At 43.8% G+C, this 134,383-nt stretch overlaps 4 protein-coding genes across 13 annotated transcripts; 1 reads left to right on the top strand and 3 right to left on the bottom strand.

Moving 5' to 3' along the window:
• Positions 1–1,786: 1,786 nt before the first annotated feature.
• On the bottom strand, positions 1,787–5,042 carry LOC129863346 (leucine-rich repeat neuronal protein 4-like). The gene is made up of 2 exons (XM_055935261.1): positions 4,954–5,042; positions 1,787–4,190 (listed from the first exon to the last, which is right to left on the bottom strand). Exon 2 carries the CDS (start codon positions 4,183–4,185, stop codon positions 3,442–3,444), a length of 744 nt encoding a protein of 247 aa, XP_055791236.1. The 5' UTR covers positions 4,186–4,190; positions 4,954–5,042; the 3' UTR covers positions 1,787–3,441.
• A 26,009-nt stretch (positions 5,043–31,051) lies between these two features.
• LOC129863344 (kelch-like protein 13) lies at positions 31,052–97,000 on the bottom strand. 6 transcript variants are annotated; one of them, XM_055935253.1, is made up of 9 exons: positions 96,901–97,000; positions 91,543–91,628; positions 67,370–67,441; positions 59,582–59,723; positions 47,936–48,068; positions 45,553–45,749; positions 44,525–45,320; positions 42,032–42,145; positions 31,052–32,099 (listed from the first exon to the last, which is right to left on the bottom strand). In XM_055935253.1, exons 2-9 carry the CDS (start codon positions 91,605–91,607, stop codon positions 31,612–31,614), a joined length of 2,007 nt encoding a protein of 668 aa, XP_055791228.1. In that variant the 5' UTR covers positions 91,608–91,628; positions 96,901–97,000; the 3' UTR covers positions 31,052–31,611. The 6 variants fall into 6 exon arrangements, with proteins under 6 accessions (XP_055791228.1, XP_055791229.1, XP_055791232.1 ...); XM_055935254.1 differs by having other exon boundaries at positions 91,555–91,628; XM_055935257.1 differs by lacking the exon at positions 67,370–67,441.
• A 1,186-nt stretch (positions 97,001–98,186) lies between these two features.
• LOC129863341 (WD repeat-containing protein 44-like) lies at positions 98,187–119,444 on the top strand. 2 transcript variants are annotated; one of them, XM_055935247.1, is made up of 20 exons: positions 98,187–98,734; positions 99,177–99,210; positions 99,656–99,733; positions 111,012–111,621; positions 111,866–111,990; positions 113,814–113,906; positions 114,037–114,173; positions 114,357–114,440; positions 114,562–114,668; positions 114,795–114,946; positions 115,093–115,231; positions 115,339–115,403; positions 115,588–115,698; positions 115,794–115,916; positions 116,058–116,249; positions 116,407–116,508; positions 118,175–118,290; positions 118,376–118,503; positions 118,602–118,748; positions 118,886–119,444. In XM_055935247.1, exons 1-20 carry the CDS (start codon positions 98,661–98,663, stop codon positions 119,002–119,004), a joined length of 2,736 nt encoding a protein of 911 aa, XP_055791222.1. In that variant the 5' UTR covers positions 98,187–98,660; the 3' UTR covers positions 119,005–119,444. The 2 variants fall into 2 exon arrangements, with proteins under 2 accessions (XP_055791222.1, XP_055791221.1); XM_055935246.1 differs by having other exon boundaries at positions 115,339–115,412.
• Positions 119,445–119,585: 141 nt separating this feature from the next.
• On the bottom strand, positions 119,586–132,275 carry LOC129863342 (U2 snRNP-associated SURP motif-containing protein-like). 4 transcript variants are annotated; one of them, XM_055935248.1, is made up of 24 exons: positions 132,169–132,275; positions 131,427–131,520; positions 131,229–131,340; positions 131,002–131,111; positions 130,852–130,919; positions 130,664–130,758; positions 130,473–130,576; positions 130,157–130,322; positions 129,834–130,039; positions 128,940–128,983; positions 127,892–127,996; positions 127,722–127,788; positions 127,171–127,343; positions 126,854–127,016; positions 126,549–126,628; positions 126,362–126,449; positions 126,112–126,240; positions 125,768–125,933; positions 125,605–125,679; positions 125,459–125,522; positions 121,997–122,144; positions 120,396–120,506; positions 120,050–120,258; positions 119,586–119,959 (listed from the first exon to the last, which is right to left on the bottom strand). In XM_055935248.1, exons 2-24 carry the CDS (start codon positions 131,511–131,513, stop codon positions 119,830–119,832), a joined length of 2,700 nt encoding a protein of 899 aa, XP_055791223.1. In that variant the 5' UTR covers positions 131,514–131,520; positions 132,169–132,275; the 3' UTR covers positions 119,586–119,829. The 4 variants fall into 4 exon arrangements, with proteins under 4 accessions (XP_055791223.1, XP_055791226.1, XP_055791225.1 ...); XM_055935251.1 differs by having other exon boundaries at positions 130,473–130,537; XM_055935250.1 differs by having other exon boundaries at positions 131,002–131,108.
• Between the last annotated feature and the right edge of the window lie 2,108 nt (positions 132,276–134,383).

Raw genomic sequence — 134,383 nt, 5'->3', positions numbered from 1 at the left:
AACACTACAAAGTAATACACGCTACAAAGTAATAAACACTACAAAGTAATAAACGCTACAAAGTAATAAACGCCACAAAGTAAAAAACGCTACAAAGTAATAAACACTACAAAGTAATACACGCTACAAAGTAATAAACACTACAAAGTAATACACGCTACAAAGTAATAAACGCCACAAAGTAAAAAACGCTACAAAGTAATAAACGCCACAAAGTAAAAAACGCTACAAAGTAATAAACACTACAAAGTCCACCTTCTTAACATGCAACATGTCAGGATCCCTCTGTTAACAAGGAATCTGGTGTCTCTACTCCTACTACCATTACTTCCTCAACTTCACTCCTTTCTTCCACTCTTATCACCACCTCTGGATAGGAGACATTCTGGACAGCCCTTATTCTCACCGCCTCCGGATAGGAGACATGCTGGACAACCCTTATTCTTGCCACCTCCGTCTCAATCACCCTAACAGGACACTTCGTCGGACGGGGCCACAGTGTCTCCCGACCTCTCCTGTCTCAGCCTCCAGTATTTATGCTGCAGTAGTTTATGTCTCGGGGGGCTAGAGTCAGTCTGTTATATCTGGAGTATTTCTCCTGTCTTATCCGGTGTCCTGTGTGAATTTAAGTATGCTCTCTCTAATTCTTTCTCGGAGGACCTGAGCCCTAGGACCATGCCTCAGGACTACCTGGCCTGATGACTCCTTGCTGTCCCCAGTCCACCTGGTCGTGTTGCTGCTCCAGTTTCAACTGTTCTGCCTGCGGCTATAGAACCCTGACCTGTTCACCGGACGTGCTACCTGTCCCAGACCTGCTGTTTTCAACTGTCTAGAGACAGCAGGAGGGGTAGAGATACTCTGAATGATCGGCTATGAAAAGCCAACTGACATTTACTCCTGAGGTGCTGACCTGTTGCACCCTCGACAACCACTGTGATTATTATTATTTGACCCTGCTGGTCATCTATGAACATTTGAACATCTTGGCCATGTTCTGTTATAATCTCCACCCGGCACATCCAGAAGAGGATTGGCCACCCCTCTTAGCCTGGTTCCTCTCTAGGTTTCTTCAGTTTTTCCGAGCCACCGTGCTTCTACACCTGCATTGCTTGCTGTTTGGGGTTTTAGGCTGGGTTTCTGTACAGCACTTTGAGATATCAGCTGATGTAAGAAGGGCTTTATAAATACATTTGATTTTATTCAGAAATTCAGGTGCATGTTCACCACCACAATTGCAGCATTTAGGCTCAGCTGGCATATAATACTGCTCTCGTTTACGGACAGATAACCAAATCATTTACATTTATCACACTGCATGGGTTTGTGCATGAAGGCTCTGGCTTCCATTCAATGGAGTGACACTGGCCTTGTTCGAGAGGATCAAAAATATAATGTATCATGGGTAAATTGTAACTGATCTACAAATAATAATGAGTCTAGTTATTTATGATGCAAGGTTCTTTGTAGATCAGTCATTCGGTAGTCGCCTGAATAGTCGACTGCAATTTCGAACAAGCCCTCTGACTCCAAATCAATGGCCACTCGGAGATCAAACGAGCGGGATCAATAAATGCTGGCTACCCATCTGACAATAATGGCTATGGTATGATGACTACAGAGTTGTTAAACCAATAATAGTCAATACTCTTTGGTATGACCAAAAACCCCAGCCTTGCAGACTTTAAATAAACCTAGTAGGCAATAGGCACTTACTAACTGTATTTTCAGTAGGCTGCAAATTACAAAGGAATTAAAGTAGGCCTAATGATGAAACCAACACAAAGAGTGTAGTATTTATATTTATTTCCATAATTGTCATCTTGTATGTTCAGTGCCAACTCTGTTTGTAGGCTATATTTTTGTACCAATATTTGAGGTAGTCTAGGCCTACCAGTATCAGAAATCTGGATCTATGGAGTCTGCTGCCCCTTAGTGGTAGATCTGGTAGACATATTAACCCTCAGCCCTTGCCCCAAGTCTTTCATGTGCGAAATGACACTGAGTAAAAGGAGTGGAATGTTTGCTAAACAGACTGGTACTCAGGCTAGCCTATATGGCCATGATATATACTGAGTGTAAAAAAACATTAGGAACACCTTCCTAATATTGAGTTGCACCCCCTTTTGCCCTCAGAACAATTAGTCGGGGCACGTCCTCTACAAGGTGTCGAAAGCAATCCACAGGGATGCTGACCCATGTTGATGCTGGCCTATGTTGACTCCAATGCTTCCCACAGTTGTCAAGTTGTCTGAATATCCTTTGGTGGTGGACCATTCTCGATACACATGGGAAACGGTTGAGAGTGAAAAACCCAGCAATGTTGCAGTTCTTGACACACTCAAACCGGTGCGCCTTGAACCTACTACCAGGGGATCATAGCTTTCACCTGGTCAGTCAGTCTATGTCATGGAAAAGTGTTCCTCATATTTTGTACACTCAGTGTATATTGTACAGTAGATGCTTAGCGGGAACCTTGGGACATCCCTACCCTAAACCCTAACAATAACCCTTACCCTAACTTTTACATATCGACTTCTTTGGAGTAATGTCAGAGTTGGTCCTCCCAAGGATCCCACTTAAACTTTTCCTATATATTTCCACTTAGACTATTCCTAAAGGAGTATAACATCCTGTGCCACATTCCCCTTAGACTCGGCCGGCCAAATGCATTTCATTATAGCCTGGGGAAGAGGTTACATACCCCTCCCCATTTCCCATCCAGCAAAAGCTTTCACATGAATCTCATCTGTGGGCAAATAGAACATCGGTGCTACTTGTGTTCTGATGCCAATAATACAGGATTGGGCGACCAACATTTTCAGACAGTTAAAGATCCACGAGTCTATGACATTGTCTCACAAACCTATTTAAGAGGGATTTCGTAGACCGCTAGTTAAACAGCTGTTTGTAAATGAAAACTGCTGTATGGTTGCCTTTACAGAACATAAGACGAGAATTCACCTCCTTTTCTGAAACAGTTTAAATTGTTTCTCATCTCGACTATGTATATTATTTCAATGATGAGCAAGGAAAGGAACTGTTTTGTTTATATAAGGAATAACAAATGTTAAATCATTGTTTTAATATTTTTATTTATTATTTTATGTTATGTAACCTGCATCTTGTTTAATTTTGAATGTATTTGCTTTAGCATTTTATCTGGACTGTGCATGCAGGTGAAGTCAGCAAAGGGAGATGAGTCATTGTTTGAATTGAGATGTGTATAGAAGACAGGAAGCTGTTTCATATCACCTGACTGACTGAGTGCCTCCTGCCTTTCGGTGAGCACAGGCCTATTCAGCATCCTGTTCAGTACGTGCACACACACACACACACACACAGACAGACAGACTGCGTAATCAGTCTCTTATGGTAAAATATGCCTCAGTTCTGGACAGCCACTCTTGAGTTAGCCTCTTCCATAGCCTTCCCTCAGTCCTTTCAAAGTGTTTCCTCCGTGGCCTGGGTGATCCTGGCATCTGCTTTTCTCCGAGCCCTGTGCCTCCAAAGCAGGACAGCCAGTGAGAGGAGCAGCAGGAGCCCCAGGGCCCCTCCAATCAGCCCAGCTTTGAGGGCCAGACTGCTGTCTCCAGGGGGCTCGTACATCGTACAGGACCGTCTCTGACGCTCGCTGACTCCTGCGTCATTCACCGCCACCACACACACCTCCACCCCCTGCCCCACCCCCCGCACAACACCACTCCTCTGGTCCTCCCCAAACACCAGGGGATCCAGGGTACCCACCACCACCTCATAACGGGTCACAACAGACGATGGTGCACACCACTGAACAACCACCACTGGCCCTTCCATAGACAGTCTCTTAAGGTCTGGAGGCTCTGGGGCCACGTGGGGCCCACTCACCCCTGGACAAAGGCAGCCGCTGGAGGCTGCCAGCTGGGCACAGGGGGTCTGTAGCTCCCGGCAGGGGTTGTAGTCACAGGACTGACGATTGGTGCCCCGTGAGGGAGTAGGCGGGGGTGGAGTGGTGTCCCAATTCAGGTCGTAGTCATCATTTGAGTAGAGCTCCAACATTTCGTACATGCGTCCGTGTGGCCTTAGATGAAGGGTGGCTGTGTGGTTGGTCCCTGAGACGTCAGAGGGTGCAGCAAAGGAGGAGTAGCCATTGAGAAAGGCCAGTGTGAGGATTATGAGGGGAGGTGGAGGATCCCTGTGGGTGGACATGGCATCTGAAAATGATAGAAAATAGCATTCCATTACAGAGGGTTTGACATGATCTGCTTATGAAACAACCCACCCTAAATGTATTCGTTTGGAGACATACCGAGCACTAAGTCTGTTAGACTTTTACAAAAGATTCCAAATGTGTTGTTATTCTTACATTTGTGAAAAAGGCTTGATTTCACCTTCATGGGATATTGTACAGCTTAATCGTCAAGTTTATTTCATTTAAACCTTTTTAGAAATCACACCAGTGGAAGTGGTTACAGGCACCACCCTCATGTGGGATTTAAAGGAACAACAACATAGTAATCTGAAACCCAAAGACTGTTATTTTATATAATAATCTAACTAGCAGACTTTATTGCACAATAGGTCAGAGCCAGGCTTTACACACACAGCACCTCCCTGTCAGCTGGTTCAACTTACAGCAGAGCTCCCAGTGCAATCTCCACATGATTCTATACAAAAACAGTATATCTACCTGACAGATACCCTAGATAAACAAGTATGGATGAATAAACATACTAATACTAACAGAACACACTAAAAGAACGGAGGTAAGGTTTAGTAGAACTACACTAACATTGAGAGAGAGAGAGAGAGAGAGACGACCCGAATCAGCATAACTGTATGCCAGTAGTTAACGAGTTATATGTGTGTCAATAGACTTCAAAAAGTTGTAAACAAATGTTCTCTTTAGTAATTCATATAGAATAAGGAATAGAACATTTAAGATTGATGAAAATGTTTAAAAAAATATTTGTTCACCTGATAGTCGATAGTCATTTATCGCTTTTGAAATCTCCTACTTTCTGTTCATTTACTCTCTCCCCCTCTTTTTATACATGTTTCCTAACTCCCCAACAATCCCCTCCTTCTTTTCTCCCTCCCCCTTACCCCTTCTCTACCCCCCTCACTCTATTGCTATCCCTCTCTTCCTGCTCCACCTCCCTCTCTCTGTTCCATGGTGGTTTGGCAATGTGTGTGTGTGCATGTGCCTCTCGCTTGCTGCCCCTGTATGTGAGGTAACTCCCAGTGCAGTCAGCTGCAAATCACATGAACTCCTATTGCATTCCATTGACGTGTGTTTTTTTTCCAGAGAAACCCTGTTCATTAATGAGACTTTCTGCCTGTTAGGGCTGGAGCGCAGTGAATGGATGGGTTGATTCTGTCTGCTGCCCAGGCTGGTTCACACACATCTGTCACTGTCAGACACACACCAGTACCTCCCAACCCTTCCGCTCAATGGCTCACCTCTCCTTCTCCCCCTTTACTGGCTGTATGACTGTCCCAAACACTGTCTGGTTAAGAATGTTCTACATGGACATACTGTCATCAAACATGGAGGAGGCAAGTTGTCACGCCCTGACCTTAGAGAGCCTTTTTATATCTCTATTTGGTTTGGTCAGGGTGTGATTTGAGTGGGCATTCTATGTTCTTTATTTCTATGATTTGTGTTTCTATGTTTTGGCCTGTGTGGTTCTCAATCAGGGACAGCTGTCTATCGTTGTCTCTGATTGGGAATCATACTTAGGCAGCCTGTTTTGCCACCTTAGGTTGTGGGATGTTGTTTTGTTAGCTCTGGTGAGCCTTCAAGACGCTATGTGCGTTTGTTGTTTTGTTTGGTGTTCGTTTAAAAAAAATAAAGAAACATGAACACGTACCACGCTGTACCTTGGTCTTCTTCAGACGAGCGTTACACAAGTGTTCAGTGGTTGAATGAAGTCAGAGAAGAATTTGACTGGACTGGACTTGCCCACCTGCTGCTCTGAATCAAAGCTCAACAGAAAATAGTAGTTACTTATTTACACTGAAGAGAGGCTGAGCTTCACAGTCAAGAGAAAGCAACACATTGAAACAGTTGCACAAGCTGGACAAGAGAAGGATAAGATAGAATAGCAAATCAGGTTGAGTGTATTGATTTCTTCTTTACATTTTTGGAATTACTCTATACAAAACAAACAAAAACAAAGAGTGAACTAATGCCCATATAGGGCTGAGATTGCGCAGGCGCTAAAATGTTTTGTAAGAATTAGTCAGGGCAGGTGGGATGTGACAATATGTAGCTGGTGTAAATGGAATTCTCTTGCTGTGAGACTATGAAGCATTAGGGGCTTTACAATGGTTACATTGATCCCAGTTCTCTGTTGCCCACTTCCTACGTTCTTTGGTGGCTGCAATGTCTGTTGTAGTCAGTAATTGCTTAGCACTGTGCAATAAAATCTGTTAAATTACAGAAATGTGGATTCCAAAAGTCCACCTCAATAAGCCTTATTAGTGTGCCATTACACTCTGAGCTCAACACACCATTATTCTACACGAGTACACTTTCTGCAGGGTTGTGAGGTGGCGCTTTTTGTAGAGACTTACTTTGGCATGTTAGCAGTGATGTCAAGACTGTGCCAGCCCAGCTTCCACCCCCCCCCCCCCCCTGCCTTAGTTTTATAACCCCATGCTCTTTGCCCTGATCCCTTTTCTCTGTCCACTCTCATCCTTCCTTACTCTCTGTCCATCTGCTCCACAACCCCTTCATATCTGCACTCCTTCCTTCCTTTCTCCATCTCTATTGGTCCCTCCCTCTCCTTTCTCCATCAATGCACAAGCTATTCATCCCTCCCTCTTTTTTCTCCACATCTGTTTACAGTTACATGGTGTGGTATTATGGACAGGGACCAGCTGTCGTGAAAACCAGCCCGTATTTCATGTCCTGCATTTCTGAGCAGTTGGTAGGATCATAGCAGTGCACTAACCTAGACACTTTCTGTGTCAAAATCGTTGAAATAAATTTGATCACTAGTCTCCGTGTGTGTTCAGCAAGGGTATTTTCTTCAGAAAGAAAGGTTACTAGGTAATACTGAAGATTGATGTGAGTAGCCTGACATCTTGCTGGATGAGGAATTGCTCAATAGGGTGGAATACACAAGCTGTCATAGAAACTTCCTCCTTTCCAAGAACATAGGCCAAACACTGCTTCATCACGTACACAGTATTGCAATACAGTGCATTCGGAAAGTATTCAGACCCCTTGACTTTTTCCAGATGTTGTTACAATACAGCCTTATTCTAAAATTGATTCAATAGTTTTTTTACCTCATTAATCTACACACAATACCCCATAATGACAATACAAAACAGGTTTTTAGAAAAAAAGAAAAAAAATCACAGTTACATAAGTATTCAGACCGTTTACTCAGTACTTTGTTGAAGCACCTTTGGCAGCAATTACAGCTTTGAGTCTTCTTGGGCATGACGCAACAAGCTTGGCACACCTGTATTTGGGGAGTTTCTCCCATTCTTCTCTGCAGATCCTCCCAAGCTCTGTCAGGTTGGATGGGGAGCGTTGCTGCACAGCTCTTTCCAGGTCACTCCAAAGATGTTAAATTGGGGCTCTGACTGGGCCACTCAAGGACATTCAGAGACTTGTCCCGAAGCCACTTCTGTGTTGTCTTGCCTGTGTTCTTAGGGTTGTTGTCTTGTTGGAAGGTGAACCTTCGCCCCAGTCAAAGGTCCTGAGCGTTCTGGAGAAGGTTTTTATCAAGGATTTCTCTGTACTTTGCTCCGTTCATCTTTCCCTCGATCCTGACTAGTCTCCCAGTCTCTGCCGCTGAAAAACATCACCACAGCATGATGCTGCCACCATCATGCTTCACTGTAGGGATGCCAAACTGGCCTTTTGGAAAACTCCAACCCGGCTGTCATGTGCTTTTTACTGAGGAGTGGCTTCCGTCTGGCCACTGTACCATAAAGGCCTGATTGGTGGAGTGCTGCAGAGATGGTTCTTCTGGAAGGTTCTCCCATCTCCACAGCAAAACTCTAGAGCTCTGTCAGAGTGACCATCAGGTTCTTGGTCACCTCCCTGACCAAGTTCCTTCTCCAATGATTGCTCAGTTTGGCCGGGTGGCCAGCTCTAGGAAGAGACTTGGTGGTTCCAAACTTCTTCCATTTAAGAATGATGGAGGCCTTTCCTCAGATCTGTGCCTCAACACAATCCTATCTCGGAGGTCTACGGACAATTCCCTCGACCTCATGGCTTGGTTTTTGCTCTGACATGCTCAGTAAACTGTGGGACCTTATATAGACAGATGTGTGCCTTTCCAAATCATGTCCAACAATTGAATTTACCACAGGTGGACTCCAAGTTGTATAAACATCTCAAGGATGATCAATGGAAACAGGATGCAACTGAGCTCAATTTTCGAGTCTCATAGCAAAGAGTCTGAATGCTTATGTAAATAAGGTATTTCTGATTAAAACCTGGTTTCACTTTGTCATTATGTGGTATTGTGTGTAGATTGATGATTTTTAAAATTTGATCCATTTAAATATGTCTGTAATGTAACACAATGTGGAAAAAGGGAAGGGGTCTCAATACTTTCCGAATGCACTGTATATAGGGTTTGATTTACTCAGAATGAAAGACTCAATCTAAATGCTAACAGTAAGAAAAGCCAAGCCATTATACACTCACAGAAGTGAGTAATATGAAAAGTCAGCATTAGGTCTGAACGATTGCTAGTCAAGGCTTGGATAGAGCTTTGATCAGGTATTTCTCATGAAGCAGTCTGTCAGAGTAATTTGCAGAACGTTTGTGGGTCTAGTCAGTGTTAGTTCACAGTGAGACAGGAGAGATGGACTGTTATTGTAGCTAATGACCATTTTATTGAATGTTGACAGGCTCCGGCCTCCAGTCTCACCTAGTCCAGTCAAGTGGAATCACTCCAGAGCTCGTTCCACGTGTCTGCCTGTGCCGGCCACAAAAACCACAGCTACTATTTGGAATGGATTCACATCAGACTGAGCGATCAGTCACGGAAAGAAAGACGGGGCATTTGGTCGGCCGCTTCTTACTGAGTGTTGATGTGCATGTTTGAGTATCTGCGCTTGTCTCTGTGTAAGTTGAATGTACCATTCCTTTATGCAGTTCGGTATATGACCTACAGGTGTCTCTTTAGTCACCAGTTAGGGGTGATGAGGAAAGAACCAAAGAAAACCTATGGCTAATTAGATATTAGCTCAACTAATTATGACTACTCCACAAATGCACACATCAAAGCCACACAGAGGGAGCAAAAATAACTTGGGGGAAAAGAGAGCTTTTGAACACCAGGGCTCTGTGATGTATTGTTTTCAGAGGCATTCAATAATGCAAATATCCCACTGGACCAAATGAATCACCTTAACGTTTTTAATAATCACATACATGACGTCACAGCCATGAAGTGAAGGACTTACAGGGTTACATAAAGACCTACAAGGCTTGGTGATATTACCTTCAACTATCACCATGCAACACAATGTCATGACAACTACTGAGAATGCAACAACAACACAATGTCATGACAACTACTGAGAATGTAACAACAAGACAATGTCATGACAACTACTGAGAATGCAACAACAACACAATGTCATGACAACTACTGAGAATGTAACAACAAGACAATGTCATGACGACTACTGAGAAGGTAACAACAAGACAATGTCATGACAACTACTGAGAAGGTAACAACAAGACAATGTCATGACAACTACTGAGAATGTAACAACAAGACAATGTCATGACAACTACTGAGAATATAACAACAAGACAATGTCATGACAACTACTGAGAATGTAACAACAACACAATGCCATGAAAACTACTGAGAATGTAACAACAAGACAATGTCATGACAACTACTGAGAATGTAACAACAACACAATGCCATGAAAACTACTGAGAATGTAACAACAAGACAATGTCATGACAACTACTGAGAATGTAGCAACACCACAATGTCATGACAACTACTGAGAATGTAGCAACAACACAATGTCATGACAACTACTGAAAATGTAACAACAAGACAATGTCATGACAACTACTGAGAATGTAACAACAACATAATGTCATGACAACTACTGAGAATGTAACAACAACACAATGCCATGACAACTGCTGAGAAGGTAACAACAACACAATGCCATGACAACTACTGAGAATGTAACAACAAGACAATGTCATGACAACTACTGAGAATGTAGCAACAACACAATGTCATGACAACTACTGAGAATGCAACAACAACAAAATGCCATGACAACTACTGAGAATGTAGCAACAACACAATGTCATGACAACTACTGAGAATGCAACAACAACAAAATGCCATGACAACTACTGAGAATGTAACAACAAGACAATGTCATGACAACTACTGAGAATGTAACAACAACACAATGTCATGACAACTACTGAGAATGTAACAACAAGACAATGTCATGACGACTACTGAGAAGGTAACAACAAGACAATGTCATGACAACTATTGAGAAGGTAACAACAACAAAATGTCATGACAACTACTGAGAATGTAACAACAACACAATGTCATGACAACTACTGAGAATGTAACAACAAGACAATGTCATGACAACTACTGAGAAGGTAACAACAAGACTGTAACAGTCCTGACCTATTTATGTTAGTTTTTATGTGTTTATGGTCAGGGCATGTGCTTTGGGTGGGCAGTCTATGTTATCTGTTTCTATGTTGGTTTCGGTTTGCCTGGTATGGCTCTTGATTAGAGGCAGGTGGTTTGCATTTTCCTCTAATCAAGAGTCATATTTAGGTAGGGCATTTTCACTGTTTGTTTGTGGGTGATTGTCTCCTGTGATGTCTTCGTTGTGTTAGATGTATTCACTTACGGAGCTGTTTGGCTGTTCGTCTGTTTCGATGTACGTTCCTGTTCGTGAGTTTACGTTTGTCTATGTGAGTTTATGTTCAGGTTTCGTTCTACGTCGTTTTGTTATTTTGTAAGTTTTGAAAGTATTTTGTTTTGTTTCGTGTTGCCATCAGTTCATCATTTATAAATAAAGATGGCTTATTTCCCTGACTCCGCATATTGGTCTGAAGATCCTTCTCTCCTCACCTCATCTGAGGATGAGGAAAGCGACAGCTCTTACAAAGACAAATGAGAAGTCATGGAACATATACAAAGTGTGCTGCAAAATAACTGGAACAGGTCTGATAGAAATAGAGCACATTGGATTAATCATCCCTGGAAAACATCCCGCTCTGCACACGTCAGTGAGGGAGAGTTAGTGTTATATACGATACCTGTTTTTCTATCTATCCACCTGTTCAGCAGAGGCTGTATCCCCTATTTGAAGGTGCTGGCTCCACAGCTTCCTACTCATAGTCACCATGGAAACACCAGCTAGTAGGCTGAGACGGCTGCAGTGCTTTTGGCAGACGTTCAAATCAACTCATCTATGAGCAAATAGGAAACTTCATTGATAATATTATCTTTAACCCTCCCAGAACCCCTGTGCCTGACCCCTGCCATCTGGGTGTGGACAGCCAGCGACCCTTCATATGGTCATATAGTCTTTGGGAATGCTTCTCAGGGTACTCTAAGCTCACAGTTATGTGGCTATCTGTCCAGCAGAGCAGGTTTAGACTCAGGGGCACAGAACTGGCCCTCCCAGAGAGAGACACGTCACTCAGCAGACTGAGGCCCCCCACAGAGGAATCCCTGGGATGGATGGAGGAGGTGTTGTGGAAAACCGATCCTTGGTCATTCTATCCTGCTCTGACTTCCTGTGTGGTTTAGAGCTGTTTGTCTCTTTTGTCTCTGATGTAAACACAAACCACTTCCATAATGCTGGCTCATGGTGAGTAGCCTACACAAATGATCTCATTAATTGCAAGAGGAAACAGTCACATCAACAGCGACATTTGAAATGTTGAAAATAACATTGTCACATTTCCAAATGTCACACTTTATTTGGATAGTCCGGATAGATGTTCTACAGATGGTCATACTATCAACAAACTATCAGTTGATAAGCAACTGCTTGTTAAGGTTACGGTTAAGTTTAGAATAAAGGTTAGGGTAAGAGTTAAGGTTAGGATTAGGGCTAGGGTACTAAATATGAATGAAAAAGTATAATGAACACATTTTTGATAAAGAACATAATATAGACCCAAGGTTCCCAATCATAAAGAGTTTGTATTTTGTTCATACAAATTAATCAGAGATCTATAAATAGTATGTGATCTACCAGTAAATGAAAGAGTATAGTTTCCTTTATGAACGCTATTGATTAATTTGGAGGACATGGATATACCAGCGTTCTCATGGAGATTCCCTAAAAACACATCACTTCGATACAGCTACGACCCGGTAGGTACTTTTTCATTGCAAGGTAGGAGAACTTACGCAGCAGGTTAGGAGAATTAACGTAGCAGGTTAGGGGAACTAGGTTAAGGTTAGGAAAAGGTTTAGGATGATCAAAAATGATCTCCTAACCTGCTACGAAAGGTCACTTCCAGTTATACAGTAGCTGTATCGAACTGGCGTGTTTTTAGGGAGTCCCGTTTTCATGATTACCACTAGATGTCATCATTACAGAGAATAATGCAGAATTAAGACATTTTCTGCATAAAGAACAGATTTGTACATTCTTGGATTTACATTAATGTCCAGGAGATACATGGTTAAAAAATACAATGTTTGGGGATTCAAAATATAATATTTAGAATAAGCATATGTTGCTCTCTTACTATGTAGATAACTGATTATTACTGATCCATAAAATTATACATTTTTTCTTTTGTGAATTCAAGCCCCTTCCCTTGGCTTGCCTCTGATCTGCTATTTGCTACCCAATAGACTCTCCTTAGCTCCTATTGATTGGTGTGTTTAATAAAAGAGGACTTAAATGGGAGAAAAGCTAACCGAAAAGGCCTAAAATCTTTCCCTTTTTATTTATAATATGAAGAGCGTGGTAACCGTGGCAACTAGCAGCACTGCATGATTATGCAGGAGAGAGCTGAGGAAGCTGATACTGAGTTCAGCCAGGAAGAGAGCAGTTTAAATCACTGTTGCCAACACTGACAGTGTGTCAACCTGTATATTCTCTCTCTCTCTCTTTCTCTTTCTCTCTCTCTCTCACACACACACACACACACACACACACACACACACACACACACACACACACACACACACACACACACACACACACACACACACACACACACACACACACACACACACACACACACACACACACACACACACACACACAAATAAAATACTAAACCCCTTTCATTATAGTAAATGAGTCTACCAGTTAGATGCCAATATGCCTTTACTTATGGATCCATCACAGGCCTGGGAGCAGGCTGCATGTCAACATAGAGCTACAGTTGATAATGACATTGTCAATAGCAACCTGAACCCCTCTTCTCCATAGAGGAATAACCTAGTCAGCCTCTCCCAGCTGATCAATACGGTGACCTGGAGAGGGGTAAGGGGTGAAATTGGGATGGGGTTGGACTGGATCACAGACCTGGCAGCTTCTTCTGCGTGTTCTGGGCTCCAAAGCCCCTCTGAGCGAAGCCAGGGCTTATGTGATGCCCTCTCAGACATCTGAAGGTTGACTTGGCTGCAGCAGTTAGGTCATTACTCAGACTGACAGGAAGAGAATAGACAACAACAAAGCATTGAGAGAAAATAGCACCCATGCATTCTTTTTCCATATATACATGTAGAGTCATTGGGTGATTCTGAAGCTTCATTACATTCCTGTTCCCTCATCTGCTCTAGCTGATCAATAACAAAGTAAAGTTTTTACTGTAGTCTATAGTGTAATGTGGATCTGTGGAAGTGCTCGTGGCTTTACCGATTACATAGTTCTTCAACCTCATGCCCCGTTAGCCATTGAATAATGAACCGCCATTTTGTCACGCAAGAAGGGTTGCAGCCAAGAGCCGGGTGGCCCAGAGGAAGGTGTCATGGCAACAGCTCATTCTGAGGAGTGGTGGCGAACTGCACTGCCCCAGATCCACAGCTGAACACAGTGAGACAGGCCCAGAAGGCTGTGCTGCACTGCGCCCAGGTTGCTACAGTTTACTACTGCCTCTTGTTATTGTCAGAAACGTAACTTCTCAGAAGTCATATGCAGGAGGTATTCTCTGATTGGAACACAATGGAAGGGAGAGGTAGAACTGTGTGACACATTGGTCTTTGAAATATGATGGAATGAGACAAAAGCTGCCTGACTGAACAAAGATGTCAGTTGGAAAGGCAGAAAATCATGACATTGGGAGAAATGTGGGTGTCACTTGTCAGGATGATTAAAAACCATGAGAACCCAATTAGATTTTGTCATAACATTAGTGCGGCAAGGCATAGGGTTCCAATGGTCAATGATGATGTATTGAAAGTCAAGCAGAGTAATCATCCAGAAATCATGGATTGCAAACGGTCCTCCTATGCTTTTTGTTCCAGGTACATTAATGATTAAGCAATACAGACATAGCCGTGAACTGTCGCTTTAACGTTTAACAGACACTCTTATACAGAGCGACTTATCGGAGCAATTAACTTTAAGTGCCTTGCTCAAGGACAGACTTTTCACCTAGTCATCTTGCGGATTCCAACCAGGAACTCTTTCAGTTACTCGCCCAGCACACTTAACCGCTAGGCTACCTGCTGCCCCTGTGGATCAGAGCATTGGCCAAATGGCCACCACTTCGCATGACTGACTCAGTGTGACATCATTGTTAACAACAGCTTCTGTAAGTATATACAAACTCCTGGATGTTTATCTAGTAATTCAGACACTGTTTTGCAATCGTCAGCTAGCGATCATTGCAACGTTTGCACACACTACTGAAATTATATAGCCACACTGAAAGGATTGTGGAGTGTACAAACGTCCACAGGCAGTGTGTGTGGGGAAAACTTTTCTGTTGTCATTTTATTCCATTTTAAAGTACAGAACTGCAAAAATTGGGTTCACAAAATTACCATACTAATGAATGTGATTTCAGGTGTGTAGGGAGGAGGTAATAGTTCATTGGGTGGAAGATGAAGGGGAAGGATAGAGGGTGCAATGACAGCAGGGGCTGCAGGGGAAACTCACTGCTCTGGACTGTGCTGACCACTCTGTCTCCCAGCTACTACAACACTAGACTGAGGCTGCAGGGGAAACTCACTGCTCTGGACTGTGCTGACCACTCTGTCTCCCAGCTACTACAACACTAGACTGAGGCTGCAGGGGGAAACTCACTGCTCTGGACTGTGCTGACCACTCTGTCTCCCAGCTACTACAACACTAGACTGAGGCTGCAGGGGGAAACTCACTGCTCTGGACTGTGCTGACCACTCTGTCTCCCATTCCATGTCCCAGAATGCTGCCGTTGGCAAGGACACTCTCTCCTTTACTGTTAAGGCGAGGCTGCAAGTTCTACCGACAAAATATCATTTAGCACTCTGGTACCCTGCAAACCATGACCCATTTTGTATTCTACATGAGTAAAATGTAATGGAGTCCATTCCCCATGTTGTGAATCGCTGCTGTTCATACAAGGATTTGTACATTGCTAGACATGATAGCCAGCAAGACCTGATAGCCCTGATAGACCTGATAGCCAGCAAGGTGAGACAAGTATTCTCCCCAACAGTACACATGCATAAACATTTTTGTGTCAGGGGAAGCTGGTTTGATGTTGATGATGATGTGTTTTCCTGTGCGCCAAATACACCAGATATTTTTATTTTATTTATTTTTTATTTAACATTTTTTTAACAAGGCAAGTCAGTTAGGAACAAATTCTTATTTACAATGATGGCCTACCAAAAGGCAAAAGGCCTCCTGCGGGGAAAGGGGCTGGGATTAAAAATAAAATATAAACAAAATATAAATATAGGACAAAACAACAACATAGCAAGGTAGCGACACATGACAACACAGCATGGTAGCAACACAACATAACAACAACATGATAGCAACACAACATGATAACAACACAATATGGTAGCAACACAACATGATAGCAACACAACATGGTAGCAACACAACATGGTAGCAACACAACATGGTAGCAGCACAAAACATGGTACAAACATTATATTGTTGTTGTGGGGGGAGCCAGGTGGAGGGGCTCATTTTGGAAGTGGACTGCTCATTGAACGGCTACATGGTGCCTTTGCAGAGTAGCTGTTTAAATACCAGCCCCTCGTGGCACGCTGGGACAGCCTCGGGTGTAGGTGCAAGCTGGTGGGGCTGATATTTGGTAGTCTTGGCCATGTACACAGGCTTGTAGTGCATGGCCTCCAGATTGCGGGTCTGATAAAAACTAGGGCAAAGTAATTGACTAGGTACTGATCTGTTTCAGCTGTCGTGGGCAGTCTAGTTGTTTGGAGGTGCTTTCCGTACCCTGGACTGCCATTTATTGTTATTTATTTATTTATTTATTTTACCGTTATTTTACCAGGTAAGTTGACTGAGAACACGTTCTCATTTGCAGCAACAACCTGGGGAATAGTTACAGGGGAGAGGAGGGGGATGAATGAGCCAATTGTAAACTGGGGATTATTAGGTGACCATGATGGTTTGAGGGCCAGATTGGGAATTTAGCCAGGACACCGGGGTTAACACCCCTACTCTTACGATAAGTGCCATGGGATCTTTAATGACCTCAGAGAGTCAGGACACCCGTTTAACGTCCCATCCGAAAGACGGCACCCTACACAGGGCAGTGTCCCCAATCACTGCCCTGGGGCATTGGGATCTTTGTTTAGACCAGAGGAAAGAGTGCCTCCTACTGGCCCTCCAACACCACTTCCAGCAGCATCTGGTCTCCCATCCAGGGACTGACCAGGACCAACCCTGCTTAGCTTCAGAAGCAAGCCAGCAGTGGTATGCAGGGTGGTATGCTGCTGACAGCATACAGGGACCTTTGAAATGTTGGATCCTTTTTTTGTACATTTGATTGATGGATTCAAATAAAGTATTTATTGTGTGTGTGCGTGCGTGTGTGGAGGAGAGGGGGCATTTGGTCTCTGAGCCTTGTGATGTGAGTGCTGGGATTCAGACTACAGACAGTGGTGGGTACAGACTACAGTCAGTGGTGGGTACAGACTACAGTCAGTGGTGGTTACAGACTACAATTAGTGCCGAGAGGGGATGTAGCGTGAGTGTGTGCCGATGGATGCCGACGCGAGGGTGCGTATAGTACTCTGGGACAGACATGGAACCGTATCCCAGGCAGCCCTGTTCCAGACTTAATCACAACTCAACCGCAGTGCTCCCCCTCCCTCCCCGGGATGCTCTGCTTCTATAATCCACTAGAACACAGATAAACCAAACAGATATTAACATTTGACCATACTGGCCTTTTCCCTAACCATGTTTGGGTATCTTAAAGAGATAAGAGAACTTCCCTCACTCAGCAAGTCATTGCAGTTTAATGCTTTATACATGAGGGAACTATATTGTGAAAACAGAATTGAGGCATTGTGTTTTTTCTTTTTTGTTACAATATTAAAAGGGTACAAAAAGGTACAATAGTTATGATTTTTTTGGAACAAATTCAAGGTCATTGCATAGACTGCAGGCTTGCAATGAATCAGTGAAAAATAAGAAAAAGTTTAGTTTTGGAATTAATTAACATCAAATAATTACATGAATTAATTTCTTGCCAAGAGCAACATTCCAATAGGATAGGAGCAATGCGGTGCATATTTTGCTTTGAAGTTTCAGTGCAAGTTAAATTTTTATTGATTAAGTATATTATATTGGGAATTAATCAGATATGTTAATCAGGTATTTCCAAGACTTGATAGAATATTGACTTACAGTAGCTGAAATGTCATTTTGTGTGTTTATCTAAGAGCAGTATGTGAAAGCACTCATAGTCCATGACTACTTCTCAAGGTTAAAATCGAATGAGGAAAAGGTCCTGTACTTTGTCTCATGGGCCCAGAATAACATCCAAACTAGCCCACAGAAAAAGGTCTGCAAGTAGAACAGTATACCCAGATGCTTTCACTTTTACTATTATGTATATTAACAATTGTAGGTGACAACTTCTATGACATGTGAATTGTGTCATTTCAGCTGCCTTGTCCAGCCATTCTCTTTCTCATTAAGACCTTAGTGAAATAGAGCATCCAGCCAAGACTACAATATAACATTTTTGCCTCAATCCACTTATTTCACCTAAAGGGTACGTGAGATGAATCTGTGAGTCTATATCCTGGTCTCTGGTGTAAAATAAAGCCTGAACAGTATTTAACCTTGAAAAATAATAAGTGTTCACAGAGTTCTCCCAGTGGTTTGTCCCCTCTGTTGCCCAGGCAGGGTGGCCTTCTCTGCAGACCAGGAGTCAGGAGAAGTTAAATCAATCAGATGCTTCCTTTGCAGTGACAGAGAGGAGTCTCATTGGTTAAAAGAAAAAGAAGCAGACCACTGAGACACACAGAACAGCCCAGTGTGTGTGTCTGTTGGTCTGCTTAGCCAAATGCCACAGGGGTCCGCTCCACTCACAGCAGCATCCCCGTCTGGCCCAGTGTCACGCCATACACCCTCTGGGGGTTCTCTGTTACTTGAGCACGGCGACCTGCGGCCCCACCCCCCCCCTCTGACCATGGGGGGAAAACAGGAACAAAACCACCCTAATATGAGATATACCAGATATTCAACAGCACAGAGCAGAGTAGCAGGGATTGGTGTGCCGCAGTAGATTTGTACATGGGATAAACCCATTTCAATAATATTTTGGCTAAGACATTTAAATAAAAATGCCTCCACATGTATGGAACAGAATGATAAACTGAGGAAAATCATAAAAAAATAGACATTTTTTAATAATATAAAACAATTGGAGGATGTGGCAGGAATACAATATCCAATTAGATCTGATAGGAAACTCATTACTTGTTTTGTGTCTATTCAGTTGAGTTACATTGTAGTCATTTAGAAGACGCTCTTTTCTAGAGCAACTAGGGTTCAGTGCCTTGCTCCAGGGCACATTAACATATGTTTCACCTAATTGGCTCAGGCATTCGAACCAGCAACCCTTTGGTTGCCCAAATATCTTAACCGCTAGGCTACCTGCTGCCGCCCATGGTTGGGGTTAATCATTTTGCTGCTGGCATTCCTGTGCACTTTATCACAAATGACAGCTGCGTCAGGCAAAGAGAATGTCCTCCAACAAGAAACAGAATTCAAAGAAATAAGATATTCTTTGTTCAGATGAAAGGAAATTGGTCAGATAATGAAAAATGATCAATAATGGGGTGTGTTCTAAAGCATGTCTGTGTATTAAACGGCCCGTGCGTGTCAGGGAATCTGTGTATAGGTGCATGACCTTACTTTTAATGCCAGAAAAAAAAGCCTTCAGCTCAACACTGAAATGGCCTTGGAGTCAATCACCATCCGGAGTGTATTGATGTGTTAGGAGTATTAGTGAGACAGCAGAGTCGAGAGCCCTACACTGTTCACCATTACATTACCTTAGCTATCAACACAGACCCCCCAGATCGTTTGATACCCGTCTCCTCCACACTCATTTTACTTAATCCAACACAAGCAATATTTTGACTGACAATGTGTTGTGCACACAACCTATATCCTGGAGAATCTGGGTCATTTGCTGCTTGGTACCACAGTCCCACCGGGAACATGTAAAACCATGCATATGTAAAAACTCACACTGAATCCACATTTACTTCCATCTCCTCTCTCTCTCTCTCAAAAAAAAGGAAGTGGACATGCTGACAGTGGTGCTGAACACCTGGGAGAGGGGTGAGTAAAATGGGGGGGGGGGGGGCAGTGTAATTTCCAACTCCAAAGCACTCCACTTCTCCTTGCATTCTGTTGTTCCTTTAATGTCGGATTAGCATTTGGGGCACAGCAGCCCTCATTAACAAACCAAAGCTAGAGACTAAAGGATGTGTTTAGCCAGGCTCTAGATGCTGCTGCATTGAGACTGACCAATAGGAAACACAAGATAACAATGGGACTCTATTTAGACTGTGGTGACTAAATCTAATATCTTACATTATTGATACGATGATGAAAAAACATACACCCCCTTTACCGATCTATGTGTTATATAGAAGTATGTTGCAGCCTATCTGATCCAGTCTACTCTACCTGCAGACACAAAAGCAGCAGTCAGGGTTTGGGAACACATTTCCTTCAACAGACCCTCCCTGCTCCCCCTTCTACATGAGACTGTGGCAACAGCACATCACGGTAAAACTGCTGACCTTTTCACAATCAGTTGTGTGAGAACACTAAGCATACAGGATAATGAATAATGAAGTGAGAGCGATGATAGCTGTAATGGATCACAGTAGAGACCCTGGCAGACAGGGTTAATGAAGTGAGAGCGATGATAGCTGTAATGGATCACAGTAGAGACCCTGGCAGACAGGGTTAATGAAGTGAGAGCGATGATAGCTGTAATGGATCACAGTAGAGACCCTGGCAGACAGGGTTAATGAAGTGAGAGCGATGATAGCTGTAATGGATCACAGTAGAGACCCTGGCAGACAGGGTTAATGAAGTGAGAGCGAGGATAGCTGTAATGGATGACAGTAGAGACCCTGGCAGACAGGGTTAATGAAGTGAGAGCGATGATAGCTGTAATGGATCACAGTAGAGACCCTGGCAGACAGGGTTAATGAAGTGAGAGCGATGATAGCTGTAATGGATCACAGTAGAGACCTTGGCAGACAGGGTTAACGAAGTGAGAATGATGATAGTGTAACGGATGTGAAATGACTAGCTAGTTAGCGGGTATGCGCTAGTAGCATTTCAATCAGTTGCGTCTGTTGCTCTGAGACTTAAGTAGTGTTGCCCCTTGCTCTGCAAGGGCCGCAGCCTTTGTGGAGCGATGGGTAACGATGCTTCGTGGGCTACCGTTGTTGATGTGTGCAGAGGGTCCCTGGTTCGCGCCCGTGTCGGGGCGAGGGGACGACGTAAAGTTATACTGTTACATTGGTGCCGTGACCCGGATCACTGGTTGCTGCGGAAAAGGAGGAGGTTGAAAGGGGGGTGAGTGTAACGGACGTGAAATGACTAGCTAGTTAGCTGGTATGCGCTAGTAGCATTTTTATCAGTTACGTCACTTGCTCTGAGACTTAAGTAGTGTTGCCCCTTGCTCTGCAAGGGCCACGGCTTTTGTGGAGCGATGGGTAACGACGCTTCGTGGGTGTCAGTTGTTGATGTGTGCAGAGGGTCCCTGGTTCGCGCCCGTGTCGGGACGAGGGGACGACGTAAAGTTATACTGTTACAATAGCTGTAATGGATCACAGTAGAGACCCTGGCAGACAGGGTTAATGAAGTGAGAGCGATGATAGCTGTAATGGATCACAGTAGAGACCTTGGCAGACAGGGTTAATGAAGTGAGAGCGATGATAGCTGTAATGGATCACAGTAGAGACCCTGGCAGACAGGGTTAATGAAGTGAGAGCGATGATAGCTGTAATGGATCACAGTAGAGACCTTGGCAGACAGGGTTAATGAAGTGAGAGCGATGATAGCTGTAATGGATCACAGTAGAGACCCTGGCAGACAGGGTTAATGAAGTGAGAGCGATGATAGCTGTAATGGATCACAGTAGAGACCCTGGCAGACAGGGTTAATGAAGTGAGAGCGATGATAGCTGTAATGGATCACAGTAGAGACCTTGGCAGACAGGGTTAATGAAGTGAGAGCGATGATAGCTGTAATGGATCACAGTAGAGACCTTGGCAGACAGGGTTAATGAAGTGAGAGCGATGATAGCTGTAATGGATCACAGTAGAGACCTTGGCAGACAGGGTTAATGAAGTGAGAGCGATGATAGCTGTAATGGATCACAGTAGAGACCCTGGCAGACAGGGTTAATGAAGTGAGAACGATAATAGCTGTAATGGATCACAGTAGAGACCCTGGCAGACAGGGTTAATGAAGTGAGAGCGATGATAGCTGTAATGGATCACAGTAGAGACCTTGGCAGACAGGGTTAATGAAGTGAGAGCGATGATAGCTGTAATGGATCACAGTAGAGACCTTGGCAGACAGGGTTAATGAAGTGAGAGCGATGATAGCTGTAATGGATCACAGTAGAGACCTTGGCAGACAGGGTTAATGAAGTGAGAGCGATGATAGCTGTAATGGATCACAGTAGAGACCCTGGCAGACAGGGTTAATGAAGTGAGAGCGATGATAGCTGTAATGGATCACAGTAGAGACCCTGGCACAGGGTTAATGAAGTGAGAGCGATGATAGCTGTAATGGATCACAGTAGAGACCCTGGCAGACAGGGTTAATGAAGTGAGAGCGATGATAGCTGTAATGGATCACAGTAGAGACCCTGGCAGACAGGGTTAATGAAGTGAGAGCGATGATAGCTGTAATGGATCACAGTAGAGACCCTGGCAGACAGGGTTAATGAAGTGAGAGCGATGATAGCTGTAATGGATCACAGTAGAGACCCTGGCAGACAGGGTTAATGAAGTGAGAGCGATGATAGCTGTAATGGATCACAGTAGAGACCCTGGCAGACAGGGTTAACGAAGTGAGAATGATGATAGTGTAACGGATGTGAAATGACTAGCTAGTTAGCGGGTATGCGCTAGTAGCATTTCAATCAGTTACGTCTGTTGCTCTGAGACTTAAGTAGTGTTGCCCCTTGCTCTGCAAGGGCCGCAGCCTTTGTGGAGCGATGGGTAACGATGCTTCGTGGGCTACCGTTGTTGATGTGTGCAGAGGGTCCCTGGTTCGCGCCCGTGTCGGGGCGAGGGGACGACGTAAAGTTATACTGTTACATTGGTGCCGTGACCCGGATCACTGGTTGCTGCGGAAAAGGAGGAGGTTGAAAGGGGGGTGAGTGTAACGGATGTGAAATGACTAGCTAGTTAGCTGGTATGCACTAGTAGCATTTTTATCAGTTACGTCACTTGCTCTGAGACTTAAGTAGTGTTGCCCCTTGCTCTGCAAGGGCCGCGGCTTTTGTGGAGCGATGGGTAACGACGCTTCGTGGGTGTCAGTTGTTGATGTGTGCAGAGGGTCCCTGGTTCGCGCCCGTGTCGGGGCGAGGGGACGACGTAAAGTTATACTGTTACAATAGCTGTAATGGATCACAGTAGAGACCCTGGCAGACAGGGTTAATGAAGTGAGAGCGATGATAGCTGTAATTACATTTACATTTACATTTAAGTCATTTAGCAGACGCTCTTATCCAGAGCGACTTACAAATTGGTGCATTCACCTTATGTAATGGATCACAGTAGAGACCTTGGCAGACAGGGTTAATGAAGTGAGAGCGATGATAGCTGTAATGGATCACAGTAGAGACCCTGGCAGACAGGGTTAATGAAGTGAGAACGGTGATAGCTGTAATGGATCACAGTAGAGACCCTGGCAGACAGGGTTAATGAAGTGAGAGCGATGATAGCTGTAATGGATCACAGTAGAGACCTTGGCAGACAGGGTTAATGAAGTGAGAGCGATGATAGCTGTAATGGATCACAGTAGAGACCTTGGCAGACAGGGTTAATGAAGTGAGAGCGATGATAGCTGTAATGGATCACAGTAGAGACCCTGGCAGACAGGGTTAATGAAGTGAGAACGATAATAGCTGTAATGGATCACAGTAGAGACCCTGGCAGACAGGGTTAATGAAGTGAGAGCGATGATAGCTGTAATGGATCACAGTAGAGACCTTGGCAGACAGGGTTAATGAAGTGAGAGCGATGATAGCTGTAATGGATCACAGTAGAGACCTTGACAGACAGGGTTAATGAAGTGAGAGCGATGATAGCTGTAATGGATCACAGTAGAGACCTTGGCAGACAGGGTTAATGAAGTGAGAGCGATGATAGCTGTAATGGATCACAGTAGAGACCCTGGCAGACAGGGTTAATGAAGTGAGAGCGATGATAGCTGTAATGGATCACAGTAGAGACCCTGGCACAGGGTTAATGAAGTGAGAGCGATGATAGCTGTAATGGATCACAGTAGAGACCCTGGCAGACAGGGTTAATGAAGTGAGAGCGATGATAGCTGTAATGGATCACAGTAGAGACCCTGGCAGACAGGGTTAATGAAGTGAGAGCGATGATAGCTGTAATGGATCACAGTAGAGACCCTGGCAGACAGGGTTAATGAAGTGAGAGCGATGATAGCTGTAATGGATCACAGTAGAGACACTGGCAGACAGGGTTAATGAAGTGAGAGCGATGATAGCTGTAATGGATCACAGTAGAGACCCTGGCAGACAGGGTTAATGAAGTGAGAGCGATGATAGCTGTAATGGATCACAGTAGAGACCCTGGCAGACAGGGTTAACGAAGTGAGAATGATGATAGTGTAACGGATGTGAAATGACTAGCTAGTTAGCGGGTATGCGCTAGTAGCATTTCAATCAGTTACGTCTGTTGCTCTGAGACTTAAGTAGTGTTGCCCCTTGCTCTGCAAGGGCCGCAGCCTTTGTGGAGCGATGGGTAACGATGCTTCGTGGGCTACCGTTGTTGATGTGTGCAGAGGGTCCCTGGTTCGCGCCCGTGTCGGGGCGAGGGGACGACGTAAAGTTATACTGTTACATTGGTGCCGTGACCCGGATCACTGGTTGCTGCGGAAAAGGAGGAGGTTGAAAGGGGGGTGAGTGTAACGGACGTGAAATGACTAGCTAGTTAGCTGGTATGCGCTAGTAGCATTTTTATCAGTTACGTCACTTGCTCTGAGACCTAAGTAGTGTTGCCCCTTGCTCTGCAAGGGCCACGGCTTTTGTGGAGCGATGGGTAACGACGCTTCGTGGGTGTCAGTTGTTGATGTGTGCAGAGGGTCCCTGGTTCGCGCCCGTGTCGGGGCGAGGGGACGACGTAAAGTTATACTGTTACAATAGCTGTAATGGATCACAGTAGAGACCCTGGCAGACAGGGTTAATGAAGTGAGAGCGATGATAGCTGTAATGGATCACAGTAGAGACCTTGGCAGACAGGGTTAATGAAGTGAGAGCGATGATAGCTGTAATGGATCACAGTAGAGACCCTGGCAGACAGGGTTAATGAAGTGAGAGCGATGATAGCTGTAATGGATCACAGTAGAGACCCTGGCAGACAGGGTTAATGAAGTGAGAGCGATGATAGCTGTAATGGATCACAGTAGAGACCCTGGCAGACAGGGTTAATGAAGTGAGAGCGATGATAGCTGTAATGGATCACAGTAGAGACCCTGGCAGACAGGGTTAATGAAGTGAGAGCGATGATAGCTGTAATGGATCACAGTAGAGACCCTGGCAGACAGGGTTAATGAAGTGAGAGCGATGATAGCTGTAATGGATCACAGTAGAGACCCTGGCAGACAGGGTTAATGAAGTGAGAGCGATGATAGCTGTAATGGATCACAGTAGAGACCCTGGCAGACAGGGTTAACGAAGTGAGAATGATGATAGTGTAACGGATGTGAAATGACTAGCTAGTTAGCGGGTATGCGCTAGTAGCATTTTTATCAGTTACGTCTGTTGCTCTGAGACTTAAGTAGTGTTGCCCCTTGCTCTGCAAGGGCCGCAGCCTTTGTGGAGCGATGGGTAACGATGCTTCGTGGGCTACCGTTGTTGATGTGTGCAGAGGGTCCCTGGTTCGCGCCCGTGTCGGGGCGAGGGGACGACGTAAAGTTATACTGTTACATTGGTGCCGTGACCCGGATCACTGGTTGCTGCGGAAAAGGAGGAGGTTGAAAGGGGGGTGAGTGTAACGGATGTGAAATGACTAGCTAGTTAGCTGGTATGCACTAGTAGCATTTTTATCAGTTACGTCACTTGCTCTGAGACTTAAGTAGTGTTGCCCCTTGCTCTGCAAGGGCCGCGGCTTTTGTGGAGCGATGGGTAACAACGCTTCGTGGGTGTCAGTTGTTGATGTGTGCAGAGGGTCCCTGGTTCGCGCCCGTGTCGGGGCGAGGGGACGACGTAAAGTTATACTGTTACAATAGCTGTAATGGATCACAGTAGAGACCCTGGCAGACAGGGTTAATGAAGTGAGAGCGATGATAGCTGTAATTACATTTACATTTACATTTAAGTCATTTAGCAGACGCTCTTATCCAGAGCGACTTACAAATTGGTGCATTCACCTTATGTAATGGATCACAGTAGAGACCTTGGCAGACAGGGTTAACGAAGTGAGAATGATGATAGCTGTAATGGATCACAGTAGAGACCTTGGCAGACAGGGTTAATGAAGTGAGAGCGATGATAGCTGTAATGGATCACAGTAGAGACCTTGGCAGACAGGGTTAATGAAGTGAGAGCGATGATAGCTGTAATGGATCACAGTAGAGACCCTGGCAGACAGGGTTAATGAAGTGAGAACGGTGATAGCTGTAATGGATCACAGTAGAGACCCTGGCAGACAGGGTTAATGAAGTGAGAGCGATGATAGCTGTAATGGATCACAGTAGAGACCTTGGCAGACAGGGTTAATGAAGTGAGAGCGATGATAGCTGTAATGGATCACAGTAGAGACCTTGGCAGACAGGGTTAATGAAGTGAGAGCGATGATAGCTGTAATGGATCACAGTAGAGACCCTGGCAGACAGGGTTAATGAAGTGAGAGCGATGATAGCTGTAATGGATCACAGTATAGACCTTGGCAGACAGGGTTAATGAAGTGAAAGCGATGATAGCTGTAATGGATTACAGTAGAGACCCTGGCAGACAGGGTTAATGAAGTGAGAGCGATGCTAGCTGTAATGGATGACAGTAGAGACCCTGGCAGACAGGGTTAATGAAGTGAGAACGATGATAGCTGTAATGGATGACAGTAGAGACCCTGGCAGACAGGGTTAATGAAGTGAGAGCGATGATAGCTGTAATGGATCACAGTAGAGACCTTGGCAGACAGGGTTAATGAAGTGAGAGCGATGATAGCTGTAATGGATCACAGTAGAGACCCTGGCAGACAGGGTTAATGAAGTGAGAGCGATGATAGCTGTAATGGATCACAGTAGAGACCTTGGCAGACAGGGTTAATGAAGTGAGAGCGATGATAGCTGTAATGGATCACAGTAGAGACCTTGGCAGACAGGGTTAATGAAGTGAGAGCGATGATAGCTGTAATGGATGACAATAGAGACCCTGGCAGACAGGGTTAATGAAGTGAGAGCGATGATAGCTGTAATGGATCACAGTAGAGACCTTGGCAGACAGGGTTAATGAAGTGAGAGCGATGATAGCTGTAATGGACGACAGTAGAGACCCTGGCAGACAGGGGGGGAATTTTGACTGGGCTCTATACGGACAGACAGACAGGGAGCTACCAACACAGGCTGGAAGACTTTTGCTGAAGCACCCTGTCATTTAATTGTTTTTTAATTCATGGAGAATGTGTTTACATTAGCATATAATTAATATATACTGAACAAAAATATAAATACAACATGTAAAGTGTTGGTCCCATGTTTCATGAGCTGAAATAAAGGATCCCAGAAATGTTCCTTACACACAAACTTATTTCTCTCAAATTCTGTGCACAAATTTCTTTACATCCCTGTTAGTGAGCATTTCTCCTTTGCCAAGATAATCTATCCACCTTGACAGGTGTGGCATACCAAAAAGCTGATTAAACAGAATAATCATTAAACAGGTGCACCTTGTGCTGGGGACAATAAAAGGCCACGAAAATGTGCAATTTTGTCCCACAACCCAATGACATAAATGTCTCAAGTTTTGAGGGAGCATGAAATTGGCATACTGACTGCAGGAATGTCCACCAGAGCTGTTGCCAGAGAATTTAATGTTCATTTCTCTACCATAAAAGAACGATGATGTCATTTTAGAGAATTTGGCAGTACATCCAACCGGTCTCATAACCACAGACCATGTATATGGCATCGTGTGGGCAAGCGGTTTGCTGATGTCAACGTTGTGAACAGAGTGCCCCATGGTGGCGGTGGGGTTATGGTATGGGCAGGCATAAACTACAGACAAAGAACACAATTGCATTTTATTAATGGCAATTTGAATGCACAAAAATACCGTGACGAGATCCTGAGGCCCATTGTGAGACCCATTTTTGGGGAGGAATCTTTGACCAACAGATGCATATCTGTATTCCCAGTCATGTGAAATCCATAGATTAGGCTAATGAATGTATTACATTGACTGATTTCCTCATATGAACTGTAATTGTAACTCGGTAAAATCAATGAAATTGTTGCGTTTATTGCCTATTCTCCTTGGAGTAGGATAAATAGTCCAAAAAACGTTTTCATTAATCAGCTTCATTCTAATCAGCGCAAAAAATGCATGGTATATCTTCTCTTCTCTCCACTTAAAATCAATTAAGCTTTTACCATATCCTGGTCCACAGAAAATACCATTACCATATCCTGGTCCACAGAAAATACCCTTACCATATCCTGGTCCACAGAAAATACCATTACCATATCCTGGTCCACAGAAAATACCATTACCATATCCTGGTCCACAGAAAATACCATTACCATATCCTGGTCCTCAGAGAATTCCATTACCATATCCTGGTCCACAGAGAATTCCATTACCATATCCTGGTCCTCAGAGAATACCATTACCATATCCTGGTCCACAGAGAATTCCATTACCATATCCTGGTCCACAGAGAATTCCATTACCATATCCTGGTCCACACAGACCATTACCATATCCTGGTCCACACAGATTATTACCATATCCTGGTCCACACAGACCATTACCATATCCTGGTCCACAGAGAATACCATTACCATATCCTGGTCCACAGAGAATTCCATTACCATATCCTGGTCCACACAGACCATTACTATATCCTGGTCCAGAAGACCAGGGCGAGCAAACAATGTAAAAAACATAACCGACTGATGACGCACCCTGCTGATGTAAATGTGAAGTAGGCCAACTGAAGCAGCCATGAAGTATACCTTCTGAACAGAACAAATTTGTGACTAACTAGCTTTACCATCAGCCCTAACATCCAAATAAAGGGCTTGCTCTGTCCTCTTGGTTGGCATTATGAATACATTTACCATCCATGAAGGTCACGTTGATCTCTTATCACAATGTGTAAGTCCAGAGCATTTTACTATACACCTACTATGAGATGGGTTAGGATTTGTATTGCACGTCTCAATTATGAGTCGGGACTAAACTAATTTCCCATTCAAGTGAGAGCGTAGTCTCCTCTCCCAGGGACCTCTGTGCCCCTCAAATATCAGTGACTGTGATGAACTGATGGAAAGACTTTTCAGTTAAGTGCAAGTAATTCAAGCGTAGTGTAAAATAGCACATGGTTCCTGAGCAAAGAGCACCAAGCTATGGCACTCTCCACTCTCAGTAAACAACTGCCGGCACTTGAGCTCAGAGTCCCTTATGAGTAGTATTCAGAGTGCAGCTGTCGATGAGCAGAACAACATCCATCAGGAAAACCAAGGCCAATCACTCCAGTCCCATTCCCCGCCATATCTTTCCTTCCTGGTTCCCTCCCTCCCCCAGCAGTACCTTCCCCTGATCCCCCGGGGTTCCCAGTCGCCTGCCCTCGAACTGGCGCTGGAATCTGGACGTGTTAAAATAGCCCAGCACACTACTGGCCCTGAGGGTCTGGAGCTGAAGGAGACATGAGTGAACAGGACAAGGGCAGGCGGTGGCGATGGAGCACATTCACTGGAGGCTGCTGCCCAGATGCACCGCCCGAGGCACCACTGGATCATCTTATAGCATTCACATGTTTTCAGTCATATATTTCTATATGAAACATTTTTCTTTAAAAAAATAAATAATCTGTGCCCAATAGTGTATCCTTTCATGCACCATCAAACAAAAACAACCAATGACATATCACAGTCTTCCTTTCCTTGCTCCAGCGTGTAGCAGATTTGTTTGTGTCGGACACCATATGCTGCCACTGAGGTTTTAATGGGCCAGAGGAAGGTGGCCAGGTTGTGGGTGACCTTACCGTCTGTCTGCCAGGTGAAAGGAGACAGTGGAGGACGGTGGTATCCTGAATCACTGGGCACAGTGGACAGGAATCAACTCAGTGAAGAATAGTGGTTATGGTTGTGATTAGGATTAAGACAGCAGACACTGCATCTTCACTTTGTGTGTACATCTACAGTTACTGTCTTGAAAATCTCCTGTATCTTGAGAACAATAAAGGCTTTTCTATTTAATCAGATGACAACTGGTTCATTCTGAGGACAACACGAGCTGGGGAGGGGAGAGAAGGAGGGGACTGGAGGAGAGGAGGGGGGAGGGGAGTAGGAGGAGGGGGGAGAGAAAGAGGGGAGTGGAGGAGAGAAGGAGGGGGGTAAGGAGTAGGAGGAGGGGGGAGAGAAGGAGGGGACTGGAGGAGAGAATGAGGGGGGAGGGGAGGAGGAGGAGAGAAGGAGGGGACTGGAGGAGAGAATGAGGGGGGAGGGGAGTAGGGGGGGAGAGAAGGAGGGGACTGGAGGAGAGTAGGAGGAGGGGGAGGAGGGGACTGGAGGAGAGAAGGGGACTGGAGGAGAGAAGGAGGGGACTGGAGAAGAGAAGGAGGGGGGAGGGGAGTAGGGGGGAGAGAAGGAGGGGACTGGAGGAAGAAGGAGGGGACTGGAGGAGAGAAGGAGGGGACTGGAGGAGAGAAGGGAGTAGGAGGGGGGAGGGGAGGAGGAGGAGAGAAGGAGGGGACTGGAGGAGAGGAGGAGGGGAGTAGGAGGGGGGAGGGGAGAAGGGGGGAGAGAAGGGGGGGACTGGAGGAGAGTAGGAGGAGGGGGAGGAGAGTAGGAGGAGGGGACTGGAGAAGAGAAGGAGGGGACTGGAGGAGAGTAGGAGGAGGGGGAGGAGAGTAGGAGGAGGGGACTGGAGAAGAGAAGGCGGGGGGAGGGGAGGAGGTCTGAGGCTGTAGCTGCTACTGAAGGGACATAATGCTTAACGAGATTATTTTCAACAAGTAAATAGAGAAATAGAACGTGTCAGTGTTTTTAATGGGGAAAATACACTTTCCAGGAGGTTCTAAAACAGATAGTTGATGTTAAGCTCAATAAAAAAAGAGAACGCGCCAACCATGTGCCTAAGTAAATGGCAAGATACTTTGGGGAGACACCATTCTTTTTTCAAAATCTTGTTTATTAAATTTAGAAAACACAATTTTGTTGACGGTTTCATAGCAATAGCAGGAAAGTACTGAAACTGAAGAGGGAGAGAGGGGGGGTGGGCCGACCCCTGAGTTTAAAACCATCTCTGTGTGGAGCTCAGCTGCCCCTATCCTGCTGCGCTGGGGGTCAACTGGCCCTAACCTGGCAGACTAAAACAGAGTCAGTATGGTAACCAACAGCATGGTTTTTACCTGCTAAAACGTCTAAAGAAAAAGGATATAATAAAACTTCAAAGACATCAGGTAGAAAAGTTGAATTGCAAAGTCACTCTTCAAGTCAAGGTATTTCCTGCCAAAATATACCGAATATGTAACATTAACATGTAATTAGGTTGCCAAACCATATCGGTATGTGGATTTCATCACTAGGGAGGGGGGTTCTGCACAGCTTTGGGGGAGGAAGGGTTGTATCGGGAAGCAGTACAGATGTAGTCCAAAGAAGAAGTGCAAACAATGTCTATAGGGTGTTGTGGGGGTGTGAGAGGAGCGGGGTGGGCTCCCCCCCTGTTCTTCAAGGTGCTGAGAGGGGTGACTCTCTGGAGGGGGAGCCCATCAAGTCCTCTGGAGGAAACACGGTCAGTGTGCAGGCTCGGATCCCGCCCAGCGACTCAGGCAGGTCAAACACTTTGTGCCACTCGTCCTTCTCCGGGTCATACTTCTGCACTATCTCCACCATACAGCGGTTGTTCCACGAGTAACCTCCCACCACGTAAATCTTGTTTTCGAACACGGCCACACCCACGTCGCTCTGGCCCCGCAGCATGGCGGCGATGGGCGTCCACAGGTCCAGGGCCGGGGAGTAGTACTCACAGCTTAACACGTCATCGTAGTCGCTGGTGCCCCGGAAGTGATTCCCTCCGATGACATAGAGGCGGTCGCCCACCGTGCACATACAGTGCAGGCCACGCACCGTGGTCATGGGTGCTTTCTGAGTCCATTTGTCTGCATCTGGGTCAAAGCACATCAGCTCTTTCTGAAACGTGTCATGAGTGATTCCCCCTGCAACACAGAACAAAACCATATTAAATAAGACCCATGATATTGATTTCCTGGGGTTACCGCCCTGGGGTCTAATCAAAAGCATTTAACGGCCTGAGCCAATTGAACTGGACCTAATAGTAACTCTATCCTGGCCTCAACCTAGATCTACATTCAGCTCTGCCACGTTGTGTTGCCACGTTGGGCCTTGACCAGCTCCTGTCCTGTCAGTCACATGGCCAGACCACAGCACTGTGACTGGCCTTGCAGAACACGTAATCCTGAACCCCCAGTTCACTTTACTCCACCCAACCCCCTCAGAAACACACGGCTGCTCTCCCCAGCAACACACACACAATTAGCCCATGCTTAGCACCACTAACACACACTACACACATTTTCTCAGCCACATACCTGCAATAAAATATATTGACAAATAAAATAAATCAGAAATTCATAACACTATAATACAGTACATGTGTACCAAGGTTATTATAGTTTTGTGTTTTTATATTCGTTTTTATTTCTATTCGTTTTTTATTTAAAATTCTGTTATTTAGTTTCAGTTACTTTTCAGATTTGATTTACTAGTTTTTATTTAGTTTGATAGAAAGACGACATGATTATCTGATTTAGTTTCAGTTGTATTGTTAGTGACAGAGAGTAGTCTATGCGTGAGAGGCTAGGAGCCATTTATGTGTGGTAGGTCTATAGTTAGGTTTTTTAGGATGTCACTTCATGCCACTAGTCGTCAGTAATAAGGAACGTCATAGGTTAAGTTAGGTTTAAATTATGAATCAATCTTAATTCCAGAGCATAGACATTGCTGACGCCTGACAGATCTTTCAACACCTGGATAGGTACTTTAAGTATCAGCTGACCACATCATATGTTATAGCAATCAGTCAGTTGATGACACAGTCGTATTGTCCCCTCCGCGGAGACAATACGCAGACCAGAGTTGACGTCTCGCTCTCTCTGTCTTTGCCCTGGATTTCTTGAGTTTCCTGTTGTTAGCTAGTGATAGCAAAGATGGTCTATTATTTTGAAAAGATGTTCAAGTAACCGCTCAAACAATTAAAATACATGTCCTCATAGATGGAAGGCCATTGGGAGGAGACGAGATCAATTGGGACCATTCTAGCCAATGAGAGGGCAGATACGTGTGTGAACAACAGGCACAACTAAGTAGTTTTTCTCAAAGTTACAGAATGTCATATGAATCCACTTCTATCATTACATTTATAACAACCTAAACATTACTCGATTTGATCAAATAAGCCAAATGTAATTTGACACTCTCATAGACCTCCATGCTAAAAGGTCTGTGCTTAGCTCGCGGGGCCTGATTTTGGGCGGAGGTAATCGTCTCGTGTCACCTCTCCTCTCTGGTGATAGCTAGCGATAGTGATGCACAAGCTAATCTTATTTGAAACATTTACTCACCAGAATCAGAAGCTCGAACACCCCATTAGAAAAGAAAAGCTTGAAAACCCATTTGATAAAAAAAAAACTGAACATAATTTATGTTTATTTTAGCAGCCAAAGATAATAGTTCCAGTATAGTTTCAATTGTTTTTCAAAACTATTGTATCTTACAGAAACTTTATTTTAGTTAACTAATAGCCTTGGCGTGTACACATAGGCACCGTAAGGGTGGAAACAAAGGAATAGAAGGGACACACAAAGCTGCGGAAAAGGAAAAAAACAAAAAACAGGACATGTCTATAGGGAAGGCTGAAAATAAAGAGGAACACAATCCCAGCATGCAACTGGGTGGGAGCCAGGCAGGCACCCCTTCCTCCTTGTGCTGTGCAGAGTGGCTGCGAGCATACCCAGCGAGGTGAGGATCTGCAGTGCATGCTGAATGGAGCCCCAATTCATCCACTGCTGCCCAATGATCTCTCTCGATTTCTTTACCTCTTTCTTTCTCTCCCGCTCTCCCTCCCATACTCAATCTATACAGACCTATTTTTAGTCAGTGGCCCTGACTGATCAGAAGTCTAACACCAGCCTCCTCCTCGATCATTAGAGCAAACACTTAGATGCCAGAGTTCGATCCATTCTCGTTATTCAAGTGTGTGTGTGTGTGTGTGTGAGAGAGAGAGTGAGTGAGTGAGAGAGCATCATTAAAATAATCTCTGAGACAAGAAAGACATATCAAACCCACTAATAGAACAGCAGCTTGATACGGGCTGTGGTTCTTTTGTATGTTGAGCTGCAGCTCACCGCCCAAGGTAAGTAGCATCTTACACTAACTGATGTAACTAGCCAACAACCTTCAGGGCCTCTAATGGCTGAAGGATAGCTCTATTGCAGATATATTTTTACAGCAAATGTGGAGAGAGGATAGATTTTGTTTCCAAAAATTTGACAAAAGAATCTCAGAGACTCAACGTTCAGTTTTTTGTTAAAACTAATCATCATAGCGGCTCACTACAGATCCAGGTTCAATATCGGGCTGTGTCGCAGCCGGCTGCGACCGGGAGACCCATGAGGCGGCACACAACTGGCCCAGCATTGTCCGGGTTAGGGGAGCGTGTGGCCGGCCGGCCGGGATGTCCTTGTCCCATCGCACTCTATTGACTCCTGTGGTGGGCCGGGTGCATGCACGCTGACACGGTCGCCAGTTGTACAGTGTTTCCTCCGACACATTGGTGCGGATGGCTTCCGGGTTAAGCGAGCAGTGTCTCAAGAAGCCTTTAGCTCAGTGCGGATGCTGCCTGTAATCCATGGTTTCTGGTTGGGGTATGTATGTACGATCACTGTGGGGACAACGTCATCAATGTACTTATTGATGAAGCCAATGACAGATGTGGTGTACTCCTCAATGCCATTGGAGGAATCACAGGACATATTCCAGTCTACGCTAGCAAAACAGTCCCGTAGCTTAGCATTTGCTTCATCTGACCATCTGATCTAGTCACTGGTGCTTCCTGTTTTAATTTTTGCTTGTAAGCAGGAATCAGGTCACAGCTGGTTGAGTCATCCCTACTCTGTGGTATAAAGTACTTAAGTAAAAATACTTTAAAGTACTATTTAAGTAGTTTTTTGGGGTATCTGTACTTTACTATTTATATATTTTTTACAACGTTTTACTTTAACTCCACTACAATAATGTACTTTCTACTCCATACATTTTCCTTGACACCCAAAAGTACGAGTTACATTTTGACAGCTTAGCAGGACAGGAATATTGTCTAATTCACACACTTAAAGAGAGAATCCCTGGTCATAGCTGGTTGAGTCACTAAACACAAATGCTTTGTTTGTAAATTATGTCTGAGTGTTGGAGTGTGCCCCTGGCTCTCCGTAAATAAAAAAAGTGCTTAATTTAAGGAATTTGAAATAATTTATACTTTTACTTTTAATACTTATATTTTAGCAATTACATTAACTTTTGGTACTTAAGTATACTTACAACCAAATACTTTAAAACTTTTACTCAAGCAGGATTTTACTGGGTGACTTTTACTTCAGTCATTTTCTATTAAAGGTATATTTACTTTTCCTCAAGTATAACAACCGGGTACTTTTTCCACCACTATCCCTACTGCCTCTGATCTGGCGGACTCACTAAACACAAATGCTTTGCTTGTAAAGCAAAGTTTACATACACTTAGGTTGGAGTCATTAAAACTTGTATTTCCAACCACTCCACAAATTACTTGTTAACAAACTACAGTTTTGGCAAGTCGGTTAGGACATCTACTTTGTGCATGACAAGTAATTTTTCCAACAATTGTTAACAGACAGATTATTTCACTTATAATTCACTGTATCACAATTCCAGTGGGTCAGAAGTTTACATACACTAAGTTGACTGTGCCTTTAAACAGCTTGGAAAATTCCAGAAAATTATGTCATGGCTTTAGAAGTTTCTGATAGGCTAATTGACATAATTTGAGTCAATTGGAGGTGTACCTGTGGATGTATTTCAAGGCCTACCTTCAAACTCAGTCCCTCTTCGCTTGACATCATGGGAAAAACAAAATAAATAAAACGAGTCCTATATCGACACAACCTGAAAGGCCGCTCAGCAAGGAAGAAGCCACTCCTCCAAAACCGCCATAAAAAAGCCACACTACGGTTTGCAACTGCACATGGGGACAAAGATCATACTTTTTAGAGAAATGTCCTCCCGTCTGATGAAACAAAATTAGAACTGTTTGGCCATAATGACCATCATTATGTTTGGAGGAAAAAGATAGATGCTTACAAGCTGAAGAACACCATCCCAACCGTGAAGCACGGGGGTGGCAGCATCGTGTTGTGGCAGTGCTTTGCTAAAGGAGGGACTGGTGCACTTCACAAAATAGATGGCATCACGAAGAAGGTAAATTATGTGGATATATTGAAGCAACATCTCAAGACATCAGTCAGGAAGTTAAAGCTTGGTCGCAAATGGGTCTACCAAATGGACAATGACCCCAAGCATACTCCCAAAGTTGTGGCAAAATGGCTTAAGCACAACAAAGTCAAGGTATTGGAGTGGCCATCACAAAGCCCTGACCTCAATCCTATAGAAAATGTGGGCAGAACTGAAAAAGCGTGTGCGAGCAAGGAGGCCTACAAACCTGACTCAGTTACACCAGCTCTGTCAGGAGGAATAGGCCAAAATTCACTCAACTTATTGTGGGAAGCTTGTGGAAGGCTACCCGAAAGATTTGACCAAAGTTAAACAATTTAAAGGCAATGCTACCAAATAATAATTGAGTGTATGTAAACTTCTGACCCACTGGGAATGTGATGAAAGAAATAAAAGCTGAAATAAATAAATCTCTACTATTATTCTGACATTTCACATTCTTAAAATAAAGTTGTGATCCTAACTGACCTAAGACAGGGAATTTTTACTAGGATTAAATGTCAGGAATTGTGAAAAACTGAGTTTAAATGTATTTGGCTAAGGTGTATGTAAACTTCCGACTTCAACTGTATGTCTAAGTAACAACCAATTAGATATCACAAAATTGGGGAGAAAAGTACCAAAAAATTAACCATGATCATTTATTATTACTATTAATTACCGCCTTTAATTAAGGAATGTGTATCATCAGTTTAAAGACGATTGGAGCTTTCATTTAAAACAAAGGCAAAAGTTTTTACATAGAAAACAACTGCAAGCATTCGGAGATGCTTAAAAATATTAGTATCTTTAAGACAGTATAAATTGTCAAAGAATTTTCAGACTCCTGAGCTCATTGATCGCGGTGCCCTCTTGATAGCTCACAATGATTGCCATTTTCCTGACACTTTTATCAAATTATTTGTGGAGATAAAATTGTGTCGGTGCTTTGACCCGTCGTAAAAATGTATGACCTGCTTGGAGGAAGCACAGTGCTGGCACAAATGAGACCCAAAGAATCGAGGCGGGGAACACAGAGGAGAGACACAAAATCATGGGGTCAGCAAGTTCCAAAAATACCCAACGATGATAAATAGACAGGATGGCCGGCAGCTTCAGGAGGCAGTTGGTTTAAGCCAGAGAGATATACTGTAGAGCAGATACAATGGAAATAGAATAGAATCCTATTAAAATAAATCCTTCTTTACAGATCAAAACACAGACAAAGAGGAAAATAAAATGAATTTTTTGTGATCATAATCATGATATTTAGATTTTTTTTATTTAAATAAGTGAATCAGTGGTCACTGTACACTGTAAGTAAAGGTGCCGCCTCCCCCGCGGTTTCCAGTAGCGTTGTGTTGTGTGACAGTAGTGGTAATGTGAAGCCGTGCTGGCTAGGGGTCTGAGCCCCACCCTGAGAGTGAGACCAGAGCAATGATGACCTGTGGCTTGACTCAGCGTGTCAGTTCCATTCACCTGACAAGATGTCTTTAGACAGCACGCCAGCACAGCCACCGCCCAGCACCTGATCTGGACCGACAGCGAGACACAGCCTGCACCCCCATGTGAGTCACCTTGCACAGTGAGGTCATGACCCCTGAGATACGGGGTGCTCTCCCGGACTGAGACACAGGCAAAAAAATGACTCAATTCCACCTGACTACCATCACTAGTGAGAGGTTATAACATGCAGGCCAGTGGCGTGCCGTGGGCCTGGGGCCTGGGCCTTCAGTGAGGTACTACACAGTCCCACCCAAATTAATCCACCTCTTATTACCATCATTATGATGCCATGGCTCTAGACACTATACATTTAGACAGAAACGCAGTATAACCAGGCGTTGCGTCACCTTGAAATTGACATTTTTGGGTAAACAGTGTTTACCCAAAAACATGACACAATCAATGAGTCTTTTCAATATTTCCCTTCACCTTTTCATTGTGCAGCTACGTTGCCCTGCGCGCTTGTTTGTTGAGCTGTAGATCCACTCCGGTGTCCCCAAAAGTTTTCAAAAGCACCATTGCTTGTAAGTGCCCAGCCGTACTTTGGTGTCTCGTTGCTGCCTTGGTTAGACAACTCAAGTTTGCAAAGCCAGTGTGGCTCCAAACACCAAACCAATCACTTGCAAATAATAGGCATTCCCAGCAGTACAGTTTGCAGTGCTTCTCGGAGCCATAGCGCTCGTAGTTGGAACTTTGAAAGTGGCGAGCGAACGGACCCCTTTCCCGCCTGTGACAGGCTTTGTAGCGTCGGCGTCGGGCGACCTCTCCTTACAATGTCTAACTTTCCTTGAAAAGTTCGTATTGAGAATGGCGTTATAATTATATCCTCGACCAAATCGATATCTTCTCCTCCTTCCGCCATTGTGGGTTGAAAAAACAGCTTAGTAGTACGCGGAATTAATTCGTTTATCAAATTCAGTTTCCTAGATCTGCATAGACCTGCCCATAGGACCTGCCTCTCAATATTGGTAATCCAATCAAAAGACGTGCACGCACTACGCCTGCTAGCTGGCTCCTGTGTAACACTGGAGCCAGCCAGCAGGCGTACAATAGCCAACTCTAAAGCTGATTGGTTGACACTAAATTTTCATTTCCATTCACTATAAGCTACAAGCACCCGCACTGTTGATTCTGAAGGCCTGAGGGCAGATTTTAGACCCCCATTTTAGACCCCAACACATGATGGCTGAATATGATTGGATAAAAGATCTAACTTAAAGACCAGCCCTCCAAATCTCAACCTGGGGCTGGAAGCAGTGCAACCAAGAGGAAAGCTATGAAATGAAAAGTACGGGGAATAATTTAATACATATTTGTGGGAAAATATATTTAGAAAAAAAATAATATTCTGATGACGTTTAGGCCAGCAGAGAAGGCCTTGCTGGCCCTGACGGCCCACCACTGATGCAGGCTGTCAGAAAATCTCATCTGTGCATGTTGCCAGTAACCTTGGAAGAATGAAGCCTGCCTCTGTGCTTGATGGTAGCCTGTTTAATCATTAAGTTGTACAGTACAGACATCTATCTGGGAAGGTGGAGATATTTAGGCCTAACCATTGCTCAGTTCCTCCAGGCAGACTACTGTAACTATAGTGAGGTACACGTGCAGTGAGATCAGGATGACACTAAGAGATGCTCACAGGGAGGGAAGTTGACTTTCTGGTGTATTAATAGTTCAAACACCATCACCCATCCCTTTTCCTCTCAGTAAAGGAACCCAGATGTGTCAGTCAGACCATAAGCCAACCAGAGACAGAAATACATAGACCAGGGTTTACCCTTTGTGCACGTATTGTTTTTTGCCCGAGCACTACACAGCTGATTCAAATCATCGAAGCTTGACAATTAGTTGGTTATTTGAATCAGCTGTGTAGTGCGAGGGGAAAAAACAATACGTGAACCACTGACATGGAGGATGAGGCAGTAACCCCCTCGGCTGGGAAGCTAAAATGCTAATGTTAGAGCCACCAAGCCCATGTTGTTACTTTAATGGAGGCTCAAGCTGGAGAAGAGCAGGTGAGGTGCCACTGGGTGAGGGAGGGTTATGGTGTTCGGGGTAGGTGGCTGGGTTACGCTTATATGAACACTTGTGCCCAGAGGCCAAGGGAGATGAACATAACCTTGCCTGTGTGTTGTGGCTCTATGGTTCTGCACCTCCTACACAGTCATCAACCTGTCCCTCCCATTTCTCTCACTCATCTATCCTCACTCTCTTTTGCCCTGTACAGCATCACTTTGTGTTAGCCACACATTGGGAAACTGGGGCTCATCTCTCCTTAAGGCAGGATTTGATTTCAATCCTATGAAGTAAACAAGCACAGGGCTGACTCCAACAGAGAGACAGGAGATTTAGTAGCACCAAAGTCAGACAACTACACAATCATTACTTCCAATCATCTTTAGAATATCCCCCCAAAAACATCACAGAGAACTGGACCCCAGCAATGTGATGTGTAAGGGAGGGGGTGAGGTCTGCAGGATGCCACTGTATGACCTTCTAATGAAGGATGCTTTACTGACATCACAGTAGGGGGATATATCCAATTCCTTCAAATGTATGTTTTTGCGCGATAAATCAAGGTTTTTGTTACGTTTTATGTCCATTTGTTCTCATGTTGTCTTTTTGGTCTCGTCTCCTGTGCTGTGTGCACCTTCAATTCTCACATACACACACAAAGCCCCTCTCCCTGCCTCTCACACCAGCCCGGCTGAGAGATCACATCTTCCTCTGACAAGTGGTCTCACCTCGCTATTTAAATTTGAGGTTTGGTCCAACAGAATTGGTCATACGGACACTGAAACAGAGATATTATTTTATTGTAAAAGAGAAGTGACCTTTTCTAACTATACCCTTTTTATGTCTCAACTACTCAGATTCCACACAGAACAGACACTACTAAAACGGGAGTATCAATGAACATTGATTCTGGAAAATGAATGCTCAGTTTGTGGTGCGCCGCATTGGGGTACCACGTAGGGCTGTGGCAGTCATGAAATTGTCAGCCGGTGATTGTCAAGAAAATAACTGTCTCACGGTAATTGACCATTAATTAACAAACATGTTTACAATCTCCTGGCTTCCACACACAGCCTACAACCACTGATGCTGACTTTTGGAACATCTACATTTTAAAAAGTCTAATAAATCAATGTAATATAGCCTACACCATCACAATAAATCCATGATTTATTTTAGACAGGTCTAAAGAAACATGATATAAAGAAAATGCAGTCTACTCCAGAAGAACAGAATAGCATACTCGGTGTTGTCCTTATGTTATGTCCTGATCAGGCTATACCAAATGGGTGTGGGCTACACTAGTTCATTTAGCAGACAAGATTTGCTTAGAATTCTGTGGCATTATTTTATAGTATGAAGAACACAATTGAACATAGCCGAATAACATAGAAACAATATTTTCTCCAAACGATTTCCGAGGGAGTGTGGGCATGCTGATATTCTGTGTTGAGTGGTGAACAAAGAAAGGCTGCATGATGCAACTCTAATGATTTGAAAATAGTTGCATGAAAAGCATGAGCTCTGATTTGTTTCTTGCACAGGCTGCACACACTTCATCAGTCTCTCAATCACAATTTGACAAGCACTTGATAATATTCTCACCAGACCTCGAATTTCCCAGTGGCATGCTCCTTGTGAGGCTGTGATGCCCCCTAAAAGAAATCCATGCCTTTGGCCAAAGTGGACATTTTGCCCTTGGGCTGAATATAATAATTATAATTCCCTTCCCCTGGCTGCCAATCGCCGCGCATTGAAGCACCTTTCCCTTACATAGCTCTGTCAAATATCTCAATTCTTATTAGCCAATGACCTCAATTGATCGGGCCCTTTTCATAGGCACCTCAGCTCCGAAGTAGGCTTCAAGTGAAGACAGACACATCAGGAACGCACCGGTGTGCGTCCTTCTTATCCAATTCTAAGACGCATATTGAACATGTTAGAAGAACTGTCCACATGTACTTTTCATCAGCCAACAAGATGAGTAGGCCTAACAAACAACAAAAGCACTACACTATGTCAATCTACTATCCCCCATAGTACAAAAGCTCACCAAACCCCGGATCTAATAGGACTAACGTACCTGAAATATACATGTAACCACCGTACACCGTCCCTGCATGGCCGTAGTGTGGCTCGTTCATTTTAGCGACGTACGTCCACTCGTTTGTCCTGGGGTTGTAGCACTCCACTGTGGCTGCATGGGGAAGAAATAGAGGAGAAAACAAACAGAGTATTAAAGGGGAAAGTAGTTCAAGAGAGAACTAAGGAGAACAAACATAGTTGCAAATGCAGCCTTGGAGGGTGTCAGTGTGGGAGCTACTGAACCAGGAACCTAAATACAAAGCAGACATCCCCCAACCAACCACCACTCCCCTCCCTAGCCCCTTCCCCAGCTCCTACCCTGCAGTGACTCTAGTCTATACAGAGATACTAGGGAGGGTGCATCTACTCCCCATTACATAATTAGGGCCTACTCTGTACCACTCCACTTGAAGGCTCTTATCATAATTCAGTAGTGCCTGGTGCCAGACTGGGATGTTCTCTTCACTCCACTCCATCTGGAACCTCTCAATTGTGCAGTGATTTGTCAGGTTAGAAAATTATTTGTCCAATCAAGTTTCCAGACAGAGGGCAAAGCTGATTTCTCAAGCTGGCTGGCACCCGGGCAGAATGGTTAAGGAGTCTCCATATGGCAGTTGGAAGTAGAAAGGATATTATCAGGTAGTCTAAAGGAGAAGCTGGTTTGGAGGGTGATGAGGTTTTAGATACCACCTGACTGTCCAGGTGATCAGGTCAAACACTCAATCCTCCTTTGTCATAGCCCTGGCTAGGGCTGTGACAGTCATGGACATTTGGATGATGGTTATTGGTCAGGCAAATGAAGGGCAAAATATTTTATTGTATTTAAAGGGGCAGTGCGGTCAAAAACGTGGTTGAAATAACACTCTGAAATTATGAAAATGATAATGTCTTTTTAGTGTCAGACTTTTTTGTTGTTAAATTGTTGGCCCACAGCATGACCATGTGTCAAGAAGCAGTGCGGCTTCAGTGCGGCTACATTTCTGATAGAGCAGTCCCAGTGGACAAAATGGATGGTTTCCAATTCAGAGCATCACTACATCACGTTATCCCCATTATCTCACTAAGGCCAGTGTTCACTTCTCCAATATTTCCTGTGAGAACTTGTCAAAGGGGAAGCAGCCTAGGCCTAATTAACATTAACAGTCCATATCATTCGAAGAAGAATAAATATCTTTAGCGAACTTTACTGGGAGACTAAAACGGCAGCACCAGACATTTAGTGATTCATTAGAACCCTACTAATCAGTCATCTGTTCTCTCTCTATTCTCTATCTACTACTTCCCACACAGTTCCTAAACAATAACGGATGACTTGCAAGAATGCATTCTGAAAACTATCCAAAACTTAAAAATTAAGTAATAGCCCCAGCTACCAAGTACATTTTCACTTGTCCTTAGAGTGCTTGGTACTTTAAGGTAAACATGCAAATGAGTGCTCAAGAGCTTTCGTTACATGCTGCTATATTTACAAGAGCGTCCTACAAATTAATTATTCAAACATCAGAGATGGCTGTGCTGTCATTGTTCCTCACATGTTTGTACTCTGGCTGTCTCAGTGGATTAATATGATGGGCCTTCACATGGACAGTTATGGAGAGGCCATAGAGGTATAAACAGGATGGATGGCCTTTAAACCTGAAAATATAACCACATCATCCATCAGAACTTATGTTAACAAATGGTTGTGTGTTAGTGTGTGTCACTGACTGTACACGCACGCACACACACACACACACATCGCCATCCTGTACTCTCAAACCGCCCTGACTGAGGGGAGCCTTTCATGTTCTTTAAATCTTTTAAAATAAGCTGACAGAACCTCAGGAACAAATCAAAGTTTCAAAACCCTCGCTCCTCCGCATGGCTACATCAAATAACAATTTATGTTCAAAAGGCTGAACTCTGTGCTGCGTTTGAAACAAGTGATAGAATGTCTGAGTGCCAGACTGGCTTCCCAAGGATAACAGGAGTGTACTAGTGCACGCACGCGCAGGGGGGCCCCACGAGGACCCATGCCCAATGTGGTAATTACAGCCCAGAGCCCAGAGGAGCAGAGTGGATAGCATGACCTGGCCAGCCTGTCCCCTACAATTACAGGGCCGCATCGAGGTAGTAGGGTGGCACTCTGCAATGAGAGTCTATGTGCTGAGCTGGGCACTGACATCAGATCACAGTGTCCTGCAATGCTACCTACAAACATTCCACCCTGACCAACTCCTCCTTCACCTTGAGGTTTCTGCTGCAGTTGTTCACAGGGTCTGGCTGCAGCTAGCCCTCCCTCATCTCATCCTACACTCTGCCTGGTCCAGGGCTATGCCATAATCACACAGCCACCTGTGCTACACCATCAAGATGTGACAACTGCTGTGCCTTACGCTTGCCTTTTACCATTTCCTGTGAGATGTCCCTTTCCAAATATACCCAGACATGTTAAGCCTCAGAGCAGGACTAAAAGCAGCGTGATAAACCGACCCTGGTGAATTAAACTCACCCAGCTCTCCGGCAGCGTTGCGGCCGCCCACGGCGTAAAGGTGTCCCTTGAGGGCGCTGAGGTGGAAGAAGGTGCGTTTCTCGTTAAGGCACGCCACCTGCATCCACTTATTGTAGCGCGGGTCGTACCGGAACACCGTGTCCACCGCCGTCTTGCCTTTGGTGTCGTAGTTGCTCTGGCCTCCCACCACGAAGAGGAAGTTGCCGATGACGGCGATGCCGTGCTGGTAGCGGGGGGCGTCCATGGGCGCCAGCGCCTTCCACTCGTGGGCCTTCTCGTCAAACAGACGCAGCTCCTTACTGACCACTAGCTGCTGGCGCAAGACGCCGCCCAGGGTGACCAGGTGGCCGCTGTCTGAGCGGATGGCTGTCCTCTCTGACTGCATGACCGGTTGCATGTAGGGCATCATCTGGTAGTTGCTGGCCTCCAGGAGGAGGTTGACACATGTGTTGTCTGTGCGCATAAAGTCCACAGTCTGTACGTGGTTGATGAGCTCCTGGGGGTTCATGAGGGGGAAGCGGATGTTCTTCATAAGCTTGGGGGCATGGTCCATGCGTCCGTCCTCATAGCGGAGCCAGCGGCATGCAGCCTTGAACAGGTCCAGCTCGCTGCAGTGCTTCAGACTGTTACTAGACAGAACGAAGGCCAGCCGCTCAAAGGGCAGCTTGACAAAGTCCCCCGTGCCCAGCAGCGAGGGAAAGTTCTTGAGGATGAAGTTGTTAACGTATTTGTCTACCTCCGTGAGGTTGTACGTGTTAGCGATGCGCCCCACCTCCACACAGTTATCCAGGGACACCTGCAGCCAAGGAGAGAGGGGAAGCAGTGAGAAGCAACCATTCTCAATCACACACATAAACACCACACATAAACACATTTTACACAGTGCTTTAACTGCAGACCAAATGTAGATATTAAAGTAAGCAGTAGAGCACAGTAGTCAGATATCTTAAACTGCTGAGTATAACCCCCCCTGGCTGGTTCTGGAGTGCTGAGCTAGATGGCTGAGCAGGCTGTGTTAGGTTCCTTACCCCAGATATGAGAAAGACCTTGCAGAAGTCGAGCACGGGGAGGATCTGGAGGAAGCTGGCTGCCTCCAGTGTGTCCTGCAGGTTCTCCATGTTGAGAGACAGCTTGGCAGTGTAGATGAAGTCTATGATCTTCTTCAGGCCTATTCGGTTGACACCATGAAGCTTGATACACATCAAATCCTGTTCCTTCATTCCACCTGCGTGATGAGGCGAGAGAGAGGAGCATTATACAATGCACCAGTCAGATAAAAACAGAACAGCATCACCTATGAGCTCTACCATTGACAGTCAAGGCTAACCGAAGAAACAGACGCCACTCCACCGAGCTTTCACACATCTCCCATTATGTTTGCATGTAAAGGAAATGTATTCGCCAAAGCCTGGAGACTGTTGTATAATTCACCCAGAACGGGCTGTGAGTTGCAGTAAAAAGCTGTTGCCCAGCGTCACAGCAGCATACTTCCGCTCCTTACTACAGGCTTAAACTGTGACTCACTTCCCTCTTAACACATCTATTTCAGCTCAACAACACTTGTGAACCTCTCAGATAGGCTGCACACATGTCAAATATCTGTTGAACCACTTACATGTATTAAGGCTTTCCAATTTTGGCTGTTAAGAAAAGGACATATGATATTGCCTAACTTTTGGGGAATAACTCCATCTATCAAAGTCATTTCTATTCACGTCCTCAGTGAGGCAGTTGCTAAGCTACAACAAGAAGAAATAAAATAAAAAACGAAATGCTGAATATCGTTGCTGATCACAGAAATGATTTCCCAGGCATTGTACAATAAAATAAAGCACTATTTCTAAACAACCCCAGGCTCATCTCCGTGATGAATGCAATATTTGCATTGTCTTGTGAAAAGCCTTATTATTTTTGTAAAAGCATAAGGCAAATCAAAACCTTAACACTTGGGGAAAAGCCCCCATGTCTAATTCAAGGTAAGGTACACTATATATACAAAAGTATGTGGACGCCCCTTCAAATTAGTGGATTTGGCTATTTCAGCCACACCCGTCGCTGACAGGTGTATAAAATCCATCAAGTTAGTTCGTCACATTTCTGCCCTGCTAGAGCTGCCCTGGTCAACTATAAGTGCTGTTACTGTGAAGTGGAAATGTCTGGGAGCAACAACGGCTCAGACACTAAGTGGTAGGCCACACAAGCACACAGAACGGGACCACCGCATGCTGAAGAGCGTAAAAATCATCTGTCCTCGGTTGCAACACTCACTACCGAGTTCCAAACTGCCTCTGGAAGCAACGTCAGCACAAGAACTGTTCTTCGGGAGCTTTGCGAAATGGGTTTCCATGGCCGAGCCAAGCGTCGGCTGGAGTGTTGTAAAGCTCGCCGCCATTGAACTCTGGAGCAGTGGAAACGCGTTCTCTGGAGTGATTAATCATGCTTCACCATTTGGCAGTCTGACGGACAAATCTGGGTTTGACGGATGCCAGAAGAATGCTACCTGCCGAACGCATAATGCCAACTGTAAGGTTTGGTGGAGGAGGAATAATGGTCTGGGGCTGTTTTTCATGGTTCGGCCTAAGCCCCTTAGTTTCAGTGAAGGGAAATCTTAACACTACAGCCTACAATGACATTCTACACGATTCTGTGCTTCCTAATCGCCCAACCTCACTAATGCTCTTGTGGCTGAATGGAAGCATGTTCCCGCAGCAATGTTCCAACATCTAGTGGATAGCCTTCCCAGAAGAGTGGAGGCTGTTATAGCAGCAAAGGGGGGACCAACTCCATATTACTGCCTATGATTTTGGAATGACATGTTCGACGAGCAGTTGTCCACATACTTTTGGTCATGTAGTGTAGCTTGTCAGATTGTAGAGATGACAAGGGAAGTAAAAAGCAGCATCTCAAACCCTGGAGGATTCACGTTGTGCTTAAAGAGAAAGAGCACTTTGGGAGAAGCCTCTTTCTGGGAGATTGACACGTTAATAATGTTTCCATCTACCAGGCAGGAGAAACAAGACAGAGACCAACAACGCCCTTCTGATTCGCCATGGCTGACACACACACACACACACACACACACACACACACACACACACACACACACACACACACACACACACACACACACACACACACACACACACACACACACACACACACACACACACACACACACACACACACACACACAGAGAGAGAGAGAGTGCTTCCATCAGAAAGAGATTTACGCAACAACCAGACAACACAATGCTAACAGCTGCAGAGCCCCAGAGTGGAGAGTGATTGACGGATGTGTGACAAGCAGGCTAATCCTCTGATCTCTCAGTCTGTTAATGAACATTAAACACAATATGTTATCCCATCCCGTGATTTGTGCTGCAGGTGAGAGACAGAGGCATATTGTCTTACCTGTGAACATGGCTTTGAAGTAGTCGCTGGAGGAGGCCATCATGGCGCGGTGCACTGGAAAGGCTTCGTCTCCGTCCCCCGCCACCAGTGTGACATCACACAGTAATCCCTCTATCCTCAGCTGGTCAAATCCCTGGGAAGGAGGGAGAGAGAGAGACAGGAGAGACCAGCCTATTAGAGAGCTGCTCTGTGTACTGTGGAGAGACCCTGTCTGTCCTGAACCATGGCCTCATTCCTGAGGGGTTCAACCTGCTCTCTATAGCCCTGCCCAGACTGGTACACCGAGACTGGATGATCCTAACTTAATCACCACACGACAGCGCTAACGTTTCTTGACAACCTTCCTGCAAATAAAACACGTATATCCCTAAAGTCATCATTTGTCTACCCTCATAAAGAAAATGTTACAGCACGTTTTAAATTTCATTTTGATTTAATGTAAATTCCTGCCAGGAAAATATTTTGGGGGGGGTAAAACCAGACAAATACATGTTAAATGAATATGCCACAGAACTATAATGCTCACCCGGCTTAATAGCAATGATATCACATTTTCTACTGGTCAAATTGATTGTTTCTAGACGGCTTCCTTGACATTCTGAATACAAAGTCATTACTCCAGCAACATAAAAATAAAAAAATAAACGTTTTTATGTTGAGGAAAAACCGATGTTGATGTTAGCTAAATAGGACAATTATGGTGTTTAAAAATGAAATTTAAAATGTGCTGTAACATTTTCTTTATGAGGTTAGACAAATGATGACTTCAGGGATATACGTGTTTTATTTGCAGGAAGGTTGTCGAAGTCGGTAGCCAAAGTCGGTAGCCAAAGCCCACAGTGGAGTCTAAACGTGTCTGCATGCTTCCCATCTGAAACAGTTCGGAACAGTTTGTGTATATATTATGACAACATTTTGTGACTTTTTTGTTTGTTTTGGTCTTCGTCAAGTTTTTTTTTTTTTGAGGCAAGCCGAAGTCGGTAGCCAAAGTCGGTAGCCAAAGTCGGTAGCCAAAGTCGGTAGCCAAAGTCTACGCCCTGTTGCAGGTGATTGGTCAACAGTAGGGATTTTTCAATAAAGTGTTTGTTATTATTCAACCAGACATATTTTAAAAACATTTTACCCCCTTTTCTCCCCATCTCGTCTCCCCATCCCCCATCGTGATCTCGTCTCATCGCTGCAACTCCCCAAAAGGCTCAGAAGGCGAAGGTCGAGTTCATGCATCCTCCGAAACATGACCCACCAAGCCGCGCTTCTTAATTATCACCTGCCTGCTTAACCCGGAAGCCAGCCGCAGCAATGTGTCGGAGGAAACACTGTTCACCTGATAAACGAGGTCAGTCTGCAGGCGCCCAGCCAGCCACAATGAGTCGCTTGAAAGCGATGAGCCAACTAAAGCCCCCCCCCCCCCCCCCCCCCCCCGGCCAAATCTCCCCCAACCCGGGTTTACGCTGGGCCAATTGTGCGCCGCCCTATGGTACTCCTGATCACGGACAGTTGTGATGCAGCTGGGATCGAACCCGGGTCTGCAGTGATGCCTCTAGCACTGCCTTAGACTGCTGTACCACTCAGGAGGCCCTGAGATGAATAGTTTTAATGCACATTTTTCCACTTGAGAAATTTTGCACCATACTGTGATGCAATATCAAATCAATAATTCCATGTAATGTAGAATGTTCACTCAAATTAAGTTAAGTGGATGTGGCTCATGCAATGGAAGGTATTTTTTGTAATGTCAGTTAAGTTGAATCAACAAATCACAGCACATATAGATGGGTACACCTCCTGCTTTGCGCTTATGGGAACACTGTGTTGCATTAGTGGAAACCAAGACTGTTCTCAGGGCAAGTCTGCCGGTATTGACTAGCAGAAGTGACTTTTCATAGCAGGTTAGAATAATTAACGTTTCAGGTTAGAATAATTAGGTTAAGGTTAGGAAAAGGGTTAGCTAAAATTGTCCCCGACACGACTCGAACATATCTAGCTACAACCAGGCCTGCCCTGAGAACAGTCTTGGTTTCCACTAATGCGATGCTGCTATAGTTACACTCGCAATGGCCGCCAGTCCACCCATTATACCATCATTGACGAAGTAATTATATTTCTATGGCAGCACATGCATTCAGGAGTAGAGGAAAGGAGGCAATGTGCATCTAAAAAAACATGATTATTTCTTTGCTATTACCATCATCCAAAATTCCATGACCATCACAGCCCTACTTGCAGCAACGACAGAGACAGTATCAATGTGATTAAGTGACATCCCACATCAGCATTGGGCTAAATCACACGTATACACCCACTCTGTGCTGTGTTCCTGAGACCTTTTCAACACAATAATACGCTCTTCAACAGCAGGTATAAAAACTATTCACCAGCTAAAAGGCTATTACACTGTTGAAGGGAAACCTTTGAAGCACTCTGTCTAACAACACGTCCACACGTCAACACAACACACCTCCATCATCGTGGCAGGTTGTGGAATACACACAGTGTGGAAAGGTCACACATTGACGAGTCCAACAGCTTTCTGCCAGCTCTTGCCTGGCCTGGGGGTCCCTCTCTCTGTGACGACCTTCACATGTGGACAGAGACTGGCATGGGCAAGGCAGGACTTGGAGCCTGACTCACTGACTATGTCTCTGTCTTTCCCTTCCAGCTAGCTACTGTATATAAACAATATCATGGATTTCTTCTCCAATTCAATTGTTATCACGCTTTCTTTTTATCTTCTCATATGCAGAAGACATCTTGTTCTATGCATGCGGTGAAAAAAGTAAACCATTTCAACTAGAGGGAACAGTCCATTTCCAATATTACAATCCAACTTCATGAAGATATCAGTTTTACAACTCTTTGTAGAAAGCATAACAGACAGTTTTCAATGTTCTTAGAACATAATTCCCTTTCTGAGTCAACGGAAGAATTTACTGATCACCCTCCTTATCAAATGCAGTGAATGGGTATGAAAGTCAAGTCTTATATATCTTAGCCAGCTTGCACACGTGACCCTGATTTATTCCGTTATTTATGTGCTTTGACCCTCCACACACATCGCATCCTGACTTCAGATGTGCCAGTGATTAGAGTGGGTGGGTCGTGTTCTTAGTGTGGGTGTGATTGTCAGAATTATATAAAGGTGACGCGTTCACTGCATTGTGAAAAAACTCAACAGATTTTGTCTAAGGCTGACCCCATTTAGTCGACTGGTCCATTGTTTGGTCGACAGAGATTTCTACCATGCCCAAACCAGACACGCGCGTGCGCCGTCATGTGCAAATAGATTTTGTCCCCCCACACCAAACGCGATCACGACACGCAGGTTGAAATAGCAAAAACTCAGAACCAATTATATTAAATTGGGGACAGGTTGAAAAGCATTAAACATTCATGGCAATTAAGCTAACTAGCTTGCAGTTGCAAGCTAATTTGTCCTATTTAGCTAGCTTGCTGTTGCTAGCTAATTTGTCCTGGGATATAAACGTTGAGTTGTTAATTTACCTGAAATGCACAAGGTCCTCTACTCCGACAATTCATCCACACATAAAACGGTCAACCGTATCGTTTCTAGTCATCTCTCCCCCTTCCAGGCTTTTTCTTTGGACTTTATATGGCGATTGGCAAATAACTTTCATAATAAGGTGTATTACCACAACCGACCTCAGTTAATCTTTCAATCACCCACGTGGGTTTAACCAATGAGGAGATGGCATGTGGGTATATGCTTCTATAAACCAAAGAGCAGATGGGAGATGCAGGACTTGCACCGTGTTCAGCATCACAAATAAACTGACTTTATTTTAGGGCTTGGCAACGCAGACGCACTTTGGCGAGCGCGATGCAAGCGGTGTGGTCAGCATGTAGTCAAGCAATCGCAAAACACCTGTTGCACCTGATTCTCGCCTGTCTCAGTGGACTAATCCATTGTGGAGGCCATGGGGATGGCACAGTCCATCACTTTAAGACATGTGATACTGAAATTGCATATGGTTATATTATGTAAAAATAATGGCGGAACACTAATAAATCCAATATTATTTTATAACAAATGCGCTTTATCCCGCGTTGGATATGCTCACCGTATGCGGTTCTGAAACAATATTCAGTGCACCGTATAATTAATGCGCCTTTCCCTATGTTGCTATGTGCATAATAGCAAAATTAACCATCATATTGGGATTAAGAACAATGCTGCAGAGGCAGTCCTTGCCTCCGCAGCATTGTGGGTTGGCGCCCCCCGTTGGTTTGTGCTGGAGTTCTTTGTGGGCTATACTCGGCCTTGTCTCAGGATTGTAAGTTGGTGGTTGAAGGTATCCCTCTAGTGGTGCAGGGGCTGTGCTTTGGTAAAGTGGGTGGGGTTATATCCTTCCTATTTGGCCCTGTCCGGGGGTATCATCGGATGGGGCCACAGTGTCTCCTGACCCCTCCTGTCTCAGCCTCCAGTATTTATGCTGCAGTAGTTTATGTGTCGGGGGGCTAGGGTCAGTTGGTTATATCTGGAGTACTTCTCCTGTCCTATCCAGTGTCCTGTGTGAATTTAAGTATGCTCTCTCTAATTCTCTCCTTCTCTCTTTCTTTCTCTCTCTCGGAGGACCTGAGCCCTAGGACCATGCGTCAGGACGACCGGGCATGATGACTCCTTGCTGTCCCCAGTCTACCTGGCCTTGCTGCTGTTCCAGTTTCAACTGTTCTGCCTGCGGTTATGGAACCCTGACCTGTCCACCGGACGTGCTACCTGTCCCAGACCTGCTGTTTTCAACTCTTAACCTGTTGGGGATGGGGGCGCTGTTTAGACTATTTATGCTAATTTGGCTAATTTTTTAAACGGCTTCCCACAAAATCCTTAAATGACTCTAGTCATTTAAAAGGGCACTGTCGTTGCTATGACTATACGGACACTTCTTACGTCTTCCCCTGGATGCCTTTACGTGATGACGATTCCAACGGGGTCGATTGCTCGTTCACAGGCCCTACAAATGAAAAAACCCTGAAGCTAGTCATTCTTTGGGAGCTGCGTCATGAGCCTAGAGGACACCGGCGCGCACCTGTTCCAAGCGTTAGTTTAGCCTGTTATATTTCTCCGGTCATCTTTTCACTCGTTTTAGGAGTTAAAAACATCATAAGGTAGTTAATTTAAGGCGTTTTATAGCAATTTATATCCGTTTAGTGCGATTTTGGGACATTTATTTTTGCAACGATGTGAAAAGTTGGGCACGCTTTCAGTTCATCCCGAACGCAGTTGACATTTCCACATGGCAAGAGGACAGCTTTCCACCAAAAGACGATTTCTCCCAAGAAAGGATCCTTTGCCCAAGATACTGATGGAAGAACAGCTCAAGGTAGGACATTTTTATTATGATAAATCGTGTTTCTGTCGAAACATTTTAGTGGCTTAGGACGCCATGTTTTTTGACGTAGCTTCGCTTGGCGCAAACTGTATTGAAAAGTAAGGATAAATTAAAAAATGTAATAACGCAATTGTATTAAGAATTAAATTGTCTATCAATCCCTGTCCACCCTATATTTTTTAGTCACGTTTATGAGTATTTATGTATAAGAGTAGATCACTGTCTAAGTGGCGCAAGGACATTTTCTGACCAGCTGAGCTACATTTCACATTGTCTAACCATGATTTTGGTGGCTAAATATAAACATTTTCGATCAAACTCTATATGGATTGTGTAATATGATGTTACAGGAGTGTCATCTGAAGAATTCTGAGAAGGTTAGTGAAAAAATTAATATATTTTTGGCGATGTTGACGTTATCGCCCACTTTGGCTAGAATCAATGCTGGGCTGCTATGTGCTATGTGCTATGCTAATATAACGATTTATTGTGTTTTCGCTGTAAGACACTTAGAAAATCTGAAATATTGTCTGTATTCACAGGATCTGTGTCTTTCGATTCGTGTATGCTGTGTATTTTTACGAAATGTTTGATGATTAGTAGTTAGGTAAACACGTTGCTCATTGTAATTATTCTAGTCCATTTGTGATGGTGGGTGCAATTGTAAACTATGCCATCTACCTGAAATATGCACTTTTTTCTAACAAAACCTATCCCATACCATAAATATGTTATCAGACTGTCATCTAATGAGTTTTTTTGTTGGTTAGGGGCTATAAATATCTTAGTTTAGCCGAATTGGTGATGGCTACTGGTGTTGGTGGACAAATAAAAGATGGTGGATTATGCTAATGTGTTTTTAGGTAATAGATGTACATCTTTACATATTGTGTCTTCCCTGTAAAACATTTTAAAAATCGGAAATGTTGACTGGATTCACAAGATCTGTGTCTTTCATTAGCTGTATTGGACTTTAATGTGTGAAAGTTAAATATTTTAAAAAAATATTTTTTTTGAATTTCGCGGCACTGGTTTTTCAGTGGGGGGGGTGGGGGGTGTGCCGCTAGCGCCACGCTGATCCTAGACAGGTTAATGATCGGCTATGAAAAGCCAACTGACATTTATTCCTGATTATTATTTGACCATGCTGGTCATTTATGAACATTTTGAACATCTTGGCCATGTTCTGTTATAATCTCCACCCGGCACAGCCAGAAGAGGACTGGCCACCCCTCATAGCCTGGTTCCTCTCTAGGTTTCTTCCTAGGTTTTGGCCTTTCTAGGGAGTTTTTCCCAGCCACCGTGCTTCTACACCTGCATTGCTTGCCGTTTGGGGTTTTAGGCTGGGTTTCTGTACAGCAATTCGAGATATTAGCTGATGTATGAAGGGCTATATAAAATAAACTTGATTGATTGATTAAAACCTATTCGGACGGGATTAGTTTTACTGGGTGTGGTCGGGTAAAGTAATTATGTGCACAAGCACAAAACACCACGTGTAATTTTAGTCACATCCGAATCTGCCATGTCAGTAATTTGTACAGTTTTTTTGTCGAACTCAAAGGTCCTCTGATTATACTAGACCTATGCGAATCGACATCCCTGTGTTTGACAGGTGTTTCTAACAGTTTGAGCAAGAAAACAATAACTGATTGGATAAATTGAATGAAGTGCTGCGCATCATCAAAATATATGAAGGGCCTACATGTATCAACTTTCACAGTGAATGTTTTTGTTCATACGTTTTGTGAGTATGAATTGAATATTGACAAATGCATCAGATAAGAAATATTACGCCTATTTAATGTAACCATTTCTGTTAATAGATCGCAAAGCAGCATACAACTGACCTAAATGTTGGGAAGTAATACGTTCACTTTCGCATCCACAGCCTTCAAACGCATCTCAAGTGCAAGTGCACTGTTTAGCTCACATCTGAAGGCTGTGGGGCATTTAGGACGTATAATACGGATCACTAAAATATCCTAATGCTTATGATCACACTTCCTCAATTCAAATATTATGGCGACACTACACCAAAGACGGCTTGGTATGGTTTAGAAACTTGGGAACCAAGCTTGAGTTATCAGTGTAGCCCTTTTATCGTCTGGACTTGTCTTCACACTGTCAATTTATTAGAAAAAATGAAATAATTACAGGGAGCAGTTTGGAAAAAACTAATCCCATCCGAATCGTCCTCTGGAATAATGGACATTCTGCTGTAATAATTACATAACCAACGTTCTCTAGTAATACTAGCCCCATGCGAATGGGGTTTAGCCCAATTGTCTAAGAAAATTGAGGAGCGGGCAACCCCAAATTTAAATTAGGTATATAATCAATACCCTAACTGTTAAATGTGCCTGACTTTATCAATCATGCATATATATCTAATGAAATAAGACAAATGCTGCTTCTGTTGCCATTTTGAGTGTTTGTTTAATAGCCTACTGATTCCGTGTACACCAAGTCTCATGCAATGGCAAAATGTCGGATAAAGCAATTTCACAGATTTGGCATTTATTATGCTGTAATAATGGCTTTCCAATTTTTTTCGTTACAACAGACTGGTACTACTTATCATTTATTTTGTGTTGTTTACACTGTTCCAAACAGGCAGAAAAATAATATCGTAATTTAACAGCACCTGATTATCCATGAGGCTGGGCTGGATTATCACAGATATGCACGCAGCTCTCAATCCTATTTCCTCCTTTTTTTATAATCTCCTTATTGTTATTATTATTATGATCATCAGTTTAATAATAATAGGTCATGTCAATATCATTATTTACAATGTTCCAAATGGTCAGAAAAATGCAACTGTTTGGCACACATAATACTCACGCAACGCTTGCTCCTATACGTTCCATTTTCTTGATCTCCTGTAGTTTCCCCAACTAAGTCAAATGTGTTCCGCATATCTGACTTCCCCTTTCCCTCCTGAGAAACCATTAAACATTCGCCCGTTTCGAGTTTATTTTTCACGTCCTCAGCATTCATTTTGCTGTCGACATTACTGTGTTTGGAGTTTGTTATAACCCATTTACTGATGTGACTATGATAGGCTATAGGTCAGGCCCTATTGGCCAGATGCGATGAAATGCGTTGATGTTTCACATAAAGAGAGCAAGTGTTGAGGGAATAGAGAATGTTTTTCCTAAACAAATTAGTGATTTCGGTAACATAGCTTTTGAGTCAGAAGCAAGAAAGAAACTAAATGGCTGAAATGATGTAGCAGCTTCAGCACGGACAGCGCAATAAACACTTGCTGTGCTGTGGTGCCTTTTGCTGCAGTAGAGAGGAGAGCGAGACAACGTGCGCCAGTCACACAGGCACTAACTTTTTTAAAAGTGTGACCGTCGGGCTCGTTCTTGAATCATGTGTGTGTCTTAATCATTTAATCAAACAGTGTGCTTAAAACATCAGACAAACTCAGTGCATTGGGCTCCCGAGTGTCGCAGCGGTCTAAGGGACTGCATATCAGTGCTAGAAGCGTCACTACAGACCCTGGTTCGATCCCTGTATCACAACCGGCCGTGATCGGGAGTCCCATAGGGAAGCGCACAATTGGCCCAGCGTCGTCCGGGTTAGGCAGTCATTGTAAAATAAGAATTTGTTCTTAACTGACTAGCCTAGTTAAATAAAGGTTAAATAAAAAATATGTAGTTGGTTTTATTCAAACACATAGGTGTGTCTGTCTTTATATGGAAAAATAAGTAAAAACATTTCGACCAATCGATTGGTCGAAAGAAACGGACGACTCTCGGTCGACAAAGATTGTTTTTAGTCAGTGACAGCCCTCATTTTTATTTCCAAATTTGAGAACATGGGTTTCTTTTTAGTGAAGTCTAAACCCTGATGTGCTTATAACAAGTTTGACGTTCATGGAAACAATTCCATAATATTTTCTACATCAAAAGAAGAAACGTGAACAGTGTTTGAGAATTATAACCTTAGTGTTGCAGTGTCATTTTACTAACGATACCAGGCCAAGTATAACGATAACGAGAAGTATCACGATACTACAGTGGCAAAAATCTGTGGCCTAGCGTCCTGTTTGCCCTGTCCCCCGGACGCTTGTTCCCATTTCCTAAATGTTCTGTGCATGTGCTACGCAAAAACCCGGCAGTGAAATTCACACTTCTACTCAATCTAACATATTGAATTTAACTTCACACTGCTTAGTGTATAATATGATAGTTTATAGAATTATTTGCTCATATTTGCAAAGGCCTACCTGTGATTTGTCTGGAGGATTGGGAGGAAGGAATATAGATGCATAATGATCTGCTTGTCATTGTGTCAGTAAGGGGAAAACACTGCATAATGATCTGCTTGTCATTGTGTCAGTAAGAGGAAAACACTGCATAATGATCTGCTTGTCACTGTGTCAGTAAGGGGAAAACACTGCATAATGATCTGCTTGTCACTGTGTCAGTAAGGGGAAAACACTGCATAATGATCTGCTTGTCATTGTGTCAGTAAGGGGAAAACACTGCATAATGATCTGCTTGTCATTGTGTCAGTAAGAGGAAAACACTGCATAATGATCTGCTTGTTATTGTGTCAGTAAGAGGAAAACACTGCATAATGATCTGCTTGTTATTGTGTCAGTAAGGGTAAACACTGCATAATGATCTGCTTGTCATTGTGTCAGTAAGAGGAAAACACTGCATAATGATCTGCTTGTTATTGTGTCAGTAAGGGGAAAATACTGCATAATGATCTGCTTGTCATTGTGTCAGTAAGGGGAAAACACTGCATAAGGATCTGCTTGTTATTGTGTCAGTAAGAGGAAAACACTGCATAATGATCTGCTTGTCATTGTGTCAGTAAGGGGAAAACACTGCATAATGATCTGCTTGTTATTGTGTCAGTAAGGGGAAAACACTGCATAATGATCTGCTTGTTATTGTGTCAGTAAGGGGAAAACACTGCCTGAAACCTTCTACTCTTCAGTTAACAGACACATACACACTCTCCCTCCCTTACTCTCTGTCTCCCTCTCATGAACACACACACACACCACTCTCTCGCTCCTAAACACATATACACCCACACTGCCCCAACTTTTAAAACGTTAGGCACCAAACATAATTTAAGGAGCACAAGAAAGACATTGATTTGTAGTATAGTTTAAGCTTCCATTAAGCCTATATGAATCCTACCTTTGAAGCACATCTCATGAGTAGCAGAACCTTTTCCTTTCTTCCTGTGCCAATCAAATTAGCCTTGACCTACTGTCAAGTTACCAGGTTGTTAGCTAGGTATCATGACTGAACAACATTGTTTGTTATCAAACCAATAATTAGAGTCCCGGGATTAGTTTAAAACGGCCCGCAACATAGTTTGTGAAATCCTATAAAATGGTTATAACAGGTGATGTAATGATACAATGTATCATCATTGCTCGCTCTGCGTGCTCCTCCAATGTAACAAATGTACAACTCTAACAACAGAAGACTGATCAGGGTCTGCATCCCCGTCGCCATCATGGCTAAATGATATATTGTTTAACTGACTGAGGAATAGATGCTCATGAAGAGCAGAAGGAGAGAAGCAGGTGAATGAGGGCTGGTAGGGGGTTATGCTGGCTGATTACAGCTGCTACACGTGATGTGAGCATGAAAGTGAAGTGGATATGATTGGACCTGTGCATACCAGAGACTAGTGGCTGTCGCTTTAATTCAACTGAATTGCAGCAGGTTCTTTAGATCACTAGGGCTGAAAAATGTGGTAGTATCATATGAAATGGTACTTCTACATTCTAAAATGTTGGTATCATGACATTTTGGTACTGTGATATTACCGTGGTACAGGTATACCATGCAACACTACCGTAAAGGAAAAATGACTTGTGATTTAGAGTTGCATCAAAATATCATACACTCAAGATTAGATTGTTGGAGATAGTTGAGCATGTTTGGTGCTGCACAGGAACAACTTTTTGTTACCGGCAATGGGTTTTAGAAAACAATTTTCTACAGAAAACCTAATTGAAACAATCCCAGGGCCATTTGTGTAACTTTTTGTTCTGTTGTAGATATTTTTAGAGTTGGGTAAAGGCCAGATCAGACCCTTGGCCTTTGTCTGGAAGATTCTCAGACACCATACAGACATACTGACTATCTAGCTTTTCAATCAATCACTGGATCTCTGAAGGCACATGAAAATCACCCTGGCATATTTCATTAGGGCTTTTATGAGGTTCATCAATCTGTATCAATCTGAACATCCTCTGAAGCAACACCATCTCTCAGTCTCTCTCCTCTCCCTCCCATCCATTACTGCTCACCTGAAGGACCACTGAGCTGTGTGTGTTGCTTGTGAAGAAGCGAGTGTTTCCTGTTTTGGAAGCCTGTAGGTGGGCAGAGATGCCCATGTCACCACACCCCAGCGACACTTTCATGTGAGGGTCGTCGTCCTCCACGAGGGATCTTCAGGGGAGGCAGAGCGGGAGGGGGAGAGAGAGGGAAAGAGACGTTTAGCTCACAATCAAGCACACATTTATAATAAAAATCTACTTATTGGGTGTGTTTTGCAAGTACAGTGGATTCGGAAAGTATTCAGACCCATTGACTTTTCCCACATTTTGATACGTTACATCCTTATTCTAAAATGGATTAAATATTATTTTGTTCTCATCTACACACAATACCCCATAATGACAAAGCAACAACAGGTTCCTTATTTACATAAGTATTCAGACCCTTCGCTATGAGACTTGAAATTGAGCTCAGGTGCACCCTGTTTCCATTGATCATCCTTGAGCTGTTTCTACAGCTTGATTGGAGTCCAACTGTGGTAAATTCAATTGATTGGACATGATTTGGAAAGGCACACACGTGTCTATATAAAGGTCCCACAGTTGACAGTGCATGTCAGAGCAGAAACCAGGCCACGAGGTCGAAGGAATTGTCCACAGAGCTCAGAGACAAGATTGTGTTGAGGCACAGATCTGGGAAAGAGTAGCAAAACATTTCTGCAGCATTGATGGTCCCCAATAACACAGTGGCCTCCATTATTCTTAAATGGAAGAAGTTTGGAACTACCAAGACTCTTCCTAGAGCTGGCTGCCCGGCCAAATTGAGCACTAGGGGTAGAAAGGCCTTGGTCAGGGAGGTGACCAAGAACCCGATGGTCACTCTGACAGAGCTCCAGAGTTCCTCTGTGGAGATGGGGAAAAACTTCCTAAAGGACAACCATCTCTGCCGCACCACCAACAGTAAAAGGCACATGGCAAACTCCAAGTGGGCTGTCAAAAGGCACCTAAAGACTCTCAGACCATGAGAAACAAGATTCTCTGGTCTGATGAAACCAAGTTTAAACTCTTTGGCCTGAATGCCAAGTGTCGCGTCTGGAGGAAACCTAGCACCATCCCTACGGTGAAGCATGGTGGTGGCAGCATCATGCTGTGGGGATGTTTTTCAGCGGCAGGGACTGGGAGACTAGTCAGGATCGAGGGAAATATGAACAGAGCAAAGTACAGAGAGATCCTTGATGAAAACCTGCTCCAGAGCGCTCAGGGCCTCAGACTGGGGCGTAGGTTCACCTTCCAACAGGACCACGACCCTAAGCACATAGTCAAGACAACACAGGAGTGGCTTCGGGACAAGTCTCTGAATGTCCTTGAGTGGCCCAGCAAGAGCCCGAACTTGAACCCGATCTAACATCTCTGGAGAGACCTGAAAAGAGCTGTGCAGCAACGCTCCCCACCCAACCTGACCTGTGAGAGGATCTGCAGAGAAGAATGGGGAAACTCCCCAAATACAGGTGTAGCATCATACCAAGAAGACTCAAGGCTGAGATCGCTACCAAAGGTGCTTCAACAAAGTACTGAGTAAAGGGTCTGAATGCTTCTGTAACTGTTAGAAATACATTTGCACACTTTTTGTAAATAACTTTTTGCTTTGTCATTATGGGAAATTGTGTGTAGATTTATGAGGAAAATTACAATTTTATCATTTTTAGAATCAGGCTATAACAAAATGTGGAAAAAGTCAAGGGGTCTGAATACTTTCCGAATGCACTGTACAGCACAGAGGCTGAGGAAGGGGGTTTGAGGAAAAGGATAATTAATACACAGCATTAACGAGAGAAGAGATCCTGTTTCCCTTAAATGCATTTAGCAGTGGTGAACCACCTCTGCTAAATCGTGGCCACCACTGCAAAAAATATATATATATTTTTTTTAATCTTTTGGGGTGGGTGGAGAAATCATTTTTGGGATGTTAAAACATTGTCAGTGTAAACTTAAAAGACTAAACCCAGATATTAAGATATGTATAAAAGATAACGGAGCTATATATTTAAAAAAAATAAGATCATATTTGAGAACTAACAACATACAAAATAAAACACCAGTTGTGTGTAATTAATGATCAGGTAGAACAGAAAACCACAAGGCTCCAGAGCTCGTAGGGTCAGAGTTGAATACCCCTGCACTATCCTATCATCATCCTCACACTTCAAACCACAGCAAACCTCAACCTTCTGGACATCAGAAACTGCAATTACCATCCCATAGTTTCTGATGTCAGAGGGTCTCGCCCTGCTCTCATTGAGATTGTGAGAGAATGACACAACTTGCTTTGGTTGGTGCCCCTGAGCCAATCATAATGGTGTGCTCAACTCCTCCGCCACATTCTGCTCCATCATTAGGAGCGCTCCACTCCAAATCTGATGAAGCAATACTAGTGCTCTATGCAACACACCGACGCAACATCTTTTTAACTACAGAAACTATAATTAGGCCTTTAATTACTGGGGACTGACCAGTGTTTCCACTGATTAGTAGGGCACAGCACCTAAACCATGATGGTCATTAACTTGAGGACATGCAGGAGGAGGGGGAGCTCACTCTGGGAAGTCATTCTCTCAGACAAGGAAAAGTAGCACCATGCACTCTTATGAGATGCATCATTGCCAACATGTCTCCACACTCCTAATCACAATGGAGCATGCAACTGCCCTGGGAATTCCTTAAGCAGAACAGATTTAATGCTGCTTTAATGCTGTAACAATTCAGTCAGACACATTCAGGATCACTTGGGAAGAAAGCCCAGACAATCACTTTTATTAGAAATGGTTTGTGTGGACTGAAGACGTTTTCCCCGTCCTTCTCATCAAATCATTTTGCATTAAATAATGATTCAATGGTTTCTACTTCAAAGATAGGCAGTGCTGAAATAATCAGACCGAGGGGCTGGGAAGAATAATCAGACAGAGAGGCTGGGAAGAATATCCAGACAGAGGGGCTGGGAAGAATAATCAGACAGGGGGCTGGGAAGAATAATCAGACAGAGGGGCTGGGAAGAATAATCAGACAGAGGGGCTGGGAAGAATAATCAGACAGAGGGGCTGGGAAGAATAATCAGACCGAGGGGCTGGAAAGAATAATCAGACAGGGGGGCTGGGAAGAATACTCAGACAGAGAGGCTGGGAAGAATAATCAGACAGAGATGCTGGGAAGAATATTCAGAAAGAGAGGCTGGGAAGAATAATCAGACAGAGGGGCTGGGAAGAATAATCAGACAGAGAGGCTGGGAAGAATAATCAGACAGAGAGGCTGGGAAGAATAATCAGACAGAGGGGCTGGGAAGAATAATCAGACAGAGAGGCTGGGAAGAATAATCAGACAGAGGGGCTGGGAAGAATAATCAGACAGAGGGGCTGGGAAGAATAATCAGACAGAGGGGCTGGGAAGAATAGTCAGACAGAGGGTCTGGGAAGAATATTCAGACAGAGGGGCTGGGAAGAATAATCAGACAGAGGGGCTGGGAAGAATAATCAGACAGGGGGGCTGGGAAGAATAATGAGACAGAGGGGCTGGGAAGAATAATCAGACAGAGGGGCTGGGAAGAATAATCAGACAGAGGGTCTGGGAAGAATAGTCAGACTGAGGGGCTGGGAAGAATAATTGTGAATCTCATTCTCATCACACGGCATGAAAAAACCATGGTAATGCAAAAATATATAAAACTAACAAAGAAAAATCCGATTCACACGAAGGGAGATCTATTTATAGATCTAGGGCTACCACCATAACTAAGGACAACCAGTCCATATTTATCTACAACACATTCTATACAAGTTATTTGAAACACATGATATGATGATCATCCAGGAGTCTCTAATGAATGTAACTGGATGAGACAATCAGGGGGTCAGTTAATACTATCAGGTATGTTTCTACAGGGAGGTGAGGGTGGATGGCCTAGTGGGCTCTAGTGTTTCTACAGGGAGGTGAGAGTGGATGGCCTAGTGGGCTCTAGTGTTTCTACAGGGAGGTGAGGGTGGATGGCCTAGTGGGCTCTAGTGTTTCGACAGGGAGGTGAGAGTGGATGGCCTAGTGGGCTCTAGTGTTTCTACAGGGAGGTGAGGGTGGATGGCCTAGTGGGCTCTAGTGTTTCTACAGGGAGGTGAGGGTGGATGGCCTAGTGGGCTCTAGTGTTTCTACAGGGAGGTGAGGGTGGATGGCCTAGTGGGCTCTAGTGTTTCTACAGGGAGGTGAGGGTGGATGGCCTAGTGGGCTCTAGTGTTTCTACAGGGAGGTGAGGGTGGATGGCATAGTGGGCTCTAGTGTTTCTACAGGGAGGTGAGGGTGGATGGCCTAGTGGGCTCTAGTGTTTCTACAGGGAGGTGAGGGTGGATGGCCTAGTGGGCTCTAGTGTTTCTACAGGGAGGTGAGGGTGGATGGCCTAGTTGGCTCTAGTGTTTCTACAGGGAGGTGAGGGTGGATGGCCTAGTGGGCTCTAGTGTTTCTACAGGGAGGTGAGGGTGGATGGCCTAGTGGGCTCTAGTGTTTCTACAGGGAGGTGAGGGTGGATGGCCTAGTGGGCTCTAGTGTTTCTACAGGGAGGTGAGGGTGGATGGCCTAGTGGACTCTAGTGTTTCTACAGGGAGGTGAGAGTGGATGGCCTAGTGGGCTCTAGTGTTTCGACAGGGAGGTGAGAGTGGATGGCCTAGTGGGCTCTAGTGTTTCTACGGGGAGGTGAGGGTGGATGGCCTAGTGGGCTCTAGTGTTTCTACGGGGAGGTGAGGGTGGATGGCCTAGTGGGCTCTAGTGTTTCTACAGGGAGGTGAGGGTGGATGGCCTAGTGGGCTCTAGTGTTTCTACAGGGAGGTGAGGGTGGATGGCCTAGTTGGCTCTAGTGTTTCTACAGGGAGGTGAGGGTGGATGGCCTAGTGGGCTCTAGTGTTTCTACAGGGAGGTGAGGGTGGATGGCCTAGTGGGATCTCGTGTTTCTACAGGGAGGTGAGGGTGGATGGCCTAGTGGGCTCTAGTGTTTCTACAGGGAGGTGAGGGTGGATGACCTAGTGGACTCTAGTGTTTCTACAGGGAGGTGAGAGTGGATGGCCTAGTGGGCTCTAGTGTTTCGACAGGGAGGTGAGAGTGGATGGCCTAGTGGGCTCTAGTGTTTCTACAGGGAGGTGAGGGTGGATGGCCTAGTGGGCTCTAGTGTTTCTACAGGGAGGTGAGGGTGGATGGCCTAGTGGGCTCTAGTGTTTCTACAGGGAGGTGAGGGTGGATGGCCTAGTGGGCTCTAGTGTTTCTAAAGGGAGGTGAGGGTGGATGGCCTAGTGGGCTCTAGTGTTTCTACAGGGAGGTGAGGGTGGATGGCCTAGTGGGCTCTAGTATTTCTACAGGGAGGTGAGAGTGGATGGCCTAGTGGGCTCTAGTGTTTCTACAGGGAGGTGAGGGTGGATGGCCTAGTGGGCTCTAGTGTTTCTACAGGGAGGTGAGGGTGGATGGCCTAGTGGGCTCTAGTGTTTCTACAGGGAGGTGAGGGTGGATGGCCTAGTGGGCTCTAGTGTTTCTACAGGGAGGTGAGAGTGGATGGCCTAGTGGGCTCTAGTGTTTCTACAGGGAGGTGAGGGTGGATGGCCTAGTGGACTCTAGTGTTTCTACAGGGAGGTGAGAGTGGATGGCCTAGTGGGCTCTAGTGTTTCGACAGGGAGGTGAGAGTGGATGGCCTAGTGGGCTCTAGTGTTTCTACAGGGAGGTGAGGGTGGATGGCCTAGTGGGCTCTAGTGTTTCTACAGGGAGGTGAGGGTGGATGGCCTAGTGGGCTCTAGTGTTTCTACAGGGAGGTGAGGGTGGATGGCCTAGTGGGCTCTAGTGTTTCTACAGGGAGGTGAGAGTGGATGGCCTAGTGGGCTCTAGTGTTTCTACAGGGAGGTGAGGGTGGATGGCCTAGTGGGCTCTAGTGTTTCTACAGGGAGGTGAGGGTGGATGGCCTAGTGGACTCTAGTGTTTCTACAGGGAGGTGAGAGTGGATGGCCTAGTGGGCTCTAGTGTTTCGACAGGGAGGTGAGAGTGGATGGCCTAGTGGGCTCTAGTGTTTCTACAGGGAGGTGAGGGTGGATGGCCTAGTGGGCTCTAGTGTTTCTACAGGGAGGTGAGGGTGGATGGCCTAGTGGGCTCTAGTGTTTCTACAGGGAGGTGAGGGTGGATGGCCTAGTGGGCTCTAGTGTTTCTAAAGGGAGGTGAGGGTGGATGGCCTAGTGGGCTCTAGTGTTTCTACAGGGAGGTGAGGGTGGATGGCCTAGTGGGCTCTAGTGTTTCTACAGGGAGGTGAGGGTGGATGGCCTAGTTGGCTCTAGTGTTTCTACAGGGAGGTGAGGGTGGATGGCCTAGTGGGCTCTAGTGTTTCTACAGGGAGGTGAGAGTGGATGGCCTAGTGGGCTCTAGTGTTTCTACAGGGAGGTGAGAGTGGATGGCCTAGTGGGCTCTAGTGTTTCTACAGGGAGGTGAGGGTGGATGGCCTAGTGGGCTCTAGTGTTTCTACAGGGAGGGGAGGGTGGATGGCCTAGTGGGCTCTAGTGTTTCTACAGGGAGGTGAGGGTGGATGGCCTAGTGGGCTCTAGTGTTTCTACAGGGAGGTGAGGGTGGATGGCCTAGTGGGCTCTAGTGTTTCTACAGGGAGGTGAGGGTGGATGGCCTAGTGGGCTCTAGTGTTTCTACAGGGAGGTGAGGGTGGATGGCCTAGTGGGCTCTAGTGTTTCTACAGGGAGGTGAGGGTGGATGGCATAGTGGGCTCTAGTGTTTCTACAGGGAGGTGAGGGTGGATGGCCTAGTGGGCTCTAGTGTTTCTACAGGGAGGTGAGGGTGGATGGCCTAGTGGGCTCTAGTGTTTCTACAGGGAGGTGAGGGTGGATGGCCTAGTTGGCTCTAGTGTTTCTACAGGGAGGTGAGGGTGGATGGCCTAGTGGGCTCTAGTGTTTCTACAGGGAGGTGAGGGTGGATGGCCTAGTGGGCTCTAGTGTTTCTACAGGGAGGTGAGGGTGGATGGCCTAGTGGACTCTAGTGTTTCTACAGGGAGGTGAGAGTGGATGGCCTAGTGGGCTCTAGTGTTTCGACAGGGAGGTGAGAGTGGATGGCCTAGTGGGCTCTAGTGTTTCTACAGGGAGGTGAGGGTGGATGGCCTAGTGGGCTCTAGTGTTTCTACAGGGAGGTGAGGGTGGATGGCCTAGTGGGCTCTAGTGTTTCTACAGGGAGGTGAGGGTGGATGGCCTAGTTGGCTCTAGTGTTTCTACAGGGAGGTGAGGGTGGATGGCCTAGTGGGCTCTAGTGTTTCTACAGGGAGGTGAGGGTGGATGGCCTAGTGGACTCTAGTGTTTCTACAGGGAGGTGAGGGTGGATGGCCTAGTGGGCTCTATTATTTCTACAGGGAGGTGAGGGTGGATGGCCTAGTGGGCTCTAGTGTTTCTACAGGGAGGTGAGGGTGGATGGCCTAGTGGGCTCTAGTGTTTCTACAGGGAGGTGAGAGTGGATGGCCTAGTGGGCTCTAGTGTTTCTACAGGGAGGTGAGGGTGGATGGCCTAGTGGGCTCTAGTGTTTCTAAAGGGAGGTGAGGGTGGGTGGCCTAGTGGGCTCTAGTGTTTCTACAGGGAGGTGAGAGTGGATGGCCTAGTGGGCTCTACTGTTTCTACAGGGAGGGGAGGGTGGATGGCCTAGTGGGCTCTAGCTTGCAGGAATTCAGGGTCAAAACCACCACCACTTGATGCTGAGGATTCATGGCTAGAGGAGTGACAACAAACACACTGACACACAGCACAGGCAGGGTACTGGTACATTTACCCTGTCAGGTGGTAAGTCGGAGAAGCAGCAAGGAGAGAGTGGGTTGTCCATACCACAAAGGAGTGCTGGTGGCTGCCGGAACGAAAAACAAAGAGAACAACATCTAGAGCAGGATGATGTTATTTGGCCTCCCAAGTTCTCTGAACAAAAATAATAATAATGTTGGTTCTTGGACATAAAACACTGTACAATCACCAGTAAATGAGTTCAAAGTGATTTTAATTTAGGAAATCTGTTCAAGTATTCTTAGGAATAACTAGAGGGGCATTTGTGACTATATCCCAATTTAAGCAAGGTTTGAAACTATTCTGTCTTTGTCAAATACTATATAACCGTTTAGGATTCTTGTGGTCAATTTGCTTTGTACAAATTATGTATAACTACGTTCCGGCCCCCCGATCATCCGCTCAAGGAAGAATCGGCCCATGACTGAATGTAATTGGGGACCCCTGATTTACAGCATCCCAGTCATAAAAAATCTGTTTCTTGCTGTCGGTGAGGGGAGCAAACACAAATGGCATCTGACGTTTAATCCACGAGCAGCAGATTTACAGTGAAAAACACACGTGAAATAAAAACGCACAGACTAAGACAATTTTTGTGAACAAGTTTTGCCTCGGGACCGAAATTGTCTAGAAAAATAAATCAGCAAAATATATCTGGATATTTTTTTTAATGCTATATTGATAGTAAATGTAACAATTCTATGAGAAGGGAACAACATTCCCACCTCTTTCATTTTCAATAATACAATTTTGCCAATATTATTGATGAATAATGTTAATAAACTCACTGGTTTGAGACCACAAATCTCTAGATTGAAAATACTGTGATTGAAGAAAAATTGTTGAGAGATTAAATTATTTATTAATTCGTTCATTATAATAATTTCGACACACTTTCTACCTGGTTTAAGTTCATACTTTTTCCATATTTATATATACAGTGGGGCAAAAAAGTATTTAGTCAGCCACCAATTGTGCAAGTTCTCCCACAGTTGATTTCTTCAAACCAAGCTGCTTACCTATTGCAGATTCAGTCTTCCCAGCCTGGTGTAGGTCTACAATTTTGTTTCTGGTGTCCTTTGACAGCTCTTTGGTCTTGGCCATAGTGGAGTTTGGAGTGTGACTGTTTGAGGTTGTGGACAGGTGTCTTTTATACTGATAACAAGTTCAAACAAGTGCCATTAATACAGGTAACGAGTGGAGGACAGAGGAGCCTCTTAAAGAAGTTACAGGTCTGTGAGAGCCAGAAATCTTGCTTGTTTGTAGGTGACCAAATACTTATTTTCCACCATAATTTGCAAATAAATTCATAAAAAATCCTACAATGTGATTTTCTGGATTTGCTTTTCTCATTTTGTCTGTCATAGTTGAAGTGTACCTATGATGAAAATTACAGGTCTCTCTCATCTTTTTAAGAGGGAGAACTTGCACAATTGGTGGCTGACTAAATACTTTTTTTGCCCCACTGTATATATCTATCTAGAGATCTCTATATATATATATCTATCTAGAGATCTCTATATATATCTATCTATCTAGAGATCTCTATATATATCTATCTATCTAGAGATCTCTATATATATCTATCTATCTAGAGATCTCTATATATATCTATATATATATATATATCTATATATATATATATATATATATATATATATATATATATATATATATATATATATATATATATAAACATTTCTCAGCCACTCCCAACCCATTCAAAACCTGGGTCGCGACCCACTAGTTGAGAATTGCTGAACTAGGCCACAAACACACATTTCTCAGAAATACAATTTATTTAACAAAAGTCAATTTTAATAGGCCCAAATTTTCAGTGTGTGTGGGTTGTGGATGGCAGTACTCTCTTAACAAGATGCTGGAACATGGCAATAATCATCTGCTTTATGGAATGGGGACTGAACCATTTATCAGAAATACATCAGGGAATAATTAATTAAAATTGGCCAAATTGGATGGGGGTTAGGTGTGCGATGCATCTTAATTGCTTTTGTAAATTGGAAGATGACTATAATGAAAACATGCATCTTAAGAGCAGCAGACTGTCTCTATTTCCTCTCATTCACACATCTGTTTGAGGGATTAATTTATAAAAGTGGGGGAGTATTGGATTAAAACTAAAGCTAGAGGAACAGAGTGTTGTCAAACCATCTATCTCCACCCTACAATGAGGAAATAAAACCCATTGACAGCTGCTCATTCATCAAACTGACACTGTTTAGTAGGCCATTTCTCCACTTCCTGTTTGTGTGACAATCATTGGAATTAAGAATAACAAAATAAAGAGAATGCCTTTACTGACAAAACAATTAAATAATTAAAAGAAACATACTGCAAAAAAAACACATCAGAAACACCAACAAAAGATAATACCCCCCCTCCCCCAGGGAACTGGTTCAGTATAATTAAATGACTAGATGCTATGCAGCATACTGATCCAACAAAGCAACTCATTCGCAGCAAGTCATGTTTTACAATGTTATAGTTTGGCCAAGGTTTCCCCTCCAAAACCAACACAGGATGATACCATATTTGCTACCTGGGCTGCACCTCAAAGTGTGTAGCGTGATGGACAAGCCAACAATAAACCCCTACCTGCTGTATAAAATGACAAACAGTACCGCAAAGGAGGTGAAAAGACCCCTTGCAGCACATCGGGGAAATCCTAATTCACCTCATGAACTCCTCTACTGTGTCGCTTTATAAAACCAGGACATTGTTTCAGACAGAGAATAGAGAATTAGCATAACAAATGTTTCAATAAATCATAATGATATACTACAGCGTGTTCCAATAGGCTACTGGTTTGAGGGGCAGCTGTGATGTGATTTCATTCTGTGCCAGACTTCTTCTCCCTGTGAATGAGATACACTGAGGGACTGACCTTAGCACATCCCCATCTTTGACTACCCAACATCACTTTTAACTTTGTTGGACACGACGCTCGCCTCTGGATTAAGCGTAGAGGGAGCGACCAGATCAAACAGAAAGGTGTCTTTCTACTCCCCCCCCATTAACTTTTGAAATCGGGACGCTGCTTACTAGAAAATAATAAAATGGTTGCTGTGCCCGTTAGTGTTTATACCCATTTGAAAATAAAGCACCAAGCACTTGAATAAAGAGCAAAAACAACAGATTAATTTACAGAAAATGTTAGATGTATAATAATACTAGCTTTGAAGTCAGAATTTTCAACGAGACAAAAGTAGCCATGATGTAATATAAGCAGCGGGCATTTTTATTAAGAGAGGGTGCATTTTAACTGCAAACAGATGGCACTCAACTGTTAAGTCGACACAGCAGCTAAAAACGCTTTTGATTGATAATGCTCATGCAACCCTCTGGTATCATCTCCTGCTACATTAATATGAGTGCATGTGATCTGCAGTTTGTGAGCATCCACTGTTGAGATAGTTTGAGAGATTATGCCAAGAAAATTGACATTTCTGATATGAAGGAGAATAGAGTTCCAGTCACGCAATATGAGTCACCACATCCTGCACCAAATGTGCTTTACTGAGAAACGCTTAAGATCTCCAGCATTTATTTATCCAGCAGTATTGTCGGCAGATTTTCTATTTCATAATTTAAAAAGTCAGGAAGAAAGATATGCTAATGCTACTGGGAGCTGCCGTAATAGCATCATATCTGAGCTGTCTGGAACAGAAATAAACCTTGGGGTGAATGCAGCTTATGAAGAGGAGCCACACCAAACACACAGCAGCATCTATTCTCCACTGACTGTCACAGCGGCAGACAGCAATCCATGTGTTCGGGAAAATTACCTTCTTATTCATAAAAAGGCAAAGGCCAATTCAATTAGAGAGACTTATTCCCAACACTAATAAAATACCAATCCTCTCAAGTCTCCTCCACCTGAACACATACACCTGCATAAGCCTATATCAATTCAATTTAGCCTACATAGATTAAAGGCCCCATGCAGTCTTAGTAATTGTATTTTTAAATCATCACTGTATGTCTAGGAGGTTAGGGCCCTGGCGGAGTGGTGCCAGGAAAATAACCTCTCCCTCAACGGCAACAAAACAAAGGAGCTGATCGTGGACTTTAGGAAACCGCAGAGGGAGCAAGCCCCTTTCCATATCGACAGGACCGCAGTGGAGAAGGGGAAAGCTTTAAGTTCCTCGGCGACACGTCACGGACAATCTGAAATGGTCCACTCACACAGACAGTGTGGTGAAGACGCAACAGTGCCTCTTCAACCTCAGGAGGATGAAGAAATGTGGCTTGGCACCTAAAACCCTCAAACTTTTACAGATGCACAATTGAAAGCATTCTGTCGGTCTGTATCACCACCTGGTATGGAAACTGCACTGCCCGCAACCGCAGGGCTCTCCAGAGGGTGGTGCAGTTTGCCCAACACATCACCGGGGGCACACTGCTTGCCCTCCAGGACACCTACAGCACCCGATGTCACAGGAAGGCCAAAAATATCATCAAGGAAATCAGCCACCCGAACCATGGCCTGTTCACCCCGCTATCATCCAGAAGGCAAGGTCAGTACAGGTGCATCAAAGCTGGGGCCGAGAGACTGAAAAACAGCTTCTATCTCAAGGACATCAGACTGTTAAATAGCCATCACTAGCCGGCTTCACTTTAATAATGGAACACTAGTCACTTTAATAATGTTCACATAATGCTTTACTCATGTCATATGTATATACTGTATTTTAGTCAATGCCAATCTGACATTGCTCATCCTCATATTTATTTATTTATTTCTTCATTCAATTCTTTTACTTTTGGATTTGTGTGTATTGTTGTGAATTGTTAGATATTACTGCTCTGTTGGCGCTAGAAACACAAGCATTTCGCTACACCCGCAACAACATCTGCTAAATATGTGAATGCGACCAATAATTTGATTTGAAATAACTGTATATTTAAAAAATATGTCAGAGGTATTTCCATTATCATTTATTTTCCTGAGCTTCTTTGGTGTTAGGAAACAAATGTGACTATACAGTATTTTAAACAGCCCTGATTGGCAGATAGGCTGGACTAGAGCCCACCCCCTCAACTTCTCTAGGGTAGAGGGCAGCATTTTGAATTTTGGATGAAATGCATGCCCAAATTAAACTGCCTGCTTCTCGCGCCCAGAAGATATGATATGCATATAACTGGTAGATTTGGATAGAAAACACTCTAAAGTTTCCAAAACTGTTAAAATAGTGTCTGTGAGTATAACAGAACTGATTTGGCAGGCAAAAAACTGAGAAAAATCCATTGAGGAAGTAGTTTTGTTTGTTGGTTTTGTAGTTTTCTATTCAATGCCATTGACTTAGGACTCAAATTGCAGTTCCTATGCCTTCCACTAGATGTCAACAGTCTTTAGAAATTGTTTCAGGTTTGTATTCTGAAAAATGAGGAAGTAAGAGGAGTCTGAATGAGTGGACCCTAAAGTGTCACAGAGCTTTTTCATGCACGCGACCGATAGAGTGCCTTTCTTGTTTACCTTTTATATTGACAACGTTATTGTCCGGTTGAAATATTATCGATTATTTAGGCTAAAAACAATCTGATGATTGAATCTAACAGAATATGGAACTTCACAGAATATGGATTTTTTTGTCTGCCTGTTTTGACTGCGTTTGAGCCTGTGGATTACTGAAGAAAACGCGAACAAAACGGAGGTTTTTGGATATAAAGAGACTTTATCGAACAAAAGGAACATTTATTGAGTAAATGAATGTCTGCTGAGTGCAACCATATGAAGATCATCAAAGGTAAGGGATTCATTTTATCTCTATTTCTGACTTGTGTAACTGTTCTACTTGGCTGGTTACTGTTTGTAATGATTTGTCTAGTGGGCTATGTTCTCAAATAATCGTAAGGTATGCTTTCGCCGTAAAGACTTTTTAAAATCTGACACCGTGGTTGGATTCACAAGAAGTTAATCTTTAAACCTATGAAAAATATGTTTTGTTTTCTGAATTTTTATAATGAGTATTTCTGTATTTGAATTTGGCGCCCAGCAGTTTCACTGGCTGTTGAAGAGGTGGGACGCTAACGTCTCACATACCCAAGAGAGGTTAACCAGATGAACAGTCATTGGTCTATTATAAATCAGATCACATTGTGACATCATGATGTGGACCAAAAGTTTCATCCCACCTGAGCAGGCTGGAAATCCAGGCATTTTTTTGAAACAGCTCTTAGACAAACTGGGCAGTATCATCATTTTCACAATTTCAGAGTGTTATTTTGACATCATAGTGTGGAAATATCACCAAAAGACATTGAAAATCACATTTTTAACCGCACTGCCCGTTGAAGAAAGTCTTACTTGCCAAATGTCTATTTCTGTAGCAAAGGTTCATTGTGGCCATTTTGTGAAAACAGAGGTATGATTCATCAGAAAACACTGTCTGGGGGGGAGAGCAAGGACTCTGAATTGTAGACAAACCATTCAAGCATTATTACTAGCCTATTGTGTAAATAAATCCTGAGTATTGCATAATCAAATCACATTTAGATTGGGTTTTTGAGGGTGTGCTCTTCTCACTCTTCTCAACCATACTGAATTGATATGCAGGGGGCACAGAACATGTAGGCTTAATGAGTGTTGGAGTGTTTTTGAAAACATTGGACAATCAAACCTAATCAAACAGGCCAAACAAGGAGAAATGTGGTGCTATTGTGTTTAGCTGTCTATCACGGTGGACTGGGGACGTCGTATGGCATTGGTGGCATTGCTGTACCTGCCAGGCTAGACACACTCACACCACTTAATAAGCCCATTCACTAAAGAACAATAATGTAAGATTAGAGTAAGATGCTTTTGATGAAACAAGGCTAAAACAGTTAAAAACCCATAAGCCCCCCCCCCCCCAAAAGAGATTTCCTGGCCGGCTCTCTTGAAAGTAATGAGACAAAAATGAATGTGTGGTTAGACTAGCTACACTTCAACTAGTCTACAAACCCCCCTGCTATGGTATGGGCCACTAGGTTGGAAACTCCACTTTTCTGGTTGCCAAGCCAGGATGATTATCACACAAGTCAAATTGGACTGTAGTGTCCAGCCTCATTGTAACAAGGTAAAACAGTGGTGTCAAGGGAACTGGGAGCAGTGGAGAGAGAACCGAAAATAGAGATACGGAGCAGCCATGATGGGTTAGGGCCAGCCAGCTACATTCCTCAGGGACTAGAGACCAATGTTTGCATGAGCTGATTCTGCCGCCAAATGCAAAGTCTTAGTGCACAATATGCTTTCCAGACAGTTTATTACATGTTTCTTTTTTTTCACTTAAGTGAATTGTTTTCCCTCAGATGCCAGGAAAATCAGGACATCAGGTTGTTGTTTCTCCTTACGCCACCATAGAAAAATAATCCACTTCCATTTCATTTCTTGTTGATCACTTTAGGCCTAATGTTTCATTAATATGATGTCATTTCAAGATCAGATCGTACAGCCTATACTAATTTGTCCTATGGCCTTGTCTTTCAGTGGTTAACATAGGGTCAAACAATCTTATGGACATTGGTTGAGGAAGACAGATGGGGAAATGTTTAAGAATGTTAAAATAGCACAAACCGCTGAATATAATTTCAGATTTTACCAGTGTCCTTGACGTGAGGATGAAATTAACTGTAAAGGACTTTGCATAGTGGCAAGGATAAACACCTGAAATTCCCAGTGAACTTCCATGTGTCTTCTGGGCAGTGCACCTTTGCCATTCCTTCTAAGCGTGAAATCTGCACTATGGGCAGAGGCTATATTTAGACACGAGTGGAATCACTGAAGGCAAACACACAGACCCATCTCTATAATAATCTCCAGCTAACACACATTAACACACACACCAGCTCTTCTTCTGTGGACTACAGGAACACGCCCCCATCCACATCAGCGGGGCTGCAGTGGAGCGGGTCGAGAGCTTCAAGTTCCTCGGGGTCCAAATCACTAAGGACTTAAAATGGTGTACACAACGTTGTGAAAAAGGCGCGAACAGCGCCTCTTCCCCCTCAGGAGGTTGAGAAAATGTTTGGCTGCACTATCTACAGCTGCACCACTGAGAGCATCTTCACCTGCTGCATCACTGCTTGGTACGGCGACAGCACCGCCCTCGATTGCATGGCACTACAGAGGGTGGTGAGGACAGCCCGGTAGATCACTGTGGCAGAGCTTTCTGCCATCCAGGACCTTTAAAATCAGTGTGTGAAACGAAGCCCCGGAAAATTGTTAAAGACTCCAAACACCCAAGCCCTAGACTGTTCTCTCTGCTTCAGCAAAGCAAGCGGCACCGGTGCATAAAGTCTGAAACCAGACATCCTGAACAGCTTCTATCCCAAAGCCATAAGACTGCTAAATAGCTAACAAAATGGCTATACGGGCTATCTGAGTTGGCCCTTGTTTTATTTTTGCACTGCCTCTATGCACACTCACAGGACTCTGCACACTTAAGAATGTTTACATATCTCGCATTACTTATCTCATATGTATATACTGTATACTACACTATCTATTCTATACTATCTATTGCATCTTAGCCGCTCTGTCACTGCTCATCCATATATTTTATACTTATATATTCTCATCCCATTCCTTTACTAGATTGTGTGTATTAGGTTATGTTGTGGAATTTGTTAGATATTACCTGTTAGATACTGCTGCACTGTCGGATCTAGAAGCAGAAGCATTTCGCAACACTCACAATAACATCTGCTAACCATGTGTAGGTGACCAATAAAATGTGATTTGACTCACGCACACTCCAACACACACACACACACATGTATACTCACTCACATATAATCTTAATTTACGAAGCTGCTACTCTGTTCATCATATATCCTAATGTCTAGTCACCTTACCCCTATACCTGTCTACCTCCATCACTCCAGTATCCATGCACATTGTAAATATAGTAATGGAACTGACCCTGTATACAGCTACTGACTGTGTACATAGCTACTGACCCTGGAACTGACTCTGTATATAGCTTACTGACCCTGGAACTGACCCTGTATATAGCTTACTGACCCTGGAACTGACTCTGTATATAGCTTACTGACCCTGGAACTGACTCTGTATATAGCTTACTGACCCTGGAACTGACCCTGTATATAGCTTACTGACCCTGGAACTGACCCTGTATATAGCTTACTGACCCTGGAACTGACCCTGTATATAGCTTACTGACCCTGGAACTGACTCTGTATATAGCTTACTGACCCTGGAACTGACCCTGTATATAGCTACTGATCCTGGAACTGACTCTGTATATAGCTTACTGACCCTGGAACTGACTCTGTATATAGCTTACTGACCCTGGAACTGACCCTGTATATAGCTTACTGACCCTGGAACTGACCCTGTATATAGCTTACTGACCCTGGAACTGACCCTGTATATAGCTTACTGACCCTGGAACTGACTCTGTATATAGCTTACTGACCCTGGAACTGACTCTGTATATAGCTTACTGACCCTGGAACTGACTCTGTATATAGCTTACTGACCCTGGAACTGACCCTGTATATAGCTTACTGACCCTGGAACTGACTCTGTATATAGCTTACTGACCCTGGAACTGACTCTGTATATAGCTTACTGACCCTGGAACTGACTCTGTATATAGCTTACTGACCCTGGAACTGACCCTGTATATAGCTTACTGACCCTGGAACTGACTCTGTTTATAGCTTACTGACCCTGGAACTGACCCTGCATATAGCTTACTGACCCTGGAACTGACTCTGTATATAGCTTACTGACCCTGGAACTGACTCTGTATATAGCTACTGACCCTGGAACTGACTCTGTATATAGCTACTGACCCTGGAACTGACTCTGTATATAGCTTACTGACCCTGGAACTGACCCTGTATATAGCTTACTGACCCTGGAACTGACTCTGTATATAGCTTACTGACCCTGGAACTGACTCTGTATATAGCTTACTGACCCTGGAACTGACTCTGTATATAGCTTACTGACCCTGGAACTGACTCTGTATATAGCTACTGACCCTGGAACTGACTCTGTATATAGCTTACTGACCCTGGAACTGACTCTGTATATAGCTTACTGACCCTGGAACTGACTCTGTATATAGCTTACTGACCCTGGAACTGACTCTGTATATAGCTACTGACCCTGGAACTGACTCTGTATATAGCTACTGACCCTGGAACTGACTCTGTATATAGCTACTGACCCTGGAACTGACTCTGTATATAGCTACTGACCCTGGAACTGACTCTGTATATAGCTACTGACCCTGGAACTGACTCTGTATATAGCTACTGACCCGGTATATAGCTTACTGACCCTGGAACAGACCCTGTATATAGCTTCCTGACAGCAGATGTCAGAGTGCTGTACAGAAACCAGTCTAAAACCCCAAACAGCAAGCAATGCAGAAGTTAGCTCTTATTAAAAATTTGAATATTTATTTCACTGTACTTTTGCCCGTGACATTAAAACTAAAAAAACACCCTATCCCTGTGGTAGATGTTAAACAGGCATCCCCATATGCTACTCAGTCTCCATGTTGAAAACGGCCATATCTAGTGAAAGGGGAGAAGCTACGCACACAGAGCCCATTCCCATCCTTACCGTAGGCTGCATAGAGAAACCTAAAATCAGAAGGAAAAATAGCAACTGGGCCGGGCTAGGGAGGGCATGGCTCAGTATTAAAGGTTAGTCTTTTTGTTAGTCATTTTTATAAGGGAAAAAGGCTATTTGACTGTCCTAACGTTAGAGACAAAGCACTATATGCAATGGTAAAATATGTAGGTCTATAGCCCTGTATGTTAGTTTCTCAATCCATATGAATCATCTTTAAACTAAGTCTCCCATGTGAGAATTGGTGGCTCCAGGAATGGGGTCAAGTCCATGTCAATTCAATTTAGGATACAAAAATAAATTAACTCTTTTGATATACAATTATGCGCAAATGTTCAATTTGAATTACATTTAGAAATGTACTGTGACTGTAAAGGAATTTTTCCCATGATGTCATTCTGGTTTTGGGAAATATTAGCCAAAACATTACAGGCACAGACTTGATGTGAATCCGTATGTAAACTAATGCACATTAAGACTCAACCCCTTTTTCTTTTAGAGATTTACCTGCCATTCCATTTACCTCAACCCCTGAACACTAGAACACTGAAGGAGTATTCTTGGTGCTTTACCATGTAAATATAATTGGGTTGATGGGAAAAATCAAACATTCTATGCATCTGCAACGCATTAGGGAGTTCACTTAGATAGGGCATGGATGACCGCAATGTAAACAAACTTACAGTATTTGCATCCACTCAGGAGGCATAGAAAGTTTATAGAAAGGTAAGGTAAAATGTAGACATTTTTATGCCAATAAGCCTAATGTTACCGCATGCAATATCTAATGTAAATGACGCATCTACTGTATTGGAAAGCATATATCGAGACCATCTCATTCATTTTGCAATAAAGAACGAGCAAACAGAGCCTGAAATTCCACTAGAAATATGAGGATAAAATTAAGCCAAAAATCACACACACATTCATCAACTGACCATTAGCCTTTCAATCTAGCTTTAACTAAGAAGCAATGTACCAACGTTCATTTTCACTTGCCAGGATTGACAGCACTGATACCGTCTCTGCTCCTAAGGATGCCAGTCCTCCAAGACAGATTAATGTACACTGTTCTCCAAGCCAGATTAGGACAGGTTACTACTGTACACTATCCTCCAAGCCAGACTAAGCCAGGTTACCGTATACTGTCCTCCAAACCAGATTAGGACAAATTACTACTGTACATTATCCTCCAAGTCAGATTAAATCAGGTTACTGTACACTATCCTTCAAACCAGATTAAAACAAGTTACTGTACACTGTTCTCCAAACCAGATAAAGCCAGGTTACTACTGTATACTATCCTCCAAGCCAGGTTACTACGGTATACTATCCACCAAGGCAGATTAAGCCTGGTTACTGTACACTGTTCTCCAAACCAGATTAAGCCAAATTACTGTACACTGTCCTCCAAACCGGGTTAAACCAGGTTACTGTACACTGTCCTCCAAACCAGATTAAGGTAGGTTACTGTACACTGTCCTCCATGCTAGATTAAGCCAGGTTACTACTGTTTACTATCCTCCAAACCAGGTTACTACTGTATACTATCCTCCAAGGCAGATTAAACCAGGTTACTACTGTTTACTATCCTCCAAACCAGATTAAGCTTGGTTACTGTACACTGTCTTTCAAGACAGATTAAAACAGGTTACTACTGTACACTGGTTAGGAAAGATACTCTGATCCCTGCCATTTACCTAGAGCTAGCCTAGCAGGGTGACTGGCAGAGGATGATATGGGGCTTCTCGCCCAGAAAGGAGGAGATGGAGGAAAGAGAGCCTGGAGGGACCCTCCATATTCTGCCCTTCCCCCCTCCACAGCAACAGACAATAGCTCCTAAACCAGGGCAAGCCTGACGCCCTGACAAAGGAAGGCAGGCTCCTCCTCCCAAGCTTGCTGTGGCGGCCGACAGTCCTTGCGGTGGAAAAACACAGCCCCAGAGAGGGCGGAGAGGGGCAGTGGATGTAGTCCTTGCCCCAGAAAATTGTAAAATGGGCCACGTCCATGGATAATAAGCCATACTGCTCTAGAGGACAGCGTTCCGCTAGCTGGCCAGTCAGCACACCGCTCTAGAGGACAGCGCTCCGCTAGCTGGCCAGTCATCACACCGCTATAGAGGACAGCGCTCCGCTAGCTGGCCAGTCATCACACCGCTCTAGAGGACAGCGCTCCGCTAGCTAGCCAGTCATCACACCGCTATAGAGGACAGCGCTCCGCTAGCTGGCCAGTCATCACACCGCTATAGAGGACAGCGCTCCGCTAGCTGGCCAGTCATCACACCGCTATAGAGGACAGCGCTCCGCTAGCTGGCCAGTCATCACACCGCTATAGAGGACAGCGTTCCGCTAGTTGGCCAGTCATCACACCGCTATAGAGGACAGCGCTCCGCTAGCTGGCCAGTCATCACACCGCTATAGAGGACAGCGCTCCGCTAGCTGGCCAGTCATCACACCGCTATAGAGGACAGCGTTCCGCTAGCTGGCCAGTCATCACACCGCTATAGAGGACAGCGCTCCACTAGCTGGCCAGTCATCACACCGCTATAGAGGACAGCGCTCCGCTAGCTGGCCAGTCATCACACCGCTATAGAGGACAGCGCTCCGCTAGCTGGCCAGTCATCACACCGCTCTAGAAGACAGCGCTCCGCTAGCTGGCCAGTCATCACACCGCTCTAGAGGACAGCGCTCCGCTAGCTGGCCAGTCATCACACCGCTATAGAGGACAGCGCTCCGCTAGCTGGCCAGTCATCACACCGCTATAGAGGACAGCGCTCCGCTAGCTGGCCAGTCATCACACCGCTATAGAGGACAGCGCTCCGCTAGCTGGCCAGTCATCACACCGCTATAGAGGACAGCGTTCCGCTAGCTGGCCAGTCATCACACCGCTATAGAGGACAGCGCTCCGCTAGCTGGCCAGTCATCACACCGCTATAGAGGACAGCGCTCCGCTAGCTGGCCAGTCATCACACCGCTATAGAGGACAGCGTTCCGCTAGCTGGCCAGTCATCACACCGCTATAGAGGACAGCGCTCCGCTAGCTGGCCAGTCATCACACCGCTATAGAGGACAGCGCTCCGCTAGCTGGCCAGTCATCACACCGCTATAGAGGACAGCGCTCCGCTAGCTGGCCAGTCATCACACCGCTCTAGAAGACAGCGCTCCGCTAGCTGGCCAGTCCTCACACCGCTCTAGAGGACAGCGCTCCGCTAGCTGGCCAGTCATCACACCGCTATAGAGGACAGCGCTCCGCTAGCTGGCCAGTCATCACACCGCTATAGAGGACAGCGTTCCGCTAGCTGGCCAGTCATCACACCGATCTAGAGTACAGCGCTCCGCTAGCTGGCCAGTCATCACACGCGGCACAAAGGAGAGTATTAAATCGACACACAACAACACTCCCATCATATTCTGCCCAATTAGGCTGCAATGAGAGAGGGGGACTCCCCATACCCCAAAATAATACACCACAACTGAACTGAAATCTAAAACTGAAAATACACCACCACAGCATGCTATGAATGGAATTTTTTCCTTACTCACATATAGGCAGGAGAGAGAGGTGAGGACCTGGATGTCTTAAGAACTTGCACTGGGAATTTCCAGCTGACAGGAGAACCGCTTTTCCATTTTAACGGCATGTTGTCACCAGCACGGAGCTACAGCGCAAATAACGTCAAAGAGCATTTCCATGAAAAGGCTTCCAGCGAGGGCTTCCATCCCACTCTGCCCACAAGGATCAGAGGCAGGGAGAGCAGCAGCGATGGAGTGGTACAGGCAGCAGCAGAAGCGCAGGCTACACCGGCTTATGACACTAACGGCAGCAGTGGTAGCAGTGAGAAGAAGCCAATGGATCCTATCTCCTGTGTCTACAGGGGCAATGGCAGCTCACAGTCATCTCTGTTAGAAGGGAAAAAGCCTCCCGTCCTTTGAGGCTGCTCTAGCCCAGCAGCTCAACAACAGTGCCACCTTGTTAAAGGAGCGGCGACTGCAGTGCTGGGCTTGTTATAGTGAGGGGGGAGGTGGAGGGGAGAGGAGGGATGAGTAAGAGAAAGGGAGGAGAAAAACCCACAGCACTGAGCAGAGGCTTAAATACAGTAGCTAGCGTCTCCCCACCCTCAGGAGAGCAGTGCCTAAAATACCACTAGTTTACACTGGGAAATAGAAAGGAACGTTTGGTATTTCTAACCAGCAATCCATTAAGTTAACATCCTCCCATTTATAACTAGTAATAAAACCTCTACAGTGCGACTTCGGATACACCCACAAAGGCTAGGAGGCTAGGTGTAATTCCATGTGGGAGAGAGAGTACATCATAGGAATAGAATTATATTTCTACGGACAACTTGTCCCTCTACACCTTTGGAGGGAATGTTTATTCTCCACTCCGGACTTTAATCAAAGATAAAATATAAGCCTAATATGCAAGCATGGCAGATTGTGTAGATATACAATGAAGATCTCATTCCAATGGACCCTTGCAGTTAGATTGTCCCCACATAGTGTCTCCTGCATGGCCGTCATCCATGGTGCCCTCTTATCTAGCAGGAACACAGATCATCTCAATTGCATACTCCTCGCGTCCTCTCTCCTTCTCAAAACCCATTGGATCAGAAAGTCAAAAGGGGAGGGATCTCTGGCTTTCTAATCCAATGGGTTTTGAAAAGGGGACAAGGAGAGAGGATGCGAGGAGTATGCAATTGAGATCTTCCCACAGTCTGCAGTGACACACAAGCCACGGCCTTGCCTGAGGCAGCTAGCTGATCAAGATGGAACACTAAAACACCTTTAAACCTCAGATCAACATTCACTCAAGCACTAAGAGAAAAATACAACCATGAATAGAGCACTGTGCAGCTCATTTCCACGATTACAGTCTCTCTCGTCCAAAGAGCTCTGAAGGCCATGTCAAGAAGTCATTTCCTGTGTGCTACTTCCTTTTGACAAGCCCTCTCTCTAGCCCTTTGTTTCAAATCTCTTCTACTCCCATCGTCATGAAAAACGACCTATTGTGGAACTTCTAAGAGTGCCAGCCTCAGCCAAGCTGGACCCCTAGTCACCCCACTCCTGCTTTCTCACTCTGGAGCTTAAGGGAATGTCTTCCAACCTGCCCTTAACCCCTCCCTCAAGGTTTACTCCTCACTATCTCATCCCATAACTAGGGAGAATATCAACCAATAGAACCACTGCAGGTAATTTCATTGGAGCCATGATGTCTTGGGCCACTTCATCACTATGAAACTCTTTCAACAGAGTACACAGCCTGGTCTCTCAGGCAGGGTACTCATGTTCTCAGTCTCTGTCTGTGGTTTCAGAGGATGACGGGGAGAATATGTTTATGGGTGCAGATTAAACTGTATGATGGCGGTAGGAATGAAACAGACAATGGAAATCTAGCCCTTTGTCAGATGAGTGGGGATGGCGCTGAGCCAGATGTGAGCACATAAAAATTATGAATATGCGTCTGTCTGAGTGAACAAAGCATGGCTGAATATGTTCATTTGTACCTGCTCCTCCTCCATACAAAATACAATTAATATCAGAGTGAAAAAACACACCACGCCTGTCTCTGGATCAAAAAACTGAGCTGTGTGTGCAGGTTATACTGCCCTGTACACTGTGTGCATGTTATACTGCCCTGTACTACAGCCTGAGCTGTGTGTGCATGTTATACTGCCCTGTACTACAGCCTGAGCTGTGTGTGCATGTTATACTGCCCTGTACTACAGCCTGAGCTGTGTGTGCAGGTTATACTGCCCTGTACACTGTGTGCATGTTATACTGCCCTGTACAACAGCCTGAGCTGTGTGTGCATGTTATACTGCCCTGTTCTACAGCCTGAGCTGTGTGTGCATGTTATACTGCCCTGTTCTACAGCCTGAGCTGTGTGTGCAGGTTATACTTCCCTAAACTACAGCCCGAGCTGTGTGTGCAGGTTATACTGCCCTATACTACAGCCCGAGCTGTGTGTGCATGTTATACTGCCCTGTTCTACAGCCTGAGCTGTGTGTGCAGGTTATATTTCCCTAAACTACAGCCCGAGCTGTGTGTTCAGGTTATACTGCCCTATACTACAGCCCGAGCTGTGTGTGCATGTTATACTGCCCTATACTACAGCCCGAGCTGTGTGTGCACGTTATACTGCCCTATACTACAGCCCGAGCTGTGTGTGCATGTTATACTGCCCTATACTACAGCCCGAGCTGTGTGTGCATGTTATACTGCCCTGTACTACAGCCTGAGCTGTGTGTGCAGGTTATACTGACCTGTACTACAGCCTGTATCTAGGGTACTAAAGCTGCTCCTCTTTATTTAGATACAATCCTAAATCAAAAACGGAGGGCAAACATCTAAACATGGTACTGGATCTGTCATGAAACCAGATAGTCCTAAATGTAGAGTTGCCCATTTAAAAAGACTAAGCTAGTTAGGCCAATGCAATTTTGCAATCATTGTATGTTTCATCATGAAACACTTCCCTTCTTCAAAAACAGAATGTCATCTGAACATCTATTGAAGAAACTGCGTCATTATTACGTCGTTTGACTTCTGCCCTGCAAGCCACAACAACTGAGCAGTATTATGAAGAACAAGACAGGCTGGGAACAAAGAGGGGAGGCAGCACTGATAGCCTAGTCCTCAATAACCAAACTCCTCCAGCTTTTAGAGTGAAGCCTGACAATGGCTGCTTTTATCAGAGCCTTGGTGAGCATCAATCTGTGGACTTCTTTCAGAAGCGATTAGGGTCGTTGGGGGGAGGGGAGAGAGACAGCGCGAGAGAAAGAGACAGACAGACTCCTGAGCTATGCAAACACACTGACCCAACAGCCCTGGATGACAGGAATGCATCCTCACGGTGCTGTAACACTGCTATACTCTGTCTCACTTTAACGCACACCCCATCACTGTTCTAACAGAAACACACTGGACTAAAATAACACATACACCATATTAAAAAAAGTGTTGACCATCTACACATTTTCTTGTCCATAAGATTGTTTTGCATTGTGTTTGGTGCACCTTTCCTTTGCCTGACATTTGTACTGGCCATTGGGTGTGGGTTCATACCTGTATGAGCATAAGGGGAACAGACAGCCCTCGTGACTGACTGCAGAACAGACAAACATATACCATCTAGTGGACACAGAGGGAACTGTACTGTCTAAACGCCATATACCCCCTCAAGCAAGCAGCTGACTGCGCATGCAGTTACCACCACACAGTGTGGCTCCTCATCCATCCTATCTCTGGCCCGATCAGAATGATCAAAACCTTCATCTCATCTGACAGTCTATCCAGCTGTCATAGGATTGGTAAAACAGTGCTGAGGAGTATTTATTTCTTTAATAAAGCCCTTTTGTGGGGAAAAACTCATTCTGATTGGCTGGGCCTGGCTCCCCAGTGGGCTGCAACCCTGTCCAGTCATGTGAAATCTATTCATTAGGCCTAATGCTAATGTATCTATTTCAATTGACTGATTTCCTTATATGAACTATAACTCAGTAAAATCTTTGAAATTGTTGCGTTTATATTTTTGTTCAGTATAATTGACCGACGTCGGTTCAATCATTTGAATTCCACTTAGTGCTTTTTTTTCCTGTGAGATCGATGTGCAGTTTTTGTGGAGATAAATCAGATCAGCCTGAACTGTGCAATGTAGCAGGGAGTTGAAGTTTTCAACAAGCCAATATTCTACATAGTTTAGTGCTGAAAATGTGGTAATTAACTACAATGACCACAATCCATTGCACACACGCATAAAAACTTGTCAGTTTGTGCGCAGCAGACACGGAGACTGAGAGAACGCACCATCGAGAGAAGTATAAAGCAGTTGCTTCACGAGCCTGAAAATACATGATCTTCTAAGTGATTGATAGTTGGTATAGTGGTTTTGTCATACAGCATAGGCAGCAGCTCTATAGAGATGAGATGATGACTTGGAATTAAATCAAGTAATTAAACAAAACAAATGTAATATACACAACATCTGAAATATTTTTAAAAAGTTATGTGAATGACTTATAGTTAATAAGTGATAAGCTGTAATGGGCAGTCACTACCATCATGGGACTTTTATGAATTGTTTTATTCTGTGTTACGGCATTGAACCCACATACCGTATAGTGAATTTAATGTAAAAAAAATAAAATCTAAAAATCTAAACCGAAAACCGTGATAGATTATATAAAAATGAACTGAAACCGAACCGACATTAAAAAGTACGAATGGCTTAGCACTATCCAAATAAGAACCATGTAAAAAAAAGAAAGAAGAAAAAAAAGCAAGTGCCCTGAACGTCATGTTCCAGTTATGAAACAGCGCCTGGTTTGTTTCACATTTTAACACATTTCGAAAGGCTTGGCAATTATCAGAAAAGAATATGCATTTGTCGTTATCAAAGCGTTTCTGGGGTGAGAAATAATCCTGCTGAAAGTGCTAGTTAAGAGAAACTCACCACGTGTAGAAAAATCTAAGACTGAGGTAGAGAGCAACAAAAGTTTGCCTGGTTTCAGAGGGATGAGGTGATGAAAGCAGAGGCCCAGCAGGTGCTGAAGGCTGAGGACTTCTACTGAGTGCAGAAACAGCAGCAGGCAGGGCTGGAGAAGGATGGATAGAACCGTGCTCAAAGCCCTACAAACATCTACCATAAGAACACTCTCTATGTATGCCTTTTCACATTCTGTCTTTTGTCATGATCCACTTTCAGCCAGACAATACAAACTCTGTGTAGTCCTAAATAAAACAAGCCAGGGTGTAGTACAATAGAACTGCTACTAGAATTAGGCTTAGCTGGGTAATGGGTTAGTGATTAATGTTTCACTTTTCATATTAACGGTCAAGAAAATGCATCTTTCTTACACATCTTAAATCGGATGAGATTAGCCTCATCTGCATAATCACAGACAGCCAGTCAGAGAATACGGCATACAGACTAGAGGTCGACCGATAAATCGGAATGGCAGATTAATTAGGGCCGATTTCAAGTTTTCGTAATAATCGGTAATCGGCATTTTTGGACACCGATCATACCCGATTACATTGCACTCCACGAGGAGACTGCGTGGCAGGCTGACTACATGTTATGCGAGTGCAGCAAGGAGCCAAGGTGCGGTGCTAGCTAGCATTAAACGTATCTTATAAAAAAACAATCAATCTTAACATAATCATTAGTTAACTACACATGGTTGAGGATATTACTCGTTTATCTAGCTTGTCCTGCGCTGCATATAATCGATGCGGTGCCTGTTAATTTATCATTGAATCACAGCCTACTTCGCCAAACGGGTGATTTAACAAGCGCATTCGCGAAAAAAACACTGCCTTTGCACCAATGTGTACCTAACCATAAACATCAACGCCTTTCTTAAAATCAATACACATGTATATATTTTAAACCTGCATATTTAGTTAATATTGCCTGCTAACATGAATTTATTTTAACTAGGGAAATTGTGTCACTTCTCTTGCATTCTGTGCAACAGAGTCAGGGTATTTGCAACAGTTTGGGCCGCCTGGCTCGTTGCGAACTAATTTGCCAAAATTTTACGTAATTATGACATAACATTGAAGGTTGTGCAATGTAACAGCAATATTTAGACTTATGGATGCCACCCGTTGATAAAATATGGAACGATTCCGTATTTCACTGAAAGAATAAACGTTTTGTTTTCAAATGGATAGTTTCCGGATTTGACCATATTAATGACCCATGGCTCATATTTCTGTGTGTTATTATATTATAATTAAGTCTATGATTTGATAGAGCAGTCTGACTGAGCGGTGGTAGGCAGCAGCAGGCTCGTAAGCATTCATTCAAACAGCACTTTACTGCATTTGCCAGCAGCTCTTCGCAATGCTTCAAGCATTGCGCTGTTTATGACTTCAAGCCTATCAACTCCCGAGATTAGGCTGGCAATACTAAAGTACCTATTAGAACATCCAATAGTCAAAGGTATATGAAATACAAATGGTAGAGGGAGAAATAGTCCTATATTAACTACAACCTAAAACTTCTTACGCGGGAATATTGAAGACTCATGTTAAAAGGAACCACCAGCTTTCATATGTTCTCATGTTCTGAGCAAGGAACTTAAACGTTAGCTTTCTTACAAGGCACATATTGCACTTTAACTTTCTTCTTCAACACTGTGTTTTTGCATTATTTAAACCAAATTGAACATGTTTCATTTATTTGAGACTAAATAGATTTTATTGATGTATTATGTTTAGTTCAAATAAAAGTGTTCATTGAGTATTGTTGTAATTGTCATTATTACAAATATATATATAAAAAAAAATCAGCCGATTAATCGGTATTGGCTTTTTTTGGTCCTCCAACAATCGGTGTCGGTGATGAAAAATCATAATCGGTCGACCTCTAATACAGACAGAGTTAGGCTAGGTCGCAGGGATCAATTCAGGGCAGTACAAAAAAGACCTTTGACAAAACCAATCGTCACATCGTATGTGGTTGAGGACAGAAGTAAGAGTCGGCTTTAGAAAATACAGATTCACCCCAATGTAGAGGGTTGAATAGACATTGGATTTAGGTATTTGAGTTCATATGTGGGCAGCAGAAGCGTAGAGCCGCAAACAGATGTAGATTTGCCAATTGGCGGGTATCGATGCAACAGATTGAAGCTGTTAAAAGCGAACATGGGGGGAAAAAACCTTGCCAACAGCACACGTTCCCATGAGCTTGCTATTAAGAGTGCCTAGAAGAGTCAACTGTCCACCTCAAAAGAAGGTTTGCAGCAGTCTAGTGTTTGCTGGCCAACAACTGTGGCATTAGGAGTATCAACTTGCCAAGTGACGCACTGAAATGTTCCCGCCTTTTTGTTACTACCTCCATCTGGACATGAAATGTACATTATAGTGATCCTACTTAAATTGAAAAGACACTTTGCTTAGCACAGAATGAAAGACAGAAATAAAACGCCTCAACTCCTACAATATACTCGCTAAAACCCAGTCAAGCTGTTGTATGGTTTATTCATTACAATAGCACTCAAAAGAGTGATGGTGTAAAGCTGAAGCGACTGTTGGTTGGGAGGGGAGGAATGATGACAAACCCATTATGTCAATAATAATTGCCAATCTGTGTGTTTGATTAAGCCATCAACCTCTCCCCCATCAGCTTGTAGTCTACTCTCGCTCCACTGCACCATGTTGTCCAGTCCAGAGGCACACTCTCTGGCCAAAGACTGCCACGCAACTATTCCTTGATGCTCGTTAGGAGGTAGCAAGCTGCGTGACAACAGAGGGACATGCTGGTCCAGTAGGCTTCGGTGGTGTCCAGATTTTCATAGCTTCATGCTGTTTCTATACCATACCGGGGTATACTGTATTACCGGCAGTGCAAGTCTTTCCAAACTTCCCATAGCGGACAGTAGCTAAATGCTAATAAGCGCAAGCAAACAAACTAATTGCAAGGACAGACAACCCAGCTTATTATACAACTATCTCAATAGGCTACTGAAAGTTTGCTACAAGCACAAAACAAATAATTAAGGAGGGGGGGGGGGAATGAGGGGTTGGTGTTGTACTGTTTTTGTTATATCTGAAAATCTATAAATAAAGTTTAAATATATAAAATAATAATAATTAGACAGCAGGGATCTTGATCCAGGAGATTGACTGTCTATGCTGTAACAAAGAAGCTTGATCTTGAGCAAGTTAGCTACTTAGCTAGCAAGTTAGCAAACCAAATGCTGGAGCCCTGAGCTGTAGAGAATCTTAGATAGTTAAACCTATAGTTATAAGATATTTAGCTGGCAAACAGTTGTAGTGAATTTCAATTGTAACTTGATCACCTCTCTTGCACAACAGTGGATCGTCATGTCCCAAAAGATTCCGTTTGCTCTTTGTTAACAAACCTACCATGTGGCTGGCTTAATCAGCTGCTTTGGGGAACAGCTTCATAATGAAACAATAATGCAACAGGTGAAATGAAGAACGCGATCTGCTTTATCTATTAACCTAGCGCACAAGTCGACTGCAGGTATTTATTTAAAAATAAAGAATAAGCTTGAAATTGTTTCAACGGTATTAAAAATCCTACCCCTGTATACCGCCCAAGTCCAGGGCTCTATCTACAGTGTGACAATTTTACTGGCATATGCGGCAAAATATTTTTCTGTGGGATGTGGATTTTTTTTTATTTAGGAGCACCAGTGAGCCTAGAAAATGTACAATTCTAGCTTTATTACATCAAATATATTTCATTGTGCTCCTAAATTTCTTTGTGTGCGTGCCTACAATTTTAACTTAGGCGCACACGTGCTCCTTGTAAAAAAGGTCAGCGTAGAGCCCTGCCCAAGCCTATGGAACGGCAGCCTCAAACTACTGCTTAGCTTCAAAAGTACTGGACACAATATAATAAGGAAATACAAAATTTACAAAAGGGAAACAATAAAACCACACGACTGAAGCATTGCCCATTAAGATCTGTTGCTGTGGTTACGGTCATGGAAATGGCTGAAGGCAGGATTAGGTTAGACATAACAGCAACTTGTTTTGGTGGAAAGAAATACAATTTGTTAAAAACAAAAAAACAGTATACTTGAGTAGTCAGAGCTCATCATTCTAATAAATCATAGGTCAAAATGCACTGACACAGATTCTAGTTAGAGCTAAATCTGTAACATTGTGTCATGAAAGCATTTCTAGTTGAGGCACTCCACTAAAATCTTCATGAAGTGCTCAGAGAAGACAAAATCCCTGAACAGCTGCAGCAACAAACAGGAAGGCACAAAGGACAGGGGCTTAGAGAAGCCTCGCTGACACTACACCAGAGAGGACACAGAAAAATACAGTCATGAGAGCAGCAGAATTTAAAATAGTCAACAGTCATGATGTTGTGAGTAATCTCCCCTGGCTCTCCACAATCACACAACTTCCTAATTCATTACCGTTGACGATAGTAACTGGCTTACGGATAAAAATTCACTCACAGCTTGAAATAAGGCATTAGTCACTTGGTACAAAAACAACACGTCCCAAAGAGGGGCCTGGAGACAGGCCCAAAGAGGCAGCCATTTACCCAGCAACAGGGGGACAATGACAGCCCTCTGACAGACTGAGTCATGGATACACGCTGTAACCCAACCTGAATCACTGCTGCAGCATCGTCAACAGCTAAGTTAGCCCACACACACACACACACACACACTGAGCTGCATGAACACTCCATACTGAGTCCATGTCTTTGACTCACTTTAAGATGTAATCAGGCAAGTTAAAGTTAAAACAGAAACAGAATATTGCACCTGATGCAAGAGGTAGAAACTCAGATTATCAAAAAGGAAATATTATTTTTGTTTAAAACCACAATTTCTATCTCTGTCCGTGAGAGAAAGCAAGCAGACCTGACAAAAATATGAGAGAATAAAAAAAAGTCAAACTTCATATATTAATTAAGAGATGAGAGAATTACTAACGTTACATGTTCACACATAACATGAGAAAACCCAGAACGGCTAAAATGAGCCACTTCAGAGGAAAGTGAGGAACGTTGAATGATTGTGTGTATAGATGTAGAAGAAATTTTGGACATACATTGCACAGTACCTGTCGTGCAGTCCGAGGGACATCGTCTCCCCTCTGTGTACAGGGTGCTCCATGCCCTCGCCAAAACCACACCACTGAAAAACAGGTGAACAATACATTAATGATATTGTCAGGGCTCTTCAAAGATCATTTAGGTGATAATACAATCATCAACCCCTTCGCCTGTACACATGAATAGCCTAAAGAAAGTTTGTGGAGTGTTTGGAAAATCTAAGACAGGTTCAGTTCTATCCCACTTCTCCACTGTCACCTTCTGTCTCAGTGAAAGCCGAAGCTCAGGGCTGCGAGACCGCAAACTGGAAATGGGAGATGGACAATCTACACTACTTTAACAGTTGTCACAGTGCTACCCCCCTTGCCAACACTGACTGACTCCTAGCCAAACCCCGTTCCCCTGTTTAGTTTCAAAGTCATAAAATGCAATAGGCTAATCCCTTCCTGTAGTGCATTTGTTTTCAAACTCGTATTATAAACCGGGTAGTCTGGGTCCTGGATGCGGAATGGCTATAAGACGTGGTATATCAGACAATAAACCACGGGTATGACACAAAAATAGGTGTTTACTGTTCTATTCATGCCAGTAACCAGTTTATAATATCAATAAGGCTCGAGCGATATACCGTAGAGGTCCCCCCCCCCCGAAATACCAATGCCACTGTTATAAGTTGAGTATTACTTTAAAAAATCTAAGATGTGTCAAATAAATTATATCCAGGTCTGGGCTCCAGCTATGCATTTGGTTTGATAACTTGCTAGCTATGTGGCTAGATGTCAAGATCAAGCTTCTTGGTTACAGCAGAGACATTCAATCCCTTCCTGGATCAAGATCGCTGCGTCCAATAATTTCTTGTAGAAATAGCACCCCTTGTGTGCACTTTCGGTAATACCTTATACCCCGCTATGGTACAGAAACAACATGACCATATGAAAATCTGGACACCGCCCATCCCAAATAAGGCACCTCAGGATATAACCCTGCACGGGCATGAATTTTAAGCCTGCGACGTTCAGGCCCTACCCAGGCCCGATAGCCAAATGTAAGGCCCAGCCTGGTACCCAAAATAACTTCCTCCTTTAGCAAATCCATTATAAATGTCGGGCTCGTGTTGGGTAGCAGAGCTCTACCTCGTGGTTTATGTTATTAGCAATATTGCTCAAATATAGCCGTTCAAAATTCTACATTTAAGACTTAGTTGCATTTTATTTCACCTTTATCCTAATTAATCTCATTATAAAATATTTTCAATAAGAGAGATAGGGTTGACCAAGTGGCACAGTGGTAGAGGCGTCACTACAGACCCCGGTTCGATTCCAGGCTGTATCGCAACCGGCCGTGATTGGGAGTCCCATAGGGTGGCACACAATTGGCCCAGTGCTGTCCGGGTTAGGGTTTGGCCGGGGGAGGCCATCATTGTAAATAAGAATTTCTTCTTTAACTTCTCTAGGGTAGGGGGCAGCATTCGGAATTTTGGATGAAAAGCATGCCCAAATTAAACTGCCTGCTTCTCGGGCCCAGAAGATATGATATGCATATAACTGGTAGATTTGGATAGAAAACACTCTAAAGTTTCCAAAACTGTTAAAATAGTGTCTGTGAGTATAACAGAACTGATTTGGCAGGTGAAAACCTGAGAAAAATCCATTCGGGAAGTAGTTTTGTTTGTTGGTTTTGTAGTTTTCTATTCAATGCCATTACAGTATCCATTGAATTAGGACTCAAATTGCAGTTCCTATGCCTTCCACTAGATGTCAACAGTCTTTAGAAATTGTTTCAGGCTTGTATTCTGAAAAATTAGGAGGTTAGAGCAGTCTGAATGAGTGGACCCTAAAGTGTCACAGAGCTTTTTCATGCACACGACCGAGAGAGTGCCTTTCTTGTTTACCTTTTATATTGACAACGTTATTGTCCGGTTTAAATATTATCGATTATTTAGACTAAAAACAACCTGAGGATTGAATATAAACATTGTTTGACATGTTTCTATGAACTTTACGGATACAATTTAGATTTTTTGTCTGCGTTTGAGCCTGTGGATTACTGAAGAAAACGCACGAACAAAAGAGGTTTTTGGATATAAAGAGACTTGATCAAACAAAAGGAACATTTATTGAGTAAATGAATGTCTGCTGAGTGCAAACATATGAAGATCATCAAAGGTAAGGGATTCATTTTATCTCTATTTCTGACTTGTGTAACTCTTCTACTTGGCTGGTTACTGTTTGTAATGATTTGTCTGCTGGGCTATGTTCTCAAATAATCGTAAGGTATGCTTTCGCCGTAAAGCATTTTTAAAATCTGACACCGTGGTTGGATTCACAAGAAGTTAATACTTAAACCTATGTAAAATATGTTTGTTTTCTGAATTTTTATCATGAGTGTTTCTGTATTTGAATTTGGCGCCCAGCAGTTTCACTGGCTGTTGAAGAGCTAACGTCGCTAACGTCTCACGTACCCAAGAGAGGTTCACTGACTTGCCTAGTTAAATAAAGATTAAACACTTGACAATTACATTTTGTACAATTAAATAAGCAACAAATATTTCTCTCCCAAATTTCCACAAGGCCAGGTGGACAGAGCTCAGCTCTGCCTTCCCTCTTTTTCCATTTATTAGCGGCGTGAGCATATGGCCTTTCTATTAATATTTCAGACTCATATTTTGGGGCGTTGTCTGCCATCTGTCCTCCCTGCACCCCACTGTTCAGCTTGGTCATGATTACAGTGGAGATCAGATGGGGTGATAATTGCAGCACAGTCTGTGTGGATAGTTCAGTCCACAGGACCACACCAGGGGTCTACATAGTCAGACAGAAGGACATAGGAAGAGAGGTGACAGAAAATGAAAAGCGAGTAGTTAATATAGTGGTTAGTCTGCTACCTGTAATAAAAGGTGACAACACCTGTGGCTTCCACACCATCTGAGCTAATTTTAGGTGAGCATAGTGGCATTACAATTGTACAATTATGTAGCTACATTGCATATCCTAATGACTTAAAGTAGTGACAGAAATCTCTTCCTACCAGTCAGAATTCAGAAGCATATCAAAGTAGCTGGAGTTGTCATACACGCAGTGCAACAGGGGCTAGGGCATGACTTTAGTCTAGTCAAGCTGAAACGCAATTTGTTGGAAAAGACCAGTCCACGACCGGTGCCTAGCCTAATTTGCCTAAATAAAAAACTCTATGAAGATTGAAATTAACTCTCGTCTCTTGCTAAACAAAATGCCTCCTGATCTAGAAAGTTTCCATCTGAGGACATGATTATAGGTCAGGCTAAGCCAGGAGAGGGCAACCTTGAAGAACTAAACTACTAGGCCTAGACGGGACAAACAAGGTTCAACCATGATCCTCCATCTAGAGAGGCCAAAACACAAAGCCAAGCAGTGGCCATCTTGAACATGGCACGTTACTTGTTATTTGTAGCAGGTCAGTGGCAAAGGGCCCTTTGTTTGACTGTGAACAATGTGTAGACTATTTTCTCCAGTCACACTCAGGGCAAAGAACACAAAAACACATCCAATATGGCCAACATAGAGAAAAACTAAGTCTGGCTTAGCAGACTAAACACCACTCCATGGAGAAGTAAGTTTATGATGACTGCACCAACAGAGTGAAACAGAGACCAAACTTTGTTGGATCTAGCTCCGACTACATCGATTCACCCAAGGTCAAAACTTTCAATCAGGAAACTATACCTATGTTTGTCATCTGTACTTGCATGCCTTTGTTTGCTGAAATTCATACTTTGAGATTCAATTGACACATGCGCATTTGCGCTGAGTTGTCATCGTTGAGAGACAGAAACGAGCAAAAGGTTGGTGGTTGTATTTGATTCACGTTTATTGAAAGTATGATTTCAGCATACAAAGAAAGTCAAGCAACTACAGAGGAGACATGTAAATCATGAAACGCCTACCCTTTTACCTTTAAGTATTGACCATGGCAGAATCAATGTCGTCGGAGCTCAATTCCACAAAGCCTGGTCTCTGCTCCACTCTGTTGGTGAAGTTCATCAACTTCCTTCACCGTGGAGTTTAGTCCACTAGATCTGGCTAGCCTTTAGCCTACACAGAGGTGTGCAGTTTTGATGTATACTGTGTAGCCTACTGTACATGTTTTGTAGTTGTCCCATTTGGACAGATCTGACAAACATGTATCAAAAGAACATTGGCATTACATTAAAAAGGGCTCATTTGATGGGTGACGGTCTGCTGCTTCCATAATGACATACTTTGAAAGCAAATACATGCATGCCCCATTGGGGCAGGTAACTAACTCAGTTAGCGGTTTGGATGTTGTCTAGTATGGCAATCCCCATGACACCAGCTCCTCCAATAAACACATCCACCTTCTGAGTGCACCTATACCGACCCTATATTACAAACAAATTATTAACACGAGAAGGCCTTCTGACAGGTGATGCACAAATTGTCGAGCAATTGAGTGTCAAATTTCACATTGTTAAAGTTCATTAAATCATTAGCCAATGTCAGTCAATACGTTACCATAGATGATAAAGAGCAGCAAGAATGTAATCTGAAACTGGAAAAAGGGACAGCGCCCAGTTGACGCCCTCAATTCAATTTAATATTCTAAACCTCAGTTTGTCACACCGCTATCGTGGTAACAAGGTAAAGTATTATTCAGAATTATCCAAGCCTCACTTTCCTGGCGTTCATACTAGCTAACCAAAATATCAAATACATAACAGTTAACTTGCTGCTGTACAGTCAACTGTTAGCTAGCTCCAAGTTTAGCAGCGAATTAACCCCAGCGTAGTCATGCATGGAGGACATGACTACACATGTTTATTGGAAACTTCTAAAACTTTCACTAGCTTGCTAGCTGTTTAGCTAGCTACCTAGTATGACCACCACTGTTCAGAAAGGCTGAAAGTTAGGTAGCTAGCTAGTTGTAACTACAGGCTGGATAGCTAGCTAGCTGTAACTACAGGCTGGATAGTTAGTTACAACATCTTTATTCCAAACATTCATGATCCCCTAAGTGAAAAGCTAAGGCAACAATTAGAAATAAAGGTGGAACGTATATTTATCTAGCTAGCTAGTTAGCTATCGTAGTGTGCTGAAACCCATTAAGCAGTGTCAATGTATACCAACTTCGCCGGGCGAGAGCATTTGTAGGAAGGACAAACCACACAGCATGGCTACCCGTGAAGTTAGTTAGCCAGCTGAAGCTACATCTTAAGCTACTTAGCTAGCTAGCTACTTCTTTAGCTAGTTACCCGTAATTGAAAACGTTGGGTTGCGTTTGATGTTGTATTCAACATTTTACATATAAAAGAGAATTTAAAAGACATTCTATAAACTTTTAAATAGCGAAATTCATACCTGATACGTCCTTGTTTTCTTCTTAAACCCTCAAATCCACTCTACCCATAGATCTCACTAAGGTCCGCCTACAACCTATCCAATGGTCGTTTGCAAGGAACGTGACGTAGCCACGCTGGTAAATGGTAGGATCATACGGCAATATTTTTCATATTCACAAAACTGAAACACCAAACAAAGTAGACGTGGTCCAGCTGGTGGTAGAATATGCAATTTACTGGAGTTGTGAAACCTCATAGAAGAAATAAGAGTTCTGTAAATATCGATCTTGTTGGTTTTATTTATAAATCTATTTTATTGATAGCAATTTTTTTTGCAATTTTTTTAACAAGATTAAGTGTGTTTTATTTCTGAGTCTGGTCTGAACCCCTGCAATTGAATTTCTTCGATGAACCACACTCTTTCCTCAGACCTGAAGACTATGTTTGCTCCCCAAGCCAGAGTACATGGCATGCCTCTCTGATGGCTTCACAGTCGGACACCATTGTAGCAAACAGTGAAACACCCATTGTGGAACTCGAAAATGGGTATCTATTGCTAAACACTGCTCCAAAAGGGTTAACCCACTGGAGCTGTTCTTGTCTATTAATGTTCTGTATTATGTCATGGTTCATGTTTTGTGTGAACCCCAGGAAGAATAACTATTGCTTTTGCAACAATAACTTATCTGAGCCCACTTCCAAGCCCACTCCTCTCTTCTCCTCCTCTCATATGCTCATGGTCCTCGTCTCTCCTTCATATATAAACAAAGAGGGAACCTGATCTGGTCAATTGTCTACTTCTTTCAGGGCTGTTAATGAATGATTCATGCGTATTGTACTTTTTTTTCCCAGTAATAGTGTAATGATGACCCTTGCTTAGGCTCAATACAATCCCCCCAAGTGGTATTTTTGGTATTTTATTAGGATCCCCATTAGCTGTTGCAAAAGCAGCAGTTATTCTTCCTGGGGTTCACACAAAACATGAAAAAACATGAAACATAGACAAGAAAAGCTCAAGTGGGTTAACCCTATTGGAGCAGTGTTTAGCAATATATACCCAGTTTCGAGTTCCACAATGGGTGTTTCACTGTTTGCTACACTTGTGTCCGATTGTGAAGCCATCAGAGACGCATGCCATGTACTGTACACATGAGGATATTTTTTTATTTTTTATTTAACATTTATTTAACCAGGTAGGCCAGTTGAGAACAAGTTCTCATTTACATCAATATGAGGGGAGGAGAAGAGAGGAGTGGGTTTGGAAGTGGGCTCAGATAAGTTATCGCGAGATTTCCGTATGCGTTATTAATCTTTTGGGGTGTTCTTCCTTATTTGTGATTACACAAGCTAGCTACATTTGGCCTGGCTGCAGCCCTTTTTTTGTTGTTGTTGAGGAAGACGGTAATGGGCAGGCGTTTTATCGTTAGACATTTAGTTCGGAGTATGTATTTATGAATTCATTCAAGAAACTTGGTAGGTACCTAGGTAAAAACTAGCGCTAAGTAACTTCGTTTACTAGCTGGTTACGTTAGCAGCCAGTTAGGAGTAGTTAGTACACACAGGTGAGTGGCCTCTCAAATGCATTAGCAACTTAGTAGCTAGCAGCATCTGGGTGTATCCTAGCGAAGTAACTGAGTTTTCAGTCTATGACCTTTTTAATTGCTGCACAAATTGGAAGTCTTCATCACTTCGAACCGAACACATAAATATAGCAGCGATTTCCCTTCGTTTAGATGTATGCAGGGCCTCTACGATATCTAGTTCACGTTTGCTAGCTAAATGGCGTCAGATAGTGATACAGAGGAATTCTACGATGCTGCTGAAGACGTAAATTTTACTCCACCGCCTAAATTGTAAGTGACCTTTCTACTTACAGCTACTGTTAAAGAACTATCGTGTGTTTTATATGCTGTGATTGGTATTGAAACGTTCTCAGATATGACGTAGATGATGCTGGCTATTGAGTTGCACCAGATGTTAGCAAGAGAGAACATTGTTTTGTTCATACATTCAGTGTTTCTTCTGTAGCTAATAAAGGAACAAAAGCATTAGTTATTTGACAACAATAACGACTCATCTGTCTGGATGATTTTGCCTTGTTTACTCTACTCCCATCCTTTTAATTATTCAAATGTTGTGGGGAGATCAATTCCCCAAGTCTACCAACAGTAATTGTGTTTTCACGGTGAACAAAGTGTATGGGAGAGAGAAGTCTGACTTGTGTCTCTGACACACAACCATATCAGGACTAGTCTTGTGACTAACACACTTTTACGTGTCTTTTTTATTGCTTAGGACACCGACACAGTTTGTTCTTCCCACACCTCAGGTATGTCTTCCTCTTACTAGCATTTTACAGTTTTGAACATTTGTTTCTAACAGCCATCTCCTTTTTAAAGAGTCAAGTTTAACTTTGGAGCGGCATATCAAAGACTGTAACCCAGAGTGCTGGTTTTAGTTAAATCATTACTTAAAAGGCATATCAGCTGTTAACTACTTTCGAATGAGCTAGCTAGAGGATGGCTTTTAAGTGCTCTATTGAGGTTAAAGTTAACCCAAAACACAACTTTAAGTGGGATTGTTTGCAATAAGCAGTTTGCTATTACATGTCCTGAGTTGCCAGTGAAGTTGTGTTTTAAAGACTCTATTCAGGACACTGTCATCTCATTTACTAGTAAAATATTACAAAACATAAGCACATCCCAGCATTTTGAGGTTATGAGGTTGTTTGACGCTCCCTTTTGTTTTTGTGCCTTTGTTTTGTGTTCCTGCAGGGGGTGGTAGAGAGCTCACCAGAGGACGTGGCTGTTGGGCTGGCCACACTTGAGCCACGTCAAGATGACCCCATCCAGGTATTTCCTCATCTTCAAATCTATGCCAACGCTCATGAATGCCTACTCAGATGGGGCATTGTGAATGTCATTATGAAGCAAAGTTTTGTTTTATTCCCTGTGATTTAAAAAAGTCACTGCGTATGTGTCATTCATGTCTAAATGTTTATTTTTTTATGGTGGCTGAGTCCTGGGCTTTATGTAAATGTAGCTAGTCTGTCACTGTTCTATGGAGTCACTGTCAGTGAGGGGTGTATTACACCACTAAGTGGTCTAGCTCATTAAAGGGGAACTGGGGGGTCCCGAGTGGCACAGCGGCTCTGCATCTCAGTGCTTGAGGCGTCAATACAGACACCCTGGTTCAAATCCAGGCTGTATCGCAACTGGCTGTGATTGGGAGTCCCATAGGGTGGTGCACAATTGGCCCAGAGTCGTTCGTGTTTGGCCGGTGTAGAACGTCATTTTAAATAAGAATTTGTTCTTCACTATCTTGCCTAGTTAAAGGTTCAATAAAAAACCTGCACCCTTTTGGCTTGCTCCTCAAGAAATGCTGGCAGAAGCCAAATGTGAGTTGGTTTGGGTGTGGGGGTTTCTTGACACACCAATCGGCCAGAACCTTTCCTGCAACTGTTTCCCCCCTGTCAATCACATCAAACATATCTCCTGCACGCTGAGTTCAATAAATACATGCAGATGTATAGTGAGATGCTGGAGGAAGCTTTGAATAGGTCAGTAGCCTACAGAGTAATATAAGAAGAATGCAATTGCTGAATTTATGTAGATATTCTAAACTAAGTCTTTTGATAACTTTCAAATGTAATAACAGGTCCATGTAGAATAAACGTAATACCATAGAAGCAGTGCTCTGCTAATATAACAATGTACATCTTTCATTCCCAGTTGATACAGATACTGTGCCTATTGGTGTTAATGGGGGCTACCTTGGCACATTTTAATGCCGAGTGCCAGGTCTCTCTCCATTCAGAAACATCAAGTCTGTCTGTTAGTCTGAAACATCATGTCTCCATGTTTCTGTGAACACACACACATAGTCACTGTTCTATTACCAATGGCAGTTAGTACCTGTCTGTATGTTAGATATTACCTATCCTATGTGGAAATTTGAACAGGTCAGATAAAACCTACCCTACTAGGGTCTCCCCATCAAATGACTGAGGCTGCCGTTTGGTAAAAGCATCTCCAGTCCATCAGTAGAAATAGGCAGAGTTCATCATTGACACATGGAATGAAAAGGGTGTTGCTATTACTGGACATTTGTGCTGTACTGTATTATTAGTAATCACCTCATTGTGGATGTGTTGAGTGCCAGCTCTCTCCTGCATTCATGCATCTGAACACATACGGTGTCTTCAGAAAGTATTCATGACCCTTGACTTATTCCACATTCAAATTGGTTGATCAGTGTTTAGCTCCATTCTGTTTCTTTTTTTAATCCTGAAAACTCCCCAGTCTTACCGATTACAAGCATACCCATAAACTGAAAATATGGAGTGGTACTCCGTAATGTGCTGGATTGGATTTGCCCTAAAAATACTGCTTTGTCAATTTTTTTGCAGTGTTACTTTAGTGCCTTTTTGTAAACAGGATGCATGTTTTGGAATATTTTTATTCTGTACAGGATTCCTTCATTTCACTCTGTCATTTAGGTTAGTATTGTGGAGTAATGACAATGTTGATCCATCCTCAAATTTCTCCTATCCCAGCCATTAAACTATGTAATGGTTTTGAAGTCACCATTGGCCTCATGGTGAAATCCCTGAGTGGTTTACTTCCTCTCTGGCAACTGAGTTAGGAAGGATGTCTTTATCTTTGTAGTGACTGGGTGTATTGATACCATCCAAAGTGTAATTAATAACTTCACCATGCATTCAATGTTTATTTATTTTTTACACATCTACCAATGTGTGCTCTTCTTTGCGAGGCATTGGAAAACCTCCCTGGTAATTGTATGTGGGGTACAGAGATGAGGTAGTCATTCAAAATTAATGTTCAAAACTTTTATTGCACACAGTCCATGCAACATATGTGACTTGTTAAGCAAAAATGTTACTCCTGAACGTATTTAGGCTTGCCATAACAAAATACTTATTGACTGAAGACATTTCAGCTTTTTATTTATTTGTACAATTTTGAAAAACATTATTCCACTTTGAAATTATTGGGTATTGTGTGTAGGCCAGTGACACATCTCAATGTAATCCTTTTTAATTTCAGGCTGTAACACAACAAAATGTGGATAAAGTCAAGGGGTGTGAATACTTTCTGAATGCTCTGTAAACAGTCACTGTTCTATTACTAATGGCAGTTAGGGATCGGTGATATTTGACACACAAACATATACTATGTTGAAGTTTGAACGGGTCAGACCAAACCTACCTAATTCTGTTCTCCCCATCGACAACCGTTGGTGAGCAGGCAAGAGGTGAGGTCTTTGCCAGAGCCCAATTGATGGGCATAGCAGCGTAGATAAGCTCCTGGCCTCTCACCAAAAATACTGGTTGGTCACACAGAGCACTGATTACATTATCAATAGTGGAACCAACCAAATTTCTGTGTTAACCTTTCTATTTCACTTCAGATATCATAAAATGTGAAGTGAAATAAAATGGCACACACAGCGATCAGGCTGGTTATGCCCTGGAAATTATATGTATTTAAGAAGTAGAAAATAAGCAGCAATTTATCAAAGTAATGAAGTGGGTTACCTTATGTATTTGTACAAATTATGAACCTGTGAAAGCTGTTGCTGGCCGGACACTTGCCAACATGTGGCTTACTGTTCCATTCATAGGAATTCTCAAAGTAAGGGCATGTTGCTGTTCAGGGCCCCCTTGCTGGTATTGTCTATACTGCATATTTGTCTACAAACTGGCTCTCTCTCTAACAACTGCAACAGGCAATCTTAAGAGGTGGTGTTGACTTGGAGGGATTTTTTTATATACAACTTTTCACATAAAACACATTACCTGTCGTTGTTCATTAGGGCAGCAATTCGGGTCACTATCAGAGGCCTCATTGTGGTGGGGCCTTTTCATTGAAGTCATGGAAGACTGGCAACAACGGAGGTGTCACAAGGGTACTTGTGTCAAATGATACACTTTTATTCGGAGGTCTTGCCTGACAAGCTGTGAAAATAGCAAGTGAACAAAATTATTTTTGGAGGTCACTAAACCATTGCTATCACATTGTTAGCACAGCTGAAACTGTTGTGATGAGTTTAAAGAAGCAATAAAACTGGCCTTTAGACTAGTTGAGTATCTGAAGCATCAGCATTTGTTGGTTTGATTACAGGCTCAAAATGGCCAGAAACAAAGACCTTTCTTCTGAAACTCGTCAGTCTATTCTTGTTCTGAGAAAGGAAGGCTATTTCATGTGAGAAATTGCCAAGAAACTGAAAATCTCATACAACGCTGTGTACTACTCCCTTCAACAAGGCCAGCATCCTGGAGTTTACCTCTTCACTGTTGATGTTGAGACTGGTGTTTTGGGGGGACTATTTAATGACGCTGCCAGTTGAGGACTCATGGAATAGCCTTAAAATGATATACTTGGATTAGCTAACACAATGTGCCATTGGAACACAGGAGTGATGGTGGCTAATAATGGGCCTCTACAACTATGTAGATATTCCATTTTCTTTTTTAATCAGCAGTTTCCAGCTACAATAGTCCTTTACAACACTAACAATGTCTACACTGTATTTCTGATTTATTTGATGTTATTCTAATGGACAAAAAAATTGCTTTTCTTTCAAAAAAGGACATTTCTAAGTGACCCCAAATTTTTGAATGGTAGTGTACTTTGAGATTTGGCAATGTTGCCATTTACTGTTACTAAATAAAATAACATTTTATTTGTCACATGCGCTGAACACAACCGGTGTAGACGTTACCGTGAAATTCTTAATTACAAGTCCTTAACCAACAATGCAGCTCAAGAAATAGTTAAAATATGTACTAAATCAACTAAAGTAAAAAAATAACACAAAACACTAACAAGGCTATATACAGGGGGTACTGGTACTGAGTAAATGTGCGGGGGTACAGGTTAGTCAAAGTAATTTGTACATGTAGGTAGGGGTAAAGTGACAATGCATAGATAATAAATAGCAAGTAGCAGCTGTGTAAAAACAAAGAGGGGAAGTGTAAATAGTCTGGGTGGACATTTGACTAAATGTTCAGCAGTCTTATGGCTTGTGGGTAGAAGCTGTTAAGGAGCCTTTTGGACGTAGACTTGGCGCTCCAGTACCGCTGGCCGTGCGGTAGCAGAGAGAACAGTATTTCTGACTTGGATGACTGGAGACTTTTTATTTTTTGGGGGCCTTCTTCTGACACCGGCTGGTATATAGGTCCTCGATGGCAGGAAGCTTGGCCACAGTGATGTACTGGGCTGTTCGCACTACACTCTGTGGCGCCTTACGGTCGGATGACGAGCTGTCGCCTTAGCAGGCGGTGATGCAAATGGTCAGGATACTCTCAATGGTGCTGCTGTAGAACTCTGAGTATCTGGGGACCCATGCCAAATCTTTTCAGTCTCCTGAGGGGGAATAGGCCTTGTTGTGCCCTCAACTTATTTGGGGTACCCCCCCTTCTCAATTTCCGCCTAAAGACATACCCTAATCTAACTGCCTGTAGCTCAGGCACAGAAGCAAGGATATGCATATTCTTGGTATCATTTGAAAGGAAACATTCTGAATTTTGTGGAAATGTGAATTGAATGTAGGAGAATATAACACAAAATATCTGGTAGAAGAAAATACAAGGAAATAAACATACGTTTACTGTTTTTTGTTGCTGCATCGTCTTTCAAATGACCAAGAACAGCCAAACATACAGATAGGATGATTTGAATGAAGGACATAAGATGGCAACAATAGCTGAGCAAAGTTTTAGACATAACTTCAAAAATGAGCGAGCTACATGACATTGAGCATGAAGTCACCCAGGTGTCCCACACAAATGTACCAATTCGGCCACTTGGGTACAGTGATACATTTGGAAGGAAATAACTATATACTAAATGCTATTCTAACACACACCCCAAAAATAAATATATATACACTGCTCAAAAAAATTAAAGGGAACAGTAAAATGACACATCCTAGATCTGAATGAATGAATTATTCTTATTAAACACTTTTTTTCTTTACATAGTTGAATGTGCTGACAACAAAATCACACAAATGATCAATGGAAATCAAATTTATAAACCCATGGAGGTCTGGATTTGGAGTCACACTCAAAATTAAAGTGTAAAACCACACTACAGGCTGATCCAACTTTGATGTAATGTCCTTAAAACAAGTAAAAATGAGGCTCAGTAGTGTGTGTGGCCTCCATGTGCCTGTATGACCTCCCTACAACGCCTGGGCATGCTCCTGATGTGGTGGCGGATGGTCTCCTGAGGGATCTCCTCCCAGATCTGGACTAAAGCATCCGCCAACTCCTGGACAGTCTGTGGTGCAACGTGGCTTTGGTGGATGGAGCGAGACATGATGTCCCAGATGTGCTCAATTGGATTCAGGTCTGGGGAACGGGCGGGCCAGTCCATAGCATCAATGCCTTCCTCTTGCAGGAACTGCTGACACACTCCAGCCACATGAGGTCTAGCATTGTCTTGCATTAGGAGGAACCCAGGGCCAACCGCACCAGCATATGGTCTCACAAGGGGTCTGAGGATCTCATCTTGGTACCTAATGGCAGTCAGGCTACCTCTGGCGAGCACATGGAGGGCTGTGCAGCCCCCCAAAGAAATGCCACCCCACACCATGACTGACCCACCGCCAAACCGGTCATGCTGGAGGATGTTGCAGGCAGCAGAACGTTCTCCACGGCGTCTCCAGACTCTGTCACGTGCTCAGTGTGAACCTGCTTTCATCTGTGAAGAGCACAGGGCGCCAGTGGCGAATTTGCCAATCTTGGTGTTCTCTGGCAAATGCCAAACGTCCTGCACGGTGTTGGGCTGTAAGCACAACCCCCACCTGTGGACGTCGGGCCCTCATACCACCCTCATGGAGTCTGTTTCTGACCGTTTGAGCAGACACATGCACATTTGTGGCCTGCTGGAGGTCATTTTGCAGGGCTCTGGCAGTGCTCCTCCTTGCACAAAGGCGGAGGTAGCGGTCCTGCTGCTGGGTTGTTGCCCTCCTACGGCCTCCTCCACGTCTCCTGATGTACCGGCCTGTCTCCTGGTAGCGCCTCCATGCTCTGGACACTACGCTGACAGACACAGCAAACCTTCTTGCCACAGCTCGCATTGATGTGCCATCCTGGATAAGCTGCACTACCTGAGCCACTTGTGTGGGTTGTAGACTCCGTCTCATGCTACCACTAGAGTGAATGCACCAAAGCATTCAAAAGTGACAAAAACATCAGCCAGGAAGCATAGGAACTGAGAAGTGGTCTGTGGTTACCACCTGCAGAATCACTCCTTTTTTGGGGGTGTCTTGCTAATTGCCTATAATTTCCACCTTTTGTCTATTCCATTTGCACAACAGCATGTGAAATGTATTGTCAATCAGTGTTGCTTCCTAAGTGGACAGTTTGATTTTACAGAAGTGTGATTGACTTGGAGTTACATTGTTGTTTAAGTGTTCCCTTTATTTTTTTGAGCAGTGTATATGAAAAAAAAGAATAATAAAAAATAACAAACAAATAACATGGGTAACTATTTACACTTTCTATTTACAATATTGTGTATTTTATAGATAAATATTGTGAAGACCCTCAGCCCTGGTGCCATGGCCCATAGCAGTCTCTTTCTGCTGTAAAGCAGAGGCTTACTGAACAGGTGGTGCAGGCGATGGGGCATTTCCTGTGACAAAGGGCACAACGTCGCCTCCCCACTGTGCCCTTTTTGCCCTGAGGCACATTCATGCCTGCAGAGATGAATCTGGGCAGGTGAACACCATTGGTTGACGGAGCAGAAGGTGCTGCAGTGGACTTGCTGTAGCTAGCAAGCTCCTGGATGAGCAGCTCCCTGAAGGCTAGCTGTGAGATGGCTGTGCGATGTCTCTATCAATTTCCTCTATAATTTGGGTTAAATATGTATACCTAGACTTTGTTTTAGCTTTTCCTGATTTATTCGCCATAATTTAAATATATAAATTTGTTAAATGCTATTGAATATGTACTGCTATGCGTAACACTCGTGGCTCCGTCAAGTAGGATTTGCAATGGCGAATGAACCTCTTTTACGCCAGAGTTTACGACAAAGGCTGGTCTTCAAACGTATAACCATTACATATTGCCGTTTACCTCAGCTCATTGGCTCTCTTCCAAGATAGATTTCAAGATGATCAGTGGTCATTGGGCCAAAATAGTCAATCAACGATAGACCGGTCCTATCATTGGTGCGCAATGAGGTCATTGATTGGTTTGTTTCGGTCAATACGTCCCGGGAAAAGAGCCATCATGTATGGTTGTGTTAGTAACAACCAGAGGATTGCAATGAAACCAACCATGACTGGATAAACATTTGTTTAGTGTGTGTAATTACCACGAACGCTTTGTCCAAAGTTGAATGAGAGGGAAATCACAACGCAACCGGTTTACAAATGTTTCGTGTTAGGCTATAAACATAGATTTTATCAAACAAAACGAACATTCACTGTGTAGTTAGGACACTTGGCATTGCCACCAGAGGAAGATCTTCAATGGTAAGCGATTTATTTTATTGTTCTGACTTTCGTGACGCTAATGCTTGGTTGGAAAATGCTAGTAATACTTTGTGTGGGGCGCCGTCCTCAGAAAATCACGTTTGCTTTTGCAGTAAAACTTTTTGAAATCTGACACAGCGGCTCGATTAATAAGACGTTCATCTTTTAAATGATGTAAGATACATGTATTTACAAGAATGTTTAATACAACGAATGGTGTATTTAAAATGTTAGCTCTCTGCAGTTTCACCGGATGTTGGCCTGGTCCCACGTTAACGTGGGACGTTAGAAGTTAACGACTGTCTTGGTGTGTTTTGAACCATGATAGTTTGTTGGTGATGTGGACACCAAGGAACTTGAAACGCTCAACCCGTTCCACTACAGTCGTGTAATCCACAATCATCTCCTTTGTCTTGATCACGTTGAGGGAGAGGTTGTTGTCCTGGCACCACACGGCCAGGTCACCGACCTCCTTCCTATAGGCTGTCTCATCATTGTCGGTGATCAGGCCTACCACCATTGTGTCGTCAGCAAACTTAATGATAGTGTTGGAGTCGTGCTTGGCCACGCAGTCGTGGGTGAACAGGGAGTACAGGAGGGGACTGAGCACACACCCCTGAGGGCCCCCCAATGTTGAGGATCAGCGTGGCTGGGAGGTGTTTAGTCCCAGGGTCCTTAGCTTAGTGATGCGCTTTGTGGGTGCTGTGGTGTTGAATGCTGAGCTGTAGTCAATGAATAGCATTCTAACAAAAGTGGTAATTTGTCCAGGTGGGAAAGGGCAGTGTGGAGTGCGATAGAGATTGCGTCATCTGTGGATCTGTTAGGGCAGTATGCAAATTGGAGTGGGTCTAGGGTTTCTGGGATAATGGTGTTGTGAGCCATGACCAGCCTTTCAAAGCACTTCATGGCTACCGATGTGAGTGCCACGGGGCGGTAGTCATTTAGGCAGGTTACCTTCACGCTCTTGGGCACACAGACTATGGTGGTCTGCTTGAAACATGTAGGTATTACAGACTTGGTCAGGGAGAGGTTGAAAATATCAGTTTAGACACTTGACAGTTGGTCCAAGCATGCTCTGATTACACATTCTGCGAATCCGTCTGGCCCTGCGGCCTTGTGAATGTTGACCTGTTTTAAAGGTCTTGCTCACATCGGCTACGGAGTGCGTGATCAAAGCGCGTCAAAAATGGCTAGCTTTGGTAATGTTAGCAAGCTAAAATACAGTGGTCCCCTCAGTCTTAATTAACAGGCTAAAGTTCTACAGCATCTAAAGTCAATCTGGCGACATCACAATTATGACAAAAGGTTTTCCTACTAATTATTTGCCTTTTGAAATGTGTTTCTGAGACATCCAAGTTGTATTGTGGTAGGCTAACGCTAGTTAACGTCAGCGACGCTAGCAATGATAGTGATCATGGTTATCAAAATATACATAACTAGCAGTCTATGGTCTAGATATCTGTATACTCACTACAACTGCTCTGGGGACCAACAAAACACCAACCACTTATTCCGTATGATGGCGTCCTTCGGTAGGGGATACAAACCATAGTTGGTCAATCCGTATAGGGCTTTTCAGTCACAAACGACGTGATCTTTTTCTCGCGGATCCCTATTGAGAGGTTTGTTTATCTGGCCTGGGTTACCCCGGTGGGAGGAGTTTGAACAGGGTGAGAAGTGATTGCACCTGGCTCCCTGGTGAGAGCCAGGTGCCCGGCTCTGGCCGGCGGCGAAGTCATCTCAAAACAAAAGTGACGTAAACAAACACGTGGAGGGAGGAGGATTCTGTGTACTCGCATGCAAAAGTGATTGCTTTTGGTAAAGACGTTTTATCTGCCTTCTCAATGAAAACAAGTTCAATTCTTACATTTATTTTAGGAAAATATATGTAAACTCAGCAAAAAAAGAACTCAGTCTTTCAAAGATAATTAATAAAAATCCAAATAACTTCACAGATCTTCATTGTAAAAGGGTTTAAACACTGTTTCCCATGCTTGTTCAATGAACCCTAAATTATTAATGAACATGCACCTGAGGAACTGTCGTTTAGACACTAACAGCTTACAGACGGTAGGCAATTAAGGTCACAGTTATGAAAACTTAGGACACTAAAAAGAGGCCTTTCTACTGACTCTGAAAAACACCAAAAGAAAGATGCCCAGGGTCCCTGCTCATCTGTGTGAACGTGCCTTAGGCATACTGCAATGTGGCCAGGGCAATAAATTGAAATGTCCGTACTGTGAGACGCCTAAGACAGCGCTACAGGGAGACAGGACGGACAGCTGATCGTCCTCATAGTGGCAGACCACGTGTAACAACACCTGCACAGGATCGGTACATCCGAACATCACACCTGCGGGACAGGTACAGGATGGCAACAACAACTGCCGAGTTACACCAGAAACGCACAATCCCTCCATCAGTGGTCAGACTGTCCACAATAGGCTGAGAGAGGCTGGACAGGGCTTGTAGGCCTGTTGTAAGGCAGGTCCTCACCAGACATCACCGGCAACAACGTCGCAACAACGTATGGGCAGAAACCCACCATTGCTGGACCAGACAGGGCTGGCAAAAAAGTGCTCTTCAATGACGAGTTGCGTTGTTTTCTCACCGGGGGTGATGGTCGGATTCGCGTTTATCGTCGAAGGAATGAGCATTACATCGAGGCCTGTACTCTGGAGCGGGATCAATTTGGAGGTGGAGGGTCCGTCATGGTCTGGGCCGGTGTGTCACAGCATCATTGGACTGAGCTAGTTGTCATTGCAGGCAATCGCAACGCTGTGCGTTACAGGGAAGACATCCTCCTCCCTCGTGGGACCCTTCCTGCAGGCTCATCCTGACATGACCCTCCAGCATGACAATGCCACCAGCCATACTGCTCGTTCTGTGCGTGATTTCCTGCAAGACAGGAATGTCAGTGTTGCCATGGCCAGCGACGAGCCCGGATCTCAATCCCATTGAGCACATCTGGGACCTGTTGGATCGGAGGGTGAGGGCTAGGGCCATTCCCCCCCAGACATGTCAGGGAACTTGCAGGTGCCTTGGTGGAAGAGTGGGGTAACATCGCACAGCAAGAACTGGCAAATCTGGTGCAGTCCATGAGGAGGAGATGCACTGCAGTACTTAATGCAGCTAGTGGCCACACCAGATACTGACTGTTACTTTTGACCCCCCCCCCCCTTTGTTCAGGGACACATTATTACATTTCTGTTAGTCACATGTCTTATGGAACTTGTTCAGTTTGTCTCAGTTGTTGAATCTTATGTTCATACAAATATTTACACATGTTAAGTTTGCTGAAAATAAACTCAGTTGACAGTGAGAGGACGTTTGTTTCTCAAAATTATCCTATTTACACTAGTCAATTTTGACACTAGAATAAATGTTTGACTCGTATCGATGCCACATGCCGTTTTCAAAGGGATTAGTTGGTTTTTAGGGGCAGTCGCTCTTTAAAATCAATGCACACAGCCCCTCAACATGTGTCTGTCTAATCCTTCTCCACAACCCTCTTTCACCGTGACTGAATACAAGAACAAACTCCTCATTAGAGGAACATGCTGTTATGAGAACATCCTTTTGGATGATGATGTTTTCATCTGTGATGTCTGTTCCTCCTAGATCATCGACAGCATCATTGAGGAGAGCCAGAAGGGAGTTGTGGTGGAGGAGGCTCTGCTGATGGGAGAGAGGGATGTTGATACGAGGGCGGAGTCACAGGTGAAGAAGGAGATTAAGGCCCCTGTAGAACCAGAGCATCCTGCTGTGGAACCTCGGCCTGTGGTTGAGAGATCAAAGCAGCCTCAGGAACAGCAGGGTGCGTGTTCCATGGTTCTCCCAGACATCCCCGGGCCGTCGGTTGGGTCACAGGAGCACGTCCAGCCCCCAGACATCACCAGCACCCTGGGTCAGAGTCAACCAGACCTCCCGCCGGACCTCCCTGACCTACCCCGGGTGTCTGCAGAGGACAAGGAGCAGAGACCTGCAGACATCCTAGACCAGGTCTGTGAGGGGGACAAGAAGCCAGGTGACTCCACCGACCCTGGGCCTTCTAAACCCCCACGGCAGTTCACTGTAGAGCCCGACATTGTAGCCAGCACCAAGAAGCCTCCGCCCTCACGCCCCCCTCCTCCCAGCGGAGCTCCTCCTCCACGACCACCTCCCCCATCCCGACCTGCTCTACCCCTCAGCAAGAAGTCCCAGGAGTGTATGAGGCCCACAGGACTGGATGGTAAATAATGCTTGTTTCTCCACACACCCAATTGTATAAGGTCAATAGACTGAATGCTGATATGCATGTCAATTAAAAATGTTCCTACAGGGAATGTTCCTACAGTTCTGTCCCCACACCTACTACTTATAATTTCTATTAAAATTAAGGTTGTAGGTAATTTAATTGTTTAACCATGGAGACAAGGTTACTGTGTTGACCTTTGACCCTGCATGTCTGCTGTGTGATTGGCCTTTGTGTGCAGCGGAGCCAGAGGAGCCGTGTGGCCTGGTGTCTCCCAGCAGCACAGTGAGAGGCATCACCAAGGATCTGCAGCACTCTCTGGACTTGGCCAGCGCCACCAGCGGGGACAAGGTGGTCACAGCACAGGTCAGTTGGTAATTGTTTCCCATGCGTTCCATTGGCACAGCACACAGGTCCACTAATTGTTGCCCAAGAAGTACAGTGCATTCGGGAAGTATTCAGACCACTTCCCCTTTTCACATTTTGTTACATTACAGCCTCATTCTAAAATGTATTACGTCCTATTTTTTCCTCATCAATCTACACACACTACTACATAATGACAAAGCAAAAACAGGTTTTTAGTATTTTTCTGCTAATTTATTAAAAATACAATACCTTATTTACATAAGTGTTCAGACCCTTTGCTATGAGACTCGAAATGTATCTCAGGTGCATCCTGTTTCCATTGATCATCCTTGAGATGTTTCTACAACTTGATTGGAGTCCACCTGTGGTAAATTCAATTGATTGGACATGATTTGGAAAGGCACACACCTGTCTATATAAAGGTCCCGCAGTTGACAGTGCATGTCAGAGCAAAAACCAAGCCTTGAGGTCGAAGGAATTGTCCGTAGAGCTCCGAGACAGGATTGTGTCGAGGCACAGATCTGGGGAAGGGTACCAAAAATTGTCTGCAGCATTGAAGGTCCCCAAGAACACAGTGGCCTCCATCATTCTTAAATGGAAGAAGTTTGAAACCACCAAGTCTCTTCCTAGAGCTGGTCGCCCGGCCAAACTGAGCAATCGGGGGAGAAGGGCTTTGGTCAGGGAGGTGACCAAGAACCCGATGGTCAGTCTGACAGAGCCTCAAAGTGGAGATGGGAGAACCTTCTAGAAGGACAACCATCTCTGCAGCACTCCACCAATCAAGCCTTTGTTAGTGGAAGCCACTCCTCAGTAAAAGGCACATGACAGCCCGCTTGGAGTTTGCCAAAAGGCACCTAAAGGACTCTGATCATGAGAAACAAGGTTCTCTGGTCTGATGAAACCAAGATTGAATTGTTTGTCCTGAATACCAAGCGTCACATCTGGAGGAAACCTGGCACCATCCCTATGGTGAAGCATGGTGGTGGCAGCATCATGCTGCGGGGATGTTTTTCAGCGGCAGGCACTAGGAGACTAGTCAGGATCGAGGGAAAGCTGAACAGAGCAAAGTACAGAGTGATCCTTGATGAAAACATGCTCCAGAGCACTCAGGACCTCAGACTGGAGTGAAGGTTCACCTTCCAACAGGACAACGTCCCTAAGCAAACAGCCAAGACAACGTAGGAGTGGCTTCGGGACAAGTCTCTGAATGTCCTTGAGTGGCCCGCACTTGAACCTGATCTAACATCTCTGAAGAGACCTGAAAATAGCTGTGCAGAGACACTCCCCATCCAACCTGACCGAGCTTGAGAAGATCTGCAGGGAAGAATGGGAGAAGTTCCCCAAATACTGGTGTGCCAAGCTTGTACCGTCATACCCAAGAAGACTCGAGGCTGTAATCGCTGCCAAAGGTGCTTCAACAAAGTACTACGTAAAGAGTCTGAATACTTATGTAAATGTAATATTTCAGTTTATTATTTTTAATACATTTGCAAAAATGTCTAAACCTGTTTTTGCTTTGTCATTATTGGGTATTGTGTGTAGATTGAGGGGGGAAAAAACAATCAATTTTAGAATAAGGCTGTAACGTAATAAAATGTGGAAAGGGGGAGGTGGTCTGAATACTTTCCGAATGCACTGTATATATTCTTCTGCACCTGGTGAACACTTTGTCCTGACGAAGACCCAGTCCTTTTCGGATTAAACACTTTAAGAGCGGCATACCAGTGTGTGGATTTACTTTTAGTTCTATGTTGTCCTCTTTCAACAGCCGTTAACAATTTTGAATACCTGTTAGTTAACACCTGTGTGTGTTCCCACAGGAGAATGAGGATGAGCAGGCATCCGGTCCCATTGATGACTCTCTAGGTCCTCAGCGCCCACGCTCCAACTCTGGCAGAGAGCTGACTGATGAGGTACGTATCGTTGTCTCTGTCTTCCATTCATCCAGCCTTCAGCTCCTTTTGTACAGGTTTGCTTCTGTCTACACAACTTTTTGAGTGTGTGTTTCCAATTCATTGATTGGGTGTGCTGTCTCTGTAATAGGAGATCCTGGCGAGTGTGATGATCAAGAATCTGGACACTGGGGAGGAGATCCCTCTGATCCAGGCAGAGGAGAAGCTTCCTACAGGGATCAACCCACTCACATTACACATCATGAGGAGGACCAAGGAGTACATTACGTAAGAACTGCTCACCTATTACCTCAACTATTCTAATATCGCATGGGCTCACACCAATCCCTGGTATACAGTTAAAAAACATACAGCTATATAATCATTCCCCTGTGCTAACAGATTGCTTTGGTAAGGAGCATGCAGCAATACAGAAGAAGATACCACCGTTTGTTCCTTTTTTCCTGTCAGGAATGACGCCGCACAGTCCGATGATGATGACAGAGGCCAGGCTCCGCTGACTGACACAGACGGAGGGAAGCTGAAACAGAAAACGTAAGACTTGGAACAGTGCTCTGCCTTTTGCTGTGGTTACAGTCTTTCCTCTCTGCTGCTGTGACAGAGCCTGTGATAAAGTTCATGGAGTTTTACGTCTCCTCTGTCTTCACTCCCTTAGCACTCGGCTGAAGAAGTTCCTGGGCAAGTCTGTGAAGAGGGCCAAGCATCTGGCTGAGGAGTATGGGGAGAAGGCCGTCAACAAGGTGAAGAGTGTCCGTGATGAAGGTATGCCAAACCCCACCCCAATCACATGCCTGCTTGTTTTCATGATGGAAATATTTGTATTTGCTCTTCATCAGTTGGTCAGTAGTTTTGCTGCTGTTTAGTCTCACGGCGTGGTTGTTGTCTCAGTTTTCCATAACGACCAGGATGACCCGTCGTCCAGTGACGATGAGGGGATGCCCTACACCCGGCCTGTCAAGTTCAAGGCAGCCCACAGCTTCAAGGGCCCCTTCGACTTTGATCAGGTTAAGGTGGTCCAGGACCTGAGCGGAGAGCACATGGTAAGATTGTGTGTTAATGTGTCAGTGCTTTCATTCCATTAAACAATTGACTACTGCCATGACTGAAGCATATGTTACCATGAATGTAGATGTAAAACGTGAGTATATGTATATTTTGCCAAATCTTTGTTCTGTGGTTCCTTCAGGGTGCAGTGTGGACCATGAAGTTCTCTCACTGCGGGAGGCTGTTGGCGACAGCAGGCCAGGACAACGTGGTGCGAATCTGGGTTCTGAAAAATTCCTTTGACTACTTCAACAACATGAGGGCAAAGTACAACACTGAAGGTAGGTAGACCGTGAGTAGTTTAGTTTCTCTCTCTACCACACCTTTGGAAAATGTAAGGCTTGTTTGGTGGGTTTCTCATGGTTCCTCCTTTTATGTTGTCAACCAGGTCGTGTGTCTCCCTCTCCCTCTCAGGAAAGCCTGTGTTCCTCCAAATCAGACACGGACGGTGGGGTGAGTAAGGTTAGGACCCGTCTGTGATATAATCAGATGCATGGTTTATTTGTGTTAACTCAAACCACTAAAGGAGGAAGTAATAGCTCAATCACACCCAGTTGTCTAGAAGGTCTAACTTAACCAGTGTTACCATTCAGACCTCAGCACCAGTCTGACAGACAACAGTGTCTTCTCTTCCCAGATGAGCAGTGTTCCTGAAGACCCTGAGGACAAGAATCTCCCCTTCCGCCAAGTCCCGTTCTGCAAGTACAAGGGTCACACAGCTGACCTGCTTGACCTGTCCTGGTCAAAGGTGATACTCCAAATCCCTTTCCTCCTTTAAAAAAAGCAACACTCCCAAATGACTGTACACTGTGTCCTAATATTCCTTGTGTTCTTTGTATCCAGAACTACTTCCTGCTTTCCTCGTCGATGGATAAGACCGTCCGACTGTGGCACATATCCAGGAGAGAGTGTCTATGCTGCTTTCAGCATATTGACTTTGTCACAGCCATCGCTTTCCATCCCAGAGTAAGTGGGCCTCTGTGAGCTTGTGTGCCTTTGTTAGTGCGTGTTTAGGTTTAAGTATGGACCTTTTTAAGCGCAGAGTGAGTTGGCTATATTTGTGTTCTGACTCTGATAGCCAGACTAAATATCTGTTATTTCTCCTAGGATGACAGGTACTTTCTGAGTGGCTCTCTGGATGGGAAACTGCGTCTGTGGAACATCCCAGACAAGAAGGTGGCTCTGTGGAACGAGGTGGATGGACAAACACGCCTCATCACTGCTGCCAACTTCTGCCAGAACGGGAAGTACGCTGTCATTGGCACCTACGATGGCCGCTGCATCTTCTACGACACAGAGGTACGGTGGAGGGAGAATTATACACTGTTCCTCAAGTTTGAAGAATCATTATTTCAGGCAATGTTTGATTCTTTGAGCATTACAATGGCTGAACATAATTATGAAAATGAGGAACACAGGAAATGGTTCACCATTTCTAAGTTGGTTCTTTTTTCAGCGCCTTAAATACCACACCCAGATCCATGTACGGTCAACCAGAGGCAGGAACCGAGTGGGACGGAAAATCACAGGCATCGAGCCTCTGCCTGGAGAGAACAAGGTATAGCCATGCTCTGATGAACTTTCCATAGACATGCCTCTCTGGAGATGACCTACTAGTGACCAATGTTCCCACTAAGCTGCACGCATTTGTGGGCGTGCAGCTCCCCGGGACTGCCACGCAGAAGAAATATCAGCCCACGCAGAGAAACACAAGATTGAACTTCACTCAACTTTCTCTAGTTTTCCTCCTTAGTTAACACTATAAACATTTCCCTTTACTGTGGGAATTGTGATCAAATCAATGCATTATTATCCACTTTCAATGCAACATACCAAAACTAACTATGCAAGAGATTTTGTTGTAGGTAGGCAGAATGCATCGGAGTAGTATTCCATTTTATTGACACGCACGACTCAGCCCGTACTCTGGTCATGCCGCAGCGGTCTGTGTAATCAGAGCTGCAGTAGGCCTATATGCAAATAGACAATTGTCATAAGTTCATTCGGAAAGTATTCAGACCCCTTTACTTTTCCACATTTTGTTACGTTACAGCTGTATTCTAAAATTGATTAAATAAATAAAAATCCTCAATCTACACAATACCCCATAATGACAAAGCAAATTTGTCTAAAAATGTGTATAGCCATTTTTAGACAATTGTTTTGTCATTATGCTTGGGGGGGGGGGGGGGGGGTATTTTTACCTTAACTAGGCAAGTCAGTTAAGAACAAATTCGAATTTACAATGACTGCCAAACCTTAACCCGGATGACGCTGGGCCAATTGTGCACCGCCCTATGGGACTCTCAATCACGGCCGGTTGTGATAAAGCATGGAATCAAACCAGGGTCTGTAGTGACTCCTCTAGCGCTGATGCAGTACCTTAGACCACTGCGCCACTCGGGAGCCCCTTGATGAGGGGGGAAAAAATGATTAAATCCATTTCAGAAAAAGGCTGTAACGTAACAAAATGTGGAAAGAGTCAAGGGGTCTGAATACGTTCCAAATGCACTGTATGGATCTGTGCCATTCACTTTGAACTGGACTATGTCCAGGGTGAGCGGTCGTGAGTAGATCAAAGCAAGAGCTGCATGTAGCCGCGTGTGCATATCTTTTGCTAGTTAGTGAGTTATTAGCCCATTTTATAGATCATTTGGGGGAGTGATTGCAATGGGGGGGTGATTGCTTCCTATAAGAGCACAAAACTAGACATCTTTGAAAAATGAGTCAAGTAAAGAGCTTTTTTTTGTCTTAATGGGGCAGTGTTGTATTTTGAGACAGGCTTCAATAAGCTAAGTAGCCAATAGGCAGAGGGTAGTATCATTTGTCTGATTCTCTGTAATAATAATAATGCATTTTATTTTGTAAAGTGGTTTCTTGCATCAAACACATTTTCAGTCACCTCCTTGTCTGACGGACAAGTGGAAAACAGGTTGTCAAGCCCTGCATGTTTTTTCCCCAAAAGTCTCATGGAATGTAGGCCAACATTGAACACCACACAAAGGCTGCTACAGTAGGCTGAATGATAAACTGCTATCATGTTAAAATGTTATGGGATGCATTTTCTCTATTGTTTTTGACGGTAAGCCACTCTGGTAGGCCTACATTATGATCAAATAACCACAGTAGCCTACTTGACCACTGTCTGAAACTGGAACTTAAAATTGAGGGTACGTTGCTAGTGACAGTTGTCCGTTAGCTAAGTCTCTTTATTTTGTTATTAGATTCTGGTAACCTCCAATGACTGCAGGATCCGCCTGTATGACCTAAGGGACCTGTCTCTGTCCATGAAGTACAAGGGTTATGTCAACAGCAGTAGTCAGATCAAAGCCAGCTTCAGGTGAGAACAGCTCCACCTCAGTCTGCCATGTTCAATGTTGCCGGTCAACAAATCATGAGGAACTGCTACACTCTTTATTTTCCAGCCATGACTATTCGTTCATTGTGAGTGGCTCAGAAGACAAGTACGTGTACATCTGGAGCACCTACCATGATCTGAGCAAGTTTACCTCCGTACGACGAGACCGCAATGACTTCTGGGAGGGAATTAAAGGTACCTAGATACTGTAGTGGTGCTCAGGTCTTTACTGTTGGTAACATGAAAGTTTGGGTGTAGTGTCCCTCCGCTAATTCTAGTCTCTTGTCTTTCAGCCCACAATGCAGTAGTGACATCGGCCATTTTCGCCCCCCATCCTAACCTGATCGTCCCCCAGGAGGCGGGGGCAGAGAAAGCGGGGGCTGGGGCCGATGCGGAGTGTAAGAGCGTGGACTCCACTGATTCCGAGACCATTCCCTCAGGTACAGCATGCCGGTTTCTGTATGCTTAAAGACTCAGCGGGATTACCATAAACTGATAGATATATGGTTTGTGTTGAGTGGATAGTAAAACACTTTTGTATACTTTCAATGCTTAACATGGTATTTCTTTTCCACAGGGGCTCTGAAGGCCGATCATACAGAGGTTCTGCTCTCTGCTGACTTCACCGGCGCCATTAAAGTTTTCATCAATGTAAAAAAAATACTGAGCACTTCTGCCTTAAAGGCTTCACCCTGAACTCTTGTCAGTGTGCCAGTGTACAGTCCTACAATGGAGGCAGAGCAACACGCGGCCCTGCCAATGCTTCTAAAACTGGACAATTTCCTACTGGTGAGTGCTCCGGGAGGGAGGAGTTACCCTCCGGAGAACAGGGACCCTAAAGTAGAGGATGATGGGAAGGTGGCTCACAGATGTCCTGTCACAAAGAACAAGTGGGCTGTGTTTAAAGTAAAGCAGGTTTGTGAGACTGGATCAGACTTTGGTTAAACAAGTGCAGTGTGGACGGTTATGACACTAATGTACATTTTGTCAGTTTTAACTCAACTTTACTGCTTTTCTAGTACCCTCTCCTCCTTGCCAGGAATGTCAGTCTTAAAATTAAAACCAACTCCAATCAATTCGGGTACATCTGTGTCTTATGCTATGAAAAATAAAATGGAACCACTTTTTAAGGATAATGATTTTCATTTATAAAGTGCTCTTATTCTATTTTTTTCCATGGAGATTAGATTAGTTTCCAATGCTATTTAGAAAGGCTAAATGACATGGTACCCTCAGCTAATCCATTCCCCATCCTGGAGCATGGATGACAACACAGACACATTGCCAAGAGTGATTTATTGTCAGGAACTAGTCGCAATCCGAATGGGGTTTGAAAACAGAACTATACAAACAATGTTCATCTTACAAAAAAATTGCCAAATCTTCACTGCAGAGGGGAACAGCTGTCAGTTGGTCTGCAGAGGCAGTTCAGAGGCATTGCGGGAAAGAAGCGTGTGGCGGAGCAGGGCAGTCCATGAAAGCCGCCTGGCTGCTTCAGGGGGAGAGGCATAGGCCTCATGATCAGTGTTTGCTCTTCTTAGTCTTTTTGTGGGAGCGGTGTGGCGACCGGGAGCTAGACCTCCTCCACGTCTTCCTGACTGGCGAGGGCGACCGGGACCGCTTGGACTTCTTGGGAGACTTTGACTTGATTCTGTTGGAAGGGTGGGATAGGGGTGAGTCAGCACAAATATAGAATGCTGAACACAAATTAAATGGAACAATGGTTTCACATAGGCCTTACTTTGCAGGAGAATGTCCTCTGTATTTGTGTGTCCGCTCCTCTGTGTCTCTACTCCGTCCCCTGTCCCGGTCTTGACTCCTTTTACTCTTCTCCTTGTCCCGTCCTTTACTGGTCTCCTCCGCCTTGTCTCTCCGCTCATCCTTCTTTGATCGCTCTTTTGATTTCGGAATGGATCTCTCTCTCTTCTCCTTGTCATCCTTATCAAACTCCTGAGGTAAACAGAAAATGTGGAGCCATTGCAACCGGTGAAGTTTTCTTTTAAAGTCACATTTAAACCTGCAACTTCATGGTATCTGGACAGTTTCCCTTACTGCTGGGCTTATGAAAAGGTACACTAGAAACCCACCTTTTGCAACAGCTTGTTCCTGTAGTGCGCCACCTGTTTCTGCATGTTTAACCCTGACTTCCTGGGCTTCTTCCCAGACTCCAGCTCATCCTGGAACTTCATCACCTTCACCTGCAGCAGAGACACATTGAGTAAATATAAGATGCATACGTTTGGACAGTGGGTCCAATTGTTGCATAAATTAATGGAAATCAAACAAACTGCCAAGCGTAATCGGGTTTTACCTTCAGACCCCTTAACTTTTTCCACAGCCTGAATTTAAAAATGATAATTTTGTTTTTTTGTTGTCACTAGCCTACAAAAATATTTTTTTTTTTTACAAATTAATGAGAAGCTGAAATATCTTGAGTCAAGTATTCAACCCCTTTTGTTATGGCAAGCCTAAATAAGTTTAGGGTTAAAAATGTGCATAACAAGAACTCTGTGTGCAATAGTGTTTATTTTTTTTTACCTTGTCCCCGAGCTGACAAGGTAAAAATCTGTCGTTAACCCACAATTAAGAATTTACTCAAACTCAAGGATCCGCCCCTTTTTCAATTTGCACACAAAATGACATACCCAAATCTAACTGCCTGTAGCAAGGATATGCATATTCTTGGTACCATTTGAAAGGAAACTAACACACATCTGGTAAAAGATAATACACAAAAAAGCGTTATTTTGTACCATCTTTGAAATGCAAGAGAAAGGCCGTAATGTATTATTTTGGCCACTAGATGACAGCAGTGTATGTGCAAAGATTGACTGATTCGATGAACCATTGCATTTCTGGTCAAAATTGATCAAATATGCCTAATTTGTTTTAGTAATAACTGTTAAATTGCACTCAAACAATAGCTACTGTAAATTGGACAGTGCAGTTAGATTAACAAGAATTTAAGCTTTCTGACAATAGATGTCTGTCCTACACTGGAGTAGTTTACCAAGAAGACAGTGGCTGAGTTAGTTTTGACTAAAATCCACGGCAAGAACTGAAAATGGTTGTCTAGTAATGATCAACAACCAATTTGACAGAACCTGAAGATTTTTGAAAATAAATGGGTAAATGTTGCACAATTCAGAAAGACTCACTGTAATCTCTGCCAAAGGTGATTCTACAAAGTACTGACTCAGTGGTGTGAATACTTATTTGAATGAGATTTCATTTTCAATAAATTTGTTCACTTCCATTATGGCCTTACATGGCCATGTACTCTTATTTCCAACCGGCACAGCCAGAAGAGGACTGGCCACCCCTCAGAGCCCGGTTTCTTCCTAGGTTCCTGCCTTTCTAGGGAGTTTTTCCTAGCCACCGTGCTTCTGCATTGTTTGGGGTTTTAGGCTGGGTTTCTGTATAGCACTATGACATCTGCTGCTGTAAAAAGGGCTTTATAAATAAATGTGATTGATTGTGTGTAGATGGGTGAGGAAAAACAAATACATGTTGAATTCAGGCTGTAACAACAAAATGTGGAATACGTGAAGGGGTGTAAATACTTTCTGAAGGCCCTGTATGTATTATTATTAGTCGGTTGACCGGTATGGACTGAGTCTGAAGGTCTGCTGCAATGTGTTACGTACTGTGTTACTTGGTCCTAGTAGGCATTGTTGATTGTGCTTACCTCCAGCTCTCTCAGCCGGCTCCTCTTGCTTTCGGACATCTCAAAACTGCTAAGGGAGCTCTTGAAGTCAGCATTGTCGTACTTGGAGGGGCTGTCATCATCGCTGCTATCACCCTCGGACTTCCCATCTCCTCCCTTAATGTTAGCACTGTGGACCAGGGGGAGATGAGAGGAATTTAATTTATTTTGGGTAACAGACATGTACAATGTGGACCCGGAGGATATCACTCGAAAGTATTAATTAAAATGCTTGTTTCCAAAGTGGACCTCGATGGTAAAAACATTCATTCATGTATGTTGACATCCTAAAGTGTCACTTTTCCCACCATATTAATTTCACGTCATACCGATCCTTCAAATAAATACACCTGACCAGCAGTAGGGACAAGGGGCAGTGGAGTGATTTCTCTTACTTAGACAACCATGTCCAAATAAACCTTTGCCTGCTTTTTAAAGCTATTTTTTCTTGATCGCCAAGGGGGAGGCTATTCCATAGCAAAATGTGTTCCTCACAGCACAGTTTACTCTTGGGATTTTACAAGACATAATACTAGCTCTGGTATTGTGACTGTGTTGGTTATAGACCATACCAATGTGGTTTTTCATGTAACCTGGGGCACGATCATTTAAGATGTCAAACGTATGATTAAGTTGGTCCACTCTGGACTCCAGAGGCAACAAGCCCACCTCTCCGGAACTCCTGTACCCCTAGGGTGGACATTCAGCAGATACCTGATAACATTATGTGGGTCCTAGGGGGGACATTCAGCATATACCTGATAACACTATGTGGGTACTAGGGGGGACATTCATCATTTACCTGATAACACTATGTGGGTACTAGGGGGGACATTCATCATTTACCTGATAACACTATGTGGGTACTAGGGGGGACATTCAGCATATACCTGATAACATGTGTCCTAGGGGGGACATTCAGCATATACCTGATAACATTATGTGGGTCCTAGGGGGGACATTCAGCATATACCTGATAACATTATGTGGGTACTAGGGGGGACATTCAGCATATACCTGATAACATTATGTGGGTCCTAGGGGGGACATTCAGCATATACCTGATAACATTATGTGGGTCCTAGGGGGAACATTCAGCATATACCTGATAACATTATGTGGATCCTAGGTGGGACATTCAGCATATACCTGATAACATTATGTGGGTCCTAGGGGGGACATTCAGCATATACCTGATAACATTGTGGGTCCTAGGTGGGACATTCAGCATATACCTGATAACATTATGTGGGTCCTAGGGGGAACATTCAGCATATACCTGATAACATTATGTGGGTCCTAGGTGGGACATTCAGCATATACCTGATAACATTATGTGGGTCCTAGGGGGGACATTCAGCATATACCTGATAACATTATGTGGGTCCTAGGGGGGACATTCAGCATATACCTGATAACATTATGTGGGTCCTAGGGGGGACATTCAGCATATACCTGATAACATTATGTGGGTCCTAGGGGGGACATTCAGCATATACCTGATAACATTATGTGGGTACTAGGGGGGACATTCAGCATATACCTGATAACATTATGTGGGTCCTAGGGGGGACATTCAGCATATACCTGATAACATTATGTGGGTCCTAGGGGGAACATTCAGCATATACCTGATAACATTATGTGGATCCTAGGTGGGACATTCAGCATATACCTGATAACATTATGTGGGTCCTAGGGGGGACATTCAGCATATACCTGATAACATTGTGGGTCCTAGGTGGGACATTCAGCATATACCTGATAACATTATGTGGGTCCTAGGGGGAACATTCAGCATATACCTGATAACATTATGTGGGTCCTAGGTGGGACATTCAGCATATACCTGATAACATTATGTGGGTCCTAGGGGGGACATTCAGCATATACCTGATAACATTATGTGGGTCCTAGGGGGGACATTCAGCATATACCTGATAACATTATGTGGGTCCTAGGGGGGACATTCAGCATATACCTGATAACACTATGTGGGTCCTAGGGGGGACATTCATCATATACCTGATAACATTATGTGGGTCCTAGGGGGGACATTCATCATATACCTGATAACATTATGTGGGTCCTAGGGGGAACATTCAGCATATACCAGATAACATTATGTGGGTCCTAGGTGGGACATTCAGCCTATACCTGATAACATTGTGTCCTAGGGGGGACATTCATCATATACCTGATAACATTATGTGTCCTAGGGGGGACATTCATCATATACCTGATAACATTATGTGTCCTAGGGGGGACATTCATCATATACCTGATAACATTATGTGTCCTAGGGGGGACATTCATCATATACCTGATAACATTATGTGGGTCCTAGGGGGGACATTCATCATATACCTGATAACATTATGTGGGTCCTAGGGGGGGACATTCATCATATACCTGATAACATTATGTAGGTCCTAGGGGGGACATTCATCATATACCTGATAACATTATGTGTCCTAGGGGGGACATTCAGCATATACCTGATAACATTATGTGTCCTAGGGGGGGACATTCATCATATACCTGATAACATTATGTGGGTCCTAGGGGGGGACATTCAGCATATACCTGATAACATTATGTAGGTCCTAGGGGGGACATTCATCATATACCTGATAACATTATGTGGGTCCTAGGGGGGACATTCAGCATATACCTGATAACACTATGTAGGCCCTAGGGGGGACATTCATCATATACCTGATAACACTATGTAGGTCCTAGGGGGGACATTCAGCATATACCTGATAACACTATGTAGGTCCTAGGGGGGACATTCAGCATATAACAGATAACATTATTTTTCATGACCTGCATTCTCTTTCAGATTTTTTGATAGCCCACTATACCAAGCAGAGCAGCATAATCAACATGACACAAGCAGTTTCTTAACTTTGATGTTAAAATATCCAATATCATATAAACATTTAAATTTGTTTGCCATTTTAGAAATAATTTTAGCAGCAATCAGGTCTCCAGAAAGGGATTGATCTAAGAACACACCAAGTTAAGTTACTTGTTTTAGACTCAATCTCCTTGCCTGCAGTGTACCTGTATCTTGTCAGCCCTAAGCAATCTACGATTTGTTCCAAACAAAATCAATGAACTTTCCCCCAAATGTAGCAACAATTTGTTGCCAGTCAACTAATCTCTAACAAAATGCAAGAGCCACTATGTCCCAACTCCAGTCCTCCCAACAGTACATATGTGTTATGGCCCCATACAAGCACACCTGATTCTACTTGTCAATTAATCATTAAGCCCTTTTCTTTGTCCAGGGTTACAACAAAACTGTGTACTGTTGGGGGTACTGGAGGACTGGCGCTGGAAAACACCACTCAACAGCAGCACATGCTACATTACAGTAACTCTGTGATGCTTTGGGTTTCAGTGATGGGGAAAAGAGTGCCTGCACCAGGTTCTTACCTGGCATTCAGGGCATCCCCCAAGTCTCGCTCTCCCAAAGTGTCCCATTTGGATTCAGTGTTAGCTGAAAGAGGAAGTGGCAGGGTGAGCTGTAGGTTAGGAGTAGAGATATGATTGTTGGGTTGACAGTGCTGACAGTACAGTACCTTGTGGGAGAGCGTCAGCATCGTCCACCCTCTCCCATTTAGATAGAGCCACTCTTGAGTGGGCCAGGTCATCCACTGCAGAACACAAACTTACATCAAGTCCACATCTTTTAACGCTTTCATGGTTTCCATTTTTCACAGAAATTCTGCCAGATTGACTTACAAGGCATTCCGTCAATGTCCTCCATGGGTGCACCCAGGGGAACCCCGTCGATGTCATCAACAGGCACCCCGTCCAGGGAGGCAGGGTCCCAGGCCAGGGGTGAGCCGTCGAGGTTGTCCAGTGGAGCTCCGTCCAACGGGGCTCCATCCAGGTCTGGAGACGACACCTGAGGTGAGGTATACCCAGCCCATATAAACCAATGTTGCTAAATTCAGCTCTGCTTCTAGCTGAATTGTATATTTATACACACTATCAGAGAATGTAACAGTGTCATCAGTAAAATAGGCATTGATCAAAACTCTTTTCCAGGTCTTGTCCAGGACAGGTCCTGAGATCCAGCTCACCTCTACCCTCTCGATCACCTCCTCTCCTGCCTTGATCAGACCCAGGAAGATGTTCTGCAGCTGGATCAGGTAAGACTCTGGGTATACGGCCCAGTCTTCCCATGCCCTGAAACAGCCCATTATCTTTTGCTGAGGACAGAAGACATATGGGTGAGGGATAATGTATTTGTTCTGGCCAAGGCAATAACAGATCACAAGCATGGAAAAACATTATAAATCATTGTCATTTTTTAAAAACTTCACTCGTTACCTTGAACTGTTCAGCTTGTAGTCTTGCTTGTATGTTTCGATATGCATCACTAATGTCACCAAATATCTGAGGCAATTTTGCTTCAAAACTGAAAGAACAGAGAAACAATAAACCGTTAGGACACAGTATGACCACTGAGCATGTATATTATGTAATGACAGACTTATTTAAAATATACTTTTCTTACTATTTGCGATAATAAGATGCATTGGCAACTTTGGCACAGGAGTTGTACAAGATGTCGGATACAAGGTACAGTCTGGCAATCTGTGGGAATAAAGATAGACATGACTGTGAGCAATAATCTGGGCGGCAGGTAACCTAGTGGTTAGAGTTGGTTCAGTAACCGACAAGGTGAAAAATCTGTCGATGTGCCTTGAGCAAGTCACTTAACCCTAATTTCTCCAGGGATCGTTGATAATACATGTTTTCTATATACTATATGCCATGTGAATGTGCTTGATCGTGTAAGACTGTCATAGGATAAGGGACCTTTTTCTGCAGTGGTGTCTGAAGGAGGGACAGGGACTCTGCGATGGACCCCACCACCTCCTCCGCTGCCTCGGCTCTCTCCAGACAGAACAGCATAGCATCACCAATGTCCTCCCTACGAGGGGTGAGTCCTCTCAGCAGCATCTCTAGTCTCTCCCTGTGCCTGGAATAAAAACACGCATTCATTGTTATCCTGAGAATGTCCATATTCCAAAGTCAGTTTTTCCAGTAACACGTCAGATCCAGGAGAGAATGCTTTTCATCTTCAGTCTGCCTCAGAACCTCCCTCTCTGCCCTGTATGTACAGCAACACTCACTCTGTCTTCAGCTGGCCCTTTTTCAGCAGCTCCTCCTCCAGGGAGGGAGACTCCTCTTCCTCTCCCGCCTCCTCATCTCCATGGAGGTAGGGGTTGAGGAGGGGCGGCCTCCAGATGGAACCCCCACGGAACATCCGGAAGTCTGCCGTCCTCCACTCACTGGGGGGCTCGCCCTGGGGATGGAGGGAGAGGGACATGGATGAGGCGCAGCAGAGGTGTAGTGGGTAGGTACTGTTCTTTATTTCACTTCTATTATTATCTCTCCTGATGCCTAGACACTTTAACCTGCCTTCATGTACATGTCTACCTCAAATACCTCTGCACATTGGTCTGGTACTGATACTCCCTGTATATAGCTTCATGCTTGTTTGTTATTACAATTGTGTTACTATTTGTATTATTTTTTAAAACTCTGCATTGTTGGGAAGAGCTCGTAAGAAAGCATTTCATGGTCAAGTACACCAGTTGTATTCAGAGCATGTGACAAATAACACTTGATTTGAGATGGCCTCATGGTCATAGGGCTGTAGCCAGGACAGATCATGACCTACCTGGAGAATGGAGTAGAGTTTCCAGCGGTAGTACACATGCTCTTGGCTTTTGTTGTCAAAGAGAAACCTGAAATCATGAATAAAAACAGTTTCAAAATGAGTTTAAAAAGACATCTTTAGACCAGTGGTATGACTAGAGGGAAAGAGAGAGCTCAGCAATGGTAGATCACCTCAAGTCAGGATTGTTCTTCTCTTTGCTCATAATGATGGCTTCAAACATGGGTCCCTCACGCACCACAAACTCTATCATCCTGTGGATGAGGCCTAACAGATTCCTGTGGAGTAAAAGGAGAGGGGATGAGACCAGACACTGACTTGTCCCCCCTCATCCAGACCAGTGGCCATGTCAAAGCTCTCACTGAACACTGGCCCCAAGCCCCTTAACCTCTCTCTGTCTCTCTTCTAGAACATTTGTCCCTCTGCAATCATTTATCACAGCAACGGTGAGGATATGTTGTGTGATGTGTGTTGGTCTGCACACACGAGTGAGTGGGGGAGACGGTCTGTCCCTAGTGTGTAGTTACATCAGAACTAGTCTTTCTGTCATGTGTCTAGTAATATGTGTCGAAATGAAGAAGCAGTAAGTGTGTCTAAATGAAAAAAGAGGGACTATATATACATGAAAGTGACAACATTATACTACTATTAGCTACTACTGATTTTAATCTAAAATGCATTTGCTTTCTAGCTGCATCTGTCTGCAGTGTCTCAGCCAACACAGGTAGGAAGAACAAAGGTTTCCACTGAAGCTAGTACCAGTATGTTTCAATGGATATAATAGACTCCAACAATCACTTAAGTCTAACAATCCATTTTCCTGACAGGGGATTACAATGGTGACATTTACTAATCTAATGAGGATGACATGAATGAATAAACTGTGATAAACTATGGGCTTTGCTTACTAGGCCAATGATTCACTTCAACCATGTTCAACTGAGGCCCATGGCCCTCCTACTAGTTAGATATAGGGCCTCCAGTCTTAAGCAGCAGGGGTTACCAATTCCCTGAACATTACTACAAACTATGAGACAGTTATGTTCTCAGCTGTCCTCTCCCATTAGTCATGTACATACAGACTTAGGACCGGGGCTTCCTGTCTGTCACGTACGTACACAAGAACAGTACACCAGGGCAGGGCCTCTGTCCTCTAACACGGTTCTGTCTGTGAGAATGTCTGGTCAGTCGTAGTAGTAAGAATGGATAGAGAGAGTGTACCTTTCTGTTGGGATAACCACTTTGACTACAGCTTCGGACAGAGTCTGTTCGTGAAGTCAAATCAAATAGTGAAGATATAAAAAAAGTGAGTATATATACACAGATGAAACACTGCAGGATACATACAGCATATCAACTGAGGACAGCAGTAACAGCTATACTTTATTTTAACGAGGGGAAAAGTTCCCACATTCGAGAGACAGGTACACTGTCGTTAAAAGTACATTATCTATAGAATACCCCCACCCTCTTACTTTTACAGTAACATTTTAATTACATATGGTTCTGTAACTACCTCATAACTCCATCTGGGTCAAATTCCCCAGCCTTAGAACATATCCTAAAACTAAGACACTACTAGTCTAAGGAATAGATTCATAACATGTCTATACACGCACCACAGGACAAACCAACTGGATTTTAAAAAAGGGAACTCGGAACTGCTATTTCAGAACATGACCATCACATCCCTTTTGTTTTGTGCATAAAATGCCATTCTGAATTCTTGATCAAATTCTAAGCAACGTCCAGTTGATTGAGCCTATGATAAATGTATCAACCTACATAGAATATCTACTACACACACCTAACATTGGCAAATTAACTGTAGTTTAAAACAAAGTAAACAATTATTTAAACAACTTGACAGAACCATGCACGCACACTATAGCAGGGGTCTCCTCACCCTGTTCCTGGAGAGCTACCCTTCCGTAGGTTTTCGCTCCAACCACAGTTGTAACTAACCTGGTTCAGCTTATCAACCAGCTAATTATTAGAATGGTGCGTTAAATTAGGGTTGGAGCGAAAACCTACAGGATGGTAGCTCTCCAGGGACAGGGTTGGAGAGTCCTACCCTACACTAAAAAAAAAGAAGAAAAAAAAGGGCCAACCTACCTTGTCAAACTCCTCCTTGGACCTGCCCCATGGCTTGGTAAAGTCATTGCGGAAGCGGTCTCTGGGCTGAGCGTTGAAGGGCAGGCCGGAGGGGGGTGGGGGTGTGGACATTTTAAGTACCCCTATGGGTGTATAGAGTGGCTGGGGAGGGATGCGAACAGCTTTCCCCCATCCCAGCTTCATTTCAAAACCCATAACCGTTTTACCTGCAGCAAAAAGGAGCAATGATCGTACAAGGTTAATGGAACACGGAGCAGGGCATTTATCATCTGGTATTGTTTACTGAACAGAATGCAATATTCCCTCATCACAGATTGACTCACCGTCTAGAGCAGCCAAGGCCCTCTCTGCATCTTTCCTGGTCATGAAGGCCACAAAGCCTCTATTTGTGACCCTTGTGCGTTCCTCGTCACTACGGGGCCACATGATCTTCACACTCGCCAGGGGACCATACTTGCCAAACTCTTTGCAAAGCATTTCTTCATTCATCTGACACATTAGAAGTATCATATCAGCAAAGTTTCACAAAAATTCTGTCAGCATTTAAGTTAGTTGAATTTGTCCCAAACAAACGAAGAGCTGGCTATATTGTGAATCTTTATCTCCTGTCAAAACGTCTCAAGCAGATAGTTTCTTTACCTTGGGGCTAATGCAGCCAATGTACAGGTTGGTTGTGTTCGGTATGGCTGGGTCATCATCAAATACTGGAGGGAGACGTTCATATGTAGCTAAACATGTAAAAGCTACAGAGGGTTCATCTTTGATTTGGACAAAGGCTTATTGTAGTAAACCATTCTTATTCCACTGCAAGGGACAGACTTGGCTCTTACTTGATCGTCGCGTTAGTGGTATGTCCAAGTCTCCATATCCTCCTCCAGGCTCATTTGTCTTTCTTTTGTACCTTTCTTCACGTTCCTCCTGTATTCTAGGAGAACAGAATTATTTACACACAAAAATAAACAACAAATTGGTAAAATAATGAAAGAACATGAATTACTACGACGTGTCAAAAACATACTGCTTTAGCTCCTCTTTAAAAAGTTCAAGGTTGCTCTTCTTCTTCTCTTCCGTCTTCTTTTTAACAATCTGTGGACCAGACAAACATATAAAGGGGACAAAATAATGTATCATTCTGTGTACACAGTAAGTGATTCACATGGATACTCACAGGCCTTCTGATTTCAGAAGAGTGTGCCGGTGAGATGTTCTGGGACACTGAAGTAAACTTGGTGATTGGTCGGTAAAGCTTGCTCTTTTTAACCTCTGCTGCTTCCTCTTCTTCAAAAAAACAAAAAACAAATAGAAATTGTAACTGTGTAGATATTAAAACAATGAAAAATAGTGTTCGCAACACAGACCCAACCAAAGTTGGATTCGCCAGGATGTTTCACTCACCTTTAGTTGCATTGACGATACCCCCACGGACAAAAGTCTTCACTCCACTTTTGTCGTTACTGTCAAAACATGCTAAAAACTCTTCAAAAACTTCCGCTGCTTTTTCTTCTTCCTGGAAAAGGGATTGTTTTAAAATCGAAAATCATAGCCATCTGCAACAAAGTGTAGGCCTATCTATAAAATGGTCAAATCTCTTACCTTTTTCTTCAGATCTTCTTGTTCTCTCTTGGTCAATGTTCTCTTCACGCCTACAGGTTTCCCTTTCTTGACATTTTTGTCTGCCATGCTGATACTTATACAAAAAAACACAGTGTGTCATATTGGAGAAATGGAGTCTAATAAAATGCACCCTACTCTGTCTCTTTACACACTTTTCAACTACAGCTCTGCAAAAGCCTGTTGTGTAATGAATGCAATTGCATGCAAACTTATTACAACTGCAGATGCATGAATCTGAACAAATAACAGTAGTTAGGAAAGTTCTGTAACTATCTAACTACTGCGAGCTATGGCCAACCAACATTAGCTAGCTAGACATGTCATCATATTTGTTGACTGTGACATACCTGCACATTTCTGTCGCCAGATACGAACCTAACCTTGCTTATTAATATCTAGCCAGCTATCATTTCCTCCATTACTCTTCAAAAAACTAGTTAGCTCAGTTGATCATACACGAGCCCTGCCTGCCTGCCTGCCTGCCTGCCAGCCAACCCCCCTCCCCTCCTCCCATACAATCACTGTGTGGCTAACGTTTACTAACTAGCTAGGCCAAATCTCGCTTGCTTGCTGTGTGTGATCTGGTGCAATGCTTTGCTACGGCGATCATTTCTAACTTACTGCAAGACAAATATGTAGTTAATAAAATAGATGATTGGTTTGAATGATCTACATCGCAATGAGTATGAATCATTAAGACTAAAAGTTGCAAATTCCTTACCGTAGAAATTTACAATGCGTTTGTTATTGCTCCACCATTTTGAATACGACAAAATTGGACATAGAGAAAAACTGATGTCACTACACCCTCTGACCAATAAAAACCCCAGAAAGATGACTTCAGTTTTTCAGCTCTTTCAGAAGGCGTTCATAAAAGTAGGCCAAGGCTATAATAAAATAATTATATCATAATATGCATGCAATGTGATTTAGCTACATAATCTTTCTAATTTCATTTAATACAATTTATCTTTACCCAATACATCTGTACGTGTAGATACAGGTAATGCAAATGTATTGATTACCAAATAAATAAAACATTTAATTCTACTACGTTCCTTTGTATATTTCGTAATTAATTTACACCAATTTACAACATATGAGTAATAGTCTCATTAAAATCAATATTTGACATTTTATCAGTAGATTTCCAGAGCAGTTGCTATAAACATCATGTAATATGGCCTACATATACATGCAGCTGCATAGACCAGTGCTATAAATACTTTGGGTAACAGGCTCAGGTCACTGTCCAAACCTCACATGATATTTCCCAAAATAACATGTGTGCCTAGGGTCTTTATGAAGAGTGTGAACATAGGTGTCGCCTGTCACTTCAGCTCTTCTTTATCACTTGTCATTTTGAGTTCTAATATTAATTGAGTTCTTCAGAGGTCAAAAACGTTTGTAAACACGGCCACATAAATTCTCTGACATGCCAAATCTAATTCAGGGGATGGGCCTAACTGCTCTGCAAAATGCTTTTGCGGGTTTCCATATAACTGATTATTATAACAGCCAAGAAATGTAATGAATATCTGTGCCATACATACTAAAACCAACATCAAGATAAAGTGGCAACATCCTACATCTTTGGGTACTTCATTGAACTTTGACTACTGGACTATTTGAGGACTTGCCTTTTTGACACTTTCAGACTCATGTACTTATGTACCTTTATGAGAAAGCCAAATCAAATCAAATCAAATTTTATTTGTCACATACACATGGTTAGCAGATGTTAATGCGAGTGTAGCGAAATGCTTGTCCTTCTAGTTCCGACAATGCAGTAATAACCAACGAGTAATCTAACCTAACAATTCACAACAACTACCTTATACACACATTGTGTAAAGGGATGAAGAATATGTACATACAAATATATGAATGAGTGATGGTACAGAACGGCATAGGCAAGATGCAGTAGATGGTATCGAGTACAGTATATACATATGAGATGAGTAATGTAGGGTATGTAAACAAATAGAAGTGGCATTGTTTAAAGTGGCTAGTGATACATGTATTACATAAAGATGGCAAGATGCAGTAGATGGTATAGAGTACAGTATATACATATGAGATGAGTAATGTAGGGTATGTAAACATTATATTAAGTGGCATTTTATAAAGTGGCTAGTGATACATTTTTTACATACATTTTTCCATTATTAAAGTGGCTGGAGTTGAGTCAGTATGTTGGCAGCAGCCACTCAATGTTAGTGGTGGCCGTTTAACAGTCTGATGGCCTTGAGATGGAAGCTGTTTTTCAGTCTCTCGGTCCCTGCTTTGATGCACCTGGACTGACCTCGCCTTCTGGATGATAGCGGGGTGAACAGGCAGTGGCTCGGGTGGTTGTTGTCCTTGATGATCTTTATGGCCTTCCTGTGACATCGGGTGGTGTAGGTGTCCTGGAGGGCAGGTAGTTTGCCCCCGGTGATGCGTTGTGCAGACCTCACTACCCTCTGGAGAGCCTTACGGTTGTGGGTGGAGCAGTTGCCGTACGAGGTGGTGATACAGCCCGACAGGATGCTCTCGATTGTGCATCTGTAAAGGTTTGTGAGTGCTTTTGGTGACAAGGCGAATTTCTTCGCATGTGCAGTAACTGCGTTAGTGCTTTAAGATTACATTACATTACATTACATTAAAGTCATTTAGCAGACGCTCTTATCCAGAGCGACTTACAAATTGGTGCATTCACCTTATGATATCCAGTGGAACAACCACTTTACAATAGTGCATCTAACTCTTTTAAGGGGGGGGGGGGGGTTAGAAGGATTACTTTATCCTATCCTAGGTATTCCTTAAAGAGGTGGGGTTTCAGGTGTCTCCGGAAGGTGGTGATTGACTCCGCTGACCTGGCGTCGTGAGGGAGTTTGTTCCACCATTGGGGTGCCAGAGCAGCGAACAGTTTTGACTGGGCTGAGCGGGAACTGTAC

This window comes from Salvelinus fontinalis, chromosome 10 (genome assembly GCF_029448725.1).
Source record: "Salvelinus fontinalis isolate EN_2023a chromosome 10, ASM2944872v1, whole genome shotgun sequence".
In the NCBI taxonomy this organism is placed as follows: Eukaryota; Metazoa; Chordata; class Actinopteri; order Salmoniformes; family Salmonidae; genus Salvelinus; species Salvelinus fontinalis.
The sequence above is the reverse complement of the archived record's forward strand: the minus strand, read 5'-3'. Positions and strand labels throughout refer to the sequence as shown.

Bases quoted from the DNA above. Each gene is read 5' to 3' on its own strand.
- LOC129863342 (XM_055935248.1), bottom strand. From the start codon at position 131,513: ATGGCAGACAAAAATGTCAAGAAAGGGAAACCTGTAGGCGTGAAGAGA. The intron at 131,341-131,426 runs GTAAGAGATTTG...TCCCTTTTCCAG, and splicing joins AAGAAGATCTGAAGAAAAAG to GAAGAAGAAAAAGCAGCGGA. The intron at 131,112-131,228 runs GTGAGTGAAACA...GTTTTTTTGAAG, and splicing joins TATCGTCAATGCAACTAAAG to AAGAGGAAGCAGCAGAGGTT.
- LOC129863341 (XM_055935246.1), top strand. From the start codon at position 98,661: ATGGCGTCAGATAGTGATACAGAGGAATTCTACGATGCTGCTGAAGAC. The intron at 111,991-113,813 runs GTCAGTTGGTAA...GTGTTCCCACAG, and splicing joins ACAAGGTGGTCACAGCACAG to GAGAATGAGGATGAGCAGGC. The intron at 114,174-114,356 runs GTAAGAACTGCT...TTTTCCTGTCAG, and splicing joins AGGACCAAGGAGTACATTAC to GAATGACGCCGCACAGTCCG.
- LOC129863344 (XM_055935252.1), bottom strand. From the start codon at position 81,626: ATGCCGTTAAAATGGAAAAGCGGTTCTCCTGTCAGCTGGAAATTCCCA. The intron at 67,442-81,528 runs GTGAGTAAGGAA...TCGTTCCGGCAG, and splicing joins CCTCTCTCTCCTGCCTATAT to CCACCAGCACTCCTTTGTGG. The intron at 42,146-44,524 runs GTGAGTTTAATT...TTCCCCATGCAG, and splicing joins CAACGCTGCCGGAGAGCTGG to CCACAGTGGAGTGCTACAAC.
- LOC129863346 (XM_055935261.1), bottom strand. From the start codon at position 4,185: ATGTCCACCCACAGGGATCCTCCACCTCCCCTCATAATCCTCACACTG.